The sequence below is a fragment of the Epinephelus lanceolatus genome, chromosome 6 (assembly GCF_041903045.1).
Source record: "Epinephelus lanceolatus isolate andai-2023 chromosome 6, ASM4190304v1, whole genome shotgun sequence".
NCBI lineage: Eukaryota > Metazoa > Chordata > Actinopteri > Perciformes > Serranidae > Epinephelus > Epinephelus lanceolatus.
The window spans coordinates 41,996,213-42,140,391 of record NC_135739.1 but is presented as its reverse complement, the minus strand read 5'-3'; the positions used below and the strand labels follow the sequence as shown (position 1 = coordinate 42,140,391).

The 144,179-nt window shown below is 40.6% G+C and overlaps 3 protein-coding genes and 1 long non-coding RNA gene across 4 annotated transcripts; 2 read left to right on the top strand and 2 right to left on the bottom strand.

Annotated features, from left to right (window-relative positions):
- Nucleotides 1-19,063: 19,063 nt before the first annotated feature.
- Nucleotides 19,064-24,100, top strand: LOC144463760 (uncharacterized). The gene is made up of 3 exons (XR_013491768.1): nucleotides 19,064-19,149; nucleotides 23,323-23,569; nucleotides 24,035-24,100. It is a non-coding gene; the product is annotated as an uncharacterized LOC144463760 (long non-coding RNA).
- A 14,396-nt stretch (nucleotides 24,101-38,496) lies between these two features.
- Nucleotides 38,497-46,368, bottom strand: LOC144463759 (uncharacterized). Its single transcript, XM_078169155.1, has 9 exons — nucleotides 46,253-46,368; nucleotides 44,503-44,636; nucleotides 42,303-42,659; nucleotides 41,965-42,213; nucleotides 41,581-41,750; nucleotides 39,833-39,981; nucleotides 39,578-39,749; nucleotides 39,348-39,429; nucleotides 38,497-39,057 (listed from the first exon to the last, which is right to left on the bottom strand). Exons 5-8 carry the CDS (start codon nucleotides 41,589-41,591, stop codon nucleotides 39,420-39,422), a joined length of 342 nt encoding a protein of 113 aa, XP_078025281.1. The 5' UTR covers nucleotides 41,592-41,750; nucleotides 41,965-42,213; nucleotides 42,303-42,659; nucleotides 44,503-44,636; nucleotides 46,253-46,368; the 3' UTR covers nucleotides 38,497-39,057; nucleotides 39,348-39,419.
- A 41,319-nt stretch (nucleotides 46,369-87,687) lies between these two features.
- On the bottom strand, nucleotides 87,688-88,926 carry LOC117253760 (paraneoplastic antigen Ma1 homolog). The gene has a single exon (XM_033621432.2). The coding sequence runs from the start codon at nucleotides 88,924-88,926 to the stop codon at nucleotides 87,688-87,690; it is 1,239 nt and encodes a 412-aa protein (XP_033477323.2).
- Nucleotides 88,927-99,884: 10,958 nt separating this feature from the next.
- LOC117253759 (uncharacterized) lies at nucleotides 99,885-143,654 on the top strand. Its single transcript, XM_078169131.1, has 4 exons — nucleotides 99,885-100,116; nucleotides 125,475-125,572; nucleotides 133,100-133,271; nucleotides 140,591-143,654. Exons 1-4 carry the CDS (start codon nucleotides 99,885-99,887, stop codon nucleotides 140,998-141,000), a joined length of 912 nt encoding a protein of 303 aa, XP_078025257.1. The 3' UTR covers nucleotides 141,001-143,654.
- The last annotated feature ends 525 nt before the right edge of the window (nucleotides 143,655-144,179 follow it).

The following is a 144,179-nucleotide window of genomic DNA, read 5'->3' as shown; positions in this document are numbered from 1 at the left end:
CTCTGGCTCCTGATCTACTTTTGGAGACTTTAGGGACCACGAGTAACACTGCATTCTCCGAGCGCAGAGTTCTGGTAGGATAATATGGCACTATGAGCTCTCTAAGATATGACAGAGCTTGACCATTTAGAGCTTTATAAGTTAACAGCAGGATTTTAAATTCAATTCTGGATTTTACAGGGAGCCAGTGCAGAGAAGCTAAAACAGGAGAAATATGATCACGTTTCTTAGTTCCTGTTAGTACACGTGCTGCTGCATTCTGAAATAGCTGGAGAGTTTTTAAGGACTTACTAGAGATACAGATAATAGAAAGTTACAGTAATCCAGCCTTGAGGTAACAAAAGCATGGACCAATTTTTCTGCATCTTTTCGGGTCAGGATAGGCCTAATTTTCGCAATATTACGCAGATGAAAAAATGCAGTCCGTGAGGTTTGTTTTAAATGAGAATTAAAAGACAAATCTTGATCAAATATTACTCTGAGGTTTCTTACAGTAGTGCTAGAGGCCAGAGCAATGCCATCTAGAGAAACTGTGTCATCAGATAAAGAGTCTCTGAGTTGTTTCGGGCCAAGAACAATAGCTTCAGTTTTGTCTGAATTTAGCATCAGGAAATTGGTGCTGATCCAGGTTTTTATGTCTTTAAGGCAATTATGAAGTTTAGTTAATTGATTACTTTCTTCTGGCTTCATCGATAAATACAACTGAGTATCATCCGCATAACAATGGAAATTTACAGAGTGATTTCTAATGATGTTACCTAAAGGAAGCATATATAGAGCAAATAGGATTGGTCTGAGCACAGAACCTTGTGGAACTCCAAAACAAACTTTAGTACTTAAGGATGATTCATTATGAACGTGAACAAACTGAAAACGATCAGATAAATAAGACTTAGACCAGCTTAGTGCAGAACCTTTTAGGCCAATTAAGTGTTCCAGTCTCTGTAGCAGAATTTGATGGTCAGTTGTGTCAAACGCTGCACTAAGATCTAATAAAACAAGTACAGAGACGAGTCCTTTGTCTGAAGCAATCAGAAGGTCATTTGTAATTTTAACTAGTGCTGTCTCAGTGCTATGACGCACTCTAAATCCTAAAATAAATAAATAAAATGAGGGAAGGAAAAATCAAGGCCTGTGTCTAATGTAGTCTGTTTCAAATAAAGCCGGTACCCTCTGCAGCTGTGGTTAGTTAAGGCCCCTGCTAAATTTGGAATTTTGGAACATTTGTATTTCCGATCCTTCCATGGAGATTTAAGATTCTTTGCTAGCTTGATGCCAGGTTGCTAAAGCTCCTCTGCTTTTCACATCAGCATTTTTCCTTTTTTACTCTGTCCTGGTAGTCCCTCAAGGAAACAAAAAAAGGCTGGAGTATTGTTGCCATACAGTTGTTAACAGCAGTAAATTGTTGTGTGTTCCTATTGGTCAAAGTGATGGCTGTGATGGAAAGAGTTGTGGAAGACAAAAAGACAAATAAATAAATAAGTAAATGAATCAAACATGCTAGACTTTCTGTTGGGACGTCGTGAAGTGTCCCTGATATGGCGTCGGTTGTCGGCTCTTATGACACACTACACAGGATAAAATAATTGATTATTGCGCACAATACCTAGTATCATTAATGACCCGAGCAGACACCGTGGGATGGCTGGGTCAGGCTATAATCTGGCTAATATTGTGTAGTCAGATCCCAGCATTATTCCCATTGCCCATTGGACCTGGACACATTTCAGGGGCTCATGGCTACCAGGGACAATCTGTCACCATTCTAATCATCTATTGGATGTATGAGTTATGTGTTGGATGAGTATCTTTATGTGTTGGGTCTGTTTTGGCTGTAGCAGCTTACTCTTAAGGATAAATTTTCATGTGTGAATGTATAGAAATATGTATATTTACTGACAAGTGACATAGGGCTGGGTGAAAAATTTCTATTTGGATGAACTGCGGTGCAGATGTGGATGATTCGGCATCAATTTACAAATGTCAAAAATCGATTATCTAAATGTTTGTTAATGACGTGGTGTTGAAGAAACTAAAAAGGTGGACCTAAACTGCAAGGTCAGTGCAGCACCCGTTCAGTCTACGGTGGAGATATGCTAGAGTTGCAATTCATCTTCACAAAATGCTTGTTTTCTTTTAAAGGCCTAAATAATTATATTTTGAAGCGAATGTGACGTACACAGTTATGCCATCTGCTAGAGACTAATATTCACGAGCGGAGCAGTGATCAGCACCCAAACTGGCTTACCAACACACACTTTGGCATTAAGCAATTTAACACCTCTGTGGTGACAACAGAGGGGGATTTGATCCGTATCCTACCAGACTACACAGAAGTAGCGCTGGAGCAACGCGCAGCTTTCATTGAGAAGAGGGGAATCCTGCATTGTTGTGAGGGGGTACAAGCTGGCCTGTGGCACCCAGCAGAGCTACGGATAATCATGAACGGCACCCGCTGAAGCTTCAAGGACCCCAAGGCAGCAAAGGAATATGTCCTGGCCAACATAATTAAGTGAAAGGGTTAACCTGGTAGCTGTATGACTAGGTTGCCCCTCTTTCTTGCACTCTCCGAGGCCTCACCGCCAGCCCCACGTCAGGGGGGTGCTGGAATGACATATTTCACATTTTGTATCACTTCCTCTTTCCACTAGAGGGAGTTGGAGAGCGCACTAATTATACATCATGTCTTTATACATCAAATATATACCACAGCATTTAACTTTCAGATAAATCAAAAGATAAGTGTTTGATGAGACCTACTTTCTGTCGCCACTACGTAGCACTATGAGTATCAGGAAATATGGTCATACATGAATCTCGGACCATTTACGCCAAAGCTATATATATTTCGTTTTTCATGGCGAGACTTCAAAATTCAACACTCCACAGCGGGCACGCCATTCAACATTGGGCAGATCCTGTAGTAAGTTTGGGTCACGACATAGTCAGGCTCGCATAAACCATAAAAGTTTGGAGCAAATTTGATCAAATCTGTAGGTCAAATTTGTTAATTTACAAGCCAAAATGACCACAGAATACAAAATGGCAGACTTCCTGTTGGGTTTCAGCACTGGGCCCGAAAGACTTTTTTGTGCATCTGGGCATGATACAGGTATGTACCGATTTTTGTGCATGTCTGTAAAACATGCGGCTGGGGCTCCACTTTAAAGGGCGTGGCCAATCCATTTTGCCATGACCATCAACGAAACCGATATCACATGTCCATGCCTAGACCATTAAGAAATGTGTTAAGTTTCAGGCAGATGAACACTTCAGTTAATGCCATTTCCTGTGTTTTGGCGAAACATCCAACTTTGCCTTGACGTTTTGGCCACGCCATTTGGTGACATTTCACCATCTTCACAATATAACACAACCAAGTTATGGCCTTTATGACCATATTTGAGCTGGATATTGTCAACCTGCTATGACGAGCACATTAAAGTGTAAAACATGGCATTTCCTTTCGCCACTAGGTGGCGCTATGATAAGCAGGAAAAATGGTTATGTACATGTGTTCAGGGTGGGACTAAAATGAATGATGTGAAGTTTGGTAGAGATTTGACCATTTACGCCAAAGATATAGCAATTTTGTTTTTCATTGAGAGACCTCAAAATTCAATGTTCCGCTGCGGGCGCGCCATTCAACATTGGGCAGATCCTCTAATGACTTTTGGTCACAACGTACTCAAGCTCACATAAACCAAGTTTGGAGCCAATCCGATCAAATCTGTAGGGCAAGTTCGTTAAAACACAACACGTGCGAAACACCAAAAATGACCAATCAATTCAAAATGGCCAACTTCCTGTTGGGTTTAGGCAATGGGTCCAAGAGACTTTTTTGTGCATCTGGGCATGATACACGTATGTACCGATTTTCGTGCATGTCAGTAAAACATGCGGCTGGGGCTCCACTTTAAAGGGCGTGGCCAAGTCATTTTGCCATGCTCATCAACAAAACTCATATCACATGTCCATGGCTAGACTATTAAGAAATGTGTTAAGTTTCAGGCAGATTGAATGGACAAATTGAAACAATCACGGTGAAAGTTTGTCGCTGTCTGTTCAGATTTCATTGTAGGAGTAGTATGGATGTTTTATGGGAAGTTTATGGGCAATAGAAATTTGTTTGGATTGTGCGTGTATTGGTTGGCCGACAGTGACTGGAGCTTTCTTCCGGGTGAGCTGGGGACTTGGAGTGGCTTGGAGCTGCAGGCCTGTCGCGAGTATTAACAAGGGAATGGGCCTATGGAATTGCCGTGCTAGTTGCCCTAGACTGCTTTTTTTCCCTCTCTCTTTCTTTCTTTTTTTCTTTCTTTTTTCTTCTTTTCCTGTTGCAGATGTTGGACTGCGGGGACATTGTGGAGGTACAAACGAGTGGAACTCTGGAAACGAGTGAGTTCATTGTCAGTGTTTTGGATATTTCATTTATTTATGATTTATTCTTATTTTTATACCAATGATGGACTATGAGAGTGACAATCAAGATGTAACGACTGGAGGAAATGATATGACCACTCTTCTAAATTCATATCTAGATTTTAATTATGAAACATTTGATTACTCTGGGAAAAGAACACATGACATGAACCGTGACTTTGACCCAGAAACACATTTTTTTCATACCATGCAAAACGAATGTAGGTATTATACTGAACAGCAATTCAACGTAAACGTTAAAATGATAGGTGTGTTCTCAATTATACATATAAATAGCAGAAGCCTAATTAAAAATTTCTCAAAGGTATATGATTTTTTGGGGATGTTGAAAACCAAATTTAGTGCTGTAGCTGTTTCAGAAACTTGGTTGAGTGACGAAATAGTAAAAGATTATGAATTGCAGGGGTATCGCATGTTTTATGTTAATAGGAGAAGAAAAAGGGGTGGGGGCGTGGTCCTATATGTTGAAGAGACCCTACAATGTAAGCAAGTGAAAAATATGTCTAAAGGGATAGATGACAAGTTGGAATTTGTAACAGTAGAAATTGAGATGGAGAAAGCTAAAAACATAATCATAAGTTGTGTTTACAAAGCTCCTGTAAGTGGAATAGAAATTCTTAAGGAACAAATGATTGACTTGTATGAAAAAATAATTAATAAGACTGTATTTGTATGTGGGGACTTCAACACTGATTTATTAAACACACAGGGTCATATGGGTACAACTGACTTCATTAACACCATGTATAGTGTTGGTCTATTGCCAAGGATCACTAAACCAAGTAGAATTACTAGGTCCAGTGCAACTCTAATTGACAATATTTATTCTAACATCATAGATGCAACTCTAGGGGGGTTGTTCATCCAAGACATAAGTGATCACTTACCAATTTTTATAACTTTTCACTATAATCTAAGGGGAAATCCTGGGGAAAAAAAACAAACAACACTTAGATTGAGAAATACAGAAACGGTGGAGTCATTAAAAATGGATCTGATGAGACAAACCTGGGAATCTGTTTATGTTGCTGATGTAAACGAGGCTTATAATTCATTTTTAAGTATATTTAAAGAGTGTTATGATAGAAATTGCCCCTTGAGAACACACAGTGATAGAAGTAAAAAAGAAAATAAGCCATGGATATCCAAAACCCCACAGAATGAAATTAAAAAGAAAAATATACTATACAGAGAATTTATAAGAAGTAGAACAGAAAAAGCCGAAAGAAGACATAAGCTATACAAAAATAGATTGACAAAGATAATTAGGATAAGTAAGGAGAATCACTATAGTAAATTAATGGAAGATAGTAGAAACAATATCAGAGAGACTTGGAAAGTAATTAACAGCTTAATTAGAAAGAACACTGGAAAAGCTGATTTTCCCCAATCCATCTTAAAGGGAGATATTCATATTTACAATAAGGAAAATATTGCAAACGAATTTAATAGTTTTTTCGTAAATGTAGGACCGAGTTTGGCAAGTGATATTGTACAACCAATTAACACGGATGAAGTAAGTATCCTGACAGAAATAAATGTAAATAGTATGTTTCTTACAGCCACTCATGAAACAGAAGTTATGGGGATTGTCAGTGCGTTTAAAAACTATGTCAGAGACATAGATGGCAATATGTCTCTTGTGATAAAACCGATTCTTAAAGGTAATTAAAGGTAGAATGCGGGATCCCACAAGGGTCAGTGATTGGGCCAAAACTATTTATTTTGTACCTGAATGAACTTTGTAAAGTGTCGAAATATATGAATTGCATCCTCGTTGCAGATGATACAAATTTTTTCTGTTCTGGGGAACAGTTAACTGATATAATAACCACTGTTGAAAACGAGATGAAACTGGTAAAAAAAATGGTTTGATGTAAATAAGTTATCTTTAAATACAAGTAAAACAAAATTTATGATATTTGGAATCGTAAAATAGATACAGTAGTTAATCTGAGAATAGAGGATACAGAAATTGAAAGAGTGTTTGAAACAAAATTTTTAGGTGTCATTATGGACCATAAACTGAATTGGAAAATGCATATCAGTCATGTTAAATCAAAATTAGCCAAATCAATTGCCATATTATTCAAGGTAAAGGATATGTTGGACCAGCGTGCTATGTATATTCTGTATTGTTCAATGGTTGTCCCTTACATAATGTATTGCCTAGAAATATGGGGGAATGCATTCTACCCATACTAAACCTATTTTTATCCTTCAAAAAAGAGCTGTAAGGATTATCATAAAATCAAATTACAGAGAACCATCAAATGGATTATTTATTAAATTAAGGGATTTCAAATTTATGGACTTAGTGGACTACAGAATAGCATTGATAATGTACAAAACGTATAACAACCTGTTACCATGTAAAATAATGAGTATGTTTAAAAAAAGGGAATGTAGATATGAGCTCCGAGGGAAACGTATGATTGAGAAAATAAAATCCAGGACTAAGATAAAAGATCAATGTATTTCTGTAAGGAGTGCAAATTTATGGAATGCTCTTGATGACGAATTGAAGATGTGCCAGTCAATTTATGAATTCAAACGCTTGTTTAAAAGTAAGGTATTTGAAAAATATGAGAAATGTAATTGATGTTACTGATATCATTCTGGAATTATATTTGGGATTTTTGTGTAATATGGTATTCATTCATTCATTCATCTTCTAACCGCTTCATCCTCTTGAGGGTCGCGGGGGGGGGGGGCTGGAGCCTATCCCAGCTGACATCGGGCGAGAGGCAGGGTACACCCTGGACAGGTCGCCAGACTATCGCAGGGCTGACACATAGAGACAAACAACCATTCACACTCGCATTCACACCTATGGACAATTTAGAGTTATCAATTAACCTAGTCCCCAATGTGCATGTCTTTGGACTGTGGGAGGAAGCTGGAGTGCCCGGAGAGAGCCCACACTGACACGGGGAGAACATGCAAACTCTGCACAGAAGGGCTCCCACACCCAGGATCGAACCGGCAACCCTCTTGCTGTGAGGCGACAGTGCTAACCACCACACCACCATGCCGCCCTAATATTGTATTATCTTCTGTTTAATGTTTTGAATGATTTAATCTGAATAAGCTGATCATGTAAGAAGGGTAGGCGAAAATAAGCGTTAGCTTCAGCCTATGCCTTTTCGGTTTGGTTATTTTCTAGTTATACTGATATTTTCTGTTAAATTGTGTATTTTTGTTAAATGACCTGACCGAAATAAACATTTTCATTCATTCATTCATTCATTCAGATTGAACCAAGAACACTTCAGTTAATGCCATTTCCTGTGTTTTGGCGAAACATCCAAATTCCCCGTCCCCTTATGGTGATGCCCTTTGGTGACATAATGCCATATTCACAATATAACACAACCAAGTTCTTAAGGCCTTTATGACCACATTTGACTTGGATATGGTCAACCGTTCAGGAGGAGCAGGTTAAAGTGTAAAACATGCCAATTCTTGTCGCCACTAGGTGGTGCTAACACTATCAGGAAATAGGGTTATGTAAATGTGCTCAGGGCGGGACTAATATGAATTCTGTGAAGTTTGGTGGAGATTGGACCATTTACACCAAAGTTATAGCAATTTCGTTTTTCATGGCGAGACCTCAAAATTCAATGTTCCGCAGTGGGCGCACTATTCAACATTGGGCAGATCCTCTGATAACTTTGGTCACAAGGTGGTCAGGCTCACATAAACCAAGTTTGGAGCCAATCCGATCAACTCTGTATGACAAGTTTGTTAAAACACAACACGTGCAAAACGCCAAAAATGACCATAGAATTCAAAATGGCTGACTTCCTGTTGGGTTTAGGCAATGGGTCCAAGAGACTTTTTTGTGCATCTGGGCATGATACAGGTATGTACCGATTTTCATGCATGTTGGTGAAACATGCTGCGGGGGCTGCTGTTTAAGGGGCGTGGCCAAGTCATTTCATCCCGCCCCCCAACAAAATCAATATCACACCAAAATTTTCATGGGGACTAAAGCGCACACAAAAATTGGTGAGATTTTGACTATGATAAAGACTCCAAAAAGGCAATTAATTTGTCAGAAAAATAATAATAACTCGAACTGCAAGCAGTTATGAACGAGGTCCAAGCCTCCCCGCGCAACTCGGCCTCCACGCCCCATGGAGCTCACAATAGCCGGCCCCAAAGGACAACATGCTCGGGGCAAGCATCAGGACACAGGCCAACGTCTGAGCTGCAGTATTCACCGTAATGGGAAGTGCATTGGAAGTCCTAAAGGCTGAATGCGTTTGTTGCAATAAGTCACGCCCACTGTGACCAATCATTACCAAGCATTTTGGCTGGCCTCAGGACTGTCCTCACATCATGCTCACCAATTTTCTTACACATCCAATCACCTTTTATGAAACGTGGTATTTCTCGGTTTACAGCGTCCACTAGTGGCCAATTTGCGCCAAATTTGGCACCAAGCATCTGAACGACACCTTGAACAATGCGTTAAGTGTCATGCTGATATAATTGATTGTCTGACAAAAATATGCGACAAGATGTTTTTTTAGCTAGCAAATTTATTATTATCTGTGTCCTATTCTATACTCTATACATTTCACAGCCCTCAGTATAATACTTCAGCTGAAATAAATGTTTGTTTTTTTATCTTGTAATAAGCCATGCCCACTTTGACCACTCATGACAACCTTCAATATATGGCCTCAGGAACGGCCCTTTATCATACCCACCAAATTTCATAAAAATCGGTGCAACTGTTTAGGAGATATAAACTTCCCATGTTCATAGCGCCCCCTAGTGGCCAATGTTCACCAACTTTGGTTCACACCCTCACAGTCACATACTAACTGAGGATCTCAGATTTAGGTTTGATAGTTTTTAATGTGACAAAGACACGTAACAGTTCGTGTTTTCATAGCTAGCTACAAAAATTTGCTCATCAATAATTCATACACTTTTTGACCGGGCAAAATCCTTTTGATAACTTTAGATCAGGTCCATCTTTTGAGTCTAGGTGCCAAGTTTCATGCAGTTTGGTCAAAATCTGTAGGAGGAGTTCGAAAAAGTAGATTTCGGCGGAAGTGGGCGTGGCCATACACACGTGATACAGCTCCATTCAGGGAATCCATGGATATAAGGCTTTTGAATGTGTGACATATGGTGTGGGAGTTACATGCCAAAACACATTGACCTTGATTGTAGCGCCCCCTGCAGGTGCACATGTGTAATCTTATGCAGCTGAGGTCCTTGCAGGGGTCTGGACCACCCACATGAAAAAACACTACTGAATCACTACTCATCACTACTACTAAATACCTACACAAAAACTACTGTTTCACTACTTGATTGCTATTGAGCTGTGTAGTGATTTGTGTAGTGATTTGAATAGTAATGAGTAATGTATTGGGTGATTTCACTACTGATCACTACTGACAATTACTACATGATGCCTATTCAAATCCCTGCACAATTGCTACTTAATCACTTCTGTCTCACTATTGGATTTTGGGAAATTACTATATTATCACTACTCATTCCTTCACATTTATTATTGAATAACTACACAATGCTTACACATTTACTGCTGTATGTCTTCACAATCCCTATGGAATTACTACATATTTCTGTGTATGTAGTGTTTTATCACTACTGAATTACTTTTCATTTCTACACAAACCCTTTTGAATTACTATTCAAACTGTACATGATTATCACTTAATCACTTCTGTCTCACTATTGGATTTTGGGAAATTACTATATAATCACTACTCATTCCTTCACATTTATCATTGAATTACTACACAATGCTTACACATTTACTGCTGTATGTCTTCACAATCCCTATGGAATTACTACATCCTTCTGCGTATGTAGTGTTTTATCACTACTCATCACTATTGAATTACTTATTTCTACACAAACCCTTTTGAATTACTACTGAAACTCTACATGATTACCACTTAATTACTTTTGTCTTACTTTTAAGCAATGACTACATATAAACAACTCATTCCTTGACTTTTACTCTTAAATTACAACATTCTTACAATTTCTGATGATGAAACTGTCCCATTCATTACCATTTACCAGTTCAGTATCATGGTTCAGTATTCAGGTGAGACATGAAACCAGGGTGTAAAATATCATACAATTTTATTGCAAATTATTACATACATTAATTACATTACATATTTGATCAGGAACATGTCTTGTGCCATTGAATGCACTTAAAATAACAGCTAGACTACCCCCAAGGAACTACTCCAACCCACACAAAAAGACCAGTTGGTTAACAAAAAAAAGGACTAGGACCCGCGCAAGCGTAATCCTATGTGATATTACGCGAGCGTAATCCATATACAATATGAATGAAACACTCTCGCAAGGCAGAGTGTTGACAGACATGTAGATTATTTCTAACACTTGTCATTTTCTTAGATAAAGCACACAAACTATCACTGTTATGTAAATATCATGGTTAACTGAAAGATCGCATACCACATGATGAACCACTCATCTCTGTGATGAACCAGAGCCATGCTCATGTTCAGAGTGGTTCCTCTATAATGACAAAAAGCAAAAAAAAAAGGTGGATCAATTCACAACCTTATTTTTATTTCATGAAACATATTTACAAAGTTTAGTCTCTTACCTTCCTGCCCAACTGTACAGACGTCCACTCAGGAGGGGGGGCCCGTGGAACTACAACCTCACCCACCACAATCACACGTGGAACCACCTTTAGCAGAGGCTTGGGAGACACCGGGCGCGATACCTGTGGCTTAGGTGCTGGTATCTCCAGGTGCTGTTTGGTGGCAGCGAACAGCAACGGCGACTCCACGAGGATAGGCATCCCCATGTCGTCACTGGGGTGCACCTACAAACACAAAACAATGACAAAACTAATTTAAATATTATTTTGAAAAATGTGACCTTTATTGTCAAACATACTGTGTTAAATAATTTTCTATTTATGATATGAAAATAATATATTCTACTTACACCATCACAGCACCACAGCATGCGGTTGTTCAGGGGGAAGCAGTCAGCGTGGTGAAAATATTTCACACCTTAAAAAAACAAAGGAACAAGAAAAGAAACAGTTTTTGAAAAACACATTTTAAAAAGGCAATGTCAACTTTCTTATTAGAAAACCATAATGGGTATAATATTAGAAATTATATGTAAAATATATAATTCTCATAAGCCTTCATAAAACTGTTTAGAACCATGTATCATTATTTTCAAACATACCGAGACGTGCTGACACACGGTGTCATGCCGGAAAAACTCTTGGATATCCCCCGGGACTGTCAAGTGTGGGACAAGGTCCCAGCGAAGACCTAAACAAAATAATAATGGTTAATGACAAAATCATATTGACCTGTACACATCAGCCTCATTAAAAAGAATACATGAATAACCTACCTGTGCAGTCAGCCAGACGCTGCAGACAGTGGCCAGGTATTGGCCAAAAGCTATGCCTCCTTGCTTAGGTGTCTTGCTGGCCGTTAGGTTGTTGCTAGGGGCCATGACACAAACAGCATCAGAGATCCGAGGAAGAACAGCATTTTCATCCTCAGTTCTGAGCTGGTCAGTGCATGCCCCTGGAGTGGACATGACGCCAAAGGTGTGGCAATCCTCTGGCATCAGCACAATCCCTTCTGCAAGGGAGCACAGATGGGACGCCCCTACAAAAAGAACAAGCTGGAACAAAAGACAGGATTTCTTTTAGGCTGAAAACACACAACTAAAACTTCTAATCATCAGTGAAATCTTTATGAATTGTACATACCGTCTTGCCTGGGACCTCAACTGGAATGACCAATTTATGCTGGCGCCCAGTGTGCTCAGAAATTGACCGCTTGTGCACTTTGTAGCACCACGCTGTGCCACAAGCTGTTGATGAACGTAAAATGTTTTTTTTTTTTTTTTTTTAAAGGAGACCAAATTCAAAGTTCAAGCACTTCAACACAATATGTGAACTTTTCAAGACTATAAAAATACACAAGTTAGGAGTTTAACTCAGTCATACAGCAAGGATATACATGAAAAGTTGATTTCAAGAAAGCACACCACAGACATGCACCAGCGTCACTGGAGGCCAACTGTCACTCCGCCATCCTCCACTTAGCCGCCTCAGAGCGACGGTAGGACTTGCCACGGGGCATCTAAAAGTATAAAGACCCAGTTATTAAGCATATTAAAATCAAACTGATAATTTAGTAATGATTTGACATTAACAGCAGCTGACACAAACACACACACAACTGATACACTTTTTTGATTGACAAAGCCAATCATCTCTGCATCTCTGTGCAGAGAGGGAAATATGAAAAAATGCTCCGTTCGACACCCCTCTCCCCTAACACATCACTCTCTGGCCGAGTCAGAGAACAATGGCGGCTAACTAGCCGTTACGCTAACTACCCGCTAAGTTACGCTAGCTTACTAAGCTAAGCTAATGGCAAAACATTGCCACTGAATATTCCACATTTTAAAAACAACCAGTGTGAGCTAACGCAACACCTAAAATACCGCACTCTCCTGCTGAATCGAAGGATGCTGGGGGCTAAGTAAGTCCTACGCTACCTAGCCGCTACGCTAACTAGCCGCTTTGCTAACGAACGGCTACGCTAACGAACTGCTACGGTATCGAGCTGAGCTAGTGACAATATATTCCAATTGATATAATGTAGGTACACACATAGTTTATATAGCATACAAACCCACATATAATGTCAGAAGCACGAGCAACATTTACAAAATAACTACGCTACAAGCAAGCTCCTACCACTTACCGTAATGACTGCCGTGTCCTTCGGTGAAGAGGGACAAACAATCACAACGCAGCGCCGGGGAACAAGGTGGAGGCTCCAAACGGAATGTCATTGGATAACATGATCCTTAGCTAAGCCCCGCTCCCTTGGTTACTGTTGCTGTGTCTTTCAAGCATTCACTGCCAGCCATGCTCTGTGCATAAGAACTACAGAGTATGCAGCAATATAGCATCGGTTTCAAAGTAAATATCAGAAATTTCTTGGAAAACTGTTAGGAGATATCAGAGACAAGCAGTCAAAAGATAAGACATTTTTGACTTGAGCATCTTAGTGATAAAGCCATCATCAATGGAGCTCCGATACTATGATTCACCACAACAACAGGGGAGAAATACACAGCTACGGTCATAAAAAGAATCACTGACAGAGTTAATGCGTAACTCATATTAAATTTAACATCACTTTCTCTTTATATTAGCCTTTGATAAAGTCATTAAATGTTGTTCAATGTTTTTAATAATTGGGTGAAAATGAAATTTAAAAACAGACCCATGATTGCTCCTCACTTTGGTTTTATTCATATTCCACATATTAAACAAAGTAAAAGTTTACTCAGTCGCTATTTCAGTTTGAGTAGCTTTTACCACCAACAGATGCTGATTACCACACATCTAGTCTCCTAACATCCTGTTGAGTAGATGAACATGTGGAAAAAAGCACAGGTGGTGGTCACTTCCACCTCCACCTCCACCACGTCCAACAAAAGGCAGAGAAGCTGTCATCACTGACCCCCAGGTCCCCAGGGTCTAGAGGCTATTAATGTTACCCATAATGTTGCAGCAAATTGGAAACACAGACATGGAAAGGGAGTTGTTGACAAAACTAAAAAAAATAAATGACTACTGATTGTTGTTTTTGTATCTGTACAGTTCGTTAAATTACAAGGTGTGGAAATCACAAAATCAATGCCAAATTGAAAAATTTGAATCAAAATGGCCAACTTCCTGTTTGGAGTAGAGCATTGGTGGCAGATACTTTTTTGTGCGTCTGGGCAACTTACACATATGTACACATTTTCATCCTCCTACTCTTATCTCACTATAATTGTCAGGGCAGTGTTTCCTGAGTAGTCCAACAGGAAAACAGTTGTCACATCTGACCGATTATAGCTCTGTCTCCTCTTAGAGACTTAAACAATTGCTTATTTTTATTTATCTACAAGGACTGCAGATAGGGCAGAGGACAGTCTGCCACTTTTATTTGGAAACTGTTATTATTTCTTTTTATTTGCTGAACACCATATTCTATTATTCAGATTAAAGACTCCAAAAGATATTTCTGTGTCCTGTGCTGGTTTAATTTCACCAGGCTACAACTGTATTTTTAAATTGTGTGTGTGGTTGTATAATTATAAATTAATAAATCATTTCAATTAAAAAATTTCTGTTGTGTTTTCAGTTACTGTATTATATCACAAATATCCTTTAATTTTATTGAATTGTAAATGTATATGAATGAACAGTGGAATATCCCAAAATGAAATCCCTGAGAAATTACCTTCGCTTCTATATATAAAAAACAAAAAACAATTTTACAGTAGGCTCTTGTTGTCTATTCTGAACACTATTTAAGATACACACAGAGCCTCATGAAAAACTATGTGTGTATACACATCAAGTATGTATATTCAAGCACTAAAATCTAATTGATCACTAAAATATGCAGTGTTGCTGTAGTGTTGTGACTACACATTTACTATACAAGCAAGTAGTAAAATCTCTACATAATCACTATTTAAATGCCTGTGTAATGAAGCAGTAGTGTTTTAACAGCTCTTTCACTACTCTGCTTGGTTACTACTGGAAACACTACTGTTTTACTACAAAACTCTACTGGTGTGTCATGAGTAGTGTATAAACTACAGATTTACTACACAGTTACTACAGGTGACTACACAGCCACTACTACACGAATAGGTTTTGTGTAGTAATTTAATAGCAGTTTTTCATGAGGGGCAACCCTCCAAATTGCACCGCCCTCTCTTGCACGGTGTAGCCTGCAGCACCACTTTTATTTACGGAAAAACAATAAGATGTATAATAATAAAAATCTGAACAAAAACAATAAGTTTCCCAGCATCGCTGGTCCTGGGAAACGCATCTGCTTGCATACGTGTTCCCCAGGTACCGCAGGCTTGGACCCCTAATTAAAGCTGCAGGCAGCGATGAACGGGCCCGAGCACCTTCACGCAATGGCTCCAAGAGACATTTTTGTGCATCTGGGCATGATACAGGTATGTACTGATTTTCGTGCATGTCGGTGAGACATGCTGCGGGGGCTGCTGTTTAAGGGGCGTGGCCAAGTCATTTTTTCCCGTCCACCAACAAAAGCAATATCACACCAAAATTTTGACGGGGGCCACAGAGCACACAAAAATTGGAGAGTTTTTGAGTATGTTAAAGATAATAATAATAATTAAAGCTGCAAGCAGCTGTGATCGGGCCCTCGCTCTCCCGCGCCACTGGGGGGGCAGCGGCACGCTTCACTGAAGCGGTTATGTGAAAACTCGGAGTAAATTAACCCTGACGTGGTGTGACGTTTCATCTTCGTACTCCAAAAAAACCCTATGGGGAGGGGTTGTGAAAATTTCAAGGGGGGGCTATAGAAGCATTTTGTCCCCCCATGGGCAACGCCCCTATCAGATGTAAGAGCTTGCCATTCTTGACCTGTGTGTCAATTTTCATGAGGATATGAGGTCGCTGAAGCCTTTAAGAAGCCAAACGTATTTGAAGGCGAGGGAGGCGCCATAGCGGCCACGCCCCCTGACATAGAGAAAAGCTTTTATTAACTTTTGATCAGCATGGTCTCAGGATGATCTGTACCAAATCTGAAGTTGATTGGACAAAATCTGTAGGAGGAATTTGTTAAAATACAAAGTTGTGGAAATCACAAAATTGCCACCAAAATGAAAAGTTTAAATGGGCGACTTCCTGTTTGGAGTAGACCATAGATACAGTTGGCAATGAGGGGAACGCCCACAAACGTCACATCTGGTTAGAGCTGAGGGGGAAAACAAACCGGTCTCTGCCATTAGCCACAATGCCGAAGAGTTGCCGTGTGCCCTTTTGCACCGCAAATAAACAAAAAAATCACCAATTAAAGTTTTACATTTTACCAAATAATAAAACGGAACCACAAAGGAGGACAAAATGGCTTCAAGCTATCAGAAGAGAGGACGAGTTTGGCAGATTATGGGACCCAACAACAAAACATGTGTATGTCTGCCAAGCTGCAGGAAGCGAGCGAAAGCTATGACGTCACATATGCGACCTCCTCCTGTGTACTCTTGAGTCTTTCTAATTAAAAGCTTATATCTCAACAGTTTTACCACAAAGTATGACTTTCTTGACCTTAAAATGTATGTTTTAAATTCATTAACAACATATTTAGATTTCATGTCGCAACTCAAACAGGAACAAAAGATAATATTGCTCTCCCCATTCACCGCCATTCATATTTTTTCCAATCTAAGGTCCCATGAGTTCTACCGGAAGGGGCGTGACTTCGGCACTCTATCTTGAGAAGTTTGGCCAAAATTGGACCATGTATGCTGGAGTTATAAACTACTTCCTGTTTAGTGGCTAACTTTGACGCCATCCCACGGTCACACGCATTGACGAAAACTCAAGCTTTTGATAACTTTTCATCTTCAAGGTCTTGGGGTGGGACAGACCAAGCTTTGAAGTGGATCGGATGAAATCTCTAGGACTAGTTCGTTCATTTAGGACCCCCTATGTCTGATGTTTGTAACAAACAACCTGCATGAATATATGTTAACAATTGAGCAATTTATGATCACTTTAATAGTGCAAACATGTCATTCCTCTATAGACATAATGCACTGTAGGAGCGAGTGGCACTGTATCAAGATGACGGCTTTTTAGGCACGCCCCTCCAATTGGCAGCAGCAGTCAATGTGGCGTCTATGTATATATGTCTATGATTGTCTCTACATGTCAGCTATTAGCTATAGCTAGCTAGTGCATTAGCTAGGTTAGCTACATGGCAATATTATTGCGGCTATTTATTTTAAAAATCGCAGTATGCCAGTGGTCGAATCATAGGTTAATGATGGGATAATTTGCTTTACTCTGCCTCTGATTGGTTTAGACAGACGTTATTACCTAATTTAACCAATCCATTATCACAAAGGTAACAAGTACTAGCCAATCATAGGGAGAAGTGGGCGGGTCAGTCCCTCGTCCTTCTCGGCTCATTAATTGCGTACCATTGAGAGTGGATAGAGTGCCGAAGTCACGTTCCTTCCGGTAGAGCTCATGGGCTCATGAGCTCATTTTACCACAAAGTATGATTTTCTTGACCTTAAAATGTATGTTTTAAATTCATTAACAACATATTTAGATTTCATGTCGCAACTCAAACGGGAACAAAAGATAATATTGCTTTCCCCATTCACTGCCATTCATATTTTTTCCGATCTAAGGTCCCATGAGCTCTACCGGAAGGGGCGTGACTTCGGCACTTTATTAGGAGAACGAAAGGTAAGTAGGGCTAAGGTGTGTACCTATATTGATTGTACATAGACAGGGCCGCCCCTCCCTAAACGCAGAACATGTGCTGTGCGTAGGGCCTCATCTTCCATGGGGAGCCACATTTTGCGCGAGGGAACGCATTTGCGCATATGCGCAATGGATGCGCACATGCGCTACCGTGAGGCGCGCGTAGAATCAGCTCGAGGAAGGAGAGAAGAGACCTGACCGCCCATGCGTCGCTGCAATGATTGACAGCACTTGACATCTGAACAATAAGAGGGGTGCGCTGGCAGGCACTTGCAGAGCTGCAGCAGGTGAAGAGCTGTCGCCATGTCGTCCAAAAGAGCCTCAGGAGTGTTTGCGGGGATGGGAGGGCGGGCGGGCAGGCAGGCTCCACGGAGGGGGAGACCCGAGCCTCGGGGGTATGTGCGGGCCGGGAGGTCGGATGCTCCCAGAGAGGGGAGAGGGAAAAATAGAGCTAAATAAGATGAAAATAGAAAAGAATGTCTCTGTATTTTATTTCTGTTTCCAGTGTTTAATTAAGGTGGGAGAGGCGGAGGGCTGAGGGAGATCGGACGCCTCCAGAGAGGGGAGAGGGAGAAATATAACAAAATAAGATTAAATAGGAAAAACCTGTCTCCCTCTTTCATTTTATTTCCAGTGTTTAATCAAGGGTGGGGGATTGAGGTCGTGGAAGTTATTTTCTTTTGATGAGTAATTGATGGCTATTTGTGACTCAGATTTGTTTATTTATTTATTTCAGTTTGAAGTTATTTTTTATTTAATATTTATTTATTTCAGGTTGAATTTTTTATTTTATTTGACTCATATAGCCAAACTACTGTATCTACAGTACATTTGTTATTGCCAGTAAAGGTTGTCAAGTTAAATGGCAAGTTGTTGTCCGGTCATTTTGTACCTATGATACATTTGGGATGGGGGCCTCCAAATAAAATTTCGCTTAGGGCCCCAATTTGGTCAGGGGCAGCCCTGTACATAGATATTTATCCCGTTTTTGGGTTGTTCTTGATTTTCAGAACGATATAGGGTTATGTTTTACACTCTGTGTGACTGCCAGTCATGGAAACTTATTACTGCTCTTAATTAAAAGTTAACTTTGATGTTACCCAGCTAATCCTGCACCGTCATTTCTTTTATTTGATTAAAAGTTAGTTTGTAGATGCAAACTGCTAGCAATTTTTTTTTAGTGCAGTGTGTGGTTTTGGTTTGCATGTGTTTTGTGTTAATAGTGCAATTATTGTGTGTGGTTGATTTATTTAGTACTGTGTTCTGTTGTTCATCAGACAATGGCATCTTTCACCTCACCCACCAAGTTCCCCAAGCATCAGGAGGTTGAGGGGCTGAGGCAGAGCGCTCAGCTGTTGGCTGTAAGTATTACAGTAAATGTGTTGGAGTTTGTGTTGGAGGATGACCTGACGTCCTGAAATTCAGAACAGTCTTGACTTAAGGGCAAAATTGTTCTAAAATGAACTGTTATAGTAATAGAAGCTAAAACAAGAATGTGTGTGTTATAATTTGAAGGCAAAAATTCAAATGAATTGACTAAATAAAAAAAACACTAAGTGTTTTAGTGCACCTAATAACAGCTGCATTATCAGCTGACAGTAGCATCACTGAGAAAACATTTACAGAAATTACTGTATAAACTTAAAAAACAATAACCCACCCTCTTTCTCTCCCCCTCTCTCCCTCCCACCCTCTTTCTCTCTTTCTCTCCCCCTCTCACCCTCTCTCTCCCTCCCTCTTTCATAACATGAGCATGCTTGTGTTGCAGTTACCAAATTAGTTACATTTGTTTTTGGTGGGACGTTGGTGGCTTAGTGGTAGAGCAGGCGTCCCATGTACAAGGCTGTTGCCGCAGCGGCCTGGGTTCGAGTCCAGCCCGTGGCACTTTGCTGCATGTCACTCCCTCCCTCTCTCTCCCCCCTTCACACTCACCTGTCCTGTCAATTAAAGGCTAAAATGCCCAGAAAAATATCTTTAAAAAAAAATTGTTTTGGTAATCACTGGGACTGGGAACTGGGAAACTTATAAATACGTATTGCACAGCAATTATGTTCACTATTCCGTTACTGTGCCAATATGTTCTCCATTGTTTTGATGCTAAAACTTGCACAGGGTTAATGTTCACTCACTATTCTGTTGTTACCAGAGATGGGGACTTGAGTCATTGTGACTTGGATTCGAGTTGACTTGAGTCGCTGTTTTGATGACTTGTGACTTGACTTGACACAAAATAAAAGACTTGAGACTTGACTCGGACTTGGACGTTAAAGACTCGGGACTTGACTTGAGACACAATGACTTGAATGACTTGAGTGTTATTCGGTTTGTTGGAACTTGTTTTCTAATTTATTTGCTAACATTAGCCCCAGAAAACGTGAGTGAACATTCTGACCGGTTCATCACAAGACCGGCTGTACGTTTCATGAACGAGCAACACAGGGTTAAATGAGCTAAATGGGTGATTTTGGCCGCTGCCTTGGTTTGTGTGTGTGTGTGTGTGTGTGTGTGTGTGTGTGTGTGTGTGTGTGTGCGCACGTGCGCGCATGGGGGTCGCAAAGTAAACATTGCAGCGATAGAAGTCACCTAAACTTTGGTTAAAACTGAGTAACCCAAGTGATTTAGGTTGTAAAGTTGAGTGAATACTGTTTGAGATGGACTAAATGAAGTAATGGTTTTAAAATTGAGTAATTATTACACGCTAAAACACTAGTAGCTAAACAAAGTAGATAATGCTTAAAAACAGATCATGACATAAATATGGGTTTAAAACTTAGCAAAGTAAGTAAATATTCACTAGCAAGGATCACGCCACAACAATATGAAGTTAACATTTTAATGAATGTTCTGAGGTATGAGATGATGTTCATGGTGAGTGGATGTGGAGGGGAGGGGCGAGGATGGATGGAGGGTGTCGTCAGCCAGGCTGGTCCGGAGGGTACGCTGGACGCTGGGCAGAAGGAGACTCAGTGTGGGGGTTCCGTCTCAGCGTTTTCCGCCCAAGCTGATTATGGACCCCCGGACTGTACCTAGAATGAGATATGGGAGAGATATGCACTAGATAGAATTGGAAGGGATGAGAGGAGTAGTGGGGATGATGAATAGAAGGGGAAAGGGTGGGCGGGATGAGAGATCTGAGACAAACAGGGCTGGATGGATTGGCCTGGTATGAGTAGGCTTGTTAGGTGATTAGAGGTGTGGTTGAGGCGTGACCCTGCTCCCGAACCTAAGTTAACTGGTTAACTTCATTAATTTAAAATGGAATAAATATGTTAAAACAGTTCATGAAATAAATTTTAGATTTTAAAATGAAGTAACTTTTAGTTAAAAACAGCATATGAAGTTGATTTGGGTTAACAGCTGAGTTAATGAGGTGTTGTATATATAGCTAAGATCAGATTCACCAGGTAAAATTACAATAATAAGGTGACTTGACTTGGACTTGACTTGACATAACCTGTGACTTGACTTGACTGAGAAAAAATGACTTGGGACTTACTTGAGACTTGAAGGTTAAGACTTGAGACTTACTTGAGACTTGCACATGTGTGACTTGGTTCCATCTCTGGTTGTTACTGCCGCTAATATTTCCACTGATTCTGTCTTATACTCTACTGCACTGTTGCCATGACATCCAAACAGAAATAGACGTGCGCTGATCAGAAGAGAAACCTTAAAGGAGTGTTAAACTGTTGGACAATGTTGGTGTTTTTGAACGTGCCCTTAGCACTGACGTCAGCGTCCTGGTTGGCTCAAAGAGCGGAGGCTACACACAGGTGCAGTAGAGCAGACTGTTTCTCCGTAATTCACGTGTAGTGTTGCTGCTGCTATCATAAACAGACTGGAATACCGAGCAACTCACACCAGTCAAACGCAACTGAAGGCTGTGTGTATCTCCGACATGTTAATAAGGTATTCCAGCCCCTTTATGATGACTGCATCACCAATTCTACACGTGAATAACGGACAACTCCTAGCACTTAGCCGTTTATATTTGTGTTCGGTATAGGCAATTAGAAAATGCACTGGAGACGGTGAATGAGTACCCGCGGTGCTTCCCTGATTAGCAAACATTAGCCCCACACCTCACGGGCACTTGTTGCATGTTGCTTTCACTGTTTCCAGTGCATTTTCTAATGCAATGCAAACACCATCGCTACTTGTCAACATGTTGGAGACACACACAGCCTTCAAGTACGTTTGACTGGCGTGAGTTGTTCGGTATTCCAGTCTATTTATGATCGCAGCACCAACACTACACGTGAATAACGGAGAGATGAGAGGAGATGGAGAAACAGTCTGCTCTGCTGCACCTGTGGGAAGCCTACGACGTCAGTGTTAGGGCACGTTCAAGAACATCAACATTGTGCTGTTTAACACTGTTTTAAGGTTTCTCTTCTGGTCATCGGCCTCGTGAGCACAGGGATCGGCCTAAGCCGACTACCTCAAAATGGCGTTAGATCGGCCTCTAGATCAGGGTACAATTTTGTCCTGCCAGATGTTTGAGAGGACTACTCAGTATGTTTGAATGGTCTGGGGTACTTTCAGGTTGTAAAAAAGTTTTATACAAATAGATTTCATTTTGTATCAAGGGTTTTATTCATGGAGAACAAACAGTGCATTATGAGACTGACACCTGAAAGGGTAGAGGGTTCTCAAGTTATGACACTGAATACATTTAATTGTATAAGCACTAATTCCTCTACATGTTATAACTAAATATTACCAAAATGGGCATATAGCTGATAAAGGTGATGATCATCTATCCACAAAACAAACAAATGCTGTCATGTCACATATTAAGTATTTAAACATTATCAGAAAAACACAGCTGCATTTCTGTGTTGCATGAAGAAAAAAATTATTTCAATTAATGTAAATGTGTCAGATTTGCCTCTTGTTACTGTTATATGGAAAATTTGAGGGAATGGACATCAACGCTGTTGACACATTAGGCGATTTTTAAACAAAACAAATGGAGTTCATGTTGTAGATGTTTTATTTTCTGTTGATGCTAGATGGAAATAGAGCCAGCTTAAGGGAAATAAAATGATGCCAACATTTCAAATATTTTTCTCAGAAATCCTTAGTGGAAAACTTGAAATCAAGGTTTTGACACAGGAAATATTAACATTATGATATAAAAAGTTGTAAAACTACAGGGTTTGCCACTGTCTGTTTGACATTAATTCACTCTGCACAAGTGGAATGTAACAAGAGGTGGTTGTCCCTGACAATGTCTGATTTTATTACATCTTAATGAATGTGTGACAGTGTTGACAAAAAATGGGGACACAATTTTAAAATGTTATGAAACATGCATGTGTCATTGAAAAACAATTTTGCTCTGATCTGGGACATAAGTAAGTGTGCTTCTGATGAAACAGGCTGTTATTTTTTTTCCTCCAGCATTTAAAATCCACTCATATATAAATAAATGTTTAGCTAGATGTGATTTTGCCCATTTGTCATGAATCATTTGTGTAAGTGCTCAGTCATGTTTTTCTACATTTTTCTACATTGTTTTGTTTTTGCAGTACGCATGTGGTGATCCAGCAGTGCCATGGCAGCAGCTCTATGAGCAGTGCTGCCAGACCAATGGGAAGCTGCTACAGGCCCTGGTGCGCCTGGTGCACCACCTGGTGCAGCAGGGCCTCACAGCAGCAGAACCAAGTCCTACAGGCTGCCCTCAGAAAGGCGGAGGAAAGAGAGAGGGACCTCCAGCTGCAGCTTAATGACCTCCACCAGCAGGTGGAAATTTTGCAGGGGCTGGCCAGTTTTGAGGTTGAGTATTTGTGCTCAGTTTTGTTTTGCATGTTACCTAAGACATGACTGAGTTGGTGTGGTTGTGTGATAATATTACAGCATTAATACGATTTGGTTTTTGTCTGAACCCCAGGAAGCAGAGGCTAGCGTTAAAACTGTCACAGAGTGAGTGAGTGAGTGAGTGAGTGAGTGAGTGAGTGAGTGGTTAAGTTACACAGCTGGTCGTTTGGAGTTTCTCCCTTGGGTGTTATTTGTTCAATAAGAATTTAATATTAAAAAATTAAGTAGTCTTCAATCATTTTACTCCGAAGTGTAGGTGAAATATAACAGTACACTAAGAGCAATTATTATTGGGACCTTCACAGAAAAGTAAAAAAGATGAACATTTGAAATCCAGTAATTCACCTTATAGACAACTGACTATGTCTTTAACAATGTGGCAATAATGTAGTACTGAGTGTTTTTATTTTTCTGTCCATGCAGATGAAGATCATGGTGCGGCTAATGCTGAGCCAGGGTGCGAACTGGAAGGTGAAAGTCTTGCCAATTAGTTATAAAATAAAATAATTTCATTGTTAAAGTGTTTTATGTGGTTTCTGGTCACTAAATGTATTCAGCAATTTCTTGGCTAAATGTGTACATAAGTAGATAGAAATTACAGAAAGCACATAGATTCTACAAATGCTGAACAATAATAGGACCAGATGGACTTTTCATTTGGGAATTTGGATATCCAAATAATTTTTGTCTTTTAGCTCCTGAAAGGGAATCTGCGAGTAATATAACACAGATAACCACTACAGGAAGCTGTGTACCCATGACATTTACCCTGTACATTATGGGATTCTACCATTTTGTATATAAAATCAATCAAAAAAGTATAATTTTGTTTCCAAAAAGACTAGGTTTATACAATGGCACTTTGTAAGCTGTAGTACCATCAAATGGCCAACAAGTGGCACTAAAAATGAAACAGACTTGAAACACAGTCACTGCAGTTTTACTCTATTTCAATTAAAGATTTGTATACACTGACTTAAAATAAACATGGAAAGGTAAAGAAACAGTAGTTGATTTGGGGAATTAATGGCTTATTAGGGTAGTAAAACATAATTACTCTGTTAGGTATGGTAGTTAAGTATCATGCCACTGCAGAAATATTGTACAAACTCCACAAGTGTTTTATGAATCCAGTACGGCAACAAGTCATTGTCTCTGGCAATACAATATAAATAAAGCAAACAGCATATCATCATTGATCAACAGGTTGTGAGTAATTTATCTTTGCTGTGGTCCTTTTGGGGGTTAAGGTTAAGATATAAAACATTTCATTCAATATTATGAGTGCTATTTAAAGGTTAATATACAGTCCAGGATAAAAAGTCACTAATTAAATGGTGCACTGTAACTGTTAGACTGATACACTGTAAGATTGTTAATGCTACAGACTATGTCATTAGTTATAAAGTTTTTGTATTGTATAATTGTTTGTCTAAAATCAGTTTTATTGTTAGTTTTTAATATACCAAATAACGTTAAGTGTACTATTGATTTACAATTTAAACACCATGTAAATATATTATTCTGTGTTGTAAAACCATATTTAAACGCAAGAAGATGTTTATTTTGACAACTTCTGCTCAAGGAAGGGAATCCAGTATGTCCTACTTTGCATCTCCTGCAGCTTTGCAATGCAACTGTCGTCTCGCCCCCTCCCTTACGACTCTCCTGATTGGTTGAACTGAATTTTTGACTGACGCTCAGGTGAAGCTATAAATAGGAGGCTCCAACATAAGGGAGTTGTCCATTGTTTCGTAGATTCGGTAGGCTCACATGCGATTGAGAGGAGAGAGGATCGATATTGAGAGCAGACATTCAGTACATTTACATGCACAGTTTAATTCCACTTTTAATCGGAATGAAAGGCCATTCCGATTAAAAGTGGCCATGTAAACAGTCATTCCGATTGAAAAACGGTAATTCCGATCGAAAATTAAATCCAATTAAAGGGGTTCCGAATGAAAGAATTTTGTGTGCATGTATACACTCATTCCTCTTTAAGTTCATTCCAGTCTTTCTGCGCATGCTCGTTTCCTTGCCCTTCTGGCGCGATGACGTATATAGCGCGCATAGCAACGGGCTGCATAGCAACGGGCTGAGATAGAGCAGTCGGACTCATTGCACTCACCGGTTTCCATTCTAGTGATAGGATTTCTTGTTCACTTGTGAGAGCTGGTTCAAAGATGCAGTTCGTTCGTTCTTTTTTTTTGGGGGGGTATTGCTGTGTGTGTGTGTGTGTGTGTGTGTGGAGGGTGGGTGTTAGTGAGTTCAACGACGAATCGCATTGCTGATTTATCACATCACATGATCTAGATATTGTAACGTGGACCCAGAATAGACCCTGCACATATAAAGTTTGGTGTAGCCATAGCAACGCCCTTTATAAACAACAAGCCTGCCAATACAAGCAAGTGCTGATAGTGGGTTAGCTTCCTACCTTTCGTTTCTAACCGAGGGGGGTCATCAACACAACGTGAATTAGGAACTGGCTCGTTCACTCTAAAGAGCCGGTTCACTCGTTCACTTCAAAGAGCCGGTTCAAAGACTCGGATCGTTCGCAAACGTCACATCACTATTCCATTCGCCACAGCACGGTTTTCTATCTCCCTTCTTCGACCTTCTACCTCCCTTCTCCTCCTCAACAGATGAAGCATTAGCAGAACAAGGTTGTTGTCGTACTGCTGCTTCAAGAATATAAGCAAAACACGCCCGAAAAAGGCACTAAGAACGGCGTCGTCAAGCATCTTGTTATCCGGAGCGAGGACTACAGTGTTTTCTTTCGGGAAACGTAAACACGTAACATCCGCCCCGCCCCCTATCCAATCAGAAACGTTCCCTGGCCCAAACCTTGCACAGACCTGAATAAAGGCGATTGAACTGATCTCCCATGTAAACCCTCATTCGGAATGAATATTTCCCATGTAAACTACCTGGAAAGACTTTAATTGCGAATGATTTCATTCAGATTTATTTCATTCCGAATGAGAAGCCATCATGTAACCATAGCCACTGAGACTGAGAGGAGAGATTGAGAGAGAGAGAGAGTGAGTGAGAGGAGAGTTTAGTGGAGACCAAGAGCTACATTTGCAGCTATTTGCCGTGATTTGCAGCTCTTTCTTTGAGGCTTGGATTAAACTTCGTTTTTTCCATTTGGATTCCCTTGAGGACTTGTGGTGGACGCACGGTAAGTGATTTTTATTTCAGACAGTTGAGCTACAAAGTGTTCATGTTATGTTTGTACAGCTCGTTCGTTAGCTCTCTGTCTTCCTGCATTCACGTTAACAACATTAATATGTGCAGAATAGCGGACAGACTGTGCCACAGCAAAGCGGTTTGCATCATTTGAAAATCGCGCGGCAGCAGCTGCCCGCCGGTTTTGTTTTGTGGTGAAGCGACTATTAGGGTCGTGTAAGTGTGTTTTATTAAAGTAAAAGGGAAATGAAAAGCCTTCACAAACGTTTGTTGTTGTATTTATTTGGTTATTGTGCAGTTTGAATGAAGTGTGCTGTAAAATGCTTTATGAGGAAAAACTTGCTGGTTTAGTGAATGGACTGTGGTGCAGAGACAGCAGTTTTTTCCCCACATTTGAGTCCATTAATTATGGTTGAATATTGACCAAAAACAGACCTGGTGATCGTTGGAACAGTGAGAAAACTAGCAAATACTGTTGGGGTGATTTTTGTTTGTTTATTGATTTTGTATTAAGTGTGTCTTACTGCTTTTAGGAAGCAACTAACAGTAAAGGTCCTTTGTCTAAATTTCATGAAAGGAGGGACTTATATGAGGAAAGTGCACAATTCTATCAAAATGTTAATGTTATTTCTTTACAGGCTTGACGGAGCTTGTTTATTAGCTCTCTATCTTTATGCATTCACTTGTTTACAACATAGATATGTGCAGAATAGCGACCGACTGTCCCACAGCAAAGCGGATTGAAACGCATCATTTGAAAATCGCGCGGCAGCAGCTGTCCACCGGTTTTGTTTTGTGGTGAAGCTGACTGTTAGGTTGATGTCACTGTGTTTTATTAAAGTAAAAGAGAAATGAAAAGCTAACAAATGTCTGTTGTTGTACTCATTTGGTTATTGTGCAGTTTGAATGAAGTGTGTTGTAAAATGCTTTATAATGGAAAATTACTGGTTTTGGAACGGACTTCTGGCCAGTGACACACATTTAACTCTGTGAATTATAGATGAATTTTGACCAAAACAGAACTGGTGATTGTTGGAACAGTGGAAAAACTAGCTAATACTGTTGTGGTGATGTTTGTTTGTTTGTTTATGTTGATTTTAAATTATGTTGTGTTTTATTGTGTTAAGGAGACAACAGTTAAGTCTCTCTGTCTAAATTTGGTGAAACAGAGGGACTTATGACGAAGGTGCACAGTTGTATCTATCATAAAGAAAAGCGGTGTAACAGTGTTGTTTGTTCTTAATGTGAAACTCTTTCTTTACATAATGAAAAGCATTCCAGATTACTTTTTTAAACAATATATTCCCTTCTTGTCAATCAATCAATCAATTTTATTTATAAAGCCCAATATCACAAATCACAATTTGCCTCACAGGGCTTTACAGCATACGACATCCCTCTGTCCTTATGACCCTCGCAGCGGATAAGGAAAAACTCCCCAAAAAAAACCCTTTAACGGGGAAAAAACACGGTAGAAACCTCAGGAAGAGCAACTGAGGAGGGATCCCTCTTCCAGGACGGACAGACGTGCAATAGATGTCGTACAGAACAGATCAACATAATAAATGAACAGTAATCCATATGACAAAGAGACAGAAAGAGAGAAAGACAGAGAGAGAGACAGAGACAGAGAGAGATGCAGGACAGATGGTAATGACAGTAGCTTACAACAACATTAATGAAAGTAATAATATTATAATTAATAATAATATATTAATATCTGATAGTATACATGTGTGACAATAATCATATGTGTATAATAACAGTAGAAGTATGACTAATGATAACAGCAGCAGCAGGAGGCATCTGGCAGGACCACGGCAGCAGCACAACCACACACGTCACACTATCCAGGCACCACTGCAATACGAGTTAACCTGAGAGACAGTGGAGCACAAAGGCTCCGGAGAAGAAGCCGAGTTAGTGACATCCAGAATGGCCGAGTTAGCAAGATGCAGTAATAGGACACTAGAGAAAGAGAGAGAAGGAGAGAAGGTGCCCGGTGTGTTATAGGGGGTCCTCCGGCAGACTAGGCCTAAGTCAGCCTAACTAGGGGCTGGTACAAGGCAAGCCTGAGCCAGCCCTAACTATAAGCTTTATCAAAGAGGAAAGTCTTAAGTCTAGTCTTAAATGTGGAGACGGTGTCTGCCTCCCAGACCGCAACAGGAAGATGATTCCACAGGACAGGAGCCTGATAGCTGAAAGCGCTGGCTCCTGATCTAATGTTGGAGACTTTAGGGACCACGAGTAACCCTGCATTCTCTGAGCGTAGAGTTCTGGTGGGATAATATGGCACTATGAGCTCTCTAAGATATGACGGAGCTTGACCATTTAGAGCTTTATAAGTTAACAGTAGGATTTTAAATTCAATTCTGGATTTTACAGGGAGCCAGTGCAAAGAAGCTAAAACAGGAGAAATATGATCAGGTTTCTTAGTTCCTGTTAGTACATGTGCTGCTGCATTCTAAATTAGCTGGAGAGTTTTTAAGGACTTATTAGAGCTACCAGATAATAGAGAGTTACAGTAATCCAGCCTTGAGGTAACAAAAGCGTGGACCAATTTTTCTGCATCTTTTCAGGTCAGGATAGGCCTAACTTTCGCAATATTACGCAGATGAAAAAATGCAGTCCATGAGGTTTGTTTTAAATGAGAATTAAAAGACAAATCTTGATCAAATGTTACTCCGAGGTTTCTTACGGTAGTGCTAGAGGCCAGAGCAATGCCATCTAGAGAAACTATGTCATCAGATAAAGAGTCTCTGAGTTGTTTGGGGCCAAGAACAATAACTTCAGTTTTGTCTGAATTTAACATCAAGAAATCGGTGCCCATCCAGGTTTTTATGTCTTTAAGACAATTATGTAAGTTTATTATGTAATTATTATGTAAGTTTAGTTAATTGATTACTTTCTTCTGGCTTCATAGATAAATACAACTGTGTATCATCTGCATAACAATGGAAATTTACAGAATGATTTCTAATGATGTTACCTAAAGGAACCATATATAGAGTAAATAGGATTGGTCCGAGCACAGAACCTTGCGGAACTCCAAAACAAACTTTAGTACGTAAGGATGTGACTCATTATGAACGTGAACAAACTGAAAACGATCAGATAAATAAGATTTAAACCAGCTTAGTGCAGAACCTTTTAGGCCAATTAAGTGTTCCAGTCTCTGTAGCAGAATTTGATGGTCAGTTGTGTCAAATGCTGCACTAAGATCTAATAAAACAAGTACAGAGATGAGTCCTTTGTCTGAAGCAATCAGAAGGTCATTTGTAATTTTAACTAGTGCTGTCTCAGTGCTATGATGCACTCTAAATCCTGACTGAAATTCCTCAAATAAATTATTATCATGGAGAAAATCACACAGCTGGTCTGCGACTACTTTCTTAAGGATCTTTGAAAGAAATGGAAGATTACATATTGGTCTATAGTTGGCTAACACCTCTGGATCCAGGGTGGGCTTTTTTAGGAGAGGTTTAATTGTAGCTACCTTAAAAGACTGTGGTACATAGCCTGTTAATAAGGATATATTGATTATATCTAATATATGATTGTTAACTAAAGGTAAGACCTCCTTAAGTAGCCTAGTTGGGATGGGGTCTAAGAGACACGTTGATGATTTAGATGAAGAAATCACTGCGATCAATTCTTGAAGAGAAATTGGGGAGAAGCAATCTAAATATATATTAGGTCTTACAGCTGTGTTTGAGGTTAGATAGGTACTATCTGAGGACAGGAGGTCATGAATTTTGCCTCTAATAGTTAGAATTTTGTCATTAAAAAAGCTCATAAAATCATTACTGCTAAGGGCTAAAGGAATACAAGGCTCAATAGAGCTTTGACTCTCAGTCAGCCTGGCTACAGTGCTGAAAAGAAACCTGGGGTTATTCTTGTTTTCTTCTATTAATGTTGAGTAATAGTTTGCTCTGGCATTGCGGAGGCCCCTCTTATACATTTTGAGTCTGCCCAGATTAAACGAGATTCTTCCAGTTTGGTTAATCGCCAATTCCTTTGAAATTTTCGCGATATTTGTTTTAACTTACAGGTTTGAGAGTTATACCAAGGAGCGAACTTTCTTTGCTTGTGATAATCATGTATCTTTAAATGTGAGTTTTACCTGTAGTAGAATATTTTCATTGTGTGGTATTAGTAGGTTTACTTAAACAGAGAGTATGAATTTTTTAAAGTGTGGTTGTATGAGGTATTTATGCATAGTCAGTGTAAATGGCAGTCAGCACACCCCCTAGAGTCAGCAGTAAGTAAAGGATCTGAATACCTTGATCGCTGTTTCCATAGTTTTAGGTGTATTTTTAAAAAAAATGTAAATGTACACCTATTGGGGGCTAAAATGTCTTGTGATGTCACCATTAATCAGTCGTGTTTATATATTTTAATATGCCTCGTGTCAAGTCCTTATGCCGTTCTCAGGCAGCTAGGAGGAGGATGGCAGAGCGCCCTACTGTGGTCTTCGGACCTCAACAGGCTGGTACCAACTCCTGTGCACGTATGTTGCCAACTAATTTCTCATTAAATGTTTTCCTTGTATGTGTAAGGTGTTTATTGTTGTTGCATGATTGTAAAATATTTTTGCCTGTTACTTTTAATTGCAATCTGTTGTCTTTTTTTGTTTATAAATAGCCTGCGGTACTGGTTACTGCCATGCTGTGTTGCAGTGGCCAATTTCCTCGCTGACTGGACGCAGTCACAAATTGGTCATTCCAGCTGAAGCACCAGGCAAGAAGGTATTATTGTTTTAGAATTTTTAAGAATACAGTTCTTGATTTAAGGAATTACATTTTAATTGTATCCTTTCTGTTGTTTCAGTTTGTTCTTGTTGTAGGAGCCTCCCATCTACGAGCCCTTGTAGATGGTTTTGTCATGATGCCAGAGGGACGCATCTCCTTTGGCTACATACAGGGTTCTAAATTAACTTTTTTGATCACCAGCCAGAATTTCCACTAGCCAAATTTTTTCCGGTGAAAATAAGAGAGATTATGAGTGCCACTGAATGCATTTGATCATTTTATTAACATTGTTGGCTTGAAAAACACACAGAAAGTACAATACATACAACAAAATATACACAGAAAGTGCAAACATTTCATTTCTGAATCAAATGTCTTCAGAGCTCTCTAAACTAATTTCTTCAGAGACCCCATCTTAATCTGAGCCACCCTCAGTTCCTTTTGTCCGGTGTTTGCGCACAAACTCAGGCCTGCGTGAGCGCAAACTGTCAGCATGCCAGATGTCAATGGCTTTGCTTGGATCGAAGTCTTTGATGTCAGATGAGCACAACTGGGTTTTAAGGAGGTCAGAGAGGGTCTCACCTTTCAGACGTGAGCACCAGTCACTCTTTACCTGCTTCATAACACTGAACCCTCTTTCACAGTCAGCTGTAGTTGCAGGGATGGTGAGGAGAGCATCAAAAAGATCAAGGACGTCAGGACACCGATGGCGCAGCATTCTGTTCACAGTAGGCCAGGTCTTCTCAAAGGTTCCTGTAGCAGGGTCAGACAGACAATATGCATTATGCACTTGCAAAACAAATTATACATTTTCAAATGCAACTTTAGTTATTAAAAGATGGCAACAAATTTGGATTGTGCCTTTAACAAATGACATTTACTCTGATTCCTGATAAACAAAATAAAACTGGCTCACAATATTAGACATTTCTATAGAGCTTATCTGAAACTTGGGAACATTTCAAGCACTTGTTTAAAAATGCTACTGTTAAGGTACATCAGTATGAGATTTTTTTTCTCAAACATCATTTTTCAAGTACCTTGGCTGAATCCTGCTGAGTACAGTTCAGTCTTGAGAATTGTCCATTGATCAGGGATCAACTCCACATCCACTCCAGCAGACAGCAGAAGAGGTCGGAAGTGACTGATGAGTTTGTTTACCTCTTCATCACCAAAATCTGAGAACAAAGGGGAAAACATTAATATAAAGTTAAGCAGTTGTCTTAAAACATAAAATGCGTAAAGATTTGTTCATTACATTTGAATTGCTAGCCTGAACTCATGTCTGCCTCTGGCCAGCACTGGAAACTGGTCAGCCGCATAGCTGCAGGACACCACTGTTCACATCATCAAATCTAGCAGTGATGCACCGACACAGAGAATCAATTAGCTCGTTCTTTGCCTTGTCATGCTGGTCGGCATTAGTAGACTTCAGGAGGACTCCCTTATAGGTGTCTGTGTCCAGCACTGCTCTCAGCTTTGGCCCAGGTCTATAGTTGTGCAGAGATAGATGGATGGGCATCTTTTTATTTATTTATTTATTTTTATTTATACTGAGGTGAAAACATACCAACACAACCTAAAATCAAATCATAAATTGTAGGATATATGATACATACCTTGACTTGTACCTTTCTATGACAGCCTGAGTGGAGGACAGGCAGCTCTGAGCTTCAGCCAGGGTTGACGCTGACCTCTGCAGTGACTTGGAGAGGTTGCTCAGTTGATAGATGGTGTCATGGAGAAGGCAGCAAAACCTGAGCACTCCACCATCCTTGGCTATGTTGAGGAACCCCTTGGCCTTTGCCCTCAGAACAGCATTGATGTTCGTGGCCTCCTGGGACTACAAAAAAAAACAACTGCATTATATCACAGACAGCATTTAAAACTGATGAAGAGAAAAAGAAAGCAAACATTAAATTATCCATCTACATTGCTGGTTTTAGTAGGCTATAAATTAACATACCTTCTTCTCTAAGTGGCGTACAATGCCAGCATATCCCCTGAGAAAATGGTCAAGTGCTTTGAAGAGATGTGGTAGCCACCGGGTTCCACCTACTCTGGTTGGCATCAAAGCCTTCATGTGGAGCTCACTCAACAGGTCCTCAACTTTCCTGGCCATCACATTTTTTCTTATTCCGTCTGAAAAGGCGAGCTCGAGCTTATGGGCCATGCAGTGGATCCCCAGCACATATGGTCTTTCTGCACGCAGTTTTGTAACTACACCATTGTTTACTCCTGTCATTACAGATGCTCCATCTGTGGTGAGGGCCACCAGCTTGTTCTTCCAATCAGTGCTGACTTCACTGTCCATTATACTGCACACAGCTTCAGCTATATTTGTAGCATCTGGCTTTGAGACAGCTTTTACCTCGACAAAATCAACTTTGACCTTCCCCTCACTGGCATTCCTGACGTAGACCATCTTTTCTTCCATCACTGCTGGACTGGCATACCGGGTATTTGCACGGTGGACCGGTGGTAATTTTGGGCCGGGCCTTTTTTTTTTTTTTTTTTTTTTTTTTGTTTAGTCATGTTATGATACCTATTGGTACACAAAACTGGTAGATCGGCCCATTAGTCATGATTGATTCTGGGCTGGACCAATTACAGCCGAGGGCCGATGCCCCCTCCCACTTGTGCCTCGGCTGCCAATCAATCAATCATACAGAGAGAGAGGAGATTGACAAAATTGAGAAGAAACTCAAAGGAGGTGCGGAAAAAATAAGAGAGAAAAAGAGACAAGCCCTTTAGGAAGATGCTGCCAAATGTGTTAAAATAACACAGATGTTTGCTGGCTATGGCGGAGCTTCTTCAGCGGCAGCATCAGTGACCGCACCCGCACTGGCATCCAAAGCAGCCGCAGCAGGTAATGATGGCGGAGGTGGCCGTCAGCAGGTGGATGAGGCGAGGGGGAGGCAGGAGGAGGAGACCCGCGGCCGCCGCATTATATGACGATGGCTCAGGCGGTGCGACTGGAGGGGAATTTGAACTTCAGGTAAGAAGTGATGAACTGCAGTCTACCTGGGTCAGATATGAATCAAGTTTGGTTGATAGTTTATTTTCGTTGTGCTTGCTAACTCTTAACACAGCATAGTTATGAGTAGGCCATTTAACAATTTATCTGGCTGTTGAGCAGCATGACGGGGTTTCTCTACTGCTGGGCTATTTCTATGATATAGTGATAGTGATCTTAGTGCTTCAGTAATTTTATTTTATTCATTTAGTTAGTTAAGTATAGTCTTTATTAGTTAGGTAGTAAAATATTTCAATGTCTATTAATTGATATAAGTGCATATGCAGTAATTTTTTACTCTGAAACAGCTAAAGCTCAACAGAGCAAAAATGTTCATGTAAAACCAAATGATTAGGCTAGTATTCATCATAAACTCTCTACACTTGCAGATATAATTTAAATTGAATCAAATTTGGATTTGCCAGGAGATGTGATGCTGCTTATTAACATAAAAGTGGCTTGGAGTTGAAAGTAACTACTTAAATGTATTTGTCTTTTATGCATAAATATCCTCTTTATTCTAGATAAGTTGTATTTTTATCTAATTGTTTTTTTTACTGACATTTAACAGCAAACTCTTATGGACAATAATTAGCTGTATTTTTTTTATTGTGGGCATGTTTCCGTTCAATTTAAAATATCCCTTCACTTTTTAAAGGTTGCCATGTTTGAGGAAGTATTATGTGTTGCTGTGCTGTTTATTGATGTGGTGAGTACATAGTCTATGAAAATATTACTAAATCTGTCATTTATTCATTTTAATATTCATCAATGATCATGTCTCACCTCTATTCCTCACTGTCCAATTTTCAGGATCCCATCATACGTTGTTTATTGTTCAGGAGGTTCACTAGACCAAACAGCCTTTTGGGTTCCTCTAAGTAAGTACTGTATAGAATACATGATGCAACTATGTTTCTAAAATAAAAATACCAGCACTGTGATCATCTAAGCAAGTCTATCAAGTGTCATTATTTCTCAACCTTTCTCTCTCTGTCTCCTTTCACTTTTTAAAGGTTTCCATGTTTGAGGAAATATTCTGTGTTGCTGTGCTGAGTATTGCTGCTGTGGAGGTCTAAGGTGTTTATTGATATGGTGAGTAAATAGTCTGTGAAAATATCACTAAATCACAATCTGTCATTTATACATTTTAATATTTATCTCATCTCTGTTCCTCTCTGTCCTATTTTCAGGATCCCATCATATGATTTACATTGTTGAGTAGGTTCACTAGACCAAGCAGCCTTTTGGGTTCCTCTAAGTAAGTACTGTATAGAATAATGGGACCGGGAGGATGGTGTAGGTTTAAATTTATTAGACAAGTACATATACGCCAACAAGACAGTGTACAAGTGGTGTCACAAGAAAGTCTGTTTTCATTCATAGGCTTCATTGTCTTTCCATCAGTACCTGGTGGGCCGGTCTAGGCTCAAAATGCCCGGGCCAATTTTTTGTCCCAGTCCAGCCCTGCCTGACGCAGTCTGTGTTATGGCCCCTAGCAACAACCTGATAGCAAGCAGAACCGTGGACGAGGCAGGAGCTGACTTCCGCAAGCTCCTTTTGAGCGCCTGTAGTCGCTGGCAAACGGTATGCTCATTTTCTAGTAGATCATTGTTGGTACTGTGAGCAGTTTCGTTATATTAGGTGTGGTAGAAAAATATCTATTCTTTGATTGTAAAATTTTGAGGGGGGAAAACAGTACTTTTGTAACAAGAGATACTGTTTTGTACAGGTCTTTGTCCAGGACTTCATGCCTCGTCTGAACGTCGACGTTGTTCTGCAAGACCTCATGTGCCAAGAGTTTCGCCGCGTGGCAGCCAGCATGGGTAAGTTTAAAGTTTCTAGTCCCAGTACAGTCACGTGTAAAACAGGTTATATCTTCATAGGAAATCTGAAAAAATTTGTGATTGTTAAAATCACTATGGTCTTGTAATTAAGTTTGATTATAAATTTATGATTATTATAATAATGAAGTTAATGCTTCATGATCCTCAAATCCTCAAATAGTAACATTTGTTCAATCATTGTGTTTATAGACTTAACAAACATCAGATTAGTCTACACGGTGATATAGTGACGTGAAAGATATATAGCTAAACTCAAAGTATTTGTAGACAACACAGCGATTCCCTGGGGGCACCGCCGGAAGTGAAGGGCGTGAGTGATCGCCGAGGCTCCTGCACTTCTGTTAGTCAAAAAACTCCGGGCTGTGCCTCCAGAGGTAAAGGAAGAAAAAGAAAAAGTTTTTTTTTTTTTTTTTTTTTTTGTTACCGATGGATTTCCAGATTGCTTGTCAAGTCATGTAAGTCAGACCCTTTTGAGTGGAGGCTTGTTGGCAGGGACAGGAAGGTAAGGCTTTACACACTGTTATTGTGTGTTTGAGAGTTTTTGGAAAAAATAGTTTCCTTAAAGGGGAACTAAACCCCCCTCTCTGGGCATTACTCCGCCCACAGCTTGATTTCAAAAAATTCAGAAAAGATAGGCAAAGCTGAGGGAGGGGGAGAGGGGGCAGGCGAGTGGCGAGGAAGGGGGCAGAGTGAAGATTTTCAAATACTCCCACTCAAAGGGGAGGGGGGTTGGGGGGATATGCTGCCTATTCTACCTCCATGATTCAGACCCTGACAAGCTAGCCATGAGTAACCACTCAGATAACAGTGTAGACACCTTTGCGCCTGAAAATTCATTTGAGGTGGAGGACTTCTCTCCTCTTGACTCGCCTGTCGGCCAGGATGACGGTCCAGAGCCATATCAATTCGAGCTGCTACAACAGCCAGTCGGTGCTGAGGTAGCCCGGGAAGAGGGCACTGAGGCGGCTGGGATTGAGGACATGGAGGGGCAGGAGCGGATGGGAAATGTCTCGGATTGGTAGTGGCTGGATTTTAGTGAAGATTTTGATGTTAGACCATCTGTTTTGATGGTCTAAGATTAATATAACATTTTTTATACAAACAGCCCTGTTCCACCACTGTACCATGTCATAGATAGATAGATAGATAGATAGATAGATGGATAGATGGATGGATAGATAGATAGAAAGAATAAAAAATAATAAATAAAAAAATAATTGCATTTCTTAGCTAGCCACTCACATATCTATATTTTCAACAGGTGTACCTGTGGTCACTGTACAAATCTCTCTCCTAGAGAGAATGTCTGTTGCAGGGAGGTGACAAAGGTAACGGAGCCCAAACAAGCTTTATCGGTATTTGATATTTCAATTTGACATGACTGCATTGTTCCCAAATAAAGATTGCAATGTGTTATATAAATACACACATAAACAGTATAAATACACACACACACACGTTAATACAATATGCATAAAACCCCCCAAAATATGCTGCTTTTCTTGACATGCAGGTGATGCACAGGTGTGAACAGGTTGGAGGAGCAGCCTGCATAACAATGCACCCAGGTTTTGAACCCGTTGCCCTAAACCCTTATGTGCTGCAGGCCATGTATGGCACCTACCTGCAGTTATTTGGGGAGATGGAGGAACCTGTGCTCAGTAGGTCAGTTTTAGGAAATGAAACTCACTTTATACAGGTGTTAGTTGAGTATTTTTAATACACTGCACAAGGTTTATATAAGGTCAGCAAGTATGAAGTGATATAAGGCAAATTTCTGACAATCTCAAATTATTTCCATCTTCATGATTCTTTTTTTTTTTTTTTTGAGCACATACAATTACGGTATTCCCATTCATGACAAAACAGTTAAAACTGAAAGGCTGACCAGAGTCCATTCATTTTTTACAGTTGCTACAGACATCTGGCCTACCGCAACTTTAGACTAGTTTTAGATTAAGTATTTTAAGGAAATGAAAATAATTTAGAAAAGACAAATAAATCAAAAGATGTTTTGAAAATTTTAAATTTTTCTTTGAAATTACAATAGATAAATATATATATTCATAAATATGTTGTCATCACATTAAATCAAATTGTGCTGTGAACAATACAGTGTTATTGTGACAGGAATACTGTTATGAAACAACCATTACATTTTTATAAGTATTATCTGTCCAGATTTGATTCAGATTTTTTTCAAAAGTCAAGCAATTTTCAAACCCTGACAACACCACATTACAATTAAAGCATGATAAATATGAACATTGACTTGGATAGCATCAAAACACTTCCATGTTTACTGGATAGGGTGTTTATCAGCAAGGGCTTAAATGATACACTTTTTCATGACCATGGGGACCCTGATAATAGGGGAATATACACCAATGTCCTTAACAACATAGACCTCAGCCTGGTGGTGTTTGTGGAGTGCAGGTTAATGGATTAAATTTTAACCAAGCTTTGAAATGTAATTAGGTGTTTGGTAACAGAGGGACTTGAAGGTTGAAGATGAGGAACTTTTGAGCCATGTGGAACTTCATTGGGCCCCTGTGCATGTGGACGACAGTCTGAGACATGTTTAATGTAACCAGAGAGGAAAGATGGCAACCTCTAGCAGATGATTAGTCCTCAGCATCTCTAGTAGGAGACAGATAAAAAGAGGCTTCAGCAAGATACAAACTCTGGTCAATGAGGTAGTCATTACAAGTAAATGTTTGTGTTGTTATTAAGTTTAGAGTTTCAAATGCTATTTTGGAAGCATAAAATTACCAGCCAGGAATCTGAAATTGTATCCAGTGTAGAACACTGGTCAATTCTCCACATGTTTGATGTTAAGTATTATACAACCAGGTGTCTGATTAATACAATCACTTATTTGTGTATGGTCTCAAATACCACGTGAAGACTGCAACCATGAAGTACTCAACTCAGTCTGAAATGTTGTCAGTAGGGCTGACGGGGCTTGGGCCTGTTCTCATCCCCCATCCATAGACAGGAACTCATCTGTGTCTGTTGAGAAAATAAAGTAGACTGATTTTAGAGTTTGAAGACAGGTATACGTCGACAGGTGGAAATAGAAAAGGCACAAATGATTAAATTAACATCAATAACCATACATGTATTCCTACAACATATTATGTAGTGAGCCAAACCTCACCTGTCCTTGCAAAAGCGGGACTTGTGTCTGGCAACTGCATCCTGCTTATCTGGCCTGGTGAACTGGACACACAGTGGCTCTGGTACAGAGATCTTGTCCAGGAGCTCCTGATATGGACGCGGGTCTTCCAAAACATTGTGGAAAAGCAGTTCCATCAACGCGTCAATGTAGCCTTCATGGTACAGATAAGACAGAGTTATGATAATTTTACCCAATTAAATATTTATGCAGTTTTTCTGTCTATCAACTAATTACCTGCAGTTGGCCGACTCTTGAGTTGACGCACCATGAAGTCCCCATGTTTGTACTTTGGGTATGTAATGGAGTACCTGAGTTCTCCCGCTGTGGTGGATGAATACTCTCTTGTTGCGTTCTCATTACAGTGCATCGCCGTAAGCTGTAGTCTAATGAATGATTATTAAAACAGATTAAAATATATTACTAATAAATACAAAATACGAACATGGAATATTTGGCATGGTTTATTGTCAAATCTGAATCTGAATCTGAATATTCTACCCATTAATATGTTCATATAAGTGTATAATCGCTATAAAATAAAATTTGTTTGGTTTTCGTAGCCTTATAATTATGCTTTTATATATATATATATATAGCAAGGGCCTTGCTTTAGAGAGGTTGCCATCTTGCGCCACCATGTATGTAAGGCAGCCCGAGTGGACAATCCAGCCAGCCAGAGAACACGTTTCGCGTGTATAAATAAACCAACAAAGACAGCGGAAGGAAGGAAGAAGGAGGAGGAAACAGCAGAGAGTGTTAGTAGTTTGTCAATGGAGAGTAGTGAAAAGTTTTTTTAGTTATAAAGTTTGCGAATGGACCACACTTACCACGAAACAGGAGAGAATGAACCCGAACTCCTTGTGATGCACTCTCAGCAGAGCTTTTCCTCCTGATGATATATCTCCCCAACGATGGTAGCACCAAATCCCATTCTGTGCAGGAAAATGGGAGCGGAGGATTCAGCCTCTCTTCTCGCCCACTCAGCATCCAACACATGGAGTTCCTCATCTGTATGCTCCGGCTCAAACAGGTATGGCTCTGGGTCTGTGTCCACTACAAGAAACTCTTCAAAATCGCGTTCAAAGTCGTCCATTGCAGCTACTATAGTCCGGAGATATTGCTAGGCTAAATAAACAGCTGAGCTCTGTTTACATGCTAATGTCACGGCCACACTGCCTGCGAAGCGCAGCGCACCGAAATTCTCGCGCGCGCCGGAGAACCTCCGTTCACATCAGACGCGTATTTCTCCACGCCGTCGACAAGCGATTCTGCTCCCAGCTGTTGTTTTTCACTGCCTGGCTTGACACATTTGTTCGCGGCTCGTGCAGAAAATAGACCAGACGCCAAACTGATCGCTGCAAATCGAGAGCCTGCCATGGAGCTTCCCGGCGCGGCGCGGCCAGTGTAGATGACACAGTCGGTTAACATGGACGCTGAAAGGAAACTGCCTTCACTTCTCGGCGCTTCAAGGCTATTCGCGGCGCTTCCGCGGGCGGTGTGGCCCTGGCATAAGCTGTCAGTCAGTGTGCGGGCTGGAGATTGGTGGAGCAGAGAGGGGAGGGGATACCCGCTAGGTACTGTAAACGAGTATGTGTGTATGAACTGTGTGTGTTACGCTAGAAGAGTCAGAGTTTGGGACGGAGTCTTTTACCCCCTGGAATGTTACCAGAGTTTTTGGAGTGCTCAAATAAACTGGCCTTTTTCCCGAACACTACTCTGGTCTCCTGCTCGTGAGGGATTCATTACAATATCGTAACATGGTTTAGATTTCGAAATAAATATTCACCTCGTCGCTAGATAGACCTACTCCTGAAAAACTTGTGTCTGTGCAAGGCTTTTTGTCCCTACGAGGCCACCGTCATTTACCTGACGGGAGGGGTGAGCAAGTGAGCCCTGCAATCTAGAATTTGACCACTGATGTCACTGTTTTCAACCCATTTTACACACTGGCCCTTTAAGTTTGAATTATTATTACACAATACCTGCACAACATTCCAGTGTAGGAGAACACCACATTCTTGGGTGCGAATTTCAAGATAACACTGAAAACACTCAATCTGTGAAGTGTGGTATTGTGGACTGATCTTCTCCATGTTTTTCAGTAGTCTGGTAGACAGCAGAATCGCTGTCAATTTCTCACATGCTGCTGTACCTATACACAGGAGTAATGTAATATAATTAAGGCAATCTAGGAACAATAAATAATTGTAAACTTGACTATAGAATATACCACAGGAAAATGAGAAATGTCACTGTGTATTTCTGTGTGGCAGTTTACTAAGATAGATGCAACCCCAGAAGAGGAGAATTGACTTAAACGATTGAACACCTTCATAATATTTTGGTTAATGTACTACCGTTCTTACTTGGTTTGAGCCACTGCCTTGCCTGCTCACCAACTAGAGGCTGGTGGAGACAAGTGGGGAAAAGGGTGTTGTCATGGATATGGACATTTTGGATGTGGTTAGCCACAGAGCTCCACTTGGCCACAACCTCCTCCCCTGATGCTGAAGTTGATGCTGACCAGTAGAGATGATTGACAATGCTCTTCTTCCACAGTCCCACATCCTGTGTTCTCCTCACTTTGGGCAGCACATCCATTTTTTTCCCAATAGCTGGACAAAAGACAGAATATTTACAAACACAAATAGTAAAAGAAAAGCATTGTATTATTCTATTATGATATTTCAATTGAAAAACGTACCCTTTCCCATATGCCAAGGGTCAAAGTAGTGAGTGATGTCATGCCTTTGTTCCCGCATGTATTTCTGTATACCTGGATGTCTGTTGGTAACAATGGCTTTAATTGTGACTCCTTTGCGCTTCAGGAGAGACAGACTACACTGAAAGCCCTCCTTCTCCATCTGGCAGCTGTTTCCAACTTCATTGCTCTGCCGAAACAACATAAAATAAACTTTGCTCAGTAAATACAAAATAAATAAATTCCTGGTACAAACAGTTTTTGAGTGTATCAGTGTTTTTACCTGGACTAGTTGAATGTCAATGACCTTATTAGTTTTGAGGTCCATCGTGGTGTAGCTCCCGTACTTGGCTGAATGTCCTAAAACATTTCAAGAAAAAAGAAATGTATGTGTATGTACATATATATATATATATATATATATATATATATATATATATATATATATATATATATATATATATATATACAGTACAGGCCAAAAGTTTGGACACACCTTCTCATTTAATGCGTTTTCTTTATTTTCATGACTATTTACATTGTAGATTCTCACTGAAGGCATCAAAACTATGAATGAACACATGTGGAGTTATGTACTTAACAAAAAAAGGTGAAATAACTGAAAACATATTTTATATTCTAGTTTCTTCAAAATAGCCACCCTTTGCTCTGATTACTGCTTTGCACACTCTTGGCATTCTCTCCATGAGCTTCAAGAGGTAGTCACCTGAAATGGTTTTCCAACAGTCTTGAAGGAGTTCCCAGAGGTGTTTAGCACTTGTTGGCCCCTTTGCCTTCACTCTGCGGTCCAGCTCACCCCAAACCATCTCGATTGGGTTCAGGTCTGGTGACTGTGGAGGCCAGGTCATCTGCCGCAGCACTCCATCACTCTCCTTCTTGGTCAAATAGCCCTTACACAGCCTGGAGGTGTGTTTGGGGTCATTGTCCTGTTGAAAAATAAATGATGGTCCAACTAAACGCAAACTGGATGGGATGGCATGTCGCTGCAGGATGCTGTGGTAGCCATGCTGGTTCAGTGTGCCTTCAATTTTGAATAAATCCCCAACAGTGTCACCAGCAAAACACCCCCACACCATCACACCTCCTCCTCCATGCTTCACAGTGGGAACCAGGCATGTGGAATCCATCCGTTCACCTTTTCTGCGTCTCACAAAGACACGGCGGTTGGAACCAAAGATCTCAAATTTGGACTCATCAGACCAAAGCACAGATTTCCACTGGTCTAATGTCCATTCCTTGTGTTTCTTGGCTCAAACAAATCTCTTCTGCTTGTTGCCTCTCCTTAGCAGTGGTTTCCTAGCAGCTATTTGACCATGAAGGCCTGATTCGCGCAGTCTCCTCTTAACAGTTGTTCTAGAGATGGGTCTGCTGCTAGAACTCTGTGTGGCATTCATCTGGTCTCTGATCTGAGCTGCTGTTAACTTGCCATTTCTGAGGCTGGTGACTCGGATGAACTTATCCTCAGAAGCAGAGGTGACTCTTGGTCTTCCTTTCCTGGGTCGGTCCTCATGTGTGCCAGTTTTGTTGTAGCGCTTGATGGTTTTTGCGACTCCACTTGGGGACACATTTAAAGTTTTTGCAATTTTCCGGACTGACTGACCTTCATTTCTTAAAGTAATGATGGCCACTCGTTTTTCTTTAGTTAGCTGATTGGTTCTTGCCATAATATGAATTTTAACAGTTGTCCAATAGGGCTGTCTGCTGTGTATTAACCTGACTTCTGCACAACACAACTGATGGTCCCAACTCCATTGATAAAGCAAGAAATTCCACTAATTAACCCTGATAAGGCACACCTGTGAAGTGGAAACCATTTCAGGTGACTACCTCTTGAAGCTCATGGAGAGAATGCCAAGAGTGTGCAAAGCAGTAATCAGAGCAAAGGGTGGCTATTTTGAAGAAACTAGAATATAAAACATGTTTTCAGTTATTTCACCTTTTTTTGTTAAGTACATAACTCCACATGTGTTCATTCATAGTTTTGATGCCTTCAGTGAGAATCTACAATGTAAATAGTCATGAAAATAAAGAAAACGCATTGAATGAGAAGGTGTGTCCAAACTTTTGGCCTGTACTGTATATATATATATATGTACATACACATACAGTAAATAATCATCAAATTAAATAATCACCTGGTGAGTCAGCACGCATATGTCGCCACCAAGAGTAACATCCCCACCAGCTATAGTTTTCTCTGATGAGGTCATCCTGGTTTTGGTGCCACATCCAGTTGATGGTAGGGAAAAGGGGATTGGCCTGGTGTTTGTGGAAGGCTGCTTCCGAGATTCCTCGGATCTTGAACGCTTCCAGGAACTAAGTGGAAAACATCAATGTGAGGTGATGACATATTACAATATACTACTGTAACTGAATTTGTCAGTGAGGATGTCCTCTTTTACCTTTGAGATCTTAACCCTATGGGGCCTAGGCGTTTTGGGGGTATTTTTACTGCCTTTACTTTTAAGCTCATATCACATTAAAGGCTACATACACATGCTATATCTTGTTTTTTTTTCAGGACAACCTGGGCTAACCAGATTTGCCATCATTTCATGTCCTTCTATGTGCCTGTATTTTATATTAATTTTTATATCAATGAAAAAAAACAAATCCGTGTTACTAAATTCTTACATTTTTACATGTATCTCAGCATAGCAAGTTGGAAGAAGACATATTCTGCCATATATGAAGAGGGGAGACTCTCTGGAATCTAGCAATATAAGAACCATGATGGTGGGGCATTCTGTCACTTCACAGCTGTCCAAAACATGTGGTTTGTGCCAGGCGGACATGATTGATTTGATGGATTTATAGCATGATGGGATGACAGCACAATGATGTGTGTGGTATCATTAGAAAGCTCTAGTCCTGTGCTTTCATGTGATATGCGTGGCATTTCTGTGCGAGCCTGCATTCGCGAGTAATCCATCCAAGAGTAATGTGTGTGCAGAGCTGAAAACTCTGTTATTCATGATTGTAGTGTAACTTTATCTTTTTTTATTTTCGCTATGAAAACATTGGACTACCGACAAGTGCTTGGTCTTGTCGCAAAGCTACAATTTCGCTGTTTCACGTGACATGCGTGGCTTCTCACTATGATGCACGGTCGCGGAGAAAATCAATAGAGAAGAACAGGTGTGAATTTGGACGCACTATGCGCCGTTCGGGCCCAAAGGGTTAACAAATGAAGATCCTGTGAACAGAACAGCTGCACATAGTTGAAGGTTCCCTGCTGGTATGTTGTTCACCATTGGCTGGCTCGACCACTGATGAGCGTACTCACAGTGAGGACCAGACATTGCGCTAGACTTTTTCGTCGCCGGTCATTTTGACCGACAGGGTCATAAAAATCCGGTCATAATCTATTTTTACCAGTCATTTTAACTTTCCTTTAAGATATTCAAAGACATTTAGTTTTCATTCGTTCGTTTTTAATAAATCCAACAAGCAAGTTATAAAGTGTGCATTAATAAGGACATGAACGAAAAGATGAACAGACATCCACACACCCGTGCCATTCTGGACACACCGGACGCGGAACCAAAGAGCAGTGCCCAACAGCGGAGGCAGTTTTCAATCGGCGCCCATGTTAACCTATCTGACTGTCCACACAGGCCGGTGAGCAGAGCGGAGCGCCCGCGGAGGCAGCGCTTCAGTTCGTCGTCTGGTCTATTTTTCACGTGAGCAGTAAAATACCGTGTTTATAATTTAAAATAACACAACAGTGCATAACCAAACACATTTGTCAATACCCTAATCACTTCATTACAATTTTAATTTTGTGTCACCGAGCCTACAGACATAACTACATAAATAAAATGGTCAATCACAATATGCCCTATTCATTCAGTGTTTATCCAACACGCTCAATACATGGACATGCAATGACAAATTGTCATTAACTTATTACAATTAAAATATGGCCTTACCCATGTTTAAAATGACCTGTTGAAGTGAAAAAACGTGTACTGACGGGAACAGATGAGTGGAGTCGATGTTTAACCAGCGCGGAGAGCGCAGGAGAAATGCGCTGCCTGTTTGGACAGTCAAGCGCCTGCGAGTACACTCGCAGGACTTCCACGGCACTACACGTCCGGTGTGTCCAGGGCTCAACAACGCTACATGAAGCAGATGAATGACTTTTTCTCTGCAGTGTGAAAACGGCAGCCACTGGCTGTGCACTCCGCCGCCATGTGGGCAGGGGTGGTAATTGCAACCGGTCAAAATGACAGACGGCCTTCAGATTTTCCGGTCATTGTTATAAAAAACCGGTCAATGACCGAGAATATACGGTTAACGCGACCCCTGGTGAGGACAGCTCTGATTAACTTGGAGGAGTGTCCCAATGACAGTTTTTGAGATGATACAGCTCTGGGTGCAAACTGGGCATTTTTTGAACAGCTCCATTAACATGTCTTCATTGACAATGTACTTGGTCACTGTATGAGGTGGCAATCCATCAGCGATGCTTTGAGGAATAGAAAACAATGAAACATATATGTCATTGTGTGACTACGGCAATGATGCTAACAACACGAAACTTTATTCCCAGTAGTCCTGATAGTATTCAAATTGCATGTCAAACTAGAACAAAAGGAAATCTTGCTGGAATTTTACATTAATCACAGATATGGCTCACTCCTACACAATCTAGTAGATAGTATAGCACTTCCAAATGAAACACTAATACGATTATATGAATGTGTAAAACATAGCAGAAATAGTAATAGTGTTGTGAACTACATCCCTTACCTTGTACAATCCATGGTGCTGTTGGTCACTTCAAGATGATAGCTGGAGTCATCATTTGATACCTCACATCTTGGCCTTTTGACAGGGGTGGAGCTTGACAGGGGAACCACAGGGATTGCAAAGGCCTCAGGAACAGCAAGGAGAGTATCTGTGTCACATGACACACTCCTGTTTGGGGCTCTGGCCTGAGTAGCTGTGCACAAATAAAAGGTTCGACAGTAAGCCTCATTTCCATTGACAAAATAAAATTGGGGTGGACCAGATGTTGTCCTATGTAAACATTAATCAGCCCCATCTGGACAAGCACATTTTGAATCAGCACTGCACTAGTTAAATTAACATGGGTACTGTCCATAACAACTTTTTTGCACCACTGGCACACTTGGCAAGTAGAGTTGTTATTTTATATTCTCTTATGCAATTCTTATTATGCAATAATGATGATATAGCACATAAATATGAAAACTTTTTACTCAGGTACACATTGGTTTAAGAAATGAATGGTGTATAGATGTAGGTTTCTCAAATTTTTAGTAAAGATATGTCATATTTTCATAAAATTTGAGAAATGTCCTTCCTTTGTCCTAGAATGCATACTGGACAGGATGGGCCAGTGACTGGACAATTAGATAATCAAATTAAAAACCAACTGGTTATGATAGAAATTGACAAATAGTATTTTTTCATTTAAATGATTTCAGAGACAAAAATCATTGAATGGAGGGATAAGGACAGGCTATATAAGGGGTGTGCTCAGTACCAACTTATGAGTGTCATATCTTACAGAAGCAGTCCTACAGACACCTCATTTACAGTAAAAGAATAACTTTTACAGACCCTGATTGAGTCTGGCTTCAGCCAATTGCTGAGAAATCTAAGAGTTAACTAATAATATGACTCACCTTTGCTTCTCCTGTGCGGCTTCAAGTTAGCCTGCACATAAGCATGTTTAGTGCTGACTGGTTCCGTCTGGCACCCGATCTCTCTGGTCTGTTTCTGAAACAGAACATAACAATGTTTCACCACTCGACTTTATCCATGGTATTTCTTTCTCTATAAAATTACCACTTCTAGATGTTACATATGATGAGGTATTGCATGCATGTTCAACAGATTTTAACAATGATGCAAACAGACATTTACAAGCAAAATTATTTAATGAATCTGTATACAAAATGTACAGAAAGGAAAGGAAAGTTTTGAAAAAGTATTGCATTTTAATTTTGTCTTTAATGTTATTATCTTATATATATTATCTTTGCAATATGATTATCTTATATAATGTTATTACTATCCTAAAACATTCTCCATGTCCTCTGAAACTCTGCAGGACTTATCTCCACCCTGCCCAGCAGCGGAACCGTGGCGAACAGTCCCTAACTGCGGGGAGAATGGAGCAGGCTTCCCCGGAGGTCCACTGCTTTTCCCGGTCCCTCGTCTCCGCCACACTTTGACTTATTCCCACCCAGCCGACAGTGGGACTTATATTCATTGTGCCGACAGTGGCTTGGAAAACCGCCCATAACCGTGTCACACGGGGAGGAGGGAAGGCAGCTGGAGTTCCTCCAACATTTGCGGTTAGATTATCTTTTTTTTTTGACAAAAATATAGGCTGCTTCGGCTGATTTTTTTATGCGCACATGTGCCCCTAAATATTTTTTACAGTTCGCACACACCTAGTTTTAGTCGCAAATGCGAGTGAAACGCTCGCACTGTCGAGCTCTGTAACACCTGGTGGTTCATGCTATGGCTTCCCGCAAAACAGCTGTCTTCCCCCGCCAGGGGGGCTGACCCGGTGGAGGGGGGTTGTTTCGCGGCAGGGCCCAAAACTCGTATCACGTAAATAAAGAGATAGTGCTGGACCGCAATTTCTGGCCATCAGGGTAACGTTATCCTATGATTAGCAATGTAAGCTAAGCTTATTAGATACAATAAAAACACGAAAATCTAACAAGCAATATTCACTTTATCAGTGGCGTAATTACTTCAATGGACTCACCTGAAAAGGCAGCGTAGTCTCCGGCGGCAGGTGCAGCACTGGGAGAGGCACTGCATTGTCTGTCAGCACTGTCCTTTTAGCTAACCCCATCTCGACCTGCATAATGTTGGCAAAGCAATGCCTGGAAAAATACAGGTTGCGCACTCCGGCTCTAGGCGGGATATCACTGCTGTCCGGCAGGCCAAGGGCGTGCAGCCACTCGTGCCTGATTTCTGGGTCCGCTGGAAACTGGTGCAGGCCAGAGATGGCTTTACAGCCGGGATAGGAACACTGCCGCCCCATTTAGGCAACTAGCTAACAAAGCTAACTGACCCTAACACTAACACCTACCTAAAACACACAAAGTTCAACTACAAACTAAAGCTACCTACAACTATTTGGAAAATCTAACAAACTAATACCTGTCTACACTCACTAAAAACTAACCTAAATACTATAAACACACTACTAACTGTAAACCTACTCTAAAATACACTATGCTAACAATACAATTCGACAAATTACTGGCTATTCTCTCTGCTCTACTACTCTCTCTGCTCTGATCGAACCTACTCGCTATCTGTTTAATTACTGCGGACAGAATGGTTTTATAGTAAGGGGAGGAGGAGTAAAGGGAGGAGGGCAGGCTTTAGCGTGGACGGTTAGTGACGTCATTCGCCTCGAAAAAGAGTCATTCGCCTCCAATGTAATGTAATGTAAATTCAAATATAGTAACCAGGTTTCAAGCTGTAGAGGGCACTCCATACCACATTTTTTAAATAAAATGTAGATTTTCAACAGTTCGCACTAAACTTGTTATTTTGAGCAGGATCAGTCAGTAACACTACTATACTACCAGAAACAATGATTATCAGCTGAAAAAAAGTGGTTTTAGGGTTTAATTACTCTCTAAGCAGTTTAACATACTAATGATCAAAGGGTACACGTGTTAAATACACGCTATGCTGTTTGTCATTGCAGAGAAACCATCCTGAGGACAACGAGCAGTCCTCTGATGAAACCAAACACAGGATGGTTCACCAGCAGGTGTGTTATGTTTTTATTATGCTGTGTATGATTTGCTTTTTACCTAGACAAATTTTCAGCAATGGTCTTTCTGCCTTTTATTTCACAGGTGGTGTTGAAGGAGTGCTTCATCCCACTGAATCCTGTCCGCTTCAGTACTGCCATTTTGGATGCAATGGATCGTGCTGTTCCATCGCATCTGCCTACCCCTGTGTGTGACGTGTCCACACTCGTTCCACATGGCAAGCAGGTAACTTGGATGCAAATTGTATTATTTTGTTAAGGCCTTCTTGTGTTTCTTTAGTCCTGATCAGGCTTGGTAGGGTTACTTTAAAATAGTATTCTGATACAGTTACCAATTTGAATTTGAACTGTAATGGATTACAGTTACCATTCTTTTTCCAGATGATGTAATCCCAGTACATGTAATCCATTTTATCCCATTAGTTATCAATGTGGAGACTGCTTATACTGTACATAAGGACCTATGCCCCAAATATGTCTTCAAAAACTTTATATTGTTTTTCTTATATTAGGTGCCAGTTGTGGAACGACGGCAGACAGCTGCGGCCTCAAAGAGGAGACCTGCTAGGCAGCAGGTTGGTCATAAATTTCAGTGTAATATTTGAGTAATTTGAAACTGTCTGGGGAGTAGATAGGTAGCAACCAAATTGTTGCATGTTTGTTGTATTCAGTCAATTATGATACAATGATAAAGTACATTTATCAATTTCATTTTACTGTTTTGTTTTGTTTTTTTACTAGGTAGCTGCAAAGCCAAGAGTTGCGGCTTTGTCCACCGAGGCTTCAGCGACCAGTCCTACACGCGGGGCTGTGGTGGAGGAGGTATGTGCAGTTTGTGTAAAATGTCTAATATTTTTTGATTAAAGCATGCATACCTATTGCAGTATGAATTATAGTTTAAAAACAACACAAACAATAGTATTTACAATCATCAAGAGATACTTTTTATTGGTAGCCTGTAGGTTTCATCAAATGTACAGACTGAAATAAGAACTAATTTCATTTTAACTTTATGCAGTGTATATCTGTGTAAATAAAATTAACAAAGTACAAACAAACAGTATAGTACACACAGAAGCAATAATTGTGTATCAATATGTAAATTATATCCAGCTGGGTCTACATTAATAACATACACAAAATACAATATTACTGCTTGTATTGTCCCATATGGTTCAAATTTGGCTATAGACAGTTGTGTTTTTGTTTTTTTTTTTTGTTTTTTTTTTACATTATGAGCCATGTATGGACAATCAGCAGGGAGCTGTTTCCTCCCATGAGAGACTTGCAAATGCAGTTGATTTAGTTTTTGTGTTGTTTTTTTCTAGGTGGAGGCAGCATTGAGCGTTGTGGAGGTGTCTTCCCAGGCTACACCTACCAGCCCTGTGCCGCCCGCTGGTCCTGCCCGTCCTATCCTGTGTGCCTGTGCTGCCCCACCAGCCAGAGCTGCGAGGGAGGAGGTTGGTGCACTTACTGTGAATGATGGTTTTTTGAATGGAGTCAGCAAAGCTATTTTATTGTAATATTTGATATGGTATAAACTAGAACACTTCAATGTAATTCATGCTTGTATTTTTCCCTTTTATTGTAAAAGCCCTCTTAATTAATAAAAGCTAAGACTACTTATATTGTCCATGAAACGCTAAATGCCAAATATTAAAGAAAAGTAAAATATGTTGTTTTTCTTGCATTAAAAGCTACATGTGGAAGTTTCTTACTCTTCATGGCTCCCAGAGGAGATTTGTAAAGCAGCATTTTGTTTATGCAATTCATTTATTGTTTTTAATGTGTTTTGTTGTTCTAGGCGGAGGCGACCCTGACCCTGGGTGCTGTGGAGGTGACTTCCGAGCCGTCACCTACCAGTCCTGTTCCAGTGGCTGTGAGGGAGGAGAAGAGCCTACAGATGCAGCGCACGCCACTATCCACCAAAGGTCAGACCGTTGCTAATCCTCTTCCTTGCAGGTGTTCGGAAAACCATCAAACATGCGATTGCTCCTGTGTGTACAGTACAGGCCAAAAGTTTGGACACACCTTCTCATTCAATGCGTTTTCTTTATTTTCATGACTATTTACATTGTAGATTCTCACTGAAGGCATCAAAACTATGAATGAACACATGTGGAGTTATGTACTTAACAAAAAAAGGTGAAATAACTGAAAACATGTTTTATATTCTAGTTTCTTCAAAATAGCCACCCTTTGCTCTGATTACTGCTTTGCACACTCTTGGCATTCTCTCCATGAGCTTCAAGAGGTAGTCACCTGAAATGGTTTTCCAACAGTCTTGAAGGAGTTCCCAGAGGTGTTTAGCACTTGTTGGCCCCTTTGCCTTCACTCTGCGGTCCAGCTCACCCCAAACCATCTCGATTGGGTTCAGGTCCGGTGACTGTGGAGGCCAGGTCATATGCCGCAGCACTCCATCACTCTCCTTCTTGGTCAGATAGCCCTTACACAGCCTGGAGGTGTGTTTGGGGTCATTGTCCTGTTGAAAAATAAATGATCGTCCAACTAAACGCAAACCGGATGGGATGGCATGTCACTGCAGGATGCTGTGGTAGCCATGCTGGTTCAGTGTGCCTTCAATTTTGAATAAATCCCCAACAGTGTCACCAGCAAAACACCCCCACACCATCACACCTCCTCCTCCATGCTTCACAGTGGGAACCAGGCATGTGGAATCCATCCGTTCACCTTTTCTGCGTCTCACAAAGACACGGCGGTTGGAACCAAAGGTCTCAAATTTGGACTCATCAGACCAAAGCACAGATTTCCACTGGTCTAATGTCCATTCCTTGTGTTTCTTGGCCCAAACAAATCTCTTCTGCTTGTTGCCTCTCCTTAGCAGTGGTTTCCTAGCAGCTATTTGACCATGAAGGCCTGATTCGCGCAGTCTCCTCTTAACAGTTGTTCTAGAGATGGGTTTGCTGCTAGAACTCTGTGTGGCATTCATCTGGTCTCTGTTCTGAGCTGCTGTTAACTTGCGATTTCTGAGGCTGGTGACTCAGAAGAACTTATCCTCAGAAGCAGAGGTGACTCTTGGTCTTCCTTTCCTGGGTCGGTCCTCATGTGTGCCAGTTTCGTTGTAGCGCTTGATGGTTTTTGCGACTCCACTTGGGGACACATTTAAAGTTTTTGCAATTTTCCGGACTGACTGACCTTCATTTCTTAAAGTAATGATGGCCACTCGTTTTTCTTTAGTTAGCTGATTGGTTCTTGCCATAATATGAATTTTAACAGTTGTCCAATAGGGCTGTTGGCTGTGTATTAACCTGACTTCTGCACAACACAACTGATGGTCCCAACCCCATTGATAAAGCAAGAAATTCCACTAATTAACCCTGATAAGGCACACCTGTGAAGTGGAAACCATTTCAGGTGACTACCTCTTGAAGCTCATGGAGAGAATGCCAAGAGTGTGCAAAGCAGTAATCAGAGCAAAGGGTGGCTATTTTGAAGAAACTAGAATATAAAACATGTTTTCAGTTATTTCACCTTTTTTTGTTAAGTACATAACTCCACATGTGTTCATTCATAGTTTTGATGCCTTCAGTGAGAATCTACAATGTAAATAGTCATGAAAATAAAGAAAACGCATTGAATGAGAAGGTGTGTCCAAACTTTTGGCCTGTACTGTACATGGCGAGCGTCAGATGTTGATGAGGTAGGTGTAGAAGGGAGCAAGTTGGCCGCGTATGTAGCTCAGGAAGCTAAGAAAATTGATGCTAAACAAAAGCAGTTATGTAAATTGATTGAACAGCACAGTGTTTTTGGCAGGAACTGGAAAGTAGCTATTGGTCAGACAGTTTACAGGGATTTTGGGTTGTCAGAAGAGGAGACGGTCATGTGTGATAGTTTACAGGAACATTTGTTGAGGGATGGAATGTGTCTGTTGAACCTCTGTGGTGCAGTTAGTGTTAACATTCATCACCAAGATTATTTTGTGGTGGTTGATTGTGGCACACGTGCCAATTCTGGCTTGGCGTCCGACATTGGCACGGCTGTGGTTGTTTTCAACGCATGCCTTAATGACCTGATGCTTCACATCAGAAATCTAAAAAAGTCTTTAGATACACAGTGGTATGCCATTTGTAGCATTTCTGTGGAGGCATGTCAAGTTGATCCTGACATGGGAAGTGCTAGAGTCATCACAGCTAGTGATGTTGTTGCAGCAGAGGTTGAGGGTAGCAATTCAGTCAGGGGAACATTTGAAAGTGATACTTTTGAGTGTCATGATGCAGCAGATAAGGTTGTAGAGGTTGTTTCTGGTAGAGTAGCAGTCGATACTGTTGAAATGGGAAAACCTCAGGTTGCAGATGAGGTGGAGTACAGCTCTGTTAGGGTTGAAAACAGTGTAAGAGGATCATTTCATCAGGGGGATGATCTGTTTAAATATCGAGGACTTCACTGTATGGCCATAGGTTTGGCAAGTGTAGCAAAACATGCAGTAGATAGTGTGTTTACGTGGCAGACAAAAGATCTGGACACAGTTGTGCTTTTGGGTGATAAGTTGTACACGTCCTTGCGCGATAGCAACAAGATTAGTGGCAAGTCAAACCTGTTGTGCGTTCCTGATTTGCCAAAGCAGTCACTGATTGATGGACAGAACTTTGAGTTTGGATATGGTGACTATGTATCTGATGACGTAAATGTTGTTGATGGAGAACTTATCCAGGCCAGTGTACACACGTCTCTACAAAATGGATTACAAAATATGTTTGCCAAATATGAAGCATGTTTTCTAACATTGTGTAGTAGCACATGTGTGATCATTTGTCAGAATGGACGGTATGCAGTTGTAGATTCTCATGTGCGCAGTGCTGCTGGAATGGCAGATCCTAATGGTAAAAGTGTGATTCTGTATTTTAGTTGTATTAAAGAGGTGCATGATTACATATGCAATTTGGCTGCATCGCTTAGCGGAAGGCAAAGGCCTTTTGAGATTGCTGGTGTGTATGTCATTCGTAGAGGCACAACTACAGACATAAGTCATTTGTCCTCAGGCTTCGTAGTTAGAGAGCGTGAGCAGGGTTGTAGTTCATCTCAGGAGTCAGAGACCAACAGTCAGACAGGTGTGAAACATAAGATTTCATTCAGTACCCCTACATCAAAGAGGTTAAAAAGGAGTGATATGACTGCAGTTAATTCAGATGTAGTGTTTGTTAGTGAGATACAACAGAAAGAGTTTCAGTTTATCCCTCTGCGTAGTGAAGTTGCACAAGCTCTGTGCACACAGTTAAATGTACAGTCAGAAAAAGGTGATGTAGTATGTACAAACGTTGGTTTGTTAGGGGCTCCATGTAGCAATGAGAAAATAGTTGGTGATGGTAACTGTTTCTTTAGAGCAGTCAGTCAACAGAAGGTACAGGTACACAGAAGCATCATAGAAAAATTAGACTTGCTGTGGTTAAGCATTTGGAAAGTAATGCTGTTACTTATGAGAATATTTTGAGAAGTGAGTATTCCTCAATGGCACAATACATTAGCATGTCAAAAATGCGCTATGTTGGTAGTTGGGCGACAGAAATCGAAATTCAAGCAGCAGCAGATTGTTTAGGCGGAAACATATTCACATTTTATGATGATCGTTGGCTTGAATATAAGTGCAAGAATAGGCAGCTGTCAAATCAGGCAGTGTATCTGGAAAATTGCAGTGGTAACCATTATGAGACTGTAGTTTGCGTTAAACAGCCTCAGATGCAGAGTTGTTATGGTTACTGCAAAGTCGACAGGTCTTGTTCTAAAGGGTACAATTTTAGACAGCAAACCAGAGTTGTTTGTTTAGATGGTTTGAGTTCAGTTGTAAGTTGTGTAGGTGAGCCTCTTGGAGATGAAAGAGAGCAGCAGTGTAGTGCATTGTCTGCTATGGATACATATTGTGTGGTAATGTTAAGTGACTTGAGTAAAAACACATTAGAATTCAATCCTTTGTGCACTGAAGTTGCAAAAACACTTTGTAGTAAGTTTAATGTCGACTTTGAAAAGCATGATGAACAAGGAACGTCAGTGTCTGGGTCTTTAGGTGCTGTTTGTATGACATAAAATTGAAGAGGATGGTAATAGTTTCTTTAGAGCAGTATCACAAGTGATTAGTGGTTCTCAGAAGAGTCATCGGAAGATTAGACTAGCCGTTGTAAAGTATATGGAGAACCACAGTGAGGATAACATGATGTTAGTGGGAAAAGGATATGCCTCAATTTCAGAGTATATTAATGCTTCACAGATAAAGTACGTTGGCAATTGTGCCACAGAAATTGAAATTCAAGCAACAGCAAATGCTTTTGGAGTGGACATATTTACATATAGTGGTGAAAGTTGGCTCAAATACAGTTGTAAGAGTACAATATTGTTTAATGAAGGGATGTACCTGAAATGTGTGAATAATCATTTTGAGCCAGTGGTTTGTGTCCACCATGTTGATAAGCAGGTTTGCTTTAATTTGTGCAAAGTGGGTAATTTATTGGAGACACGACACATGTCTAGAAGGATTTCAAAAGTGCAGGTTCAAAGTGTTGCAAGTAACTGTAGTTCAAATAGTAACTATTGTTTTTGAACGTATTAAGTATTTGAAGAGGAAACGGTACTCCAAAATGAGAATAGACTATCAGGAAAATGTGTTGCATAGGCAGAGAGTTAAGGAAATGCGTAAAGGGAAATATCAGGAAAATGTGTTGCATAGGCAGAAAGTTAAGGAAATTCATAAAATGAAATATCAGGAAAATGTGTTGCATAGACAGAAAGTAAAGGAAATGCTTAAGGCAAAATATCAGGGAGATATGTTACATAGGCATAAAGTCAAGGAAATGCATAAAGCAAAATATCAGGCAGATGTGTCGCGCAGGGAGAATAAAAGGGAAATGAGTACAAGGAAATATCAGCGAAATGTGTTGCATAGCCAGAAAGTTAAGGAAATGAGTACAAGGAAATATCAGGAAAATGTGCTGCATAGGCAGAAAGTTAAGAACATGAGTCCAAGGAAATATCAGGAAAATGTGTTGCATAGGCAGATTGTTAAGAACATGAGTACAAGGAAATATCAGGAAAATGTGTTGCATAAGCAGAAAGTTAAAGAAATGAGTACAAGGAAATATCAGGAAAATGTGTTGCATAAGCAGAAAGTTAAAGAAATGAGTACAAGGAAATATCAGGAAAATGTGTTGCCACCTGAAATGCCACCTGAATGTGTACTAAATAATCTGGCAGTACATCCCATTCCAACAGAATTGGCTTGTTTAAATAGCTTAGAACAGCATTTGATTGCTTTGCATATACCTTTTATGAAGATGTAGGCGTTACCCAAAGGTGGACAAAATGGCGTACATGGACCAGTAACGTGTGTTCCAGCCAATATTGTACAAACTAGTAATTTGCTTCCACGTTAAGACATGGAAGGGTCTCTTTTGCGTGTGAAATTAAAGCAGAAGTTGACATATAAAGGTCATTATGAGTATCAATTTGTTCATACTATGCACATGAGGGATGCACTGCGGTATTTGAAAGACACAAATGTGCATTATAGAGATGTTGAATTTAATGAAGCCTGGCTGAATGAGTTTTGTAGGGGAACAGGGTAATGATGTTGTCAAATGTCAAAGTAATAAAACATCTGTAGATACTGCTGAAGATGAGTTGTTACATGATAGGCAACAGCACTGCATGTTTCAGGATACGTGTCTGATGCCTGTTGATATTGGTCAGGAAGTGTTAGATCAGTATTTTGATGATACATTGAATCTGGCTCCAGCAGAGGGAAATAGTCCTGTGAGGGTGCTGTCAGATATGTCTAACGAAGCTAAATGCTTTCCTGTATTGTTTCCACAAGGGCGTAATACTTACCATGATTATAGACAGCAAAGGTTAACGTTATCACGTTATTTGAATGTTAGACTTTTAAATGCAGATGGTAGGTTTGCACAGAATGTGGAATACATCTTTTACGCCCAGTACATGTCAGAAGTCCAGCAAGTTGTGTCAAGTGTTTCTATAGCCTTACAAAAAGGAAAACCAGGTTTTAGATGTGAAACATTTGATGTTTTGAAAGATGAGGAGTCTTTAAGGAAATTATTGCAGTTTGATGATGGGTTCCATTTTCTTTGGCCTGTTAGAGCTATCCCAGCATACTGGCAGGGTGCTCAGCGTGACCTCTTGGCTTGTGTCTGTCAGCTTGGTGTCCCTACGTGGTTCTGTTCTTTTTCCTCTGCAGATTTGCATTGGACGAATCTTCTCTATAGCATTTTGAAGCAGGAAGGTAGAGCACAGACAGCTGAAGATTTAGAATGGGCAGACAGGTGTGAACTGTTGTGCCGTAATCCTGTAACTGCAGCAAGGATGTTTGATTTTAGATGGCATTGTTTCTTGAGGGAGGTGCTTATGTCTCCATCGCAACCCATTGGAAAGATAACAGACTATTTTTATCGCGTGGAATTTCAACAGCGCGGTTCACCTCATGTGCATTGTTTGTTTTGTATTGAGAATGCACCACAAATTGATAAAAACACAGATGAAGAGGTAATTCAGTTTATTGATCAATATGTGACATGTGAAATACCATCACAAGATGAGCCGTTAAAGGACATTGTGACATCTGTGCAACAACATTCCAAGAGACATTCCAAAATGTGTAAGAAAAAAACACAGTTTGCAGGTTTAATTTTCTCAGGCCAGCATCCACTCGCACATTTATATGTCGCAGCATTGATGAGGAATATGGTAAAAAAGGACAGAGTGTAGCTGATAAAATGCCAGGTAAACAGGCAGTAAAGATTATGAAGGCCATTAAAGAGGCACTGTCCAATGAGGATAGTACTTATGATAGTGTGGAGCAATTGTTTGCTAGTTTAGGTATAGATCAAGCTATCTTTGAGGCAGCATATAAACGTTTTGCCAGAAATACACATGTTGTATTAAAAAGACAGGTTGATGAGGTATGGATAAATCAATACAGTAAGCCACTTTTAAAATGCTGGAATGCAAACATGGACATTCAGTATGTAGTTAATGCATATGCGTGTCTTGTGTATATTATTTCAAATATTTCAAAAGCAGAAAAGAAGATGGGATTATTGTTAGGGAATGCACATAGAGAAGCATCCAAACAGGGCAACGTGGATGCTAAGGATGCATTAAAGAAATTAGGGAGTGTTTATTTGCACAACAGAGATGTTTGTGCTCAAGAGGCAGTGTATAGATTAACAAATATGCCTTTGAAGGAATGTTCAAGGAAGGTTCAGTTTGTGCCAACAGGGGATAGTTCAATGAAAATAAGTTTGCCATTAAGTGTGTTAAAGCAAAAGGCAAACTCTGGAAGTCTTAACACAGAGGACATGTGGATGACTAGTTTAGTGGACCGTTATAAGAATAGGCCAAATGATGCAGTTTTCAATGATATGTGTTTGGCGACATTTGCATCACAATATCGTGTTTTGTCCAAAAGTGAGCACTCAAAGAATAGCATTACGCTAAACAATAACTTAGGTTTTATTGTAAAAAGAACACGAACACAACCTGCAGTTTTGCGTTATGCACGGTTTTCTGTGACAAAATGTCCAGAACAATTTTATCATAGTATTTGGCAGTTGTTTTTGCCGTATCGTGATGAAGTGCAGTTGAAACCACCGACCTGTGAAACATTTGAGCAGTTTTGCATGAGTGGTCATGTTAGATTTAATGATGGGTCAAGACAGTTGGTGAAGTCGGTACAAGAATAGAAGTTTGTTTGAGCTTGATGCAGAGGTACTGGATAGTGTACAAGAGTGTATTGATAATAGTGGTGTAGTAGAGGATGCATGGTGTGAGCTGTGTCCAGAACAGGAGTTAGAGCGTCTAGAATGTCAACAGGAGCGCAGAGAGAGTGACAATGTAGACGAGGAGCACGTAGATGGTATTCCGGATCTTGCAGTTAGTTATCAGCAAGTTGCACATTTAGAAAAGACAAGTAACACCATGTGTAGAGATGAAGGTTTGAAATTAATTCGGTCTCTGAATGAAACACAGATGTCTATTTTTTATCAAATAAGACAGTGGTGTTTAGACAAGGTTTGTGGTAAAAATCCTGACCCATTTCATGTTTTTATAACAGGTGTTGCAGGGACAGGAAAAAGCCATTTAATTAAGGCACTACAGTATGAGGCAACAAGGTTACTTTCAACACTAGGTCGTCACCCTGACGACATTTGTGTATTGTTAACTGCTCCGACTGGCATTGCTGCATATAATCTACAAGCTTCGACTATTCACAATACATTTCACATTGGCACAGATGTGAAATTGCCTTACAAACCTTTAGCTGAGGAAAAGGTAAATAGTTTGCGTGCCAGATTTAGTAATCTGCACATTTAAATAGTCAATGAAATATCCATGGTTGACCATAAATTAATGGGATATATTCATGGCAGATTGCGGCAGATCAAACAGACTGGTGATTTTTCACCATTCGGTAATGTTAGTGTGGTTGCCGTTGGAGATTTTTTCCAGTTGCCTCCAGTAAGAGGGAAACCATTGTATGTTGACGATGTAGGCGTTAACTTGTGGTGTAACCTCTTTAAAGTTGTAGAGTTGAAGACTATTGTTAGGCAGAAAAATACTGTGTTTGCGGAGTTATTGAATAGATTGAGGACACGTTCTAAAGGAACGCCTTTGTTAGCAAGTGATGTAGATTTGTTGAAGAGCTGTGAAACTGGTGAAGACAGTGAATGCTTACACATTTTCCCCACCAATTCTTAAGTTAGTAGTCATAATTTGGAGCGATTATTGAAAACTTGTCCAGAGTATGTAGAAATAGATGCTCAGGATTTTGGACATGATAAGAAAACAGGGAAACTTGTATTGATGGATGGACATCATAGTAAAGTATTTAATACATGTTTATCTGAGAAGGTGATTCTGGGGGAAAATGCTCATGTCATGCTAACTAAAAATGTGGATGTGATAGATGGACTTGTTAATGGAGTATGTGGCACTGTGACACACATTGTTTTTTCAGCAGGTGATACATTTCCTAAATTGGTGTATGTTCAATTTGATGATGATCAAATTGGTGCACAGAGGAGGAAACAATGTAGACATGCCTCAAGCCATTTAGTGACCTCTATGCCTATTGGTCCAGAAGAGGATAGGGTCACTAGTAAAGGTGGATTGCGTCGCCAATTTCCCCTTAAACTGGCTTGGGCTTGTACAGTACATAAGGTACAGGGAATAACTGTTGATAGAGCTGTGGTGTCTCTTAAGAAAATATTTACTGCAGGACAGGCAGGCATATGTAGCTCTAAGTCGTGTTACAAGTTTATCTGGATTAATTATTAAAGATTTTGAGGACAAGGCCATATATTGTAAAGAGAATGTTCAGCAAAACATTCAATGCATGCTTCTTTTTTTACGTCAAAATAAAGGACAGGAAGTGCACAAACACAGTTTTACTGTGTTTTTGATGAATGTGCAAAATTTGACGCGACATGTGGCAGATTTGGCTTTGTGCATGCAGCACTTGCAGTTTAACTGTATAGCTGTTACAGAAACATGGCTACCTGCTACTTTCTCATTTGAGTCAGTAAACATAAGTGGCTATGCATTTGATAGCTGTCCTCGAAGCTCATCGTACAGCAGCAACAACCCGACATTGGCTGCTTTGCAAGCCCAACAGCATGGAGGTGTTGGCATGTATAGTGCAGACAGTCTGACGTACAATATCCTTAAAGTACCAGATGTCAATTTAGAATGTTTAGTGTATGAGTGCCTGACTTACAGCATAGTCATAGCAGTGATTTACAGACCTCCATCATATCCCATGTCTTTGTTCAAAGAATATTTAGGCAAGCTACTTGTATGACTAGATCCACTAAGTAACACAGTTGCCATTATGGGAGATTTCAATGATGACATTTGTAAATCATCAACGATCTGCAAATATATTACAGATAAAGGGTATGTTCAAGTTGTGGAACAACCCACTACTGAAAAAGGCACATTAATTGATCACGTGTATATGAAAACAACACGTTATGATGTAGAATCAACAGTGTTGCCAACATATTTCAGCGATCACGAGGGGATTGTATGTAGTTTTGCGAGTCGATGTATTAACAGTGACGAAGAAGATTAACTGTAGACTTGTAACAGCTGTAGATGTAATTCCTGTGTTTAGGTTTGGTTGGCATTGGAGGCAGAAATTTCACGTCACCATAATTTAATTTGTTTTTTATTCTGTATATATGTTGACAGCATACTGTATTCATGTTGTTTCTTTTCCAGGTTCTTGCATGTTCTTTATTGTGAGGTTCATATTTATAAAAAATAAAAAGGTTTTGTTTCCTGCATTACAACAGCATTTATAAGTATGACATATTCACAAACATGTATCATTGATTCAAAGCTGCAGTAATGAAAATGATCCACATTTGGTCAACAAAGAAAAAAAAATGCTGCCTCTCATGCTGTTGCTAATGCAGGTTTTGCTTTCCCTTCCACGTAGCGTAAAAAAGCAAAAGACACTGGTAATGGTACTCCTGGTTTACTGGGATGGGGTTCAATTCCCTGCAGTGTCCTTCTGATTATTTTGGCTACATGAAAGGTGAAGTTTTATTCAATCAAGTACTTGTCTTTAACAAACAAAAGATCTTGAGACTCTTCCAACAACATCTGATGTGGTTCAGGTCAACCTTTTTAAGTGTAAATCAAAGTATAAACATGATACTCTCTTGCCACAAGATGGCACTATGATAAAGTCAAGATTGGCATAAATGTGCTAGACCAGGACTGTCATAAAGCATGAGAAATTAGAGGGGTATTGCACAATGTACACAAGTTACAACAACTTCCTGTTAAATGGGCAAACACTAAATGGTTGCCATACCGCAGCAACATTGTTTCACTATAGTAGAAATTTTCATAATAAAGCATCATCAACATGTTAAGAATTTTCTGACCATATCTGAGGTGGATCTGGTGAAATTGCTGGGACTAGTAAATTTAAAATCTAAACAATATTATTTCCTGTTGCCACTAAGTGGCGCTATAACTATAAGTAATTATTGGCATGTAGATGTTCTCAGGCCAGGTCTGTAATGAAACATGAGAAATGGATCTGGTGAACTTGCTGGGAGTAGCACAAGTACATAAAAATTGGTTCTTCTTCATTTGCTAACATTCATGTCCTATTACTGCATGTCACTAACTGGGCTTCTTCTCCGGAGCCTTTGTGCTCCACTGTCTCGCAGGTTCCTTTGAATCGCAGCTACATCTTGATCATGGGTTGTTGGTTACACTGCTGTGGTGCTCCTGCCTGATGCCAACTGCTGCTGCTATTATTATTGTCATACTTCTATTACTATTATTATACACATATGATTATTATTTCACATACACACAGTCATATATTGATATTTACTTATATATACTACCAAAATACCATTATTATGATCATTGTTCTTATAACTGTTGTCATTAGTGTTTGCCATGCATCTCTTTTTGTCTCTATCCTCTTTGTTTGTTTCTGTCTCTCCCTATCTTTATGTATCATTTTGTCACATGGATTACTGTAAATTTATAATGTTGTTCTGTTCTGTGCACACGCTTGTCTCTGTCCTGGAAGAGAGATCTCTCCTCAGTTGCTCTTCCTGAGGTTTCTACCATTTTTTTCTCCATGAAAGGTTTTTGGGGGAGTTTTTTCTTTTTCTGCTGTGAGCGTCCAAGGACAGAGGGATGTATGCTGAGAAGCCCTCTAAGGGAAACTATGATTTGTGATACTGAGCTTGATAAATAAAGTTGAATTTAATTAAAAAATAATTATCTAAACAATGTCATTTCATGTTTCCTGTAGATGGTGCTGTAATCATAAATAATTATTGGCATGTAGATGTGTTCAGGCCAGGACTGTAAAGAAGCAGGAGAAATTGGGGCCATTTTGACAATAACTTTGTGTTTTATGGCCAAACATGAAAAATGGTGGGCTCACCACATCAATGGCATTTGATGATAACACACAATTCTTACAATAACATCATCAGATTCATCAGAATTTTGAGGTCAGCTTTTGATGTAAAATAGGTAAATGAAGAGATAGTTGTCTGACCAGAGTGAGGGTGCTAGGATGACCTATTTCACATTAACACTTGCTTGTTCACAATTTGGTGCTGGAGAATGACTAAAGTCACATCATGAGACTGTTTGTGAATTGTGATATGATTCAAATAACAATTTTTAAATTAAACTACATAAAATACACAGAAGGTACTGATGTAAACTTAATGACAAACATTGTAGTATCAGCAAATTGCTGGCAAAAAAAATCAATGTATTTTAATAAGACTTGTGATTCCGACAAATTATTATTCGATTATTCATGGTAACATTGAGGTGTAAAACTTCCTGAAACCTTGCTCCACTAAATGTCACTTTCTAAATGAAAATTTATTCTATGATCAACTTTTGCACATTCCAGGTATATCAAACATGCAGATCACGCAATGCAGTGCTTCACATCTATAAACAGTGCAACACTGCCCTCAGAGATCAGCCAAAACATTCTTGTTGTTGCTATGTGTGCTAAAAATGGAGCTGTGATTTTTTGCTGCAAGTAGGTAGCACTTTATGAATAATTATAAATTGACATGTAGGTCTCTTATGGCTTGACCAGTCATGCAGCATGTGAAGTTGGAAGCAGATTGTACACTATGAAGTTAAGTTACAGCTTCCTGTGTTATTCTGAGAGACTAAAATTCGCCCTGCCACGGCTACGAAATCAAGAGCTTCAAACAACATCATAGCATAAAGAAAGTAACTTCTGTTGCCAGTAGGTGGCACTATGACGGTGATTAAAAATTCCTCTTAGGATGTTTTCAGGGTGGGACTGTCATCTCATGTGAGAAGTTTTGGAAAGATATGCCCACGTCGCGTTACAGCAAAGTTACACATCGCATGCAGGAGTGACTTGGCATATCCTTGATACAGTGCTGGAATGACATATTTCACATTTTGTATCACTTCCTCTTTCCACTAGAGGGAGTTGGAGAGCGCAGTAATTATACATCATGTTTTTATACATCAAATATACACCACAGCATTTAACTTTCAGATAAATCAAAAGATAAGTGTTTGAGACCTACTTCCTGTCACCACTAGCTAACACTATGAGTATCAGGAAATATGGTCATATAAATGTTTGCAGGGCAGGACTAATATGAATCATGTGAAGTTTGATGGAGATCAGAACATTTACGGCAAAAATATAGCAATTTCCTGTTTCATGGCGAGACCTCAAAATTAAACCCTCTGCAGCACGCATAGACATATGATATGATATGATATGTCAAGTTTGTGTACATCAAATACACACCACAGCACTGAAATTTCAGGTGAATCCAAAGATAAGTGTCTGGTAAGAAGTACTTCCTTTCACCACTAGGTGGCGCTATGACTATCACGGAATATTGTCATATAAATGTGTTCAGGGTGGGACAAATATGAATCATGTCAAGTTTGGTGGACAACGGACCATTTACTCCAAATTTATAGCAATTTCCTGTTTCATGGCGAGACATCAAAATTAAACCCTCTGCAGCACACGTAGACACTAATGATGTGTCACGTTTGTGAACATCAAATATAGACCACAGCATTGAAATTTCAGGTTAATCCAAAGATAAGTGTCTGATAAGAAGTACTTCCTTTTGACACTAGGTGGCGCTATGATTATTAGGAAATATGGTAATGAGAATGTGTTTAGGGCGGGACTAATATCAATCATCTGAAGTTTGGTGGAGATTGGACCATTTATGCCAAAGCTACAGCAATTTCGTTTTTCATGGCGAGACCTCAAGATTCAACACTCAGCAGCGGGCGCGCCATTCAATATTGGGCAAATCCTGTGACAACTTTTGGTCACAACACAGTCACGCTTACATACACCAAGTTTGGAGCCAATCTGATCAAATCTGTAGGACAAGTTTGTTAATTTACAAGCCCTGGAAATGGGCAAAAATGCACAAAAGTGGCAAAAGTCAATTCAAAATGGCAGACTTCCTGTTGGGTTTGGAGCATAGCTCCAAGAGGCTTTTTTGTACGTAATAGAGTGTTACAGGTGACTACCAAGTTTCATATATGCAGGTCAAACCAGCGTTGGGGGCTGCTTAATTGAAATATTCTAGGGGGCGCTGTTGAGCCATCTTGGTGCATCAAAGCACAAAAATCACATCAGACAACAGGACTTGCGACCTGTGATGTGTATGCCACGTTTGGTGAGTTTTCAAGCATGCCTTGTCCCTTCAAAACAACATCGTGTTTGATTGCGAACAAGGCGGCACCACGGTGACAGCGTTTGATGAAAACTGAAAAGCTTCATTTTTAATTATCATCAAGGTCTAAGGACTTAGACCAGCAAGTTTGAGGTGGGTCTGATTAACCTGCTAGAAGAGGGACATCAAAGAATGCATCAAGTAACTTTCTGTTGCCAGTAGGTGGCGCTATGGCCGTGATTCAAAATTCCTCTGTAGATGTGTTCAGGGCTGGACTGTCATCATATGTGTGAAGTTTTGGCAAGATATTCCCACGTGGAGTCAAGTTACAGCAAAGTTTATCATCACAGCGAAATCACGGCCTTAAACGAAAACTCAGTTTCCACAATAAAGCATCATCAACGTCTTATGACTTTTTTCACCAAGTTTGAGATGGATCTGGTCAATTCTGTAGGAGATGTACATTAAAGTCTAAAACATGACATTTCCTGTTGCCAGTAGGGGGCGTTATGTTTATCTCCAATTATTGACATGTAGATGTGTTCAGGGCGGGACTGTCATCAATCCTGTGAAGTTTGGGCAAGATTGGACCATGTATGCTGGAGTTATGAACTACTTCCTGTTTAGTGGCGAGACCCCTAACTTTGACGCCATCCCACGGTCACACGCATTGACAAAAACTCAAGCTTTTGATAACTTTTCATCTTCAAAGTCTTGGGATGGGACAGACCAAGGTTTGAAGTCGATCGGATGAAATCTCTAGGACTAGTTTGTTCATTTATGACCTCTGGAAATGGCCAAAAATGCATCAAAATTGCACAGTAAATTCAAAATAGCCGACTTCCTGTTTGGTTTAGAGCATGCCTCCAAGAGGCTTTTTTGTATGTCTCTGAGTGTTACATAAGCCTGCCGAGTTTCATACATGTAGGTTAAACTGGCTTCAGGGGCTGTTTCCTCAAAGTTTTGTAGGGGGCGCTACTGAGCCATTTTTTGAGACCCGTGCACGAGACCCTTAAAATATCCAATTTTTCACCAGTTCTGAGATGTGTGCAAAGTTTCATGAGTTTTCGGGTATGTTAAGCCTCCCAAAAAGGCAATTCATTTGGAGGAAGAATAAGAAGAAGAATAATAATAAAAAATCACCATCCTTGCATTTCAATAGGGTCCTCACACCGCTAGGTGCTCGGGCCCTAATAATAATAATAATAAAAAATCCTTGCATTTCAATAGGGTCCTCGCACCGCTAGGTGCTCGGGCCCTAATAAATCCTTGCATTTCAATAGGGCCCTAATAATAATAATAATAAAAAAATCCTTGCATTTCAATAGGGTCCTAATTAAAGCTGCAAGCAGCTGTGATCGGGCCCTCGCTCCCCTATGCAACCGTGGGGGCCTGAGGCAGATGGGGGCTGTGGCGCGAGACGAAAAGGGAGAAAAAACCTGGCAGGAGCGAAAAAACACAATGTTTCGTTAATCCACCAGGTGGCGCTACGAGCGTAACCAGATGTGGCCAGGTGCGTTCAGGGGTGGACCCTCATCACACATGTGAAATTTCCAGCAAATTGAACAATGCATGAAGGATTTATACCAAGTTGATGTTCCGTGGCAAAGGATGAGAAGTCGCCTCCACCGCCGCGGCAGCCTGCAACATGACAGGACACGTGTGTCACTGTGGAGATTCACCAACTTGATCGTCATGTGGCCACAAAATGTAGTTGATCAGGTCAGGAGCTTGAGGTTGGTGTTTGTCAGTGTAAAAGATGGCATTTCTTGTTTCCACAAGGGGTCGCCATGAGCAAGATTGCCTACTAGGATATGGAGGCATTGAGGGTGGGGCTCTTATCATGTACAGAAATTTTGAAGCAGTTTGGATGAAGTATGTGGGAGAGAGAGCTGCTTGAATATGCATGGCGATGCATCAAAAATGGCAGCGCCATAGCAGCCACGCCCTTTGATCTACAGACATGCAGAGCACAACTTTTAATCAGCATGATCTCTGGATGATCTGTAAAAAAACTGAAGTCGATTGGATGGAATCCCTAGGACTAGTTCGTTAAAATACAACATGTGGAAATCATGCCAAAATGACAAGTCAAAATCAAAATGGCCGACTTCCTGTTTGGAGTACACCATTGGTGCCAGAGACTTTTATGTGCGTCTGGACAACATACACGTGCACCAATTTTCATGTTCAAACTCCAAAAAAAAACCCTAAGGGGAGGGGTTTTTGAAAATTCAAGGGGGCGCTATAGAGGCATTTTGTCCCCCCCATGGGCAACGCCCCTATCAGATGCAAGAGCTCGCCATTCTTGACCTGTGTATCAATTTTCTTGAGGATATGAGGTAGGTGAAGCCATCAAAAAGCCAAACGTATTTGGTGGCGAGGGAGGCACCATAGCAACCACACCCCTTGACATAGAGAAAAGCTTTTAATAACTTTTGATCAGCATGGTCTCTGGATGATCTGTAAAAAATTTGAAGTCGATTGGATGAAATCCCTAGGACTAGTTCGTTAAAATACAACATGTGGTAATCGCGCCAAAATGAAAAGTCAAAATCAAAACGGCCGACTTCCTTTTTGTAGTAGACCACTGGTGCCGGAGACTTTTATGTGCGTCTGGACAACATACACATGTGTACCAATTTTCATGTTCCAACTCCAAAAAAAACCCTAAGGGGAGGGGTTTTTGAAAATTTCAAGGGGGCGCTATGGAGGCATTTTGTCCCCCCCATGGGCGACGCCCCTATCAGATGTAAGAGCTCGCCATTCTTGACCCGTGTATCAATTTTCATGAGGAGATGAGGTCGCTGAAGCCATCAAAATGCCAAACGTATTTAGTGGCGAGGGATCAATAGTCGCCATGTCACCACATGGACACCATTAGATGTAGCTTCACAGCGTTCATAAGATAGCTTCACCAACTTGTTCTGCATGCATTAAAAGTGGAATGAAGTTGATGCGGTCAAATTTGTGGCATTAGTACATGTTATAGTAAAAACTGGTCTCTTCCTGTCACCACCGGGGGGCTCTGTGAGTAAGGTGGGATATTAACATATCGGGGTGTTCGGGTCAGAGCCATCATCATGTCCAGCAGGTTTGAAGCTGCTGAGATCAAGTATGTTGGTGGGAGAGCCACTCAAAATTCGATGGCAAGAAAATGAAAAGTCGCCAAAATTTGTCATGCCCTAGCGCCACACCCCTTGACATAGAGAAAAGCTTTTAATAACTTTTGATCAGCATGTTCTCAGGATGATCTGTACCAAATTTGAAGTTCGTTCAAATGTAAGTTGTGGAAATCGCCGTAAAGAAAAAATTCAAAACAAAATGGCCAACTTCCTGTTGGGATTTTACCATGACTTCATGAAACTTTTTTGTGTGTCTTGGTATGATACATGTGCGTACCAAATTTCGTTTGCCTACGACAAACTAACCCCAATGGGGAGGGTATTTTGAAAATTTGTAGGGGGCGCTGTTTAGGCATTTTGTGCCAACCATGCGCAACCGCCCAAAAATATCGAATTTCGGATGTGGCTGGATGAATGTGGAAAGTTAGAAGCATTTTCAAGTTTGGGAAAGGGACGAAATTGGGGCACAAAGTCGGGTAAAGAATAATAATAATAATTAAAGCTGCAAGCAGTGATGAATGGGTCCTCACAGTCCACATGCGTCGGGGCATGCTGCCGTCGGGGTCGTTCACCTAGATGTCTTGTCAGCTGCAATAAATAAAAAAAATAAACGTTATCTCTTACTTACATTTCCAGTATACAGTTAGGCACCCAACCCACGTATGTATTTTTCCAAAAAGTAGAAGCTGAATACATGCCCAATAGTTCAAGGTCTTCTGACTCTTTAAAAGTTGACATGGTGTCTCTAGCTCAAAGTATGAGGGACAAGAAGAGATTGAAAGTCGATGAGTTTTGAAGAGGATTTGAAGATTTTCCAATTTACTTCTGTTCACACTAATTAGACTGCCACCAGAGTGCCACCTATTGGCCGATTTGCACCGAATTTTGTACAAACCCTCATCGGGCCATGAAACACAATTAGCGCAAGTGTTGTGGTAATCCCACTGTATTTGGTCAAGATATGAAAGACTGTCTGTTTTGAAAACAATGTGCAGGAATTTGTTGTTTTATATTTTGGGCGTTTTTTGGACTATCAAATTCTTTTAATAACTTTTTGTCAAGAGGGTCCACAGATGCTTCATGCAAAGTTTGGTGCAAATCAGTCAAATCGCCTAGAAGGAGTTCGAAATAGTAGGTTTTTCATTGTTGGCAATTTTGCAAATGGAAATTTAATGCAAAAGTGGGCGTGCCTTACATCATACAATTCAGCTGAATTCAGGGTACACTGAGATCTAAAGTTTCAAAACGTTCGACATGTTACATGGGAGTTGTGGGCCAAAAACACTTTTGCATTGAAAATAGTGCCACCTGCTGGTCATTTTTGGTGTGCGAGTTACAGGGGCCAGTCTACACCACCCCTATCAATTTCATTTCCACAAGTGTTATGGTGTTGGCACAGTGCTTAATATTAAATTAGACTGCCACCACAGCGCCACCTAGTGGCAGATCGGTAACTCTTTCGTCAGATATCCTCAGGAGGGCATTGACAATAATTGTTCTAAGTTTCTTGTTAATGCGAGCAACTGATGTTGAGATATAAAATACTTCAATTTAAAGAGCGCCTCCTGGTGGTCATCACCTGACATTTTGCACAGAGCCCCAGGGGCTCATGGGGAAGTAGTAAACTGAGTTTCATGTCATTCGGACACACCAATGTGGAGATATGCAACACTTCCTGTTTTCTACCAAATCTGTAGGAAGCTGCTATTTAATAACTTCAGTATTCTTTGGAATATCAAAATTCTTTTAATAACTTTTTGTCAGGAGAGTCCACAGATGCTGTGTGCAAAGTTTTGTGCAAATCGGTGAAATTGCCTAGGAGGAGTTCGAAAAAGTAGGTTTTTCATTTGTCGCGATTTAGCGAATGGAAAGTTACCGCGAAAGTGGGCTTGGCTTACACCACACAATTCAGCTGAATTCAGAGAACACGTACGTAGAAGGTTTAACAATGTGCGACATATTATGTGGGAGTTATTAGCCAAAAACGCTTTTGCATTGAAAATAGCGCCACCTGCTGGTCATTTTTGATGTGTGAGTTACAGGGGCCAGTCTATACCACCCCTATCAATTTTATTTCCATGAGTGTTATGGTGTTGGCACAGTGCCAAATATTAAATTAGACAGCCACCAGAGTGCCATCTAGTGGTGGATCGGTAAGTCCTTCGTCAGATATCCTCAGGAGGGCATTGACAATAATTATACCAAGTTTCGTGTTAATCCCCCCAATCGATGTTGAGATATAAAATACTTCAATTTAAAGAGCGCCACCTTGTGGTCATCACCCGAAATTTTGCACAGACCCTCAGGGGCTCATGGGGAAGTGGTAACCTGAGTTTCATGTCATTCAGATACACCAATGCAATACACCTGTGCAATCTAATACAATCCAATACAACAGCTCTGCCACACATTGTACGTTTACAAAGCTTTTACCTTTTCAGCTTTTGTCAGAAAGGTGATTATTCTACTTTTTTATTGAGGTCGTAGTGGGTGGTGTTGGTGTACTGGAGTGCAATATATTTAAAAGCGTTCCTAATGTTTGTCCCCCTCAATTAGACAAAATTAGGAGGCCACCCCAGTACACCACCACCATTCACTATGGCCTCAAGTAGAATAACCACTTTCTAGACGATGTCAACAATAACAGAAAATGTATAAGCCTCGGGGAAAAAAAATCATGGTATAGTCGTTCTACTGGATTGCATTAGATTAGACACGTGTATACAAAGTGGCCAGTGACTCTGTGTTACATACATAAAAAATCACAGCCAAATTTGAAAATACAAATACTGTATTTTTTTTTAAATTGAAACAGCATAAATATTTATGTAAACTTGTCTTTACAGTAAAAAAAATTTCTAGTATTACAAATAAAGTACTGTATTATTTACAGTAACAACCTTTACTTTAACAGTAATCTCATCATCTCATCATCTGTCCCATCTGCAGCCAGCGTGATTCCACACACCTTACAAGACAACATGCCACAAATGAATTTTAAAACTAGGCTACATTCATAATTATGACTTTTTATCTCACATTTTTGATTAGGAATGCATGCATAATTAGGCTACTGTTGTCTGGGTGCGCAAAGGTGAAGTGGCTGGTCTTGTCAACTGAGTGTCAACTGGATAATATGGAGATATTTGCATCTTGAAAGCTGGACTACAAATGTGGATAGACAGGGAGAAACACATGCAAGCCTAAGACATGGTAAGATACATATTCCTCACTATATGAAGTGATTGATAACAAGATCTGTATAATGGATTGTAAAGAAAATTTCGCAAACCTACTTTTTCGAACTCCTCCTAGGCAATTTCACCGATTTGCACGAAACTTTGCACACAGCATCTGTGGACTCTTCTGACAAAAAGTTATTAAAAGAATTTTGATATTCCAAAGAATACTGAAGTTATTAAATAGCAGCGTCCTGCAGATTTGGTACAAAACAGGAAGTGTTGCATATCTCCACATTGGTGTGTCCGAATGACATGAAACTCAGTTTACTACTTCCCCATGAGCCCCTGAGGCTCTGTGAAAAATGTCAGGTGATGACCACCAGGTGGCGCTCTTTAAATTGAAGTATTTTATATCTCAACATTGGTTGCTCGGATTAACACGAAACTTAGAACAATTATTGTCAATAATTAGAGTGTGTAGTGTGTAGTGAAAAAAGGTTTTCTCAGCAAAAAGGCCAGGAAAGTGTTTTTCTCAGCAAAGAGCCGCGAAAAGTAACTATTTGTTTCAGTCTCAATAGCCGACAGAAATCACTCATCAACTCGAAGGTATGGGACAGAGCTACGGAGCAGGCGGTGGGAGTTGATATGGCTGAGTTTCAGTTCATTGCAACCAATCACAGCGCAACGGGGAAAAAGGTGGAGACTCCAAACAGAATGTCATTGGATAACATGATCCTTCGCTAAGCCCCGCCCCCTTGGTTACTGTTGCTATGTTTTTCAAGCATACTTTCAGGTAGAAAACCGGCAGAGTTTAGCTGTATATATATACAGTACAGGCCAAAAGTTTGGACACACCTTCTCATTCAATGCGTTTTCTTTATTTTCATGACTATTTACATTGTAGGTTCTCACTGAAGGCATCAAAACTATGAATGAACACATGTGGAGTTATGTACTTAACAAAAAAAGGTGAAATAACTGAAAACATGTTTTATATTCTACTTTCTTCAAAATAGCCACCCTTTGCTCTGATTACTGCTTTGCACACTCTTGGCATTCTCTCAATGAGCTTCAAGAGGTAGTCACCTGAAATGGTTTTCCAACAGTCTTGAAGGAGTTCCCAGAGGTGTTTAGCACTTGTTGGCCCCTTTGCCTTCACTCTGCGGTCCAGCTCACCCCAAACCATCTCGATTGGGTTCAGGTCTGGTGACTGTGGAGGCCAGGTCATCTGCCGCAGCACTCCATCACTCTCCTTCTTGGTTAAATAGCCCTTACACAGCCTGGAGGTGTGTTTGGGGTCATTGTCCTGTTGAAAAATAAATGATCGTCCAACTAAATGCAAACCGGATGGGATGGCATGTCGCTGCAGGATGCTGTGGTAGCCATGCTGGTTCAGTGTGCCTTCAATTTTGAATAAATCCCTAACAGTGTCACCAGCAAAACACCCCCACACCATCACACCTCCTCCTCCATGCTTCACAGTGGGAACCAGGCATGTGGAATCCATCCGTTCACCTTTTCTGCGTCTCACAAAGACACGGCGGTTGGAACCAAAGATCTCAAATTTGGACTCATCAGACCAAAGCACAGATTTCCACTGGTCTAATGTCCATTCCTTGTGTTTCTTGGCCCAAACAAATCTCTTCTGCTTGTTGCCTCTCCTTAGCAGTGGTTTCCTAGCAGCTATTTGACCATGAAGGCCTGATTCACGCAGTCTCCTCTTAACAGTTGTTCTAGAGATGGATCTGCTGCTAGAACTCTGTGTGGCATTCATCTGGTCTCTGATCTGAGCTGCTGTTAACTTGCCATTTCTGAGGCTGGTGACTGGGATGAACTTATCCTCAGAAGCAGAGGTGACTCTTGGTCTTCCTTTCCTGGGTCGGTCCTCATGTGTGCCAGTTTCGTTGTAGCGCTTGATGGTTTTTGCGACTCCACTTGGGGACACATTTAAAGTTTTTGCAATTTTCCGGACTGACTGACCTTCATTTCTTAAAGTAATGATGGCCACTCGTTTTTCTTTAGTTAGCTGATTGGTTCTTGCCATAATATGAATTTTAACAGTTGTCCAATAGGGCTGTCGGCTGTGTATTAACCTGACTTCTACACAACACAACTGATGGTCCCAACCCCATTGATAAAGCAAGAAATTCCACTAATTAACCCTGATAAGGCACACCTGTGAAGTGGAAACCATTTCAGGTGACTACCTCTTGAAGCTCATCGAGAGAATGCCAAGAGTGTGCAAAGCAGTAATCAGAGCAAAGGGTGGCTATTTTGAAGAAAGTAGAATATAAAACATGTTTTCAGTTATTTCACCTTTTTTTGTTAAGTACATAACTCCACATGTGTTCATTCATAGTTTTGATGCCTTCAGTGAGAATCTACAATGTAAATAGTCATGAAAATAAAGAAAACGCATTGAATGAGAAGGTGTGTCCAAACTTTTGGCCTGTACTGTATGTATATATCACATTTTTCGCATCACTATATCACCGTTTAGACTAATCAGATTTTTGTAAAATCTATAAACACAATGATTGAACAAACGTTACTATCTCTGTGTGCATGCTTTGTCATTAACAACATGATTATCGTAGATTAGCTAGGCTAACCATTAGCTGGTAGCCCCGTTAGCGGTGTCTGTAAAAACTCAGTAACTCAATATATGGTCCGTGAAAAAATATCTTTCCAGCAGATATCTTAGTTACAACATGATTGAGCTAGCAAAGCAGTGTTGTGTTGCTATGTGTGGTATTTATTCAGCTGTAGCCTTGGACCCAGACCTTCACTGCATGAACGTTCATTGCATGAATGTCTTGTAAACGAACCCGTTTTTCGTTTGGGGTTCCCGGGGCCTGTATCACGAAGCGAGATCAACCTTTCCTGGGTTACCCAGACCTATCCTGGGTTGACTAACCCTGACAATGGCAATCAGGATCATCGGTATCACAACACTGGATATCAACTCTGTAACTCAACCCAGGGTTGCTTTATCAAGAGCCGTGAACGCGCACGCAGCGGACCAATCACAATCACGAGAGAAGCGCAGCGTCGTCACAGAGTGCCGTATGTGAGGAAAAAAAGTATTTCTCGTGAGGATCAGAGATTAATTCTACTAAAATATGAGGAGGAGACATTACAGAAAAGGCCAACACTGTGGCAGCTGCAGGAGGAAGAAACATGCGTGACAACGCATAACGGGATGAATAATGTTTAGTTTTAGTTTAGATTAGTTTATTTGCACATAATGTTAAAAACAGACAGTATAACATTTACAAGATTAAAAAAAGAAAAGTGCCAGAGAGGTTAGAAGCCACTAAAAGCTTATCAAAGAAATTCTCCTGTCAAAACATCAATGAAATCACATAATAGAGAAGAAAAAAAAAAACGGGTAAGGAAAGAAGAAATAGAGGAGGAGAGAGGGAAAAATCAAGACAAAACAAGGTAGCAAATAAAATGATGTGTAGGTTAAATTACTCATCACTGGTTCAAGTAGCTACAGTACCTGTACCTGTACATCTGACACTGATCACACCCTTGAATCCCATGAAATCAATGCTGCGCAGATGAATTGCGTGTATTACAATTATCGTCTAACATCACTGCGTCTGATAAATTGGTCTTCTTTGTCATAACGTTATAAATGCTACAATAAAGCTTAAAGCTGACACCACAATTAAATCATATCAACACCAAATTGATAGTCTGAATAAAATCATCCTGATATTGAGCTGTGTTAGAAATTAACAGCTGCACAAAAATATACCTAGTCTCCCTCTTTAAAAAACAAAAAGGAAAATCCCTCAAACACCATGAAGTGTAGACATGATAGGCTACTTTCCACATTTCCAGCAGCAAAGCTGTCAATTAGGCCCATAATCTTTAACAGGGATCATTTCCTCCAACAAAAAAAAATGTTGGCAATAATTAATGGTGCTATTAAGTGTCCGCAAATGATCAGTTTCTTTCTTATGAAGGGGTGGGATGAAATTTCTACTTCTTTCCACTCCTTTTTGAACAATCTTTTCATTGTCTGTTGTTGTTGCTTTCTTTTCTTTTTTAATGTTCAAAATAAACTTTCAAATCAAAATCAATCAAATTAATTAAACTTCCCATCATGAATGGGCTGCATTTCTGTCAGCGGAGTCATTTTTTTCCGAACAGCTGATTGGCCAGTGGGTGGTGCTTTTTATAGGATCAGATTCAACCCTGAACTTACCCTGCTCCGAAGCAGGATAGCCGTTCTGAGTAAGTTACCATGGTGATCTACCCCGATAAGAACTGAACCAGCTTCGTGAGACCGAAAACCCAGGGTTAACCCTGAAGTTACCTCGCTAAGACATTAATCCTGCTTCGTGATACAGGCCCCCGGTCTAGACCGATTCACGTCTCCATTAATGTTCAAATCAAACATGTATTGTACTCACCTCATACACACAGATGTTAGGAAGGTGAATGGGGGATTGCCGTGTGTTTGTATATCCGTTATTGTTCAATAAACATGCATTTTATCTTGGATGTCTTGAAATTTTCTTCATCCCTTCTTCGTCCTGCAATGAATGAATGCACCGGCTTTCTACTGCGCCACAGCGCCACTATAGCGGTTGGGAGGTGTACTACCAATGTGCCTGCGGCCTCGTGCCTATGACCGAATCACAGCCGTGACGATATACGAGTATAACATCACTCCCTCTCGTGTGATATTGCTTAAATATATGTATGTATAGCCTACTGTGTATTGTTTTTCTGCACTACCTTGTTCTCTATAGCTGATGTAATGTGAATTACTCCTGTGTGGGATCAATAAAGTTCTTATCTTAGTCATCTGAGAAGATCAAATACATTGTTTTTGGTGCCTAACTGTTTCCCAAGTATATTAGTGCGTGTGTGAATGAATAAACGAGAGGCATTAACATAAATTTCTTTGTAGAAAGGCGCTTTGTGAAATTAAGTCCATTTACTTGTATTAGTTTACGGCGCAGCCTTGCCACATCCAATATGGCGGTGACGTTGATGTATCGCAGCAGTGGGCAAACCCACTCAATGCGGCGTCTACGTATATAGGTTCGTTCGAGATGAGCCAGGCCTGCGCAGATTCGATCACCGGCGATCGGTGCACAATGCATGCCGGTTAGTTTTGTGTCCGACTTCAGCCGTTTCTCAATATGTGTTCTTGTGGACTTGTGACACGTCATCAGTCACAGCCCAAGTACTGTTCCAATTCAAAGTTCACATCTGGCCAAGTTCAGTCCAAATTCCCGGATGTGTTCTCGCCACACCCATTTCACCGGGGATGCATCGGAGCAGACTTGTGTGGACTTCAGACAGCCAGGTATCCCAGCATGCATTTCGCAACAATCATCGGAAAATGACACAATTGGCACAATTGTAAGCCATACCGATATGTTACTGTTGTTTTGTCACAGAACGTAGTGTTTTCATGCGTAGTTTAAACATCAGACCTGTGGTCGATGTTTTAATATAGAGCCCAGTTGAATGTGACTGAGGTCCGCTAGATGACAGCGGTGTCAGCCCTCATGTGTTTATGAGCGCTGACACCGCTGTCATCTAGCGGTGTCAGCTCTCATAGATAATAAACGTGTGTATGAGCGCTCAGGCTGCCCCAGAGAGCAGGTAGTCCTTTTGAAATTCATGGCTGATATCTCTGTAGTGGTTAAATATGAAATGTAATCCGTGTGGGGAATGTCTAATGGGCAACATTCAGTCTCAGTATAAGATATATTCTTATATTATTAAATGTTGTAACATGTTATTGTTCTTTGCATTCTTTTGCTTATTTAGGCCTATGCGTTTTTACCATTCAATAATGATTTTAAGAATTTATTGCAATTTATTTATTGTATTTAAAGATTAATTGTCTTTATTGTAGTATTTATTCAACAGCATTTTAAATATTGATTATCTGATATGAAGTGTATACCTGCATGATGTCTGAAGTGTGGCTGAATACACTTTTCCTCTGAACATCTGACCTGTTTAATCCATTTATATTGGTGAGGACAGACTAAATGAGAAACTGCTGTCAATCCAGTACAGTTCAGCAGCACCACAATCTACAACTCAACACTTCAATAAAATGTCAGACTGAAACTGCTGTTGTTTTTTCTAGGTGTACCAACTGTCAAGTCTCCATAAAAATGTGGACAGAAAGCATTATGATGAGACAAATGCAGTGATGGACAGTGACTAAGTATATTTACTCAAGTACTTAAGTACAAATTTGATGTACTTGTACTTTGGGTATTTTCATTTACTGAGAGGGAAACACTGTACATTCTACTCAAGCTACATTTATTTGATAGCTATAGTTACTTTTCAGATAGTTTGTTTTATATGTTGTTGTTTCATATTTACAAGTTACTGTGTGTTGTTATAGATCAGACTAGTACACCAGTGACAGGTGTTAAAATTAGTTCTACCATGACAACATTTAAATGCTGCTTACATGTAGCCGATGTTGATCGATTAATACTCAATACATATTCATGCATATGATGATTACAACACTTGAAATTGGGTCACTCTGCATCATGAGTACTTTTAACTTTAATTTTAAGTAGTCCTACATTTTGCTGACAATACCCAGATACTTTTACTCAAATCAGATTTGGTATGCAGCACTTTGACTTGTGACTGAGTTTTTGTTCTTTGTTGTGATATTCCTGGGTACTTTGTCCACAACTGGACAAACATATCGAACAGACATGCAAGCATCGCACGTCTCATCCTCATTCTCCGCTGTCTTTCTGGGATCTGCCTCCTCAGCTGGGCAGCCTCCTCCTCAGCCTGCAGGTATAGCAGTCCTGCTGCAATAACTGCGCCAAGACGCCTTCTCCGATCCATGTCCGTTATTGATTTTTGATTTCCATCTCGCCAATGCTCACGATCACAATAACCACCAACTCTCCACAAACTTTCCCCCCGCACTTGACTTTTGATTATAATCAGAAGCCAGCTGCGGGGAAAAGGTTTTAAAAGACATTTTATGAAAATATTTTGGCAATTTTTTTTTTTTTTTTTTGTATGTCAGTTATATATGTTGAAACGTTAAAAACATATACATATTAATTTCTTACAATGACAATGAAAAGCTGCAGGGCTGTGTTTATATTGTTTTATTCTAAATGGATGTACAGGCTACAACACAGTAGGCTACAACAGCCAAGGCGAGCAGAGGTGGTGACATCATCAATTTCGCTGCTGTTCCAAAAGCAGAAATGACTGTACTCCCGTCCTCCCGTTCTTGGGAAGTCCGGACTCTCGCGTGGACTTGCCAAGTCCGAACTTACCAAGTCCACAAGTCCGAACTGCCGAGCTTGAGTATTGCTCTGACGTATTACAAAAGTGGACGGCGATAAAACCGCAAGAGCGAGGCGGCCGCAGTTTTTAGAGCCAGGCGCTGCAGTTGCTCTCCATCAACTGCACCACCTGGCTCTCACCTGATCTAACAGCTGATTGGTTCAGATGTCGACTCAACAATATGACGTTTTAGATAAACTTTTCATTTTTGTTGAATTTTAGAGATTAAGATTGTATTTGTCTGATCTGATGGTTTATCCTGTGAACAGAAAACATGTTGTGTGACTGATGGTGAAGTTTAGTTGTCAGAGACTAAATACATTCATCATAAACTATACAGAGTCTACTGTACTATATTAATATTGGACGGTTTAATTATTGAAGTATTTAGCAACACAGAGACTTGTGGTCCGTGGGATGTGAGGATTCTTAAAATAACATCAGATGTGAAGCCCTGACTGTATTTGACTGATCTTTAATGAAAGTTGTTGTCTTGTATTTTTTTTTCCTCTGAAAATATTAACCTTATAGTCAAACACAGTTTATTCAGCCTGTGTAGTTGAGGGGACAGGTCAAACTGATATGATGCTGATTTACAGGAGAATTCATATCAAATGGAGGATAAACCATGGACATAAACTACAGATCACCTGTAAAGCATTTTAATAAATTAATCTATCATAATTAAAACAACTGGAGACTGAAAACTGATCACTTTTTTAATGAATTGACATCATTCCAGACAGGATATGTGTGTGTCTCTGACTTCCTATACGGACTGAAGGCCGCTGGAAACTGTCGGGAAACTGCCTGACTTCACCACAGCTTTTTGTCACCGCCCCCTGCTGCGGCCGCCTGCTCTTGTCTACTTTTCAGGCGAGGCACAGTTCATCTCGAACGAGCCTATTGTCTATGGTCTATGGATCAAGGCGAGCGCTTCTTCCTACATGTTCAAAAACGTAGGTGCTGATTGGCCGAAGAGGAGTCCTGTGTATCTGCGCTCGATTGCTCTTCCTTCATCCTTAAACTACCCGGATGTCTGTCACAGTAAATTGAAATTGAATTTTGAGAACTGAAATTGAATTGTGAGAACTGAATGTGAAGATATGTAGAAATAAATTCAATTTCAAATTATACTATTCAGATTCAGTTTTCAATGCAATGATTCAAATTAAACAATACAATTTCAAATTATGTGATTCAAATTCAGTTTTTCAATGCAATTACTCAAGTTTAGAAATTCAAATTCAAATATAAATGATTCAAATTCAGTTTCTGGTGGCACATATTTCAGCCCATAAGCTTCTTCCCCGTCGGACACTAATGAGAAAAGCCGTTCTTTGACATTGGCATAATGCCACCCGGCAGTGTCAGAGGGAAATATGGCCGGACAACAATGAAAGATAAGGGGGTGAAAAGTCCAAGAAGGGTGTGAGGAAGGAGTGTTTGATGGATCCAACGATCACTGACTTTCACCCAGGAGGCTGGCGTTTGCTTCTCGTATGAATGTAAAGCCAAACCCGGTTCTTTTGTCCTAAACACAACCACGTGTGTCTGTTCATTGTTTAAGTATGTAGCACCCCACTGCACACTAGACTAATGGGGTGATTTTGGGTTCGTTTTGTGTTAAGGTAGCTACCCGAAGGTTTATCTATTTTAAGTAAGCTGATATTACTCTTAATGATATCCAAAAATAGTCCAGGCATATACACCCGTTCTAACTTATTAACTGACACCCGACAACTTTATAAAATCAAACAAACGTAGTTTACTGAAAGTTTTGCAGCAATACAAATATTTACCCTTTGAATTAAAATGAAACAAACAAACAAATAAAAAATATATTGTGCCAAAACACAACTTAGACCCCTTTAAAAGAAGTCTATAATAACCTCTGGACTAAACCAAAATTACCTCACTGAGCAAGGAAAATACTAATCATATACACCTCTCAATTAGCTTACCACAAATGTATATCAAAATACCTTAATGGTTCAATAGCCACTCAATAACTTTACTCAATAACTGATGATACTCTATACTGTAACGTGGGCCCACACACGCACACTCAAATTCACACACTCACGACAACAGAAAACCCCGTTGCAGCCTGTTTGATGCTCGGGTGCGTTGCGGCCCATGGAAATCCCCTTTTTCCCGCGAGCGAATCCACACAGCAGGCTCACAGTTCCGATGAAGACGTCCTCTCCTCCATGCGAAAACAACACAGCTTGTCCGACTCACCTCTCAGCTGACGAAATCCTCCGCTCTCCCCGCAGAAGAAACAGTCAGCAAAGTCACAGTACAGCTGGAGATATCCTCTGCTCCACACCACCGAAATGCAGCTAGGCAAACCCACAGTTCAGCTAGAGGAATCCTCGGCGGGCGTCAACAAAGGAACATGACGACCGCGGTGGCAAAGTCTTCCTACTCCCGTCCGATGCGTCGTCTTTTAACTTCATTTCACGTGGCACAAACACACACACACACACTAATACAAGCCTCAATAAACTCTCAGATAATGAGGAACTATGCGGTAGTGTTTAACTAGCCTACATTTCTTCCAACTATATGAGATACACTCTGTTCCTCACATTCCGCTCTTCCCGGTGCTAGCTTAGCTGCTGCCTCCTCCCTGTCTTTTTTTTCGTTTCTTCCGCATTTCCCCCCCAACCATCACAGGCGAATCAAACTGACCACATACTCGACCAATATAACAATAGAACAAACCCACATGAATTCTCTGAATGCACATCTTGCGATATTTAACTATTTACCTTCAAAATGAACTTAACATGCAGTTGTAGTCTTTTTAACTGAAATCTCCATTAACTTATTAATATTTATTGTGTCTCTATTAAGTGTTATGAAACAACCTTAATTTCACTTAATTTCTTATCTTATTAGGTCTTTCCTCCCTTATAAAGCACTACATTTATTTAACCCCTCATTTTCTCACAAGGGCTACACCCTCCCCCTTCTAAACTTTTTGATGTCCCCATCAAAACTACAGATTAGATAACCTGAATCTCTTGGCAATGTCTTGAGGGTTTTAAGTTAGAACAATGACAGCACAAGGCCATAAGGTGACACCAGGCGGTTCGGCATGGGAGGTATCTTGAATCTCTGTAGGTGCCGCTTCCAACCAGTACACCGTGGCTTAGGACAGTCAATGGCTGGTTGGATGGCTTTCCAAGTTCATCATAACTCAGTCTTATCACTGGTTTCTTCACTCTCTTTGAGCGTTCAACTGGGATCTCATCATCTTCATTCTCATTTACATCTGCTCCTCCTTCTAAGTCTCTGTCTGCATCTAGATCAGCGATAGGAAGCAAATGAGCATCTGTAATGTCCACAGTCTCCAGACTTAAGTCAATTTCTGCCACACTTCTGGCTGGTGAAGTTACTTGGACTTCATCAGGTGCTTGACTTTGCTGCCTTGTGAACAACTCGGGCTGGGACAAAAGATCTCTCCACCCTTGAACCAGTGGCCTTGGTGGGTCAACTTCTTCATAGTCTGACTCTGAAGAGAGTGATGCATCTCCATTATTGACAATTTGTGGGTGACTTTGAACCTGTCTCTGCTGTGACCTAGTTCCAGGTCTCCTCTGTGGCAGCTCTGGTTCATCACTATCCACAGGCAATCTCACTAGATAGCCAATAGGTAAAAGGTGGTTTCTGTGCACTATTTTCACCTCTCCAGTTCCCCTCTCTGGTTTCACTTGGTAAACTGGGAGTTTTGGCATCTTTCCAACAACAATGTATGGCATTGACCTCCATTTATCCTTCAGCTTATGCTTTCCAGTGACACCGAAGTTTCTCAGCAACACACAATCTCCTTCTTCCAAGACTTGCTCTCTTACCAGCCTGTCATGTGTTTTTTTGTTTCTCTTGTGATTTTTGTCAGCAGCTTTTGTAGCGAGTTGGTAGGCTTTGTGAAGACCTGTTTTCAGTTCGGTTACATACTGCTGATAAGTCACACCCTTCTCACTCCGATCAGACACTCCAAAACAGATGTCCACTGGCAACCAGGCTTCTCTCCCAAACATTAGCAGATAAGGTGAGTAACCAGTTGCCTCACTACGGGTGCAATTGTATGCGTGCACCAACTGACTGATGTTCTGACTCCACTTCTGCTTCTGATTTGGATCTAGTGTGCCAAGCATAGAGAGGAGGGTGCAGTTAAACCTCTCAGGTTGTGGATCCCCTTGAGGATGGTAAGGTGATGTTCTGGACTTACGGATCCCCAACATTCTCAGGAGGTCTTGGATCAGTCTGCTTTCAAAATCCCGCCCTTGATCCGAATGTATCCGGGCAGGAAGTCCATAGTGCACAAAGTACCGCTCACACAGAATCTTGGCTACAGTGGCAGCCTTTTTATCTTTTGATGGAAAAGCCTGGGCATATCTGATAAAATGATCAGTTACCACAAGGATATTGGCAAGTCCTTGGGAATCTGGCTCAAGGGACAAAAAATCAGTACATACCAGATCGAGTGGGCCTTTACTGGTTATCTGGTTTAAAGGGGCAGCTCTCTGAGGAGGCGTCTTTCGTGTGACACACCTACCACAGTTTTTGACGTACTGTTCCACCTCTGCTCCCATTTTGGGCCAGTAGAACCGGTATCTGATGAGTTCGATTGTCTTTTCTACCCCCAGTTGTCCTGACTCATCATGGAGGGATCTGAAAACCCTGGCGATACACTCTTTGGGAAGAACAAGCTGATGTACTTCTGTACCAGACAGTCTTTCAACTTTTCTGTAGAGCAGTTCATCCATCATCACTAACTTATTGGCCTCTCTCTGAAGCAACATGGCCCCTGGATCACCACCCTTAACGGTGGGAATTGAGTGTCCCCCACCAACTGCTTGCTTTACCGGCGCGATCACTGGGTCTGCGTCTTGAGCTCTGATGAGATCTTTCCTGCTAATCTGACTCAAGTAACCAAGATCCAGGCGAGTGGGGAAAACATAACACTCTGGGATAGCCTCTGGAGAAATCCCTAAAGGCTTCGCATAGTTCAGTGAACCTTCAGATGGCTTCCCACAGGCGATCTGCTTGCAGAGAGCTTTAACACTCTCAGGGGGCATGTTCTTCCACTCAGTTCCATCAGCTGGAGGGGGGTTGCGGGACAGTGAGTCAGCATCAATGTTGCTGCGCCCTGGCCGATACTGAAGAGTGAAGTTGTACGTCGACAGAGCAGCAAGCCAACGGTGACCAGTTGCATTGAGTTTGGCTGTCTGTGAGGATATACGTTAGGGGGTTGTTATCTGTCCTCACCACAAACTTGGTCCCATACAGATAATCGTGGAATTTATCGACCACAGCCCATTTGAGTGCCAGGAACTCAAGCTGGTGCACTGGGTAGTTCTTCTCAGAGGAACTGACCTTTCTGCTAGCAAAAGCAACTGGTCTCAACCCTTCTGGGTGTTCTTGGTTGAGCACAGCTCCCAAACCCTGAAAACTGGCATCAATGTGTAGCACATAAGGCTTGGACGGGTCAGCGAAAGCTAGGACAGGTGCGTTGGTGAGACAGTGAATGATGTTCTTGAAAGCCTCTGTGCACAACTGATCCCACCTGTCCCCAAAAGGTTCATTCACTCTGTAGTACGTCTTCTTGGGTACCTTGGCTGCTTTCCCCTTATTTTGGGTGTGAGGGTAACCCTTACACAGTTCAGTAAGAGGTCTGACTGATGGAGTAGTTCTTTATGAAGCGACGGTAGTACCCACAGAACCCTTAAAAATGACTGCAAGGATGGGAGATCAATGGGCTGTTTCCAGTGGGCTACCGCTTCAACTTTGGCTGGATCTGTGGCAATCCCACTCTCTGGCACAATGTGTCCCACATACTTTACTTGTGGCCAGCAGAACTGACACTTGTCTATCAACAACTTCAAACCAGCCTCTTCCAGTCTGTCAATCACTTTGAGAAGTCTTTGTTCGTGCTCTTCCAGAGTTTTCCCGAACACGATCAGGTCATCCAGGTACACGATGACTTCCAGCATGTGCATGTCTCCAACAGCCTTTTCCATAAGTCTTTGAAAGGTTGCCGGGGCCCCTGTGCTCCCCTGAGGCATTCTTTCAAACTGAAAAAATCCCACTGGGCAGATAAAAGCGGTTTTCTCTTTATCTTCTTCTGCCATTGGGATCTGATAATAATCACTGCGCAAGTCCAACACTGAAAACCACTTGCTTCCAGCCAAACAGTCCAATGCATCATCAATGCGTGGCACAGCATACTGATCAGGGATTGTTCTTCGGTTCAGTGTTCGATAGTCCACACACATGCGCAACTGTCCATTTTTCTTTTGTGCCAGGACAATTGGTGAAGCATAGGGACTTCTCGATTCTTTTATTATCCCTGCTGCCAGGAGTCCTTGAAGGTGGCGTCGAAGATCATCAAGGTCGGCCAGCGATATACAGCGAGACCGTTCTCTGAATGGGGTTTCATCCGTTAGCCGCATATGATGTTCCACTCCCTTGGCTAATCCAACATCCCATTCGTCGGTTGAGAACACGTTGGACCTCTCAGAGAGTTTTTGTCTTAGTCTTTGTTTCCACTCATTTGGAATGGGAGAGTCTCCAAAATCGAACAGTAACGAATCAATCTTTGGGGGAGTCTCTGACTTTGAAGTTGGGATCTCAGTCACTGTATCAGCTACATTAAGGTGTGCAATCACTGTGCCCATTGGGATGGAGGTAGCTTTGAGTGAATCATTCCGCAACAACACTAGGAACTTGTTCTTGTCCATCATTTTTGAGAACAGGACAGTGGGCTGCACCAACACACTGGGAGGGAGAGCTGGTGAGGGTGCACACTCTGTAATGAGGACACTATCTTCCAGGATGTGTTTCTCTTTTACTTTACATGTAGCGATATACTCACTACCAGCAGGTATGACAAGAGGACCCGGGCCAGACCACTTCACCTCAGCCACGGGGCTGTCATCAGACTTGTTTCTGGGCGGCTTTGTGATAGGTGAGTGCTGGACCTTCTGTTCTGAAACATACTCTCAGCGACCAGATGTTACCCAGCTCTTCAACCTCTGTGTTAGCCGTGTATGGTCTAAGCTTTCGAACATTGGTACCAACCAGCACAGAAACGTTGTCTGAGCAGCGAGGGTCTGGGCACACCAAGGCAAGGACAGGAATTGACTGGGCTTTGCCAGGTTCCTTCTCTGGAAGCTCTAAATCAACTTGGATGTAGCCTCTGTAGGGGTAGCTGCTATCTGAGTCACTAAGGCCCCAGAGGTTCAAATCAGTGACTCGATGTATGGGTACATGTAACAGGTGCTCGACATACCAGCTGTCAAAAATGATTGTCACCTGGGAACCACTGTCCAGGAGAGCGGTGCAAGGCTTGCCATCAACTTTCACATCAGCAGTGGAGGGTGGTCCTACCAGTCCTTCTGGCAGGCTGCCTGCCTGCACATCCACAGCACTTCTCTTAACAATAGCATTTATGGTGTTCACTGCAGTTGTGGCAGCACTTTGTTCCCTTTGACTTGTTTTCAGTTGTCGCTGAGCACGGATTAGTTTCTGTATCACTTTTGGATAGTTTTCTGTAGCACTACATTTATTGGCAAAATGCCCATCCTCACCACAACGGTAACAGAAGAAGTCACTTGAGTCTCTTTGAGATGAGGCTTTCTGCCGACTCGTGAAGGGCGGTGCATCTTGACGGGGTTGTGTGTCTCTGGACACTGTGGTAGGATTGACTGACATAACTGAGACTCATTTCCTCAGTTTTTTAACTTCCTTCTTTAATGCTTGAATGTTTTTATCTTCTCCTGAGGCTTCCACCTCAGTAGTGACTGCAGATTCCGGGGCAGGAGGTGGAGGAGACTGGGCAATAGACAAAGCTGTAAGCTCAGTGAGTTGTGATTTCAACTCTTGTATCTCCACTCTGAGATCTCTTATTTCTGCTTCTGCTGGTAATGTTACAGTCTTAACATGCACTGATTTGGCTGGGTTCAGCTTACGCCGGGAGGCTTCATACTCTTCTTCAGTACGTATCTCATTCAGCAGCTGCAAAAATGTAGGTGGTTGATCCCTTCGCTCTCTAAGCCTGAGGTTTAGGAGCATCATGTCAGACCTTGTGGCCCCTTTAATGAGTTGGTCAAGGCGTGCTTTGTCTGCGGAGGCGGGTTGCAAACCTCCCTTTTGGACCACCTTGTTCAGAACCCTTTCCATCCTTCTCAGAAATGCTGAAAGCCTCTCACTTGGTTGCTGACAGAGCATTCTAAAGGCAAAGTAGAGCTCTTCACCTGTTTCCGGGGTGCCGAAAGTGTTCTCGATCACATCAATGTACTCTGTAGGCGTTGCATCTGGATCGTTGAAGCGAACAGCTTGCAGGATCTCTAGCGCAGGACCCTTTACACTTTCCATTATTTTCATTCGCTTCTCTCTTTCTGGTCGGTCACACTCCTCTATCATCAATCGAGCTTGCTCTATCCAGTTATCCAACTGCTCTTCTCCAGGAGGTGTTGGGAGGACACCAGAGAAAGTTCGCAACCTCCTGTATGAGATATTGTCACTAGCAGGTTTCCCTGTTCTCTGCATTATGTCTCCCACTGCTCTGATAATGGCTTCAGGTGTGGACGCTTGGAGTGGAAAAGAAAGACCAGAGACTTGTGGCAGCTCCGGTGCATCACCCCTTATTTGCTCAGCCTTGAATACAGTTTCCTCTTCAGAGGGCCCAAAAATCCTCCATGGTGAATCACAACCTTCTGGTAACACATCCAGAGGGATGGCTCTTGTGTTTACTTCCTCCCTACATTCACATAAGACAGTTAGGCTTTGAGACCGAGGATCATACATCCTTCCTCTGACCTTCACCCGTCCAAGAGCTTTTATGGACTGCAGGGTTTCTTCAACAAAGTCATTCTCTGTGTCTTCTGGGACATCCTTGACCAATATGGCATATATGGGGTTAATGCCCTCGCCTTTGCACCAGTGCTGTAGTTGTGCCATAGTGCTCTTTTGCCTAGTAGCTGCACTATATTGTTTTGCTGAGCCTATTTCACTTTAAGTTTTTGTAGTATAAAGCAACCTGAGCTCAGGGAAATAACTTTTTAGTGGTTACTTTAAACTTATGAATGAAATAAAGCGTTGCTTTTAACTAAGATATTGCACCTTTAACGTGGTCACGACTACTGCAATGAATAGTTTTTAACTTTCCTAAACATATGAACTGAGAATATATGGCAACATTAGTTTATTCCCTATGAAATGTTTAACTTGTCTCACTTAACTACTTTTGTTGTCTGGGTCAGTAACTAACTTGAAACTAAATTATCCCAGCGGTGCCTCCATTTTATGTAGCACCCCACTGCACACTAGACTAATGGAGTGATTTTGGGTTCGTTTTGTGTTAAGGTAGCTACCCGAAGGTTTACCTATTTTAAGTGAGCTGATATTACTCTTAATGATATCCAAAAATAGTCCAGGCATATACACCCGTTCTAACTTATTAACTGACACCCGACAACTTTATAAAATCAAACAAACGTAGTTTACTGAAAGTTTTGCAGCAATACAAATATTTACCCTTTGAATTAAAATGAAACAAACAAACAAACAAAAAATATATTGTGCCAAAACACAACTTAGACCCCTTTAAAAGAAGTCTATAATAACCTCTGGACTAAACCAAAATTACCTCACTGAGCAAGGAAAATACTAATCATATACACCTCTCAATTAGCTTACCACAAATGTATATCAAAATACCTTAATGGTTCAATAGCCACTCAATAACTGGCACTCAATAACTGATGATACTCTATACCGTAACGTGGGCCCACACACGCACACTCAAATTCACACACTCATGACAACAGAAAACCCCGCTGCAGCCTGTTTGATGCTCGGGTGCGTTGCGGCCCATGGAAATCCCCTTTTTCCCGTGAGCGAATCCACACAGCAGGCTCACAGTTCCGATGAAGACGTCCTCTCCTCCATGTGAAAACAACACAGCTTGTCCGACTCACCACTCAGCTGACGAAATCCTCCGCTCTCCCCGCAGAAGAAACAGTCAGCAAAGTCACAGTACAGCTGGAGATATCCTCTGCTCCACACCACCGAAATGCAGCTAGGCAAACCCACAGCTCAGCTAGAGGAATCCTCGGCGGGCGTCAACAAAGGAACATGACGACCGCGGCGGCAAAGTCTTCCTACTCCCGTCCGATGCGTCGTCTTTTAACTTCATTTCACGTGGCACAAACACACACACACACACACACTAATACAAGCCTCAATAAACTCTCAGATAATGAGGAACTGTGCGGTAGTGTTTAACTAGCCTACATTTCTTCCAGCTATATGAGATACACTCTGTTCCTCACATTCCGCTCTTCCCGGTGCTAGCTTAGCTGCTGCCTCCTCCCTGTCTTTTTTTTTCGTCTCTTCCGCATTTCCCCCCCAATCATCACAGGCGAATCAAACTGACCACATACTCGACCAATAAAACAATAGAACAAACCCACATGAATTCTCTGAATGCACATCTCGCGATATTTAACTATTTACCTTGAACTTAACATGCAGTTGTATTCTTTTTAACTGAAATCTCCATTAACTTATTAATATTTATTGTGTCTCTATTAAGTGTTATGAAAACAACCTTAATTTCACTTAATTTCTTATCTTATTAGGTCTTTCCTCCCTTATAAAGCACTACATTTATTTAACCCCTCATTTTCTCACAAGGGCTACAAGTAGAAAAAATTCACCATGTTGTACCAACATAGTGTATTTATTTTGAAAGACACTGTATACAAACTTTACATTTCACATGAAAATTAAAGTGTATTTTGTAAACAGACAATGCATGTAACAGACTGAAGTTGACATGGCATCTCAGAATGTCAATAACAAATGCACCCAGGGTACCTTGCATGTCATATATTGACACGGAAAGTCCACGACCAAACGACAATACATGGCAGGGTCGGAATGCAACACATTCTCAAAATAAATGCACTACATCAGGGCCCTATTTCAGGAAGCAGGCTCAACAAACTCTGAGCCTAATCCCGATCTAGGGGTTGACTGAGCCTGAGCTGAGAAACTCAGTTTTCAGTTCCAGTAAAGCTGATCAGCATTAGTTCAATCAACTCTGAGTATGTTCAGCCTGAGAGAGGCGCGTTCACGGTGAGCACCGAAAGAGTGCTCACCGTGAACGCACCGAGTGCAACTAACGTGATTCAGTGGCCGAAAGCAGAAAGCCACTTTTTTTGTCCCAGCTGAGTCTGAGATTTTAATGACCGCAAAATGAAAAAAAAATAAAAACTAAGACGTCAGCTGCAGCTAAACAGCATGAGGTGTGATGGGAACAGACTGCAGAGTGTGTTAGTAGGTAATGTGAAGTGATGTTATGCAATGTGATGTGTTAATGTGTCTAACATACAGAAAATACAGAAACATTACACAGAGTTCATGTAGCCTATTTTAATAAAATTTGTTGTATCATCTTATTCGGCTGTAATCTGATGGACCCCAAACACACTGGGCATCAATTCAAAATCAAACACAAAAATGTTGTAGCCTACAGACTGGTAAAAGTTTTACTTATACTTCCTTCATTCTAGGCTGAGGTTAATTGAATTGCTGAACTGCTGTGAAATGACTTCTGATTCACGTAGGCCTAATCTCCTTTATGCTCAGATGGAGCTATTATGGGGTGTTTAGTCCTGTAAATGAGCCAGTTACATTGATTAATACTGACAAACCTGCAGTTCTGTGGAATTCCTCTTTTTTAAGATTATTTTCAGGGCTTTTGTTGCCTCTAATGGCAAAACAGCATAATGTTGAGGGAGAGAGGGAACGACGCGTAGCGAGAGGCTGCAGGCTGGGTTTGAACCCACGGCCACTGCATCAGGTGCTGGGCGTCTGATCACGGGGCATCCGCTCCATCCACTAAGTCACCGATGCTCCATTGCAAATACTTTGATAATTGATTCTGATTTATGTCCAGGGAAAACCACAAAAAACGGGCAAAAGTCTTCTCAGAGCCAGAGTCACTTTTCTTGCGGCCCGACAAACCACTGTTTCTCTAATGTGTTCAGTGTCTCTGATGTTATACAGAAAACTGCCCTGCCGAAGAATCAAAGGGCAATGCATTGCCCTAATATGTGATATATCTGGGTGGAACAGATTGTTAAGATAAATGAAAGACTGTGAGGTCAAACAGTATCTTTCATACAGACACTCCTCTGGGGAGAAATCCAAACGGGGTCTAATCACCTTCTCCTTACGCAGCAGCCTCTGTATAAACTGTGCCCCAACGTCCACAACTTCACTAAATGACACGCCATGTCTCTCCTACCTGCTACTTAGATTAAGCAAACCTGCGAGCCAGCAGGTTTGCTTCATGGAGTAAGTTGCCATAGTAACTGACTCAGGGTTTCACTGAGCTGGCTTTCTGAAACGGAAAACTCAGAGTTTCCATCATCTCAGGCTCAACATACTCAGAGTTTTCACTAATCCTGCTTTCTGAAATAGGGCCCAGTACAACACACACTTGATTGTGTTTAGGAAAAAAAAACAGGGTTTGTCTTTACAATTTTACAGGTAGCAAACACCAAACTCCCGAATGAAAGTCTGTGGTTGTTGGACCCAATCCACCCTAGTCAGACTTCTGCCCCCTAAACTTGTGTTGTTGTCCTGCTGAATTTCCCCTTGGCACCAGTGGTGTCAGAGAGAAAAAACAGTGAGTGACCATGGTTGCAGAGTAAGAATGTGTTGGGTAGTGGGGAAGGTTGTGATGGAACTCCTCGTACTTGACATCAGTTCATTAGTTCTGTGATAGAGTTGAAGAAGCTGGAAACATTGTCATCTAGTAGAAGTATATGGGGACTTTGTGTCTAAAGTTGAAAGTTCAGTGAGTTTGAGTGAAAATTCAGCGAGTTATAGGTATTGAGACAAAAAGTGTTGCAACCATACCTGGTCTCCGCTATGGATACACTGCTGTTTACTAAAAAACAATGGAGTGGCTCATAACTTTATTCTTCTAATGTGTATTATCACATGGCCACTGGCTCTCTGTTGCTGGGGAGTTTTTACTACATTGCAAAGTCATGAAAAACATGCAGCCAACATGCAGCCAGCATTGAATTTATGTTAATGTCGCTGCTGGCTGCTGCTGTGTTCCTGCTGTGAGAGTAACTACTCTATCCATTTAATATCTTTTGAATCCCTGGTCTATTTCTAGTTTACTCTCAGTAATTGAATTATATGGAGTAAACTCAAACTTCATATTTAATTTGGGCCAGAAATTCAGCTCTGGGTTCAAGTTATATGCTGAACTAGGCCTTGACCTAGGCCTCAGACCTCAGTGATTCCAAGATGGCTGGTCGAAAGAAGGAGGACAAATAAAATGGTCAGTACATCTCACAAGAACAACTGCGTGAACAACTGGATCGACAAGAAGATTTCTACAAAGAACTGCTACAACAGCAGGAGAGCAACTAAGGTTTGTGTGCACACCCTTATGGACAATACAAACACAAGAATGGATGCTATGTTGAAAGAGCTCCAGGAATTGAGAATCAGCCTCCATTTTACACAAAAGGAGGTGGATGACTTGAAAGCTGCCAGCACCAGTCTGTCATCCAACTGTAAATCAAATGAAGTGGATATACACAAGCTGGCTGAATCAATGATGGCATTAAACAACAAAGCGGACGTTTTAGATGGTCAATCCAAATGTCACAATGGCATTGTTGATGGCATTCCTGAGTCTGAAAATGAAAGATGGTCGGATTCAGAGGAGAGGGTGCTGACTCTCTTCAAGGAGAAACTGGACCTGGATCCCTACACTAGTGGGATTGAAAGAGTTCAATGTCTCGGAAAAGCATCTACAGCCACAGAAGGTACCCATGGTAGACAACGACCTCGACCTCTAATGGTGAAGTTTCTAAGAATCAAGGACAGGGACACAGTTTTGAGCAAAGCAAAAATGCTGAAAGGAGCAAACATTTATATAAATGAGGACTATCCTGATTCAGTTTGCCAGAAGAGAAAAGAGCTACTGCCTAAAATGAAAGCTGCCAGAGAAAGAGGGGACATTGCCTTTTTAAGATATGACAAGCTCATCATCCACAAACAGCATTAAGGAATAAGGAACGTGAACCCACAAGGACAATACACACAAACATACACGTGATCAATGAAAAAAATGGGACAATATGCACAGACACACACAATATATAAAGGTAAAGGTATGGTGAAAATACATTTCATATCTCATGTTGATTGCTGCTCTCTTTCCAAAGAAAACTTTGAAAATTGCACATCTGAATATTTGTAGTTTAAGGAACAAATCAGATGAAATTGTTGTATTCAAACACAATTCATATACTTGCTCTATCTGAAACCCATTTAGATGAGACATTTGATGATGATGCTTTGAGCACAGAAAGATATAATCTATACAGAAAGGACAGAAATATGCATGGGGGTGGAGTTGCCTGTTATGTTCAAAATCATATTCCAGTGAAAGTTAGGGAGGATATCATGTGTAAGGAAATTGAGGTATTGTGGCTTCAGGTTAACTTGCCCCACATTAAATCAATTTGTTCTGAACCAATTGAAGTTTGGTTCTCCAATGTCAATACAAGTGTCAACAGCATGCACCTCTGTCTACAATGGTTAAAAGTTGAGGACAGAATGAATGGTGCACTTGTATCTTCAATATGGAAGGTTTTACAATCCAAAATTCCACAATCGAGAGTCATATCACTAGACAAGCATCAGAGCGTCGGTTTTCAATTCCTAAACCAAACACTAATTTTCTGAAGCAAACAGTCAAATATAGTTCAATGAAAATATGGAATTCCTTACCACTGACAATGACTAAATTGACACAAAAATCAATATTTAAAAAGCAAATTAAGAAACACCTGGGAATATCATACCTGTAGGATACCATACATGCACATGCAGGCACATACATAGGCACGCGCGCGCACACACACACACACACACACACACACACACACACACACACATCTGAACGTAAAGCAACACTTGTCCGGCAGCAGGACGCACGTCACATCACGGTACGGCACGGTAACCTCTGGGCTCATTAGCTCCTTAGTCCTGCAGGATCCGCACGGTGGTCAGTGCTGTCACTCTGTGACAGTGTCTCCAGCCATGAGCAGCACCGATATCAGGACTGCGCCATTATGCCAAAGGATAGCGTATAACCGAGGAACCGACGCAGAGCACCGCAGAGAATATTCAAGTTTGCGTGGATTATTACAGCACCAGGACACCAGTGGCTTGCTTCGTTTAAGTACGTACATGATCGGGGGGGCGAGCAAGCTCGGCAAAGGTAAGCCAATTGAAGACAAATGCGCTGTCTAACACTGTCGGATCCCCGACTTGATCTCGGTTCTCAAAGTTTCAGGAGCTCATCAACCCAAATACAAGACAGAATTCTTTGAAAAGCAAGTTTGTCTTTTGTGATACTAGTCTAGTAAAAAAGTCTAGTAGGCTAAACCTGACTTTGAAAGGTTTAACAGCTTTCATTGTTTTATGGCAGCTATAAACAAAAGAATTGACGTGCTCGACTCACCGTTTGAAAAATCACAGGGTGCCGACCCAAAACTCACAAACTAAATAAATCCAAATGTCAGCACTCACAAATATCATATATATCAGTCCTTTAATAACGCACAGCAGTATCACAAACGGACGCGTTTCAGCACTTGGCTTTCCTCGACGCTGAACAAAGCCCAGTGCTGAAACGCGTCCGTTTGTGATACTGCTGTGCGTTATTAAAGGACTAATATATATTATTTTTGTGAGTGCTGACATTTGGATTTATTTAACTACACACACACACATATATATATATATATATATATATATATATATATGTATATATATGACATATCCTACAGAGGAAAAATATGGAAGAAATTGTAAAAATATCAGTTATTTTTAGCACTATAATTCATTTGATGAGAATGTTTAAATTGATGGATTCCCATATTTTATATGCAAAAAGTATCATTTGAAATGTTAGAATTGATACTTAATTGTAGAAAATAACAGTACATACAATGAATATTACTGAGAAGTTATTAAGACATTTTACAGACAACTTTACAATTCAAAACTCGGATATCTTAAACTCTGGGAAATCTCATTATTAGTAATTGCTATGAACTGTAAACTTCAATCCATCCATGACACAATATTTTAATGTAGAGTCTACATAATGCCCGGGATTGTCAAAATGACATAAAATTTATGTTCACCTGATGCAAAAACCCATTCCATTTTCATGTTAAGGCAAGTTGAGTTTTGAGTTAATTTGACTAAAATTTATCAAGCCGATTTAGCCAATAAACAATACTATCATTGTGCACTTAACATATTGTTCGGGCTAAATGGGTGAAGTTACCCAGCATGCTTTAAGACAGTGTGCAAGGCCATAAGCTGAAGAAAACTCTGTTTAAATGTGTTCTAAATCACTCACATTACCCATTACACAGTGAATAATGTTTATGTACTGTATTTCACAATGGTTCTTATGCTTTACAATTAATGTTGGGGTTAAAGACATTGCCGGACCATTAGTTTAGTTGTTTACACAGTTGGGGACCTCATGCCTATGTGGATATTAGTGTGCTGAGGTGAAATAAGGTGCACTTAGAGATAAGATTAAAAAAAGTTATGTTAAACTGACATAAAATTCCTGTCAGACAACGGTCATGTGACATTTATTTTGTGTCTGATGTACTCAGAACTTTTATGTTACTGAATTGTACTAAACTGAAATTTTTGAGTGCAAGCTGTTTCCAAAAAAACTGAAGTTGAGTGAGTGAATTGGGGTTTTCAATAAATATATTTCACTAACAAAGACCACACCAATAAGATAAAGATTTCGAATGGTTTATTGCGTATGATGGATTATGGGTTCGGAGGAAAGCGTGGAGGGGTGAGGATCAAGGGATTAGAGAATGAAAGGATGAGGATGGAGGGATGAAGGGATGAGTGTTAGGGGTCGAATGGATGAGGGATGAAGGGTTTAGGGCTAGGTGGATGAAAGATTAGGGATAACAGGATAAACATCAAGGGAGGAAGAGTGAGGAATGAAGGGATGAGGGTTGAGGGATGAAGGGATGGAAGATTGAGAGTTGAGGGATGAAGGCTGGCTGTCTGGGTAGCAGGCGAGCGCGATGATGGATGTGTTGGGTCGAAGGCAGGAATGCAAGACGGATCCTGGGAGTGAGACTGAGTCGGGGAGTTGCCTCTTTGTTAGCTTGGCTTCAGATAGAGCCCCCAAGAGAGCTTCAAGAGTGCATGGGAGTGTCGGATATTGTTTGTATTGTAGCTCGTATGTATGATGTTTACTAAAGAAGACAGTGCCCTGGAATTTTAATGTGGTTGAGAATTTTCTGCCTATAAATGGTTAAAGTGGCTCCGTGTGAAGAGACGACCCAAGTAAAAAAGTCGAAAGAAGGTCGGAGGCTGGTGCCAATTGTCAGAATTTCTAGAATTAACAACGGGAAAGCAAGAGTCGGCGATTGAGGATATGGGACACTCAGATTGATGAATTGGTGCAGGTCTGAGGCCAGGGTGAGTGTCTGCATTAATAGCATGTTAGCGGGCTTTCACACCTGACCATGGTCTGTGTTTTTGCTACGTAGTATACATTTGGTCTGGTCGGTTTGGTTTCACACTCATTAAGGCGACTGGACCAAATTACATATTGACGTTAACTACATATGTTGCGTCTCCCTGCACTTGACATTGATTGGTTTGTAAACAGGCGTGCATATGACATAGTCACGTCACCAACGGTAGGATGACCATATTTTGATTTCCAAAAAAGAGGACACTCGACCCGGCCACGAGATAGCCTACTTAAATGATACTCGCAGTTTACTCAAAGATGCCTTATAATTTTAATATATTTAAAGTTTATATGTATGGATAGAAAATTCAGTTATATTACAAAATTATATCTCTCAAAGACAGAAATTTAGATAGGCTTCTCAAAGGTTACTCAACTTGCTTTTATTATGCCTAAATTAATAATCTTTTTCATTTGTACAAAAATAAATATAAATGTAAAATCTCTGGAATGAAATAATGATAGAAATAATGTCTTTTCTGTATTAGAAAAATCAACTTGTAAAATAATAGTTATCTTTTCAAGTCTTACTGGACAAATAAATAAATAAATAATATGAAATAATGTTCTAAATAATACCTCTTCTGTATTAGAAAATCCAGCTTTGAGCTCCCCGGCACCGTTATTAGACACAGAATCAAATGTGCCAGCTTTGCACACGGTGCACTCAGCCTCCCATATATCCCGAGCGGGTCGGGACGGGAAGTTGGGAATTTTTTCTGCACTTCATCTGTGAAGCTGCACTTGCGCTTTGGCATCTTGGAAGCTTAGAATAAATGCTGCGCCGCAGGTGTCTGCTGCTTCCTCGTTGTGAGTGTTGGAGATCCGCCAATATGCAGCCTCTCTGGGATTACGCACGCACACACACACACACACACACACACACACACAAGGAAAATTGGACATTATCATCAATTTATAAACACCCCCCGGATGCCCCGGACAGGACATGAAAAGTGGACATGTCCGGGCAAAAGAGGACGTTTGGTCAGCCTAACCAATGGTCGGCGCCTTAGCTCTCCTCAGCTAGTTGGATAGTTTTTTCTATGGTTAGCACTTAGCAAGAGAATGAATGAACACATCGTGGCAATAATTTTATTGCTGTGGCATTGCTACCAGCAGTATCAACATTATGCCCACTATGCGAGCCTAGTTCGATTAGCTCGGATTCGGATGAACGTCCTGGTCGTGCGGAGGCTTTATCGTCGCCGGCAGGAAAGGAGAAGACAACTTCAAGCACACCTGCGAGCCCTGGCTGTGCATCAGGAAAGACCAGTGAGGTGAGTGGCAAATGATTACACTGGAAATTTATTGTGTTACTACAAGATTGAGCTAGCAAGGCAGTTTTGTGTATTATGTTCAGTTTGGGTCGGCTTCCACCACCAGCTGTGGTCCAGGTCATTGAGCTCGCTTTCACACTCGCCCTGTCATGGACAATAACGTTAATGTAACATTTCCCCATAGACGATTTTTTTATCTGTGTAAATCCGCCTCTGTTAGTTAATACTTAACGTTACCGACGTGAAGACGGTTTTCCAACGATGAAAGCCTTTTCTCCTAGGTGGGCGACCTCACTGCTCCCCACCTTTTATGTAAAAACACTTTTTTGCACTTAAATGGCACATATCCACAACATCCAATGGCCTGTTAGTATTAGTGCTAACAGTGTTTTTAACCATTGTTTATTCAGGGAAAACTGACTGAGCATTAAACTCAGTAATAAAATATCAAATAAAACAAATAACTAGCAGACAGGAGAGACATACAGCAATAACTACAGTATAAATACAGACAAGAGTATAATAATAGTAAAAAATAATACAGATAAAAAATAATAAATAGCAAAATAGCAACCAAGTCTATGAATCTGCCAAAGCAGTAGTTTCAAATCAATCTTTTTAGAAAACACTGGGCAACATTTCTGTAACCTTTCCCTTAAAAATGTTGTTAGTATCTGTGAATTCTACCACTGAACTGAATGTTATTTGTATTAATGTATTTGTATGTGTGTGTGTTATTTTAGAGTCTCTGGGTCAAACCACGGTGTCATGCTTGGTGGCAACATGTGTGCGACAACTGGACAGCGAGAGATTGGCTGCTCAACCTTCGAATGAGAAGAACCACCTTCTATCACCTCTGTAACTGTCTTCGCCAAAGGTTGACTCGACAGACTACAAGATACCGCCAGGCTGTTCCAGTGGAGTTGCGTGTGGCTGTATGCTTGTGGAGGCTGGCCACTAATCTCGAGCTCCGATCCATCTCTCACCTCTTTGGCGTGGGAATGTCGAGTACTTGTGTCTTCACACAACAAGTTGTTGCTGCCATCAACGACACCCTAAATCCACAATACCTGCACAAACCTTCAGCTGCAGAAGTCCAAGAAATAGTCAGAGGTTTCAGTGACAGATGGGGGTTCCCACAGTGCGCAGGGGCTGTGGATGGCACTCATATCTGCATCCTGGCAACGTCTCACAACCCAGCTGACTACTACAACCGGAAGGGCTTCTACTCAGGTGAGCCACATCTCTGTCCTCTTTTAAATCTCTCAAAACACACTTTTTTAAATGAGCTTTTACTTAACTCCTGTTGTCATCTAATAATGTATTCTAATAATGTCTAATGTTTTCTATTTTTGATGTGTTATCGTATTTTATTACTTTTATGTGCTTATAATATTTTTTTATATTATTGTCATTTTATTGGATTCTGCCTTTTATTTTTGCGGTTGTAAAGCACTTTGTAACTTTGTTTGGAAAGGTGCTATACAAATAAAGCTTATTATTATTATTATTATTATTATTACTCAGTAATTCTGCAAGGTGTTGTGGATAACACCATGAAGTTTTGGGATGTCAACACTGGCTGGCCTGGGAGGGTTCATGATGCCCGTGTGTTCTCCAACTCAATGGATCGACAATGATGATGAAGATCACCAGCCAAGACCAGACCTTGCCTACCCAGGACATCTTTGTAGGCCTGTTAATACTGGTTCCACTACTCATTGGTTGCCTTCGTTTGGCTGGGAGTGGAGCACCTCACAGCATGTAAGTATGAGTCCGTGAGGCCTGAAGTATGCTAAATGACTGTAATGAGAAGGATTCCATCAAATGTGTGTTTGTTTTTTTGTTTTTACAGGTTGAATCTACAGTACAAGTGTTTACTGACTCTGTGAGCTCGCTCCTCACCCTACTGTTATATATTTAAATGGTTTTGATATTTATATGTTCTGTCAGGGATAGGGCTGCAACAATTAATCAATTAATCGATGACTAATCGAGTATTGAATTAATTGGCAACTATTTTAATAATCAACTAATCGTTTTGAGTCTTTTTTTTAAAGAAGAAAAAGTCCACATTCTCTGATTCCAGCTTCTTGTATATGAATATTTTGTGGTTTTTCTGGTCTACGACAGTAAAGTGAAGATCTTTGGGTTGTGGACTGTTGGTTTGAGGATGTCTTCTTGGGCTTTGGGGAACAATGATCAACATTTTTCACCATTGTGTTGTGAAATTCTATGACTTGTTTTGTAGAAATATTTTCTATTCTATATATTTTCTATATTTTAAGATGTATTTCTTAAAGTAAAAAAAACTGGCTCATGCACGCCTTTGAAGAGTCTCCTGAACAGGTGCGTAGGAAAAAACTTCAGGTCAAGAAAGAAAAAAGATTCCCGCATACTGTTGCCAAACAAAATATTTAATGGGACAAGGCAGCTACGTTTCGGTCATTACAACCTTCGTCAGGCAGGGTTGTAATGACCGAAACATAGCTGCCTTGTCCCATTAAATATTTTGCAAGTTTGGCAACAGTGTGCAGGAATCTTTTTTCTTTTTTTGTGACTAATTGACTATCAGAATATTTGTTAGCTGCAGCTCTAGTCAGGGACTCTGAGACAGGAGTATTGAGCTTTTGAATTTGAGGAAATGTTGTCATTTGCAGCCTATTTTTGCTCATTTTCTTAAACAGTTCACAATAAATTATTTTACGAAAGCAATCAGTTGTGTTGACTGTTCTGTTTACATCTCACTTCAGTATTTTGTTTGACTGTAGGAGACATGACCAACTATTAGAGGCAAAATTCATGACCTCCTGTCCTCAGATAGTACCTATCTAACCTCAAACACAGCTGTAAGACCTAATATATATTTAGATTGCTTCTCCCCAATTTCTCTTCAAGAATTGACCGCAGTGATTTCTTCATCTAAATCATCAACGTGTCTCTTAGACCCCATCCCAACTAGGCTACTTAAGGAGGTCTTACCTTTAGTTAACACTCATATATTAGATATGATCAATATATCCTTATTAACAGGCTATGTACCAAAGTCTTTTGAGGAAGCTGTAATTAAACCTCTACTAAAAAAGCCCACCCTGGATCCAGAGGTGTTAGCCAACTATAGACCAATATCAAATCTTTCCTTTCTTTCAAAGATCCTTGAGAAAGTAGTTGCAGACCAGCTGTGTGATTTTCTCCATGATAATAATTTATTTGAGGAATTTCAGTCAGGATTTAGAGTGCATCATAGCACAGAGACAGCACTAGTTAAAATTACAAATGACTTTCTTATTGCTTCAGATAAAGGACTCGTCTCTGTACTTGTTTTATTAGATCTTAGTGCGGCGTTTGACACTATTGACCATCAAATTCTGCTACAGAGACTGGAACACTTAATTGGCCTAAAAGGTTCTGCACTAAGCTGGTTTAAATCTTATTTATCTGATCATTTTCAGTTTGTTGACGTTCATAATCAATCATCCTTACATACTAAAGTTTGTTTTGGAGTTCCGCAAGGTTCTGTGCTCGGACCAATCCTATTTATTCTATATATGCTTCCTTTAGGCAACATCATTAGAAATCACTCTATAAATTTCCATTGTTATGCGGATGATACTCAGTTGTATTTATCTATGAAGCCAGAAGAAAGTAATCAATTAACTAAACTCCATAACTGCCTTAAAGACATAAAAACCTGGATGAGCACCAATTTCCTGATGTTAAATACAGACAAAACTGAAGTTATTGTTCTTGGCCCCAAACAACTCAGAGACTCTTTATCTGATGACATAGTTTCTCTAGATGGCATTGCTCTGGCCTCTAGCACTACCGTAAGAAACCTCAGAGTAACATTTGATCAAGATTTGTCTTTTAATTCTCATTTAAAACAAACCTCACGTACTGCATTTTTTCATCTGCGTAATATTGCGAAAATTAGGCCTATCCTGACCCAAAAAGATGCAGAAAAATTGGTCCACGCTTTTGTTACCTCTAGGCTAGATTACTGTAACTCTCTATTATCAGGTAGCTCTAGTAAGTCCTTAAAAACTCTCCAGCTAATTCAGAATGCAGCAGCACGTGTACTAACAGGAACTAAGAAACAAGATCATATTTCTCCTGTTTTAGCTTCTCTGCACTGGCTCCCTGTAAAATCCAGAATTGAATTTAAAATCCTACTGTTAACTTATAAAGCTCTAAATGGTCAAGCTCCGTCATATCTTAGAGAGCTCATAGTGCCTTATTATCCTACCAGAACACTGCGCTCTGAGAACGCAGGGTTACTCACGGTTCCTAAAGTCTCCAAAAGTAGATCAGGAGCCAGAGCCTTCAGCTATCAGGCTCCTGTCCTGTGGAATCATCTTCCTGTTACGGTCCGGGAGGCAGACACTGTCTCCACATTTAAGACTAGACTTAAGACTTTCCTCTTTGATAAAGCTTATAGTTAGGGCTGGCTCAGGCTTGCCCTGTACCAGCCCCTAGTTAGGCTGACTTAGGCCTAGTCTGCCGGAGAACCCCCTATAATACACCGGGCACCTTCTCTCCTTCTCTCTCTCTCTCTCTCTCGTATCCCATTACTGCATCTTGCTAACTCGGCCATTCTGGATGTCACTAACTCAGCTTCTTCTCCGGAGCCTTTGTGCTCCACTGTCTCTCAGATTAACTCGTATTGCAGCGGTGCCTGGATAATGTGACGTGTGTGGTTGTGCTGCTGGCTTGAGGCGGAGCAGGCTCACGGCTTATGAGTTTCTTTTTCGTTTTAACCCACACCATGATCTTTTCCTAACCCTAACCAAGTGGTTTTTGTGCCTAAACTTAACCAGACCTTAACCACAGGGCATCATGATGATTTCAGAACAGACTTCGGAACAATGAGTTTAATATGGTCGGAACAATGGGCTGTTGAACCAATGGGCTGTCGAACCAATGGGCAGTTCCCGTTCAGTGAACATTTTAAATCTGAAAATACAGCTTGCACATTAGCAGTGCTGGTTGAAGTTCAGTAAACATTTTGAAAGAGCACAACATCATGAAAACCACACAGAAATTAGAAGTGCTGGGTGCTGTTTAGTAAAAAAAACTTACTCAAAAGAAATCACAAGTGGAAAAAATGCTTGTCTTCTTCCTCACTTGGTTCAGCACCATGACTTTGATTCAGGACACGTGGGGTGAGATCCATGGGGGTTGTAGTTTGGGGCTGGGTAGTTAGCAGGTGTGGAGGCAGATGTGGAGGCTGCTGTGCAACCCAGTCAGGAGCTGGAAGAGACGTATGATATACAGGACCCCAGGATGCTGCAGGGTGTGGAGCTTGGCTTTGGTGAGACATGCTGCTTTGCATTAATGCCTGCATAACATTAATAAATATATTATTTGTGGCTGCCTGCTGTTCCTGCATCATCCTAAAGCGTCTCTCCTCTGCCTCCTGCTGTATTGTCATCCACCTTTCCAGAGTGGCATCCTCCCTCTTCTGCCTGTGGTCTTCTCCCAGGTTGACCTCTGTTTGCAACCTCTTGTACTCAGTAATTCTCGAAGCATCCTTGGTCCTCCGCTTTCTTCTATGGGAAGGGGTTGCAGTGCCTCCAGATTCGTCTTTGTTGCTGGAAGCTGCACTTTCTCCTGTAACCTCTTGCACTCCACCCCTATTTTGTAGCGAAAACGCCTAAAATGACATACCCAAATTAAAATGACTGTAGCGTCTGAACCGCTCTGACTACATGCATGCATGAGGTCTTGCCAGAAAGAAAACTCTCTGAAGTTTCTTGTGAATGTGTCAGAAACACTCTCTGTGATACAGAGACAGAGTAATGGGCCTCTGAAGTCAGTAAGAAGTTGAAGATTTTGCCTAAAATAAAATAAAAAATGATTTTCAGGATGAATAACTGTCTGACTGCTTCATCTGAGCAGGTAAATGACACTGTGGGGCTGTAGGCACACTATCAATGAACACTTGTTTCAAATTTGAAGAAAATTGCTCAAACCATTCTGACCATTCTAGAGTGTTTTTTCCATGAAAGATCCAGGCGGAGCTCCAAATGACAAGAGCGCTCACTCGGCTTCAAAACAGTACTATCAGGGATCAAACAACACTCAGCCAGCTTCAAACATTGTACCTCATTGAAATCAGGTGTGATTATGATAGCTGATGTTGTTTATGACACAGAAACATCATAAAATATCACCAAATAAAGCCATATGAAACGTGAAAGTTATGATCCCACTTTCTATGTGGTATATCTCAGCCAAAAATAGTGGTAGGAGTGAGACTCTTACCTTTTATAAAAGATCTAAGTCTCCACTCGCAGCTCCGCTTGAGATCGCTAGTAATCGTTTAACTTTTCCCCTCGAAAAACGACGTGACATGACTTGTCACCACTCATCGCAATTTTGGACTTAGTGTGTTTAGGCTGCTCTGGTGCGAAATCCATAAGAAATAAAAGAAAAACGATGTCATTTTTTAAAGGTCGAGAGCTTCCTGAATCCGGTAATACCAAACATCACATGATTTGATGATGTGGTGTGCCTGGGAGATACCATTTAACAGAGGAGGGAGGGAACGCAGACACGGGCGTCCAAGCGGAGTTAGAGAGGTGAAAATAAGTTGTGTTGAATTAAAAATGTGTTAGCCAATAGCCTACTACTGCCCCTAATCTGCAATATAATACAAGCCTTCATTATTGTAAATCAAATCAAACTATATATTTATATAGTGCATTTCATACACAAGCAGTGCAGTGTTTTACAGGGGTTACCATAATGCTAAGGTTAACTGTATGAACTATATAAATAAATGGATCACATAATCCAAAGATCAAGAATGTATTGGACATTTGTTTGTAGCACTTGTCAAACGGGATGAAAGAATTAACGTTAGTGTTTTGGGTGTGAAACTGTACTCTGTTGAAATAATGACTGCTGAAAAATGTCTTTGTAGTATGACAGTAGAAATGCTAGGAACAAGCAAAAACAAAAAACGTGACTACGTTGGTGTAAACGTTATGTTAACGTTACTTACCAATTTCGTTAGTGTTTTCTGTGGGACTGGGCCTGGCCACATCTGCAGACACACTTCCATCCGAAGCTGGGGAAGACTTGATCACCCTAATGGGTGTGCTTGTTGGGTGAGTGCCCAAAATGTTGTCCATGTCGTCATAAAAAGGACATTTGTCCTTCTCATTTGTCGACGCACCACTCTTCCTCATTGCATCTCGTGCCTTCGTGTACTGCTCTCTCTCGCATCTTCTGAGAAAATATTCCGTAAGTTTCCGAATTGTTGTGAGTTTTTTCCAACATACTTTTTATATTGTCGTTGGACCATATTTTTATCAGATATTTGGTCTCCTCTTCTCCCCATGTGGTCCCACGGCTCATATTTACTACCGATATTTCTTCTTCGTGTGTGTGTGTTTCTTCTTTGTGTGTTTTTTTCTTCCTGTGTGTTTCTTCTTCGTGTGTAGGCTAACCACCAAAACTTCCTGTTAAAGGTTTTAAAGTCTGAACTATTGAAAAAGCTTTCACACTGCAAAAGTCTGAACCATGATTTCGTTTGAGCCGAACCGAGACCACCTATTTTGGTCGGACCAAATTTCGGGTCTTTGGTCCAGACCATGGTCCGGGGGAGCTTTCACACCTGTAAATTTGGTCAGGATCAAACAGAAAAGTCCTAAAGTCCGGACCAAACGAGGTAGGTGTGAAAGCACCCTTATTTAGGGAACATAAACTTTCCCCCAAAAGGATAGCTGCTATACAGACTGGGTACATTTCAGGGGTTGTGGACAAAGGGGTGGGGGTGGCTGAGTTTGTGTACGATTGTATGACTCCTGGCTTAGTGTGATCATCACGAAAAGGGATGTCGTCCTGGGAGAATTACAGGAGCTCCATCTTGCATGGTTAGTCAAGCTTGGGTGATGATAGGGATGAAGTAGTTAATGAAGAAGTTAATAAGTCCTAGCAGGGAAGATGTTGGGCTGGAAGGAAATTTGAAAAGACCAAGGGGGCTTTCATGTCAGGGACCTGGGCCCAGACCTGTGCATGCTTGACCTCAGTCTGGTTCTTTAGAAGAGTTAACACTGCATCAGGGAACAGTACACTGACCCCTGTTTGAGTCTTCTTGAAGGGTTAGTCTCAGGAGTTTGCAATACGCAGTATGGTTCCAGCAAGGAACGTGTCAAGTGTGAAAATCAACTATGCCAAAAACATGAAAGTGGACTGTTGGGCAATCGCATTTGGGGACAGCAAGAATCACTCATACCTCATATGGAAACACCCGACAGAATTTTTTTGGATTGAGATGGATTTTCTTGCACTTTCCTTGGTAGGCAGGGATGCTTGGATTGAGATGGGGTTGAGGGGAGTGGATGGAGACAATGCTGAGGGAGAGAGGGGATTGACGGAAAGGATGAGTTTGAGGGAAGTGAAGGTGGGTCAAGAAAACAGAAACAAGGGCCTACTTAAAGACAATCTTGTTAATGGTTTTATGTTGAAAAGCAATGAAAATTTTGATTACAAGAAAGAACACAGAAACAAATTGTGTGGAGAGGAATAACGAGGTATAAGTAGTGAGGCGTGGTCCTGCTCCCAGACTTAAGCCAACAAGTAAACTGGTTTACTAGCAAGGATTGTACCATGACCAAGCAATTTATAAAGCTTTAATAAGATGGGGAAGTACAAAATGTTGAGAAAGGATAAACAAATGAGAGAAGGAAATTAATGTCGGGCAGGAGGTTGTTGAGGTTGGATATATGAGATCCGGGAGAAGGAAGTGGTTACAACTGTTGCAAATGCAAATTTGAAGCATGGATCATGGATGCTACAGAGGGGTTAACTGGGGAGATGAGTAGCCTGAAGACAATGGATTTAGGGCTGAGAAGGTTAGAAGTCGGTGGCAAGTGTTTGCCGTAAGAGCAGAAACCTTTATGCAAGTTTTGGTTAATGTGAAAACGTATGTAGCGGTTCACAACTGCCCACTGGCCACTAGCCACTGCTAGATTAATGGAAACTGGTTCTGAATAAGTAGTTATTTGTAGAAAAGGAAATTTTCTTCTTATTATTATTATTATTATTTTCTTTATTATTATTATTATTAGTAGTAGTAGTAGTAGTATGATTATTATTATTATGTGGTAAACTGCAAATGAATGTGATGTCTAGAGAGGTAAAGAGGAGCTGTCGCTGGCTAGTAAGATGGGCTGAGGGTGTGCTTTGGATGAGATCATTATGCTTTCTGTGAAGCTGATGGAAGGTTTTCCAGTTGGGGGACTTATTAGATGGCTGTGACGATGTGATGAAGCTTTCGAATGCAGAGATGACAAGAATGATGGAATGACTTGAGAAAGGACAAACACATAGGGTTATTGTTTGTTTGTTAGTTTGTTTTACATGTGTGGTTTCTTTTGTACAAATTAAATGAGCAATGGCTACTTGAGAGATTTCCCTTAACACGTTTTAAATGAGCATTGGTGGAAGGAACCTGAGATTTGAGATTACTGTTTGCCAAACAAACAAACAACAATTGTTTCCTCTAATTGCATGTGACAATGAGTAACTTAAAAATTGAAACCATACAACCTGGCTCCCTGCTAGTGGGAGCCTGTGGTACTGGCTGATGCCCTCGAGGCGGTGGGGTCTCTGTTACTTCACGGACAGCAATCCTAGCGTGGATGTCTCTGGCGAGGATCCCTAGATGCTGGAAGTTATGCGGGCATGGCGTTTAATGGAGCGACGCAGATTTGGAACCTGGCCTGTGGCCACAGTTGAAGGGAATTCCTTTTCCTTTCGGGATGCAATGGAGACTGGTGTGCTTATATACTATTGGGCGGAAATGGGATGTGTTCCAGGCGTGGTCTTTGTTCCCAAACTAGGGGTAGATAGTATTATTTTGGAAGGTCATATTCTGGCATATATGGAGATTTAAGTCTAGTTTTAGTTCCTCAGAACTAAACATGACATATCCCATATACAAAGTGTACGTATATCTATCCCAGATGTACTTACCTAACACTAACCCTTTATTATATGTCATTACTAAATAGAGAGAGACTTAATGCCTAAGGATGTTCCAACAGTCATTCAGCCTAACTGTCCTGGGGTACTGCAACTGTGGATTTGTTTCATAGATAAAAATGAGTTTCTTTGTCAAGTGCTTTATCCCAATAAACTGATTTTAATTTATCACTGTATTAAAGCGTGGAAACATTGTGTAACTAGAACTGCAAGCAGTTATGAACGGGGGCCAAGCCTCCCCGCGCAACTCGGCCTCCGTGCCCCACCGAGCCCACGGAAGTTGGCCCCGAAGCACGACGGGCTCAGGGCTAGCGCAGGGACGCAGGCCAACGTCCGAGCAGTGGTATTTGCTGTAATGGGAAATGCGCCGGAAGTGTGAAAGGCTGAATGTGTGGCAATTTGGATTTGTTGTAATAAATCACGCCCACTTTGACCAATCATTACTTAACTTTATGTCCAGCCTTAGGAGTGACCCCACATCACACTCACCAAATTTTGTTCAAATCTTGTACTTGAGACTTGATGTTTGTGGGTTTTTAGCGACCCCCATTAGCCGATTTGCACCAAATTTGATGTTAAAAGCATTTACTTTGACCAAAATTTGAAACAATATGTGTTTTTTTAGCTAGCAAAAAAGATTGTGTGGTTATAACTAGCACATTTTTTGGAGTGCCAAAATTCTTTTGATAACTTTTGATCAGACACATCTGGAGATTCTATGTGCAAAGTTTCACACAGATGGCGCTTAAACCGTAGGAGTAGTTAGAAAAAGTAGGTTTTGGATATGTGGTGACTTAGCAATGGAAAATTGCAGCAGAAGTGGGCAGGGCCTATGTCAGAAAACCCACCTCTATTCAGGAAATACATTGCATTGATGTCCATGAATGTGTTGTTTAAAATGTGGAAGTTACAGGCAAACTCGCATTTGCATCTGTTATAGCGACACCTATAGGCCGATTTGCACCAAATTTGGCATAGAGCCTCTTGATGACCTCGGGAACAAGTGACTTAAGTTTGATGTTGCATTTATTTTGACTAAAATATGAAACAATATGTGTTTTTTAGCTAGCAAAAAAAAAGTTTGATTATAACTAGCACATTTTTTGGAGTGCCAACATTCTTTTGATAACTTTTCATCAGACACATCTGGAGATTCTATGTGCAAAGTTTTATACAGGTGGTGCTTAAACTGTGGGAGGAGTTTGAAAAAGTAGGTTTTGAACATGTGGCAAATTAGCAAAGAGAATGTGCAGCAGAAGTGGGCGGGGCCTGTGTCAGAAAATCCAGCTCTATTCAGGGAACATATGGATATAATGTTTATGAATGTGTCATTTAAAACCACCTAGTGGAGCATATGCACAATTTTTGTTATGGAAGATCTGTGTCCTATTCTATATGTACCCTATAAATTTCACAGCCCTCAGCATAATAGTTCAGCTGTAGTACATGTTTGTTGTTTATCCTATAATAAGCCACGCCCACATTGACCAGTCATGACCACCTTCAATATATGGCCTCAGGAATGGCCCTACATCATACTGACCGAATTTCATAGAAATGGGTGTAGCCGTTTAAGAGATATAAAATTCCCATATTTGTAGCGCCTCCTAGTGGCTAACATTCGCCAAATTCGGCTCATACCTTCACAGTGTCATGCCAACTAAGGATCTGAGATTTGGTGTTGATAGCATTAAGTTTGACTGAGATATGCAACAGTTTACATTTTTATAGCTAGCTACACAAATTTGTTCATTAATAATTTGCGGAATTTTTGACGGAACAAAATTCTTTTGATAATTTTAGATCAGGTCCAGGTGAAGAGTGTACGTGCCAAGTTTCACGCAGATCGGTCAAAATCCCAAGGAGGAGTTCAAAAAAGTATGTTTTCCAGTTTTTGCGATTTTGCGGAAAAAAAATTAAGGCGGAAGTGGGCATGGCCATTGCAAAGTGATTCAGCTCTATTCAGGGAATCTGGGGATATAACATTTTGAATGTACGACATACGGTGTGGGAGTTATAGGCCAAAACGCGTTGGCCTTGGTTATAGCGCCCCCTGCTGGCGGACATATGTAGTTTTTTGCGTCTGAGGTACGTGCAGGGGTCTGGACCCTCCAAATTGCACCACCCTCCCTTGCACGGTTTAGCCTGCAGCACCACTTTTATCAACAGAAGAATAAAAATAGAGAAAAACTATAAAAATCTTTACAAAAACAATAGGGTTCCTATCACCGCTGGTCCTAGGAAATGCGTCTGCTTGCATACGCGTTCCCCGAGGCCCCTCGGGCTTGGCCCCCTAATTAGAAATTTATTTTCTTGACTTAGTGAAATTGCATAATAGAAGTCATAGGCACATCTCCAGAGGCCTGTTTTATTTATTTATTTTTTAAAATAACTTCTCTGTTTTCCTAACCTCTGCAACCTCCAGCATGGGCATAACAACGGGGGAAACAATGTGATATTTTTTGCCCTGTAATTTTAGCTTGGCCTTTCTTTCATTGTTTACATTCTTCCAGTTTGTAAGACAATACAGATAACAACTCTGACTCTTGCTGAGAGAGCTGATTGGGATGAGAGGGAAGTGGAGAATGAGTTTGGGACACTTCAAACAATGATTTGTTGGTCTGAGTTCAGCTCAGCAGTGACTTGTTTCCCTGTCCATCTTCCACATTACTGTAATGTAACAGCTCCGCTCTCTGTATCATTTGCACAATCAGAATCTATTTGCCAAAAATATTCCATGTGGGAGGAATTTGACTTCAGATGCTCTTATTTGATAAGCTTAAATTTTGACATTTTACATAGGTTACAAAAGGGACAAGTAGACATGTAGGCCAGTATTTAAAGTGCTGCATCTTGTATAATTCACTTTAATATCAATACATGATTAAAGCTGTCTTAATTGCTACTTGTAGACATTTTTAACATTGATTCTAAAGACTATGTAATGTGAGAAGGCTCATAGGAAAGACGTACCCAACTCTGCAGCTCTAGGAGCTTTTCATCTCTTTTAGTTCATTGTATGAAAGACTGCAAATTTATGTCATAATTTAGTCATTATTATCATTCAAGCAGCTGCTTTCAGCAAACAAGCTGTGATAAATCCACTGTTCACCACCTGTCCAACATCAAACAGCAGCTTCGACTCTAGCTGCTGAACATAGTGGAGCAGCTAAAGAGCCAGATATTTTCCTCAGGAGCTGATGGAGACCAAATCAGCACTAAAACCCCTGTGAATGTTGTACTTATAATTGTCAGGTAGCAAGACAAACTATTTATATTCTCAGCACACATTTACCACTAAAATGCCAACAGCTCTCACTGTGCTGTGCTGTTTCATTTGAACCTCCCTCCCGTTTGCGACTCTCCTACCACCTGTGCACTGTGCGCTCCGCTCAGCACTAAAATACCACACAGACAGGCAAAGAGAATTTCAAGGTTAGGAAAATACCAAACTGTTGGAGCACTGCTTGAAGGACCCATAACACTGCAACAATAATAGGTTGTTATGCTAAATCAGCCAGTTGTAAGCTACTGTGAGCCAACGCTGTCAGGTTTACTGAACTAATTTGCCAAGTTACAACTTAAACTGATTTGGAATAGTTAACCAGAAAATAACTAGCTTTTACTGGTATTAAACCATCAAGGCAGCTTTGTAGGAAAGACTGTTAAATTACTTTAAAGTGCAACCAGAAAAGGGCACTATTTGTCCAAAACAGGCAGAGCTAAAACATGTGACAGATAGTTAACAGAGTCAAAGGCAGATGGGGGAAGGGAGGTAGGGTAGGTAGTTGGGTGGTAGGAGTCAGATCAAAAGGGTTTATGTGGTCTTAATTTGGAAAAACATTAAAACTAACAATAGCCTATTGCTGCTGTGAGACAGCTGCTGACCATCTTGATGATGCTGTTTACTATACCAAGGTTTCCAATGATGAAGCAGAGCTCGGGGCCCGGAATTGGGCCTGGTGGGTCCCAACCTCGTCTTCAAGTTTTAGACTACTTTTGCTCTTGTCCAAAATAAGTATCTTTAAAACCAAATACTCAGCAGTCAAGGAATCACTGGAGACACATAGAATCGAGTGCAACTGAGTTTAATGTATTCACAAGCAAGTTTTGCTTTCTGTGTGCTCTCTTTTATGCTCTTCTCTTTCGTCCTTCCCACATAAGCCTGAACATAATGGTGTCATACATGCACATCAAATCCTATCAGATCCTAGGTACTTTCCACTTTCGTCCTTGAACATCAGATCCTGTCAGATCCTGCATCCAATACAATACACCAATGAGTGTGTGTGTGTGCACATTATGTGGATACATGAAACAATAAACCAAGGTGTGACTGGTTATGATCAAGCGGAGTATACTGCCTGGACATGTATTTTTAAAGGTCAACTGATACTAAAGCATAAGACTAAACAGGTACATTACACTACACCAATTAATTACCAGCCACAACAGTGGGGCTTGTATTGTTTTCACCTTGTGAGTCTGAGTGTGTCTGCCGTGTGGTCCTTGAGACAGCTACTCTGGCGTTTTTGAGTAGTTTGCCAGATGTTAAGGATGGGTGTGGTCTGAGCAATGCCGCCAGATATAAGTGGGTGGGAAGCAGGAAAGGAGCCATTGCCCCCTACCCCCCATTTACGCCCCTGGCCTACACAATTGGTTTTAAGTATTTTGTCATGGATCTCTGTATCGTGATGGTCTCTGGTCTCTCTTTGTTTGAACATACAATACATTTATTTATATGTACACTATCAGATATTAATATATACTTTCAACATATTGTACCACAACAGCCAGAATTATAATATTATTACTTTCATTAACGTTGTTGTAAGCTACTGTCATTACCGTCTGTCCTGCATCTCTCTCTCTCTCTCTCTCCCTCTCTCTGTCTCTGTCTCTCTCTCTGTCTCTCTCTCTTTCTGTCTCATTGTGTCATACGGATTACTGTTAATTTATCATATTGATCTGTTCTGTACAACATCTATTGCACATCTCTCCGTCCTTGGGGAGTTTTTCCTTATCCGCTGTGAGGATCCTAAGGACAGAGGAATTTTGTATGCTGTAAAGCCCTGTGAGGCAAACTGTGATTTGTGATATCAATCAATCAATCAATCAATTTTATTTATAAAGCCCAATATCACAAATCACAATTTGCCTCACGGGGCTTTACAGCATACGACATCCCTCTGTCCTTATGACCCTCGCAGCAGATAAGGAAAAACTCCTCAAAAAAAACCCTTTAACGGGGAAAAAAAATGGTAGAAACCTCAGGAAGAGCAACTGAGGAGGGATCCCTCTTCCAGGACGGACAGACGTGCAATAGATGTCATACAGAACAGATCAGCATAATAAATTAACAGTAATCCGCATGACACAATGAGACACAGAGAGAGAGAGAGAGAGAGAGAGAGAGAGAGATGCAGGTAATGACAGTAGCTTACAACAACATTATTGAAAGTAATAAAATTATAGTTATAGTTCTGGCTACTGTGGTACAATATGTTGAAAGTATGTATTAATATCTGGCAGTATACATGTGTGACAATAGTCATATGTGTATAGTAACAGTAGAAGTATGACTAATGACTAATGATGGCAGCAGCAGCAGGAGGCTTCTGGCAGGACCACGGCAGCAGCACAACCACACACGTCACGCTGTCCAGGCACCGCTGCGATATGACTTAATCTGAGAGACAGTGGAGCACAAAGGCTCCGGAGAAGAAGCCGAGTTAGTGACATCCAGAATGGCCGAGTTAGCAAGATGCAGTAATAGAATACGAGAGAGAGAGAGAGAGAGAGAAGGAGAGAAGGTGCCCGGTGTATTATAGGGGGGTCTTCCGGTAGACTAGGCCTAAGTCAGCCTAACTAGGGGCTGGTACAGGGCAAGCCTGAGCCAGCCCTAACTATAAGCTTTATCAAAGAGGAAAGTCTTAAGTCTAGTCTTAAATGTGGAGACGGTGTCTGCCTCCCGGACCGTAACAGGAAGATGATTCCACAGGACAGGAGCCTGATAGCTGAAGGCTCTGGCTCCTGATCTACTTTTGGAGACTTTAGGGACCACGAGTAATCCTGCGTTCTCAGAGCGCAGTGTTCTGGTGGGATAATATGACACTATGAGCTCTCTAAGATATGACGGAGCTTGACCATTTAGAGCTTTATAAGTTAACAGTAGGATTTTAAATTCAATTCTGGATTTTACAGGGAACCAGTGCAGCGAAGCTAAAACAGGAGAAATATGATCTTGTTTCTTAGTTCCTGTTAGTACACATGCTGCTGCATTCTGAATTAGCTGGAGAGTTTTTAAGGACTTACTAGAGCTACCTGATAATAGAGAGTTACAGTAATCCAGCCTAGAGGTAACAAAAGCATGGACCAATTTTTCTGCATCTTTTCGGGTCAGGATAGGCCTAATTTTCGCAATATTACGCAGATGAAAAAATGCAGTATGTGAGGTTTGTTTTAAATGAGAATTAAAAGACAAATCTTGATCAAATATTACTCTGAGGTTTCTTACGGTAGTGCTAGAGGCCAGAGCAATGCCATCTAGAGAAACTATGTCATCAGATAAAGAGTCTCTGAGTTGTTTGGGGCCAAGAACAATAACTTCAGTTTTGTCTGAATTTAACATCAGGAAATTGGTGCTCATCCAAGTTTTTATGTCTTTAAGGCAGTTATGGAGTTTAGTTAATTGATTACTTTCTTCTGGCTTCATCGATAAATACAACTGAGTATCATCCGCATAACAATGGAAATTTATAGAGTGATTTCTAATGATGTTACCTAAAGGAAGCATATATAGAGTAAATAGGATTGGTCCGAGCACAGAACCTCGCGGAACTCCAAAACAAACTTTGGTACGTAAGGACGATTCATTATGTATGTCAACAAACTGAAAACGATCAGATAAATAAGATTTAAACCAGCTTAGTGCAGAACCTTTTAGGCCAATTAAGTGATCCAGTCTCTGCAGTAGAATTTGATGGTCAGTAGTGTCAAACGCCGCACTAAGATCTAATAAAACAAGTACAGAGACAAGTCCTTTGTCTGAAGTAATCAGAAGGTCATTTGTAATTTTAACTAGTGTTGTCTCAGTGCTATGATGCACTCTAAATCCTGACTGAAATTCCTCAAATAAATTATTATCATGGAGAAAATCACACAGCTGGTCTGCGACTACTTTCTCAAGGATCTTTGACATAAAGGGAAGATTAGATATTGGTCTATAGTTGGCTAACATCTCTGGATCCAGGGTGGGCTTTTTTAGTAGAGGTTTAATTACAGCTACCTTAAAAGACTGTGGTACATAGCCTGTTAATAAGGATATATTGATCATATCTAATATATGAGTGTTAACTAAAGGAAAGACCTCCTTAAGTAGCCTAGTTGGGATGGGGTCTAAGAGACATGTTGATGATTTAAAAAGAAAACCCAACCCTCCCACCCAACAAAAAGCTATTTAGCTCATAAAATTGAGTTAGTAGCTAGGTAAGAGTGATCTAAAACAGAGACATAAAATGCATCAAAACTAAAACCTATAGGCTAACTAAAATAACAAAAGATAAAGGTTAAATGAGATAAGAACGTAAAAAGAGGAAGGGTAAGAATATAAAAAATAAATAAAAAATAGATAATAGATGGATAAATCGGTTGTAAGAGGAATTTAAAATAGATAAATAAAGAGATCAGTTAAAAGCCTGATTAAAAAGATGAGTCTTGAGCCTCTTTTTAAAAACATTAGCTACTAACATCAACAGTCTCTGCAGCTCTGAGGTTCTCCGGCAGGCTGTTCCACAGTCGGGGGCCATAATAATTAAATGCCGCCTCCCTGTGTGTTTTAGTCCTAACTTGTGGTATGGTTAAAAGGCCGGTGCCAGAGGGCCTCAGGGTCCACGAGGGTTGATATGGTAAAAGCAGGTCAGATAAATAAGAAGGCCCAAGACCGTTAAGACATTTAAAAACTAATAAAAGAACCTTAAAATCGATCCTGAAGTGCACAGGGAGCCAGTGCAGCAACTTTAAAACTGGTGTAATGTGCTCCCGCCCTCTGGTCCTCGTCAGCACTCGTGCAGCTGAATTCTGTAATAATTTTAGATTTGAGATACTCTTTTTGGGAAGACCAGAGAGCAGGGCATTACAATAATCTAACCTACAGGAGATAAAAGTATGCATGAGCACCTCCGTGCTGGCCTGAGAGAAACGGGCGGACTCTGGCTATATTCCTAAGGTGGTAGAAACCTGCCTTTGTTATGTTTTTAAAAAGGGCATCAATTGGCCCTGTGTCATCAGGAGACACGGCGATGTACAGTTGCGTATCATCAGCATAACTATGAAAGCTGATGCCATGCCTCCTGATGACGTCCCCCAGAGGAAGCATGTAGAGATTAAAAAGAGTTGGACCTAAAATTGACCCCTGGGGGACCCCAAACTTTATCTCATGGGTTCCTGAGGAACATGTATCCATACTTACAAAGAAGTGTCGATCAGTAAGGTAAGAGACGAACCAGTTAAAAACAGTACCAGAGAGGCCGACCAGGTGCCTCAGTCTATTTAATAAAATGTGATGGTCTACTGTATCGAAGGCGGCGGTTAGATCCAGTAGTACCAAGACTGTGAGTTTATGGTTATCTAAATTGCACCTGATGTTGTTTAAAATCTTTAAAAGGGCTGTCTCGGTACTGTGGTTCATCCTAAAACCAGACTGATACTTCTCTAAAGTGTTATTTGTATTTAAAAAATCATTTACTTGGTTAAAAAACAGTTTTTCTAAAATTTTGCTTAAAAATGGTAAGTTGGATACAGGTCGATAATTATTAAGAATGTTGGGGTCTAAATTGCTCTTCTTCAGAAGGGGCCTCACCACCGCCGTTTTCAAGGAGGCCAGGAAGACACCTGTCTGAAGAGAGCAATTCATCATGTACAGTAACTGTTTCTCAAAGAATCCATAAAATGTTTTAAAAAATGGTGTGGGAATTGGGTCTAAAAGGCAGGTTGTGGGCTTTACTTGGGAGAAAACTCGACCAAGTGTCCTCGCATCAACCAGGGCAAAACTCTCCAGTGTTTCCTCAGGTAAAAGCAATGATCCAGGTGTGTCGACAGTTAAAATCTGTTGCGATAAGAGACTGGATCTGATGTCATTGATTTTACTTCTGAAGTGGTCTGCAAAGTCCTCACAAAGGGCATTGGTTGTTATCTTAGGTGATCTGTTAAAATTACTGTTTGTTAAAATATCAGTTGTGGAGAAGAGGAATTTGGGATTGTTTTTATTGTCAGAGATTAGTTTTTTGAAGTGGGAAATTCTTGCCTGTTTGACTGCGTTATTGTAGGTTTTGAGATGTTGACGTAATATTTCGTAGTGGATTGTAAGGTTTGATTTTCTCCACCTTCTCTCAGCACTCCTGCAGTATCTTTTCAGTTGTTTGATTTCCTGATTTCTCCGCGGGGGTGTAGGTTTTGTTCTAATTGTTTTGATTAAAAGTGGAGCCACTGAGTCCAGCATTGACTTGAGTTTGTTGTTAAAATTGTCCACAATAAAATCATAGGCTGCTGGTAAAATCTCTGCAGGAGTGCTCTGTAAAATCTGGATAAAATTTGCAGCCAGAGAGAACATACAAACTCCACACAGAAGGGCTCCCCCACCCTGGGTTTGAACCAGGAACCCTGTTGCTGTGAAGCGACAATGCTAACCACTGCACCATGTGCCACCATAGTATTAATATTTAGTAATTTACAAATATATCTAATATAATACTAAAAATACTAATACTAACAATAATATATTGAAAATAAATACAAAATGTACAATATATTTCTCTATTGTATATCTGAACAGGCTGTAAAAACTCCACATAACCACCTACTATATATTATACTATATGTTTTTAGTAACAATGTTTTGCATTGAGTATTTATGTCAGTAGTCCTTGCACTCTCCACTTATCTGCACTATTTGCATTCTGTTCACTAAACTGTTTCACCTATATATAGTCATTCCTTTTGTAAAAGTCTTGAAATATAATATAATATTGTTAGGGTCAAGTGTTAGTTCAGGGAGGACACGATGTCAAGCCCAGCTCACATCCCAGCTACATCAGCTGATCTCAAGTAGCCCAATCAACTGATGGATCAGCTGATTGACGGAAGGGAGTCAGCTGATAGATAATATAATTCCTTTCTATGCAACCAATACTTGTCAGTGTCATTTCTGTTTGTCATTGATGTTGCTCTGTTGTGTTCCCAGGGGGGAACTGAGGTGTGTTGTCTCCATCTTAGGCTTTCCACGTAGGTGCATAAAAGGGCGGAGAGGTGTGCTCTCTGTCCCTTAGGCATTCCATGTAAGCCCGTGGAAGGCAGAGAGGTGTGCTCTCTCTGCCTCAGGCTTTCCTCATATGTGTGTGAAAGGGCAGAGAGGTGTGCTCTTTCCACCTTAGGCTTTCTGCGTAGGGAAGGCGTAGAGGAAAGGCAGATAAGCCCCAGAACAGAGCCATACTGCCAAATATAATACTGCAATGGAAATAAAGTTTTCTTTGACTAAAGTGGTCCTGACTGAAACACATTTTTGACATCTCCTAAACCATAGATCTGATTGCTACCAAATTTTCTGTGGATCATTGCTGGACCAAGCTTATTAAAACAGCAAAAGTTTGTTGATATTTTCTTGCTTTTCGATGATAATGACCAGTGAACTTTAGAAAGGGTGTGGCCCAGCACATAAATAAACCTAACTCCATAACTGTTGCACCAAATTTTCTAGATATAGACCGTTTTCTACCCTTTTTTTTTCAACCTGATTAAGAACCAGTCCCTGGTGAAAGCAATGAGTTAGGATATGAAGATAGATTAGATATTTGTCAGTGTCGTACACGTTCACAAAGTGACTGTTTGTGGGTTACATTTGGTAGAAAACCAAAGGAAAGAGCTGGGCAGCTGGTGACGTTTTGTTCCATTTCTGCTGTAACAGGTAGCCTGGCTATATGGCACACACACTTGAGTGTTCAGTAAGTACTAGAATCCTGCTGATTCAAAAGCTTTGAAAATGTTTATGTGTGTCATGGCAGTAGTTATGGTCCTCGTTGGGACCATGCTTAGTGCTGTCAGTTTTAGCAAATGACACAGGATTTGTACTGAAAATGTCGAACTTACTTTATGCAACACTTTTATATTGTGGGATTTAATGAACATTTCAGTCACAAGAGACACTTTTAAGCAGTTTTAATAATTGCTTCCATTACCATAGGTAGTATAGATTAAAGGAAAACAAGATTAAGCCACACTTATCTTTCTCATTGGCATCCTCTTCCTGTCTTCTCTAGTGTAAACTGTAGTAGCTGAATGCAGGCTTGACAGGCTATCTTTAACACACTCATAGTGTCACTCAGTGTTGTGTAATCTGATCGCTGATCCCTCCTGTACCCTACTCTGCATCCATGTCTGCTTCACTGACAGAAGCAGACAGAGCCTAATCTATTTTTAGAAACATGAAGCTGTAAGAAGAAAAAAAAAACTTTAAAAGCTGCATTTCCATTAGAAACTTTCGGTATAGTATGATTAGAACCAAAATTAACTCCTAAGAACATGTCCCAGACCCTGGATCCATTTAGCATTTCCACTGCAGACAGTACTCTTAAGGCTCTGACACACCAAGCCGACGGTCAGACGTTGGGTCAGTGTTGGGTTGTCCGTGAGCGTCTGTTACCTTTGTCAGTGTAGTGTGTCCCACACTCTTGCCCCTTGTCAGTCCCCCTTGTTGTTGTCTTTTTTGTTTTTTTGATTCAGCATCCTGAATCAGCCAATCGGCAATTTCATCCACCGTCGGGAAATGAAATCACTCTCAGGATAGTATAACTAGCATCAAGACAGTCTTCCACTTTGCCTTTTTGAATGAGGATTATAGAAGACTGCCATCTGGCGGTGTGGGGAGTTATTTCTGCTCATGCAGGCGCAGAACTTTCATGCTGGTTGGCATGTTCATGTGCAACTTTTTGGCAAAGACGCAGGTAACATGAAGCGATGCAATAGTCAGCTTTCATTGTCACTAGTATTCTGATGTTGGTTTAGTGTGTCTGGGCCTTTAAACGTAGGTGGGGTTCTTGTCACTCACTGCTCCATCCAGCTCTTGCTTTATTTCCTCTTCAGCAGTGATGCAGAGAGAAGTCTGCACCTTGCTGCACACTGACATTTTCAGAACAAAAAGAACAGGCTGGAGTGAGAGTCTCTCTCTCTTTTTTTTTTTTTAAAGATATTTTTTTTGGGGCATTTTGCCTTTAATGGACAAGACTGGAAGGGAAAGGGGGAGAAAGAGAGAGAAGGGATGACATGCAGCAAAGGGCCACAGGCTTGACTCGAACTCGGGCCACTGCGGCAACAGCCTCATACATGGGGCGCCTGCTCTATCCACTAAGCCACCAACGCCCGAGTGAGAGTCTCTCTTGATGGGATATTTAAAAATAGCAGGTTTGTGCATTGAGTCCTTGTCAGGCAGGAGCAGGGGTGTAGTGCTGCCAGCAGAGGAAACAGAATATTTGAAGCTCAAAATTAAAGATCCAATCATCATGAAATGGAGTGGTCTGCAGTTGTCATGTTGAAATTATGGAATCATGTTGTCAACTCATGCATTGAGTAACATGCACGAAAAAGTTGCCGGTAGCTGCTGGCAGTTGGCACAGTGAATGGAATTATTTTTTCTCAGTCTATAACTGCTGTTAACTAGTAAAGATGATAAAGCATCAAAATATCTTTTCATTTTATAGTTAGAGTTTACTCATGTGTGAACAGTGGTTACATAAGCCTCAAATGCAGCCACAACTCACCCCTGAGCAAGAGTGATGGTTCTTTATTGACCAGTTAACGGACTGCAGTGTTCCCAGCTCCACTTTTTAGTTTGGTACACATTCTAATGTGACCGTGTGAATGTGAACGGGACTGCTCGGTAGAAATGAAGCTATAGTGTCCATCAGTATAACATATCTATATATATTTGTTTATTTGTTTATTTGGATCCCCATTAGTTGATGCCAAGGCAGCAACTACTCTTCCTGGGGTCCATGTACAAAAATGTCCAAACTACAAAATTAAAAACATGCAATGCAATACAACAACAAAAAACTACACAAGATCACATCACCATCCCCACCCCACCCCCATACATATACACATTTATATACATATAATTTATATAGATACACATACACACACACACACACACACACACACACGCCTACACACGCCTACACATAAGCATTAAAACCATTAATAGCCAGTGATACAATATTCACTCGAAGCAACCCATTTTTTAAGACAATTTTTGAACCTTACTTTGTTAGGGATTTTTTTTTTAGTGAATCGGGTAGGGAGTTCCACTGAGTGGAGGCTCTGTAAAAAAACAGTTTTCTGGATTGCACTGGTTTTGGGTATTGGAACTACTACGTAATGTTGTGTTGCTTGTCTTGTGGTATAAGTGTGTCTGTCATTGATATACAAAATCTTAGCATGAAATTCCTTAGGTGTAGCTTGAAACAAAATATTCCTAAAAAACACGAGAAGATTGCACATCAATCTATCCTCCACTTTAAGCCAGACAAGAGCCGTCTCTTTCTCTCGCAATGAAAGGTATAAACCGCAATAAAAGGTATAAACCTTTCATTGCGAGAGAAAGAGACGGCTCTTTTTTCAATGCATAGTTAGATCCAAAGATGATACGTTTAGTTTTTATAATATTTAGTACTAATTTGTTATTTTCTACCCAATTTGATACGCAATCAAGCTCTCTCTGTAAGCTTTCATTAAGCACAGTCAGGCTATTGGAGGATCTATATAATGTGCAATCGTCAGCAAAGATTGTCATGGTTGATTCTTTTAACACCAAAGGCAAATCATTAGTAAAAATGGAGAAAAGGAGTGGCCCAAGGCAACTTCCTTGAGGAACACCCCATTCTGACCTTTTTTTAACAGAGAGACTGCCATTAAAATAGACACATTGTGATCTGTCATTTAAGTAGCTCCTTAGCCAGTCGACAGCATTTACACTAAAACCATAAACGGAAAGTTTTTTCAATAATAGATCATGATCGATCACATCAAATGCTGCACTGAAGTCAAGTAAAACAGCACCAACAAGATTTTTGTTATCTATTTGACACAACCAGTTGTCCGTCATTTGTGTTAGAGCTGTGCAGGTGGAGTGATTCACTTTATAGGCATGTTGAAACTCAGAACCAAGGTCATTAATGGAAAAATAATTCATGATTTGATCAAACACAGTTTTTCTAAAAGTTTACTTAAAACGGGAAGAATACTAAGTGGTCTACTATTCTCCTTGCTGAAGGGACTTCTATTATTCTTTGGTATGGGAATAATTTTAGCAACTTTCCAAGCATGAGGAAATATATTCTGTTTAAGGCTCAGGTTAAAAATATGACATACAGGTTCAGTGATATAGGCAGCTATTAATTTAATTAATTTATCATCAAGATTATCCATCCCAAACTCTATGTCATCTTTTACTGAGGCCAACATTTTTCTCACATCCCCAACTGGTTTGAAGCTAAATTTGCAGGTTTTGTTGATCATGATACATTTATTGATTAAGTCTTCTGATATTGTGCAATTTGAAGTGTTCATTTTCTGTCTTAAATTTTCAACTTTATTGACAAAATAGTCATTAAGATGATCAGCAATTTTATGAGGTTTTGTGATAAATATTCCCTCTGATTCAATAAAGGAAGGAGTGGTTGCTCTGGATCTACCAAGTATATTATTAAAGGTATTCCATAGTTTCTTCCCATCATGCTTTAAATCATTAATCTTCTTTTGATAATACTGTCTTTTTTTTTTGTCTATTCATTTTTGTGACCTTGTTTCTGAGTGAACGATATTTGGTCCAATAAAAAGAGTCACGTGTTCTTACTGCACTTCTTTTCATTTCATCCCTACTAGCCATGTCAGATTTTAATTCTTTATCAAGCCATGGGGCTGGTCTACTTCTGACTGTGAATTTTTTCATTGGTGCATGTTTATTAGATATAGTCCACAACATTTCTAATAGCAATTGCAACGCAGCATCTGTATCTGTTTCACCATAAATTTTATCCCACTGTTGGTACTTTATATCATTGATACATTTTTCTCCACAGAAGGATTTATATGATCTTTGCATAACAATTTTGGACCCAGTTTTCAGCAGTTTAGTTTTCCTTTCTATCATGACTATATTGTGATCACTAAAACCTACAGGAAAAGATACTGCCCTGCAACAGAGCTCACTGGCATTAGTGTAAATGTGATCTATACATGTGGCAGACAGTCTTCCAGTTGCATTTAAACTTATCCTAGTTGGTTCATTAATCATTTGATTCAAATGACATACATTCATTGCTACCCTAATTTTCTCTTTTAGAGGACACGAAGAAGAAAGCCAGTCAATGTTTAGGTCACCCAAAAAATACACCTCTCTGTCCTCATCTGTTACTTTTTGTAGCATAGTACACATTTCTTCAGTATATTTTACATTTGAATTTGGAGGTCTATAACAACAGCCAATGAGTATGGGTTTTATGTGCGGAAGATGAATTTGGAGCCACAGAGGTTCTATAACTGGGTTCATGAGATCTTTTCTGGTCTTCACAGGAATATGGTTTTGGACATATATAGCAACACCTCCCCCAAACCTATTTCTGTCTTTTCTAAAAGTGCAGTAACCAGGTATTTCTATCTCCCCATCACTAGTTAAAGCATCTAAGTGTGTTTCGGAGACTGTCATTATATTTATATTATCATTTTTCAAAATTGTCAGAAGTTCCTGAATTTTATGCTTAAGACTGCAAATGTTAAGATGTGCATTCTTAAAGCTTTTTTTATGTTGACCGAGGGGCATTATTTAATCCATAATTCCAATAACAAATCAATACACCAACTATGAAGCTGTACATCTTGCAGAACCATTGTATGTGTACAGGCCCATTTATTAAGATCTCAGGACACATCACATATTCATGTTAATTTTGATCAAACCTATCCAGTTGGTCAATGCTCTTGATGCATAACCCTCTGGCATTCTCAGGTGCACCCATCGGCTTTATAAAAACTTTGCAGCTGGCTGTCCACGTGGACTGTATTTTTCCCTGCTTTCTAAGCCACCTGGCCTTGCCAACAATCTCAGCATTTTTTTTGGTGAGGTGCTCATTTATGTATACATTAGTACCCCTTAGATTTCTCCCTTGTTTGAGCAACGCAACCTTATGTTTTCTATTTGCAAAGCGAATGATTATTGCAGGCATGGAAGGTTTGTTCTTCAGGGTCCTGATTGGCAACATGTGACAGGCTTCTATACTCGCTTCATCAATTGAAATGTTTCTACTTCTAAGAAAGGCTGATACCTGCTTTTCAGTTGTCTCTTCGTAGTCCATGTTGCCCTCTGGTTCCAGTCCCTTCACGGCCTGACGGTAGCTTAGCGGTCTGACCTCCAACCCCGAGATTATGACATTGTTTATTCTTGAATGTTGTTCCAGGCGATTTTCCAGTTCCACAATTCTCTATATAATATATATATATATATATATATATATATATATATATATATATATATATATGTACACACAAAGCTTTTCTTTATTATCGTTATTATTTTCTTTTGTCAGATGGAAAAACCTGGTGGAGGCAGGAGGTATCGACTTCCCAGCATCACCTGAAGAACTGGAAGGTGAGTATGTTTTCATATGTTTGGGGGGAGTTTCCTCTCAATAAAAAAAAAAAAATTTTTCTCTACAATGTATGTGTACTGAATAATAATATACCATAAAGATGTGTATCAGCTATATATTATAACCAAATATAACCATAACCTTACCATCCTTACCATGCTTCAACAAACAGGTTGTACAGGTACAGGTTGTTGTATGTCATGCGACCGTGTCTTAAAAGGGTTTCTACCATGGTTCTACCAATAAAAAATGTTAAAGGGATAGTTCGACATTTTGGCAAATTCACCTATTGCCGTAATCCCTATAGTCATATGGGTAGGTACATTACCTTTAATTGTCAGTGCCTGCTGTTCTGATATCGGTGGAGCAGAGCTGCCCGCTGCTTAGCGCACAGAATGGAGGTGAACGGTACAGCCCCTTTTCTCCCTCAAAACTAATCAAATACAACATCAAATGACTCCAAAATGCTCTTGTGGACAACTTGTAGTTTACACATTCACCACGCTATGAAATAATAATGTAATATTACAAGACAGAGTTGTTTTGAAGCCAAATGCACAGCCAGAACTACATTCCAGATATACAGTACTTGCTGGGCGGAGTGATTTCAAACAGCGTATGTTTAGTGCAGTTACTCCCATCATCAAAACAACAAGTTTGTTGGGAAGAAGCCAGAATATACAGAGAAAGAGTTACAGGTTTTGGAAGAAGAGAGAGCAAGAAGAGAGGTTGAGGCTGCCGAGCAACCAGGGGCTGAGGGGAGACCCAGAACCAGTGGTGTAAATGTGGGGCTTACTGGCCACTTTATTAGGTACACCTGTACAATATAAATATAGAGTACGCCTCAAAATAATCACCGAAACACGGGGAGAACATGCTAACTCCACACTCATAAATCACCACAAGTCCTGAAGGAACAACAACATAAAATGTTCCCTAGCAGTCTGTTTATTCCCAACAATGAGAAGTAATGCCAGTCACTTCACTATATGCTCTGGGCAAGCACTTACCCATAACATAACCACAACAACATTTGCATTTTAGCCTTATTTACCATGCTTGGGTTGTAGGCTAATGTTACTCAACATGGAGGTAACGTTACAGCAGAGAGATTGCTGAGCAAAATACACAACGATCACTTACCACGTCTGCTTGTTTTGTGATGCCGACAGATGGTGTGGCAGTATCTAAGAAAAGTGTTTGAACCATTCCTGAGCTTCTGCGCTCCATCCTTTCAACGTAGTCCTCTGGTAAAAAATGGCAGGAGCACACAAACATTTTCCGGACCATTTCCACAGGCGTGTTGGGATCGATGTCCAGCACAAATAGCCATTGTTTCATCCTGTCCGTATTACTGGTTGAAAGTACGTGAAACTTCACTTTGCTCCATGTCTTTCGCTTGTTACTGCAACCTTTTACAATGCATGTGTAAACCATGATTTACAAAAACACTTCTAAACTTTCCTCAAACCTTCTGGTGTGTCCAGCTGATGATACCGCAAATGGCTACAAGCAATAACAACGGCATTGTCTCAGCTGCACACTGTGTCACTCCGCCCAGTGGTTTACTCAAGAAAGTAGTTCAGAGTATTTGCTTCATATGTCGTAATGTTACTTAATTATACATTATTATTTCATAGCGTGGGGAATGCACAAGCATTGTTGTGTTGTCCACTAGAGTGTTTTGGAGTCATTTGATGGTGTATTTGATTAGTTTTGAGGGAGAGAAGGGGCTGTACCATTCACCTCCATTTCAGCGGGCAGCTCTGCTCCACCGATCTCAGAACTGCAGACACTGACAATTAAAGGTAATGTACCTACCCATATGACTATAGGGATTACGGCAATAGGCGAATTTGCCAAAATGTCGAACTATCCCTTTAAATGCACACGTTATAGTACACAAAATCTGGTCTCCTGCATGGAAATGTGACATGGGACATGTCTATTCACCATCCCAACCTTACCTCAGTTACTCTCCACCTCCCTACAAAAAGGACACACTACCTCCTCCATTGGCACTGACCTTTGGCAACTAAAAAGGCCACGACTTCTGGTGCAAAATGTCCAGGCCTCATACATATGCAGGCACAATAGGCTCATACCAGGATTAAATACATAACTTCACACACACATCTAATAATCTACAATGATGAAGTGATGATTTAATATCCAAAATGTCAAAGGTCAACCTTACTGTGGCATCATAATGTTCTGCATAAACCACTTTTCTTGGCCATTCCTCAACATTATGTCAGAAGCAGAGGGGGAGATATTTGGTCAGATGCTGAATTGGTGACACTAATCTTGGGTATCCACTTTGAAACAATAACATATTTAAGAAGGTGCACACATTGAAATCGCAGCACCAGGGGCGAAAATCCCATTTCATAGTTGGGGGGGACAATAAACACTAAAATTTTAGAGAATAATTCCAGGGGGGGACAAGGAAAAAAAGTTGTAGCCTGTCTTTTATACAGCATCTTTTACCGCAATTTGACGCTTTAATCTTCTCTCTATCTCTCCAACAGGCAGAGTGAATGTCTATACTAACTAAACTAAAACTAAAACTAAACATTTCCTGCAATTAAACTGGTAAACTGGTTTATAAACAGTGTGCTGTGAGATCTGCCGCTGCGCACCTCACAACCGTGTGTAATAGTCGTGTGTAATGACCGCTCCTCGTCTGCACGCCTTTGATGTTTGTCTCACTGACAGGAGGAGAGCCTACAGACAGGTACCCATACGAGCCACTCCGCCACAACCATGCGTAATAGTCGTGCGTAATGGCCACTCCTCGTCTGCATGTCTTTCATGTTTGTCTCACTGACAGGTGGAGAGCCTACAGACAGGTACCCATTGCTCCGCCACTGACTGCTCTTGCCCTGTCCTCCTCCACTAAACTCTGAGCTTAATCATTAGCTTTTAGCTTAGCAGCACTCGTAATTGAGTAGGCTTTTGAATAATGCGGGAGAAATGTTGCAGACAGTTTATATTATCAGCCTGGGCCTGGGGCTTGTTGTAACAGTAAATGGGATGTGTAGCCTAAGTTAAACTGTGTCTGTGTAAGTGAACATCTTACCCTGCGATGTGCGATGTGGGCAGCGGTTCCAGCCACACGCTGCTACTGCAGCCCCGCCCGTTGGAAAGAGTGTGGGATATACCACTACTAGGAATGGGAGGGGGGGACTAAATCTAAACTAAAGATTTAAATAGCACATTATTGCGCGATTATAATGAGCACCGCTTACATTGTGCTTTCAATAAATACTACTGCATTGTTCAAAAATTATTAATTGTGTCTCAAATGATTCTAGGGGGGTACAGCTTTACTGAAGGGGGAGTCATGTCCCCCCCTGTCCCCCCCGGGATTTCCGCCCCTGCTCAGCACATTACAGCCATCTTTTATCTGCATACTGTAATATGTTTACAAACATAGCTTCCACTCTCAAGTTTTTTAACATTATTTCTATCACAGGGTATTCCATCTTCCTTGTACCCTGAGCTAAGAAAAAGGCGGAAAGCCATCTGACTTCGGCTCCTAAATTGAGAAAGTATTATGTCATTACCAAAGACATCCAGATGCAGACAAGAAGGTAGCCCAATGTACAAACAAAACAAAAAGGGTTAAAACCTGCCATCAAACTGACTGACTGCTCTTAATACAGGGTGTAATGTTTAAAACTCAGTCTAAATTATCAAGCTGTTTTTTTTTTTTTTGTTTCTTTTTTTTTTGCATTAGTGATTTTTGGCAACACAATACACAGAGCGCAGTAGTAAAACTTATCAACAAAGGTTAGGTTTAGGAAAAGAAACATGGTGAGGACGTACCTTAAAATGACTCAAAGTTCACTCAAAGTTCACATGGATCCAAGCATGCAACTCCAGGGAGTTTTTTTTTTTTTTAGGACTGCTTCTTAGTTTACTGTCATCAGCACATTGGTCACATGATCGCAGCCTTTCAAAATATGTGGAATATGTATGAATTTGGGTGCATTGCTTTTCGTAGGAAAACATACAAAAAATTGCAGATAAAAAGAAACTTTGAATTCAGACTTTCTGAAGGCCCTCATGTGCTCATGTTGTTCCCATCACTATTGCACCCCCAGCAACTACCCTGTGATTGCTGTGTCAGCAAGGGGGTGTCTGTAAGATGATCCGACGAGCTGTTCACCTGAGGCATACTGTGGTTTTTAGCCATGAATTAATGTGCTCATGAATGAAAGAATGTATTAAAATCAGAAGGAAAAGTAGTGAGATTTACTGACAAGCTGTAAAACTGCATATATTTCATCATCAGCCAGATTCCATTACATTTCCTACTTGATCTGGGCCTGAAGTTCCTGCCAGACACTGCAGAGAAACTCATTTTATAAGTGGTGTTAAAATATTAACCTCGCCTGCACAACAGGAAGGTGTCACTTACAATTAAGTAATTAAAGAGGTGCAGATGTTGGCTGCAGGTATGGCCATGAAGACAGGGCCTCTATAGGCTGAAAGCCAGACACAGTTTCCATGTCAAAGAGCTGATGGAACAGGACAGATCAGATTTCAGTTTCCACATGTAACATTGTAAGTTACTAAATTAAATGCAAATACTGCTATAGTGGCACGGCTCTGGTAAAGCTGGTCATTGGTCAGTCACCACTTAAGTCTCGACTGGGATATCTCAACATATATTGAAAGAATGCCATGGAATTTGTTTTAGGCATTAATGGTCTCCAAGGGATGAGTGCAAATAGAGTGATCCAGTAATGACCTTTTTCTGTAGGCCGACACAGAAATTAGCATCACCTGGTTCCTTCAGGTTGTGTCAACCTCAGCCGTTATTTCAACCCAAAAATTCATTTAAATAACCTACTGACTTCAAGGCGAGGGGACCCGGAATGCTAAAATGCCAACTCATTTCTGGGTTTAAGGATTCCTTCCTGGGGCACTCTGTGACTTTGGTTATTGTCTGTGTTTTCATCCAACTGGTGCTGGCAGGTTATAGTTTCTGTTTTGTAAAATATCTCCCAATCTAATAAATGGACTGGCACAAATTTATCACAAACATTCATGTTGCTTTTTGTGTGTGTGTGTGTGTGTTGCTCCAGCTCTGATCGGCAGTGATGGAAACACAACATCGGGGTGAACGTGTACATTTTAGCCCCTTTACTGGCCAGATGCGGTAATGCACTACCACAGAATACTGTCTGTCTCTGTCCAAGCAGCGCTTAAACATCAATCCAAATTAGTTTGCGCTGAGTTTAAAAGAGAGACTGAATAACTAAGTGATATACAGTTTTAAAAACAAGTAATCACTGTAACATCTTCAAAGGTTCCATGCTGCTTTTTACTGTTTAGTAATCTGTTTTCTGGCCTGTCCGTGACATCGAACATGACACTGCAAAAAAACACCCATTCACAGAAAGGCATGCTCATCTGCAGTAGACCTACAATATGTACACAGCTCTGGTCTACTGGCAGTGGGAAAGGAGTCTATAGCCTATTTTTAGTGGGTTTACCTGTGTTTAAAAAACCCATGTACACATGCTAATTTTGGTGTAAAAGGCGTGTGCCCACTATCTGCAATCAGTAACTGCCAGGCCCCCTGGAGATAGAACGTTGGTGAGTGTCTGTGAATGTAATGGCAGTCATAAACAGCTGATAAGCCGTTTGTCACTCTCTTCAAACATGTTCAAACATGTCAGTCTGTGATGATGCACTCTCTCCTGAAGACACGGACTGTAATATCTTCCAGTAAGGTTAAATATGACATTTTAACACCTGCCTGGAGGTAAATCAGAATCTTTTTATGTCCTGCATGCCTATTAATAGGCTACCAATGAAGAAGTTGGCTACAAAAGAACATTTGCACAATTTCTATAAAATAAAAACTGGGACGCTCCACTTTTTATAGTTGAATTTTTTGATAAATAATTAATGACGATGAAAGGGTGTCAGTTTCATTGTTATTTAATACATTTGACAAATGCATAAGTAAATTAATGGCTTTAAATGTTGTCTATTAAAGCCTTTTAAAATAATTAATTAGTTTTAATGTCTTTAGTTACAAGGCAGTTCTAAATTTGGTGACACAGTAGGAACAGAGTCAGGAAAGATAAAATGTATGAATCCCTGATTTCTGCTAAGCACAGATGTGAGTACATTGTGTGAGTGAAGCCTTATGTAAATACAGCAGTATTACTGGTAGAAGGATTTGTTTTATTTAATTACTACTGAGCCAGCTGCCACAACACATCTGATTTGGTTGTCAACACAAGAAAGGATGCAATCGAGGGGTAGCTTGGCTGCCTCACTCCAGTCGTCCCCCGTGGTGTCGCACCCTTCACTGAGTGGTCAGGCCACCGTGGTCAGGTCCACTCTAATCCTCATGGTAAATGGACTTGCATTTGTTAGACTTTGTAGTCTTCTAACCACTCAAAGCTCTTTCACATGCCACATTCACCCACATTTGTAGACTATTACACAAGCATACACATGCATCAAAGCTATTCAAAGAAGGCTGGAACACACGCTTTGACGCCATGGGAGTATGAAACATGTGCAGTGTTACTGAAGCTGAAGTTGGAGGGTTACAGCAGATGGTGCTAGAAATAAAGGGATGGTATCTGTTCAGATACTCCCTGGGTGCACCCTTCTTAGCCTCCTTGGTTGCACTCGGCCTGACAGAACCTTTTTGATACACTCAATTGGATGGCAATCAATATACAACAGAACATTTTTATATAGAAAGCATTTGTTTATGGTCTTTATTAAGGACCTTATTCTGATTCTGACTCAAGGCTGACTAAGAACACCTATGATAGTGCACCACCTATTAAGCCTTTTGGTAGGTGCACACAAGATTTCACTGTGCATGTATTGTACCTGTACCACGTGACTTCTCCTCTTTTTTTTAACCTCCTTGACATTCACTGACACGCCAATAAATTAGCCATTGGGAGTAATTTGGGGTTCAATATCTTGACCAAGGAAACGTTGACATGTGGACTGGAGGAGCTGAAAATCAAACCGCCAATCTTTCAGCCTGCTCTACTGCCTTAGCCATAGAGGGCCTCTTCTCATGTCACCAGTCGTGCACAGTTTGACATTGATCTCAGCTCTTTTGGGTTAATAAATAAATGCAGACACAAAACTGGACCAAAATACTTCAGGGATGAGGATCATTTTTCATTTTCCATCAAGGTCTTAACAAAAGTTGCTCTTTGCATTTGTGTCTCTGTACCTCTGGCGGGCTAATACTTATAAGATCTGCTCTTCTACCAGTCAATGAGGGCTTGTTAAACACTATTGGAGTACACTATATATAGTGTATATACAGTCATACTTCTGTCCACCTTCCCACCACTGGGCTGCTCCAGTGAAAACATTTAACCCTGACTGCATCTGTCATTGTGATTGCATCTCCTTTCTGCTTGATAACATGTTTTACAATGAAGTGCAGTGAATCAGTGAATCTATCGGCTTCCCTAACTGAGCAGCCAGCCTGATGACCAAAGTGTGTTCCTTGATGTAATCAGGTGATGCTGTGGGTGATGGCGTCATTGCTAACACTAGTAAAAGATGTGTTTTCTGAGGACAATAAAGAGGCTCATCCAGACCTCCAGCGTGTCCAAAGGCAGCCCTTCTTGTCTCCTGCTGAAGATCTGGAACAGGACAGCAGTGTTCACGCACCCTGGCCTCAAGCCCTTGGTAAGCATTACATTATCTTATGTCATTAGTCTACAATCTATTTTTTGTTGCTGTTTTACTTCACATCCTTGTAACGTTTTATTTGATGATTATGACATGTAAACAGCTGTCGTATTTGCTGTTTTTAAGTGATTTAGTCATACGCCCTATCGTTAGAAAGCTATGCTCCTTGCAGTTTAATTGATGTGGATCATTTTAAGATACAGCCACCACAGCAGGTTCAATAAATACTTCTTTCAGACAAACAACAAACAAATGAACAGTTAAAACTTTTTATTTCTCCAATCATAAGATAGATAGATAGATAGATAGATAGATAGATAGATAGATAGGAATCATTACATCCATAGATATCCCCAAACTGCCTTTGTATCATTTGAAATGGTTATATTTCTCTTCTTGCTATATGTAATAAAAAATGTTTTTCTTATCAAGTGATGTTTTCCAGAAGTGTTTTTATATACAGTAACCTCTGAAATAGATATTTCTGTCTTGGTTGCTTTGTTTTTCACTCATAATCACACATTCAGTACATTATTTTATCCTCTTTTCTTTTAAAAGTGCCTGGACAAAACCTTAGAAAAACATGTAAAATGTTTCTTTTGTATTATATTTACTTTGAATTTGGACTATTTAAGGCTTCATGATATTGCCCCATTGTGTTTTCCAGTTAATAAGTCCCAGTTCTAGTCATCTGCAGCATCTTTTTCCAAGAAATCAGGATTTTAAAAAAAAACTTCTATTGCAGTGTCTTAGTGACTCTGAATGTTGGTGAAAGAACTTCAGAGTGTTATCCTTTTAAATGATACCATGCACGTACAGTACAGGCCAAAAGTTTGGACACACCTTCTCATTCAATGCGTTTTCTTTATTTTCATGACTATTTACATTGTAGATTCTCACTGAAGGCATCAAAACTATGAATGAACACATGTGGAGTTATGTACTTAACAAAAAAAGGTGAAATAACAGAAAACATGTTTTATATTCTAGTTTCTTCAAAATAGCCACCCTTTGCTCTGATTACTGCTTTGCACACTCTTGGCATTCTCTCCATGAGCTTCAAGAGGTAGTCACCTGAAATGGTTTTCCAACAGTCTTGAAGGAGTTCCCAGAGGTGTTTAGCACTTGTTGGCCCCTTTGCCTTCACTCTGCGGTCCAGCTCACCCCAAACCATCTGGATTGGGTTCAGGTCCGGTGACTGTGGAGGCCAGGTCATCTGCCGCAGCACTCCATCACTCTCCTTCTTGGTCAAATAGCCCTTACACAGCCTGGAGGTGTGTTTGGGGTCATTGTCCTGTTGAAAAATAAATGATCGTCCAACTAAACGCAAACCGGATGGGATGGCATGTCGCTGCAGGATGCTGTGGTAGCCATGCTGGTTCAGTGTGCCTTCAATTTTGAATAAATCCCCAACAGTGTCACCAGCAAAACACCCCCACACCATCACACCTCCTCCTCCATGCTTCACAGTGGGAACCAGGCATGTGGAATCCATCCGTTCACCTTTTCTGCGTCTCACAAAGACACGGCGGTTGGAACCAAAGATCTCAAATTTGGACTCATCAGACCAAAGCACAGATTTCCACTGGTCTAATGTCCATTCCTTGTGTTTCTTGGCCCAAACAAATCTCTTCAGCTTGTTGCCTCTCCTTAGCAGTGGTTTCCTAGCAGCTATTTGACCATGAAGGCCTGATTGGCGCAGTCTCCTCTTAACAGTTGTTCTAGAGATGGGTCTGCTGCTAGAACTCTGTGTGGCATTCATCTGGTCTCTGATCTGAGCTGCTGTTAACTTGCGATTTCTGAGGCCGGTGACTCGGATGAACTTATCCTCAGAAGCAGAGGTGACTCTTGGTCTTCCTTTCCTGGGTCGGTCCTCATGTGTGCCAGTTTCGTTGTAGCGCTTGATGGTTTTTGCGACTCCACTTGGGGACACATTTAAAGTTTTTGCAATTTTCCGGACTGACTGACCTTCATTTCTTAAAGTAATGATGGCCACTCGTTTTTCTTTAGTTAGCTGATTGGTTCTTGCCATAATATGAATTTTAACAGTTGTCCAATAGGGCTGTCGGCTGTGTATTAACCTGACTTCTGCACAACACAACTGATGGTCCCAACCCCATTGATAAAGCAAGAAATTCCACTAATTAACCCTGATAAGGCACACCTGTGAAGTGGAAACCATTTCAGGTGACTACCTCTTGAAGCTCATGGAGAGAATGCCAAGAGTGTGCAAAGCAGTAATCAGAGTAAAGGGTGGCTATTTTGAAGAAACTAGAATATAAAACATGTTTTCAGTTATTTCACCTTTTTTTGTTAAGTACATAACTCCACATGTGTTCATTCATAGTTTTGATGCCTTCAGTGAGAATCTACAATGTAAATAGTCATGAAAATAAAGAAAACGCATTGAATGAGAAGGTGTGTCCAAACTTTTGGCCTGTACTGTACATGTACTAAAATTTGAACAAGAACAGCTTTCAATGTGCTTTGGGTATGACCTCGATAAGCGTTTAAGGTGAATTTAGTTGAATTTTACTGGAATGGTAAGAAGTTAAACTTAATCTAGTGTGACCGTAACAAATTCTGGTATTTCTGGCTGGACTGATCAGTTCTGCACATATACAGGTGATGGATGGCACATTAGCCATACTGGGTAAATTCCCTTCATACATTTGTACTTTGATTGAACAGAGATCTGACTGTAGCTCGAGTCTGAGATCTCAGGACTTAGTGTTGTTGTCTGTTCCTAGTGCTCAGACTGAGCTGGGAAAAAAAGCCAACAACCACTGACTTTTACCAGGGAGGCAGATGTGATTGTAAAGCCAAACCCTGTTCTTTTTTCCTATATCCAACTATGTAGTTTTGTTGCCTAAACCCAACCACAAAACATAACCACGTGCATTCATTATTGAAGAAAAGATGTCAATTCGCTGTGTTGTACTGACAAAGTGTGTTTATTTTGAAAGAGACTGTATGCAAATTGTACATTTCCTGTGAAATCAGAAGTATATTTTAAAAACAGACAATGCATGTAACAGGCTGAAGCTGACACGGTGTCCCAGAACGTCAACAATCAACACACCCAGGGTACCTTGCACGCCATTTGTCAATGTGTAAAGTCCATGACCAAATGGAAAAGTTGAATATCACCCAGAGTTACAACCTCTTTTTTGGTCAGGTTAGTCTCTAGTGAATTAATATGAGTCACTGCAATGTTCTCACACAACGTGTTTACCTGCAATTCCTGTACCCGCAGCTTAATTGTTTGTTTGTTTTAACCCAAAACCAAAGTCAAGTAATGTCCAATTTAGGTTTGCAGATCTTTTTTTATTTTTTTAATTTTTTGTTCTAAACATGAAGAAAGACAGCTGTACCTTCAGCTCAATTGCTTGTGTTGTTTTAACCAATGAATTAATCCAAACTGGTGGAACTACCTCAGCCACCAGGGATATGGGCGAGATTTCCCCCGAGTCTTCAGGCTCTGCCTCCTCCACAGTGGACATGACGGCCGGGTTCAGGAATTCCTCAAAGTGCTCCTTCCACTGCTCGACGATGTCTCCAGTCTGCCAGAACTTCCTCGAGGCCAGCAGAAAGTCCCTCTCCATAGCCTTCCCGAACTCCTCCCTCACCCAGATTTTTGTTTCGGCGACCACCCCAGCTGAAGCCCTTCTGGCCAAGTGGTACCTTTCTGCTGCTTCAGGAGATCCTTGGGCCAGCCAGACCCTTCCAGGACACCGCCAAGAGACTCCAAGAAGGCCGGGTACTCCATACTGCTGTACGGTGCATGTGCAGAAACAACAGTCAGAGACCTTCTCTTAGTGACCCGCAGTTGCATCGAGGGGACCCCCACGTTCTCTGGGGAGAAACCCAACACAGTGGTGCTCAGCCGAGGACTCGTTAGTATCCCCACACCCACCCAGCAATTCTCACCCTGGGCAACTCCGAAGAAAGCACGAGTCCAGCCCCTCTCCAGGATTTTGGTTCCAGAACCAGTGCTGCACGTGGAGTTGAGCCCACCTAAATCTAGTTGGGACCACTCCACCTCCCGCACCAGCTCCAGCTCCTTCCCCACCAGAGAGGTGACATTCAATGTCACACTGATCACAAGAAGGAAAAAAATATCAGATTTAAATGGCAAAAATAGTAAAAATAAATTTACCTTAAATTCTGTAAAAGCAAAGGATGGTCTGTCAGTCATGCTGCAGATATTTTAACTTTCGATGAATTTGGTTTTTCTGAACTATGTTTTGAAAAAATAAACAAATGTCCAATTCGTATCTTATTGGACATGCCTTCTCTTAGGCCATACTTAAATGATAGAGGCACAAAAATGGTAACTGTACAGTTTTTGTAGTGGTTACAGCCGTTACTGCACATGAGAATCTCTGCTGATACTGACTTATTGTTGTGATGCTGTCAGGTAAACCCAAGCTGTGTTTCTCCTTTATTTATCAAAGTGATGGAAAATATTAGGTTGGCACACTAAAGCATCACACTAAGATTTTTTTGAAAACTGTGCTCTCACTAAAAACAATTATAATGTTTAGTGCAGTTAGGCATGATTGCCTGAACATTGCCCAATTCAATTGTAACATGAAATAGTTGAATAATTACATTAAATAATGCAAACCCATGTGGCATGTTTTAACATGGCTGAATATGTACCTGAGCAGGGTTTGACTGAGAGGTCCTTTGGTTTTCTTTTGGTAAACATTGAGGCATGAACTGACATGCTGCTGTAAATGAGCATTCCACAGTGGTAATAACCATTCCCTAAGGACATTATGGAGGCATTAAGAGAAAGTGCAGGGCAAAGTCATCCCAAGTTCAGGAAGTAGAAATCAGTCTGGGCCAACACCTGGGCCAGATCTGCATAGCGGCGTGGGTAAGGCTTGTTTGGAATGTTACTGGCAACTGAGAGAGCAACCTCAGCTCCTGTTGGAGTTCAGCCAGCAGCTCCACTGCCCTACTGGTGATGACCCAGCATAGTGGCTGTACAGCAAGCTGATAACCAGAGGAATTTCACTCCCTAATTCAGCATCAATGTCTGCTTTCAATTTAGGTATAAAAAGTATTCAATGCAGAACAATTTAATTACATTAAATAAATCAAAATAATTAAAATTATCAAAAGGAAATGCAGCAGCTCCTCATATTTGAAAAGTATTTGTGAAATATCAAATATAATAATATAATATATATATATAATATAATATAATAATAATATCATTTAATTGCTTCACTTATTTACTTATATGATTGTTACGCTCCACCACTGGTCAGCAGAAGGAGGCACAGCTTTTACGTATAGTCTTAAGTAGGATCAGCGTAGTGGGAACAACGGAGGCATATCGCTGCCAAACCATGAAAAAAAAAAGAAAAAGAAAAAAGATCAGCATAGGGTGAAACATGAAATGTTCATTTTTAAAATATGTTTTTCACATCAAGATATTTTAATGTTATTATGACATACAAACTTATGTTATAACAAGAAACTTTTCTTGAAAAAAAAACTTCTTCTTATTACATAATATACAATGTATTTTGTTGTAAGGTGAAATGTTTTATGTTATAATGAGATAGCTTAACATATTGTTATAAATGATGGTCAGACCATGAATTTAAATCAACAAATCTACTATGAGGCATATTCATTTAATTTCTGTCATTGTCCACTCTGAATCTTAGTTGTTTTAAGTAAACAAAAGCACATGGCTTATTATGCAGGATTACAAAGAATGCTCCAGGCCAAATAAGGAAGCGAGGATGTCTCCTATCCTAACTCCTGTCACTGTTCAACCATGGACTCACAGAATAAACTGTGAAGCAGACAGTTCAGTTTAATTTTGTTTATAAAGCCCAATATCACAAATCACAGTTTGTTTCAGAGGACTTTGCAACATAGCCTCCAACATCCCTCAGTCCTTTGACCCTGGAAGCAGATAAGGGATGAGAGAAATGAAACAAATATACCTCAGAGTAGACACGCCTGACACCCCTGACACCTCTGACTCCCCCTTACAAAAAATATAATTGTAATGTTCTTGTGGTTATGCCACTCTCTTCATCTGCTGGCCCTGCTTTGTCTCCCCGGCAGAGCAAGGCTGCTATTATGACTACTGACGTGTTGCACACTTTGGTACGTTTTTACTTGCAGTTTTATTTTCAACAGTTTCATTTGCACTACTGTATTTTATTTGCACTATCTATACTACAGTTTTTTTGCACTTTTAATTATTATCTCCTGGGCTAGTGCAACCTTATGGAGCTTATATTTTTTTAGCCTTACCTGTTATGACAAAGTTGATGTATTTATTTCGCCCAGTAGTCTTGATTGTTCAGTCATGTTATTCAAATCGGCATTCTTGCTGTACTACATGGTTGTCTTCTGTGTGTCTTGGTTGTACATGGTGGTTGTATCTGCTGTGCAGCTATGTCGCACTATGTGCCCAAAACAGATTTCCCGTTTTGGACAATAAAGTTTATTTTATCTTATCTTATCTTATCTTATAATTGAATTATAATTAGGGTCTGACCATAATTATTGGTCAGCTGTGAAAAGTAGCTATCGGATATTTGATCTATTAACCTCTTTAACTGGTTGCAATTATTGTGCATTCAGATATATCAGATAAATGTATTAATCAGAGCACTCACATAAGGAGGTGTCATTTGCAGAGCACTTCTTGAGCTGAACTTTTGAACAATTCTGTTAAAATCTGTGGGGGGTGGGGTATCAGAAACTGCTGTTTCTAAAGCCTCTCCCTGCTGATTTTGACAGAGAAATGTTAAAATCCTTCTTAGTCTCCTACAGTAATCATACTTATCATGGTATGATACTGGCTTGCTCTGCTGCCAGTAAGTGGCAAACAAAATTCTGCTTTAAAAACACAGGTCACCATGTAGTCTTGGTATAAACTGTATCCTTTCTGTGAAATAAGTATTTGAACTCCCTGAAAAATAAGTCTCTATAGCAGTGACATAATGTTGCACTACCAAATCCAAAAAGGCAACAAATAAAGTCATCACAACATATTTGGACAGTCCTGCCTTCCTGCCTGCTCTAGTAAATCAAACTGCCTATCAGTCCACTGATAACCCATTGATTTACACATAAGATTGTTCCCTTGCTGTTTCAACAGAAACTGCAGCACATCAATAAAGTAATGATACTGCTCCTGAATTCATGTGAAAACTTCATTTTGGGAGCTAAACTGTGGTCGCAATATTGTTTTTGATATTACAGAACTTTTCTTACATGTCCATGTTGGCAACTGACTACCCAGGTGTCTTATCTGCGTGTCATTTTTCTCATAGAAGAGTGGTCACTGATGCAGGATGAGGAAATCCAGCAGAGCAGATGGCGGCGCTCCCCTCCTGTCTCCAGCTTGCCCAGAACCTCAAGGAGGAGCCGCAAGAAGACCAAGAGCATCCACGATTGCCACTTGGAAAGGAAAGAGATACGGGTGCGAGATCTTGATCTCGGTTACAACTCAGATGAAATAGTCCTCTTTAAGTACTGTGTTGGGACCTGCCACAGCTCCCGCAAGAACTACGACCTGGCACTCAAAGTTCTGATGGACAAGGGGAGCGTCTCCGGCAAGATGGTCAGCAGTCACCCCTGCTGTCGGCCTACCCACTATGAGACTGTGTCCTTCATGGACACCCAGACTACCTGGCAGACAATTAGGTGGCTCTCGGCGGCCAACTGCAGCTGTGTGGGCTGATTGCAAAGTCTGTCTATCTGCATTATGCAAACACAGAAACGCTGAGTGAAAACTTGTGGGAAAGAACTGGATGCAGCAAAGGCCTGTTCTCAATAGTTTGGTAGTGTGATCTGAAGCATGGACCTTGGACAGGATCCACAGTACAGTGGCTATGGCCTTCCATCCGCTAATAGCTTGACTGTTAATGGAGGATACCTTCAGACAGAAGCATATGGCACAAGCAGGCTATCTGGATGTTTGCCAGCAGCCTGGGGCAGTGAAAGGTTTGTTTTAATGCCTCCGGCAATGTGCACAGAGGAGGTCATTATCTGTACAGGCCATAATGGATAATATTTTGTGTTCGTCATTCACGCTATTGAAGGCTTATGGGTCATGACCCTCTGGCAATGATGTTGGAGGTCCTTAGGTCTTTGGCATAAGAAGCTCTGATTAGCTAATCATGTCAAAATGGCTCTTTTGCCAGTTAAGGTTGCTGACCCCTGCTTTAAAGGATGCCAAAGATAGCACAATCTTAAAAAAATAAATTTGAGAAAAAGCCCAGATGCTCTCTACTTACCTCAGCAACTTTACCATTCAAGGGCAACAAAATACTAGCTTCATGGGACAAATTACTATTCTCTGTTCAATTTTATAAATTGTAATTTTGAGGCTAGGATAATAATTTGGACTCACAAATTTCAAAAACATTACCCCTTAGAATTCTATGAGGGTATACGTATTAACAACATTGATTTTTTTAATTTAAAGGGTTAGTTTGGGATTTTTGAAATGGGGCTGTATGAGGTACTGATATATAGTCAGTGTATTACCTTCAGAAGATGACGGTTGGCATGCCCCCAGTTTGGAATAGCAGGCAGGAGTCCCAACAGGGAAGCTCAGCATTACATTGCTGTGGATGGGGGTTGATATCAAAACATATTTAAGCCACCTTAAAGAGGCCCACCTAAAGAAATCAGTATTGATTGATTTCTTTTATTTATTTAAGTGTCGTGCACCAAGTGGTGCCCAGCCCATATGGGCTTACAAGACACTAAACAGAACAACAGCCTGGATGGCCACATGACAGATCAATAACAAAAAGTCCACAAAAGGAAAAGCAAACATTTCAGAATAGCCAAATTCCATAACAGAAACATCTTAATATGTTGGGTACAACGTTCTCTGTCTTAAGTGCCAAGCATTTTCTATAAATCTTGCCACGGGAAAGGTCTCCTCATCAAAAAGCCAACGCAACATCTCACCTTCGGACAACCAAAATAAGTCAGGATTTTTCCACTGAATTTTTTCAAAGAGGTGGTTCCTTAAATCACAGTATAAAGGGCAATGAAACAGAAAGTGATATTCATCTTCAACAACATCAAGATCACAAAGAACACATATACGTTGCTCCTCCTGGATACCTTTATATCTGCCCACTTCAAGAGCCAGAGGAAGGGTACCAGTTCTTAACTGGGCACAAAAGGACCTCTGTCCCCTCTTCAAATTTAAAGTTACATAATGTTCTGTGTGGAACCCCACTTTGATTTGAACATAGTTTCTGAGTTTTGGTTTGGACCAGATCTCATCTTTCCATTGTTCATTGTGAATCTTAACTATTTTTGCTTTCACTATGTTTATATTACACTGCAAATTGTTCCTAAATGTATAATTTAAATCAGAAAACGAAAATAATACAGAAACCTCTTTTGCCCAAGGATAATTATGAGTTTTGTCCCAGTTAAAAATCTTTTTGGTCAGCCTATCCTCTGGCAATTGAACAAGGCGGTTTCACAACCGAATTATTTCACATCTCTGTTTCACAAGACACCGCACCCATCCCATGTCCCCTTCAATAGCCCCTTTAGCAGTATATCTGTGAACCCAGAGAAAGCACCTCATGGCTCAAGACTGAATAGCATTACTTTCAGGGCTATCTTTAAAACCCCACATGCCTGCTGCATAAAATAAAATTGAGCCAAACATTGAGTCATAAAGTTTTGAAAATGTCAAAAAACCAAGGTTGGGGCACACTTTCATTTTACTCATTACAGACCCTAAAGCTCTCCCTGCTGACTCTGCCAATGATTTTCTTCCTTCGGAGAAGGTCTTAAAAACAAAACCAAGATATTTATATGAAGTAACATACTTTAAGGGCCTTAATCCAAACTGAAATATTTACCACACCATAAACTCATAATATTCAGCATTTTTTGTAAATTAATTTCATTTTCAGCAACTAAAACAATATCATCAGCATATAACAAAATATTTAAATTCAAATCATCAATTGGTATGCCCAGATTGGCCTGCTTGATTTCTAGAGCTAAATTATTTACATAGAGGGCAAATAAAGTAGGGGAGAGCACATCTCCCTGCTTCACTCCAAATGGTGTAGGAAACCAGCCAGTCCTGAGATTATTTAACTGTAAACAAGCAACTGGGGCTTTATACAGAGCTTGGATAGCATTGTAAAATTTACCATCAGTGCCAGAACACAATAATTTATACTCCAGGAGATCTCTATTGACCCAATCAAATGCTTTCTGAAAATCAACAAAACAAGCAAATGTGTTTTTACCTTCTGTGAGTCTGGCTCTCACTACAGAGGTGATGGTATAAATATGATTGATACAAGCCCTATTTTTCCTAAATCCATTCTGTTCATCCACCAACACTCCAAAGGACTCCACATAATTATTAAGTCTATTATTAAGGACACCTGAATACAATTTGTATACTGTGCTGATCAGACTTATACCTCTGTAGTTTAACAGAACTCTGGGATCTGAGGTTACAGATTTAAGAATGGGTTTGATCATGGATTTATTCCACATTGATGGAGAAATACCATACTGAAAACAGTTTTGAAATAAACAGTGTAAAATATTCAGCATATTTGAGTTTTTGAGGACCTAATTTGGAAGTTCCTCTATACCCACAGCTTTATTTAATTTAGCTTTATCTACTACCCTCTGCACCTCCTCTAAAGATATATCACTATTCAGCATATGGTTTGGACAATATGCAGTGTTACTTATCCCACACTCAAGCTCATCTTTCAAGTTATTGCTTTCAGTTAAAAATTGAGTGTCAAATAAAGAAGGATTTCTACAAGCATACAAATTAGTATAGCCCTGTTCTCACTTCCTTAAACAGCCAGTGTTGGGAACGTTACTTTAAAAAAGTAATTAGTTATAGTT

What these genes read in the sequence shown, in the direction of transcription:
- LOC117253759 (XM_078169131.1), top strand. Translation starts at nt 99,885, where the DNA reads ATGTCGAGTACTTGTGTCTTCACACAACAAGTTGTTGCTGCCATCAAC. An exon ending in ATCACCTGAAGAACTGGAAG is followed by an intron (nt 125,573 to 133,099) that starts GTGAGTATGTTT and finishes TGATGTAATCAG; the next exon opens with GTGATGCTGTGGGTGATGGC. An exon ending in ACCCTGGCCTCAAGCCCTTG is followed by an intron (nt 133,272 to 140,590) that starts GTAAGCATTACA and finishes TTTTTCTCATAG; the next exon opens with AAGAGTGGTCACTGATGCAG.
- LOC117253760 (XM_033621432.2), bottom strand. Translation starts at nt 88,926, where the DNA reads ATGGCACAACTACAGCACTGGTGCAAAGGCGAGGGCATTAACCCCATA.
- LOC144463759 (XM_078169155.1), bottom strand. An exon ending in CAAGAGTCGGCCAACTGCAG is followed by an intron (nt 39,750 to 39,832) that starts GTAATTAGTTGA and finishes TGTACCATGAAG; the next exon opens with GCTACATTGACGCGTTGATG.